A 120,000-nucleotide genomic window follows, 5' to 3' on the forward strand; every position below is an offset into this window, starting at 1 on the left:
GTGAAAACATGACTGTCTCTCCTCCTTTGTTCTCCTCGCTTTGCACGCTGGGACAAATGGCTGCTCTGGGACGCTGCGTTGGGACGTGCACGCACACATGTGTGCACATGCGTGTGTGCGAGTGTTTGTGTAAGTGGTGTCTCATTGTGTTATGTGTGACAAACTGCTGTGACAGCAGAAATGTTTGTGTGACAAGTACTCCATGGTCGGAGTCCATTAGCTGCTGCTTTTGAGTCTCCTTGGCGGGTTATCACTCCAACACACACACACACACACACACACACAATGTGAGTGAGTACTTAAACACACACACTGCACAAACAGGACATCTTACTCCTCTACTCTTAATGCTTGTGTCCTAGCAACGTGTGTGTGTGTGTGTGTGTGTGTGTGTGTGTGTGTGTGTGTGTGTGTGTGTGTGTGTGTGTGTGTGTGTGTGTGTGTGGAGAAGGGGCCACTGGATTTGTCAGATCATATGCTTAATGGAAGAATGCACAGTGTAAAAGTTTGATTGTATATTAATAAATGCAGCATAAAAAGTAACATTTGTGTTTTTAGATTATCTGTTTGTCGTAACGATGATTTTGACCAATAGCTCTCATACTGTTGGAAAACCTGTGTGTTTCCCCTTAAACCCCTGTTTGTAAAGACAAGCAGACCCACATCACTGTGGGTTGAGCAGCAGAGTTGAGTGTGTGGGCGCTGCCCATGAAATCTCCAATGCCAAACAACTTGAAGCATTTAAGGAGTTTATTCATTTAGCAGGTAGGCGCCTCAGTAGCATGTGCAAGAACCATACACAGCCACAGCACCTCCTCCTCATGCTGGTCACACACTGCTGTGAGCTGCCATCCCATTCTTCAACCACCAATCGGCACAAGTCAGCCAATGTGGTTGTGTTGGTCACTCTGACATGAACAAGCTGATATCATGAGTGTTCAAAGGGGTAGGTGTCAGGTCTGCAATCACACCCAAACCCTGGAGGCGGTCCCTGGCCTGTCGTGGCGAACATTGTCATCTTGGGGTTTTCATGGGCTGAAACTAAATACTCAACTCAATCTACAAAGGTGGCATCGTCCCATAATGCCGTTGTGCGTGTACAATGATGATAAAGGATAAACATACCAATAACTATTGTTACTGTTTGTGTAAAGTGTATCTTTATTTAAAAAAATCATGAAATGCCATCCTAAATATTACAAAAAGACGATTCAATATATCTGTTATCATCAGTTTATGTCTAACGTGGTTTATGAGTTAACTCTGTAATGAGTCTACGTCATCACTGTGATTTTTTTACGCCTGACGACCTCATGTGCTTTTGTTTTTTTTAAAGATCACCAATCACAGCCCCCCACCCATCCACCCCCGGTACACGGTGGGAATCGCCAAAGTCCCCTTGGACCAGAGTTTTGCCTGATTCGCTGCTGTCTGCCGTTTAGTCCGACCTCCCCGTGCGTGCGCACAGATACACCCTTTTCCAAAGCGAGTGGACTGAATAATTGATGCCTGTTTTTCTGACAGTCTGACAGAACGTGGCTCTGCTGGCCTTGTTGTGCACGCGTCATCTTCGGCGTGCTTTCCAAAACCCCGCCTCTGCCCCCCTCACCTCCATCATCACAGAAAACATGTACTGTCCCCCCCGACACTCATCAGAAATGCCATATGGTGTGTGCCCCCCCCCCCCCCCCCCCTGCCTTTCAGAGAGGGTGGACTGACAAACACACAAACACTCTGTGAAGTGAAACTGTGAACCAGATGAGCTTTTAGACCTCGAGCTCTGACAGATGAGGGAATAGACTGTGGACGGCTGCGGGGGGGCCATGCAAGTTTAAACAGACAGTAAAAGGGGGGAGAATAGTTTGTTTTCTTACAAAGAGGGAGAGAGATGTTGACAGATGAAAAGAGGCAGAGAGGAGAAGCCCTGAATTCACTTTGTGTATTTCCAAGTCAAATGTCTCAGAGATTCTGCCGCTGCGGTGGCAAACTGGGTTCGTTTGTGGCATGGCGCTGTGCCTTTGGTCTCCTGTCTGAGGGGAAGGCTGTCATAACAGAAAGGGATATCTGTCTTTAAAAACCATGTCTGTGGCAGCAAGTTATTGAAAATCTGAAAGGTTCTGACACACAACTTATCACAGAAAACCAAAGTTTTTACTTAAATTCAGATTAATGTGTAGTTAGTGAGCCTGCGGGGTCAGGCCGTGGGAGTTTTGGTGGTAAAAATGCAGAAAAAATAGCGCTCCATCTGAGAGAGCAGCCGTGAAAATGACAAGAGAAAGACAATAACAAACATTCATCAAAACTACAGAGAGGATGGCCATTCGTTCTGCAGCCAGGGAAGAGAAATATCATCAATATTTGACATTGTTTTATGGAGAAGCCACTTGATTTCGTCCCAGGTCCTATGCGGGTGACCAGCGGCGATCAATTACCATTGACAAGATTTGTGCACAAGGAAGGCTGTCGCACTTTGTTTGGCTCTGCCCTGCCACTGTGAAGCTGCCTCCTCAGAGATCACAAACCACCCTCTCAGCCAATGCTCCATCTTCCTCCTGACTGCTGGCCTTTGTTCCTCTCAGCCCTCCCATGTGAAGGCCATATCGGACTAATTACGGGGTGTGGAGTGGTCACTCGGTCAGCTTTGACATTCTTAGTAAATTCTATGCCACGGTAAAGCTGAGGGATCATCTCCTACCTGAAATCTGCGATATGATTGCATATGACAGGCTCTAATCTGCGCCACACACCCAGGGCACAAGAGTCATCTGGTAGGATTATTCCAATCCGATAGGATCTGAAAACAGATTTATAGAATCAGGTAATAAAGTCGAGATCCAATCCAGAATAAATCTCCAGTTTGTGCTGTTGGGATCAGGATTACTGTGAACCAGAATGTCAGGATTATCCCAGCAGAGTACTGGATCCGTACTGAATTACAGAAAAATGAAATAAAAACTGTGAAAAGTGTATCAAACGACTGCATCTTTACACCACTGCTTTCACACTTTGTATTAGGTAGCATATTTACATGATAACTATCTTCATACATTTGTCAGTTTATTTATGATGCTTTGTACGGGGTGGCTGTAGCTCAGCTGGTAGAGCAGCAGGGGCGGATCTAGAAGGGTGGCATGGGGTGGCATGTGCCACCCTAGTTTTGCATATGACAGTGTTGTTTATTAAAATAAGATACCATTAACACTTTGAGTGCAGTTGCAGTTAACAGTTAATATAAATTCTACAAATGAATTTATTGCACAGTGTTACCCCCCTCCACCTTTAACAAATGGTTCAGCCCATAGCAGGACCGGCTTTTTTCTTGTTTTCAGCAGCAAGCCATGCCTACACAGCAAATCCAGCATGTCCAAATAAACACTGTCGGATTTGACTTCAACACTATTAAAGTGTCTATATGGGTCCACACCAGAGAGTGTTAATTTAACTCTTTTTGGAGAATTGGTACGTTAACTCTGATTTAGTGTTAAACACCAAATCTGTCTGGAGTTGATAATTTAACACTTGGTGTTAAGAGTTTATATATTAACTCTCAAAGAGTATTTTAGTTTAACTACGTAAGAGTTATCTTCTAATTCATTCTAAAAAGCGGGGATTTTACTGTTCTGAACTTCTAGACATTTCTTTTGGAAATAAACATTTACTAAAAAGATGCAATGGTTTTTGAAAAACATTTATTCTGAACTGCGCACCACAATTTCAAAACATTTTCTGAAAGATGTAACAGTATACATGTTCTCACTTTCATTAGAATTTTGTTTATCAGAAGGTCTGACATGGTAAATGCAAATAACAGCATCTCATCACTTATTTCTTCAATACAATATGCATGTCCTTCATTCATCCCTTTGTGGAACTTCAGCGCACTTCTGCTCTCCCCCATATTCCATCTTCACAAGCATATCCTGTGCGGAGATCGAATAAAAATTAGTTGACACTAATTATTGGCACAAATAATCCAGTAAACAATTGCAGCACAGTAAAAAAAAAAAAAAGGAATCCTTTTTGAGCCATTACTTGTGTAAAGTATTTTCCCAAAAGACAAAGACACAGGCAACAGGTAATACTGAACTAAATGTAAAACCTCAACCTTTTTCATTTTTACCTTGTGCACAAAACTCTGGAGGGATCTATGCTAACGTAGAACCCAGTCAGGACGTCAGCTACTGCTGTTTGCTCGTTTTTTTAAAAAAAAATTTATGGGCGATCGTTTTCAGGCTTCAAGTAGCACCATTATACCAACATTTCACATTCTAGACATTGTTTTAGGTGTATTTGACCAAAAGTTTGACTGAAAATTCACATGCAAGCTTTTTTTCAGTGCTGTGGTATTTGCCCACAAAAAATACCTTTCAGCCAGCTAAAACAGAATATTATGCTATCAGCGAGCAACATGGCTAATGCCTTTCACACAGCTTTGTCTCAACTCCAAAGAGCCACAGAAGTAAAAGCTCATAATAATAATTGAAACAATCTTTGAAAAAATGACTTACCAAGCATGGCAAACAACTCAAATATGTAGAGCAAAATGTTCTGAAACGGCTTCACTTCAGCTTCAATTGGAGCCGTGCTGAGGGCGGAGTCTGTGAATTTACTCTGTTGGTGTCATAGCCCCTCTAGGAGTTCAGAGTTAAGAGGTCAGGAGTTAATGTTTCCATTGTAACACCTCCAGATTTGACAGAGAAACACTCATTTTTAACACTTGATTTTAACTACTATCATTTTACACCTCAGAGTTACATTAAAAGAATGTGACTCTACTTAGAGTAAAATTAACTCTACTTTTGCAAGAAGACTATTAACACCAAAACATTTAACACTTTTGAATTTGCTGTGTATGATTGTACCAGAGCACATTTCGAACAACATCGCCCCATGTTGTGTAGCTTTCTGGATTTTATACATATTGGGCTACATATTTATTTATTTATTATACAGGCTATACAGTACATAAGATCAAATTTCACGTTTTATGTGGATTTTATGTGAAACTAACATGTTTAATTATGTGGGCTACAGAAAATAATTAAGTTATAGACTATATTTATATGAAAAGCATGTATACTTACTGCATTTGAATGATTTTAAGCATATGTAATCACCTGCATATGTGTTTGAAAAAAAAGGCTTTGATTTTGCCACCCCATTTGATTTCTCTGCCACCCTAAGAAAATTTCTCTACATCCGCCTCTGTAGAGCAGGTCACCTACTAACTGGAAGGAGGGTGGTTTGATCCATGTCTGCATGCCAGACATGGATCAAACCATGGGGTTAGTATCTTGGGCAAGATACTAACCCCAAGTCTCCAATACATGATGTGAATGATAGTTAAAGCATAGAAACAGTGCTTGTGTGAATGTGGGATGTTGTATAGAGTGCTTTGAGTACTCTGGGAGAGTACAGAAGCACTATACAAGACTCAGTCCATTTACCATTTGTACTTCATACATATGGGACTTTTTGTTCATTACAGTTCATAAAGAAATGTAACAAACGATAAACTACGAGCTGTGTGCTAAAATTGAGATCTTTAAAAAGGTTATGAAGCATGAAGTAAGGGAGATTTTTTGCATTTTGCATCATTTTGACATTTTTCTGTGAATTCAAACAGGGATGTGGATTATAGTTGAGATTAGGGAAGAATTACAATAAATATGATGGGGAAACTACAGTAATTCAAGAACATTATGGATAATGTTCGGTGCAGCGAAGCGCCCTGATGCTGAGATGTGCTCCAAGTCAGTCAAATATCACCCGTGCCAACTAAAACTAAGACAAAAACTAATAAAAACTAATGAAAAAAACTAAAGAAATTAACTGTGGGTGCCGAGTCTTCCCCACTCACACGCTGATTACATTAGTTTGATTTAATGAGCGCTTTTTTCTGCACCTCTGGGTAACATAGCGTTATGGTTTTAGTATCCTTGAAATAGCAAACAGATCAGGCTCCTGTCAGGACAAGCTCACCATCATGTATACTAATGCAACACCTCTGACCTGCATTAGCTAATCATGGTGCTGATTTTCATCCATGAAAGCTTAAGTGCTTGTTTTCAGTCAGCTTGAACTAAAACATCTGTATGCACAAGTCCCGTGTGACTGCTCTTCACTCTGTGAATGGCTGACCTACAAGCTGCTGCTGAACCACGATGCCATTTCTGTCCCGTCACAGAAATTGCATTGGGTGAGTTTATTCAGTTAGTGATTGAGGAGCAAGTGCTGAGTTTAGCTAAACAGGTGAAGAATGCTAATATTTATCCTGCAGCGAGCAGCTGATTGGTCCTCCTCAGCTTTAGTCTTTAACACTGGCAGAGTGGCTTTGTGTGATTAAAAGTTCATAATAATTTTTCTTCATCGTATCTTTTCGTTCAGTCTGACAACATTAAAACACTTTTTAAGATCCTGAAACCAAACTTTGAGGTTCCATCCTGAGAGTTAAAATGATCACAGTGACTGTTCTCACAGCTGTTACAATACACGTTGTTGGACTCTGGCCTTCAACATGATGTGAGAATGTAATCAAACTTTTTATCAGAGGTCCCTCAGCCTAACATTAGCTGCCATAATGTGAGCTCATAAACTGGTGTTTGGCTGTCAGCTGTCTGGAGGGTCAGATGTATTGACAATAAGTGATTGTGACAATATTGGGAAAAAATTTGAATCAGAGACTTTATTAATCCCAGAGGGAAATGAGTTGTTATAGCAGCAAATATACAACAAACATTAAGCACTAAACATTAGGCAAGAAAAGTATGTCTGCAAATATATGTCATGGCATACAAAGTGACAGGGTGTTGTGAGGTGTGATTAGTTCTGTTCCACGTGTGTGGATCTGACTCGAGTGGATGTCTGACAGCAGTGGGAACAAATGACCTCTTCTGTGCTACATATGTGGCCGGTTTCTAGCCATGTACATAAAACATGGTTAAGCAGAATGTCTATTTTAGCCACTGTATTCAAGATGGTGAAGCAGCATGTCGACTTTCACAAACTGGCACCCACTCCGGTGTATTTTAATAGATTGATTCTATTAAAACCAAATTTCCCCTTGTGGGACAATTAAAGGATTATTCTATTCTACTCTATTCTATTCTATTCTATTCTATTCTATTCTAAGTTTATGAGAATGCACCAATTATTGGAAGATGTAATTACACACTAATCAATGTTCTATTAAATAACCTAAAAAAACAACTGACTGCACCTGTAAAGCTTCCACAAAGGGATACCTGACACCAGACACAGAGAGCTGCTACTCAGTCACATCCAAACAGAATCCTAGAATTTCACTGTCACCTAAACTGGACGTATTCTGAATACTTTGGATTACTTAATACATTATCATGCTTTTTTACAACTACTTGAATGTACTATTGCTGTGTGATTTATTACTATTACGGAAGGTTACTCTCCATACCAACACTAACTAGATGTTTAAATCTTAATATAAATGAGTAACAGTAGGTGGAGATTAGGTAATGCTGGGCTTACACTGTGCGATTTTTGGCCCATTTTGAGCCGATTTTTGAGTCGTGCGACCGTTTTGGCGATCGGCCCGATTTTGGCCTTCATCGTGCATCGTGTAGTATACGTGGGGTAACGAGAAGCGATTGACACCTCACGACCAGCTCCCGATCATCAATCACTTGGTCGTGAGGATTTCAAACGACTGTCGTGAGGGTGTCACTGCAATTTGTCACACTGCGCACGCGCAAACACAAATGTCAGTGAAAAAGACGGAGCAGCACAGCAGTGCAGCGTGTGATCTGGACACAAGCGATGGAGGCACAACTTGTAGAACTTTGGAAAGCTCATCTGAGCCTTTTCGATGTGGCCTCACAAAATTATCACGACCACAACAACCGTGAAAATAGTTGGATTTACACTGCTGCTCAATCACAGCTGCCTGATCATGTTTTTCATTAGCAATTTAGCAAAGTTGATGGTGGTGGTGTGTCTGTGTGAGTGTATAGACAGAGAGGGAGAGAGCGACAGAATTTCTGTTATAACCTTCATTTTTATGGATGCACAGTGTGAGCACTCAGGTCGCATCAGAGCATCGGGCCGTATAGTGTGAGACCCTGCATCGTGACCTACGAACTTCTAACCCCTGCGAGTCAACCGTACAGTTTGAGCAGGAGCTGAATCGCACGACTGAAAAAATCGCACAGTGTCTGCCCAGCATAAGGCTGCACTTTTTGCTGTGATCTCGTATAGAAAACTATTCCATGCGTATATAAAACAGGTCCGCGGCTCCGAACCGTAGTAAAGGGACCTCTGGCTAATACGTCGGGTTTGTGTCGGGCTCGTAGCTGAAAACTAGCTGTACTTTGTTATCTGGGTCGACTTTGCTAGCGAGAGACAGAGAGAGGCGTTGAAAGGCTCCAATGGAGCTTATTGTTTCGGATGAAAAAACAAACACAGTGTACAGTCGAGTCTTAATAGCTTACTTACAACTGGGCTCATCAGGCTCTCTTTTTGGCTGCAGTGGTTATTATTATATTTACATGCTTCCAGCTCCCGTTTCTGCTCGGTGACATCTCCTACTTTTCCTTTTTCTCCCTCCCTCGCTCACAGACACGTAACGGGTATGGCAGTCCATTGGATTCAGGAGACAGACACTATCTCTACTTTCAAGATTAGGCTTCAAACTTTCCTTTTTGCTAAAGCATATAGTTAGGGCTGGACCAGGTGACCCTGAATCCTCCCTTAGTTATGCTGCAATAGACGTAGGCTGCCGGGGATTCCCATGATGCATTGAGTTTTTCCTTTCCAGTCACCTTTCTCACTCACTATGTGTTAACAGACATCTCTGCATTGAATCATATCTGTTATTAACCTCTGTCTCTCTTCCACAGCATGTCTTTATCCTGTCTTCCTTCTCTCACACCCCAACCGGTCCCAGCAGATTGCCGCGCCCCTCCCTGAGCCTGGTTCTGCCGGAGGTTTCTTCCTGTTAAAAAGGAGTTTTTCCTTCCCACTGTCGCCAAAGTGCTTGCTCATAGGGGGTCACATGATTGTTGGGATTTTCTCTGTATCTATGAAGCGCCTTGAGGCGACTTTTGTTGTGATTTGGTGCTATATAAATAAAATTGAATTGAATTGAATTGAAAAAATTAATTAAAAGTCTGTCTTAGTCTTTCGTTGATTAATAGGCTGGAGTGAAAAATTGCTGCCACACCGCCTCTTCGGCCTAAGTCATGTACTAACAGAGACTTGGAGGAGAGAGACCTAATATTTAATAATTTCACTGTTTTACTCTTTGGTTCAGATGTGGATACTGTATTGTTCTTTCTTTGTGTTTATGTTTAAGTTGTTTGTTGATGGTTTTTAGTTTGTTTTTTGTCTGTTTGGGAGCTGACACAGTCTCTATGGAGATGGGTTTTTGGGGGGTAGCAGGAGGAGAGAAGCTGCAGAGAGGCGTGTAAGACCACAACTCTGCTTCCTGGTCCCAACTCTGGATAGTCATATTTTGGGGGGTTTAATAAATTTGTCCATGTTTCTAGAAATGAGAGCTGCTCCATCCAAAGTAAAATGGCCTGCATTTGTATAGCGCTTTATTCAGTCCCTAAGGACCCCAAAGCGCTTCACACTACATTCAGTCATTCACCCATTCACACACACATTCACACACTGGCAATGGCAAGCTACATTGTAGCCACAGCTGCCCTGGGGCGCACTGACAGAGGCGAGGCTGCCGGACACTGGTGCCACCGGGCCCTCTGACCACCACCAGTAGGCAAACATGGGATTAGTATCTTGCCCAAGGGAATTTGGCATGCAACCAGGAGGCAGCCTGGGATCGAACCACCGACCTTCTGATTAGTGGCTGATGCCGTCTCTCCTAACAAGACCAGGTTTCCTCCAGAAGTTTTGCCAATTACCTTTGAAGCCCACATCGTTTCTGGGACACCACTCAGACAGCCAGCAATTTAAGGAGAACATGCGGCTAAACATGTCACTCCTGGTCTGATTGGGGAGGGGACCAGAGAAAACTACAGAGTCCCACATTGTTTTGGCAAAGTTGCACACCGATTCAATATTGATTTTAGTGACCTCCAATTGGCGTAACCGGGTGTCATTACTGCCGACGTGAATTATGATCTTACTGTATTTACGTTTACCCTTAGCCAGCAGTTTTAAATTTCCTTCAATGTCGCCTGCTCTGGCCCCTGGAAGACAATTGACTATGGTTGCCGGTGTCTCTAGCTTCACATGTCTGAGAACAGAATCACCAATTACCAGAGTTTGACCCCCGGCGGGTGTGTCGCCGAGTGGGGAAAAACGGTTAGACACATGAACGGGTTGGTGGTGTATCTGGGGCTTCTGTTTAGGACTATGCTTCCTCCTCACCGTGACCCAGCCGCCCTCTTTCCCCAGCTGCTTGGGGTCTGCTGGGGAACAGCTAGTGGGGCCTACGCTATCTTTGGCTGCACCAGCTACAGGGGCCTGGCTAGCTACGGGTGAATGAAGGGTGCGAAGCCGAGTCTCCAATTCAGTAATCCTGGCCTCCAGAGCTGCAAATATGCTACATTTGTTACAGATATCATTACTGCTAAAGGAGGCCGAGGAGTAACTAAACATCTGACACAATGAGCAAGAAAGTGCAGGAGGGACAGGAGAAGTAGCCATGGTGCTAACTAGTCGGCTATGAGCTAAGCTAAGCTAGCGAAACAGTACAGAGACAGTGAGTGAATACTTTGGCTATAAATTAGGTAGTGAGTACACAGAAAGTGTGCTTCGGATGAAGCACGTGAAGATTTTACTATGAAAAAAGAATGTATTTAAAAGTTGTTAATTAAATTGCTAAGCAAATAAGCTACTCAGAAACACGACTGTGTTTGAGCAGGAACAGGAAGTAATACTCTACCGCAGAGCGAGTGAACACCAAGTGACAGCGCCACCAAGAGTCAAACAAGACAAATCCAAGACTAATCTAAACCGCTAATCTCGTGGCGGTTTAGTTGGGATCATTGAGAATAAATAATTTATTTTTGGTAAGACCATCATTTTTATAGCGGCAACCCTTCCCATGAGTGATATGGGTAAACATTTCCATCGAGCCAGATCGCCTTCTACTTTCTTTAAAAGTGGGATATGGGATGTGGTCTGCTTCTCCCCACCCCAGGGAAGAGGGTAACACCACTTGGGTCTGGGTGCAGTTTCCCCCTCCAGGGGCAAGGGTACCTAGACCCGGGGTATAGAGTACGCTTGGGGAGTGTGATCGTGTGTACAGCGTCTCTTTATGTCTGTCTCCACGTTGGGTGAGTGTGGAGTAAGTGCATATGAGAGCATGAGGGTGGGAATGGATGTTTGTATCTGTGTGTGCCTGTATGTCTGTGTCTATATGTCAGGTTGGGTATCAGACGCCACCTCTCTGGGGACATCTCAGGCCCTCCAAGGTATGGAGGCCTATCTCCCCCCCCCCCTTTACTCTACCAGTGGCGGACTCCCTCAGACATCGGTGTGTTGGTGGTTCTTTGTGTCCGGGGATGGGCATCCAGGTACACACCGGCTCACTCCTTGGTGGCTGCTTGTCGGGGCCTGGAGCCTGGGGCTCGCTCGGGCCACTTCGGGGGTGGGGCGCCCTCGGCCTCTCGGCCTGGGGCTCGGTCACTCTGGCGCAGCTGGCTGCCGGCGGAGCTCACGGGCGCGTCACTGCAACCCCCCCTGGCTTCTGCTCCGCGGCTGCTGAGTGAGCCCTCATCTGGGACTCTCCTCAGCTCTTTCTGGGACAGTGGCGCGGCTGCCCCTCTGTTGGTCTTCCTTGGTCTCTTGTGTTCTGGGGGCCTCTGGATGTCTGGAGCCTTGATCTCCTCCATACCTGCTTCATGCCCTGGAGGACGGGGCTGTGGCCCCCCCCACACCCTCTAGCAGATCATTACATGTAGGAACCATTTAAAAACAAGCACGTTCATGCTCACGGGTGTACACACGGGTGCTCACACACACAAACGACACCCTTTTTGGCTCCTACCTCAAAGCACACTGTGCGCTGTCGATCTTATGTGCTGCACAATAATGTTTAACATTTAGTAATTACTGTTATATTCCCATAGATCATCATGATGTTGTTTATTCTATTGCTCTCGTTTTCTTCTGCTTTTCTTTTTCTTTCTCAAAAAAAACCTTCATTAGACTGTATGCTTAACTCTATCATGAGTACAAATGCAATGTGTGTAATAACATGATTAAAACTGTATGTTTAATAAATAGAATAAATGTTCAGTTAAATGGAAATTAAATGCCACTGCTCCAAAGCTTAATAAAAAGATAGAAAAGAATCAACATGATATAAAATGGTATAATCCCCACACTAGCTCCTTAGTTCCTTAGTATTTCTTGTGTTCTCGTTCTCAGGTTATGGTTCTGTGTTACTTCTGTTTAGTGTACAGCCATTTCTGTCAGTGTGTCCCTTTGTTCTCTGCCAACTGTATACCCTAGTCAAGTCCGGGTCTGTAATGCTTCCTGTTTTACTTTGAAAGTCTGTGTACTATGTCCATGTGTTGAGTTTTGCCTCCCCTTTATCTTGTCATGTCAGATGACTCCCACCTGAGCTCTACTCCTGTTTCACATTCCCTAATCACCTCAGTATGTATTTAATCCGTGCTTTTTCCCTGCCAGTTGTTTCATCCTCCAGGTTTGTTGTGTGTGTATTCTTTGTCGTCTATCTCCAGGTTAAGTCATGCCACGGAAAGAAAAAAAAAAGTGGGATATGGTTTAATTTAGTTAGATCTGCAAGCTTGGGAGAAACATTAATACCTAAATATTTCATATTTCCCGATTGCAGTGGTGTAGAGGAAGAAATGTGGAAGGAGCAATTAATCGGGAGGACTGTAGATTTTGACCAGTTAATTGAGTAATCTGATATTCTTGCAAAAGAGTTTAGCAATTCAATCACCCCAGAGAGATTGGTTTGTGAGTTTTGGAGAAAAAGTAACACATCATCCGCATAAAAGCTGATTTTATGAGATGTGATAGCCTTTATTTGTCAGTTGCAGGTCTTTTGCCCACAACCGAGATGACAGACCTTGCCGACCGTACATACAATACACAAACATCACATTGGGGAGACAGGTCAGGCTAGGTAGCGAGGACAAAAACATCGAAATATGTAACACAGAAGGATAATACAAGAATGCACAGATATCAACACACCACAGCACAAAACAATCCTATGATGCAAATTTGCAAAGAAAACACCAAGTGCATCAAAATAAACTATTTCCAGCAGTGCAATTCGAGTTCTAAGCATCCCAGAAACTATTGAGAAAAGTCAAACATGACTTATAAAAACACAGTATAGGCTTTTAAGGCCTACAAGTAAAAAACGACATTTTCCGTGAAAATGATGTCACTTCCGGTTTCGGGCAGGAAATGGCGGACATGCGATAGTTCGTGTTTACCTCTGTTTCAATGTGGGAAGTGTTACGAACAGCTGATTGGATCGGCAAAGCGTGTTTCTGGAATATTATGTTTTTGTTCGATTTTTGCAAAGCTTTATGTGGAAGGAAACCGTGACCGAGGACAAGCTGATGGCATAAGATGTAAGTACAACTCCTCCAGTTTCATATGCAAAATAAATTATTGCGCTAGCTTACACGGTTCAGGTTCTACAGGGATTTAAAAATAGTTACACAAAACGGAGAGTGCTGCTCTGACCGGCTTTAAAGGGTTAACAATAACAATGTGTTGAATAATGACTTTAAAAAATAATATAAATAGTGTGCAAATACTGATAACAGTGCAAATGTTTGCAATATAAAAAATAAATCAAAAATGTAAACATCTATGTTTAGTGAGCTTTGCAGTGTTGCTCTGTGGTGCAGCTATGACACTGTAGCAAAGTTTACACACTATGTCTACTTTATCCACGTCTGACTCCGCCAACCCATAATGTTTCCACACCACTGAAGTTTTTTTTTTCCTCTCTTTTCAACCAACGGCAGTCACTCTCCTCTCCAAATAACTTCTGCTTAGCTTTCCGAGCTTCCCTCGGGTCCTCTTAATTGTTGTGATGCGTGTTCGAAATGCAGAGAGGTGCGCTCGATTTGCCACACGGAGCAGCGCGAAAATAAAGCACGGGGGAGGGGTCAATAAACGGCTCAGTCATTTTTAATGATCGTTGAAAGCCCAGATCGTAATCGTGATTAAAATTCAATTAATTGAGCAGCCCTATGTGTGCGTGTCCATAGTTCAGCTGAGACAGTGTCCTTCGCCCTGCCAGGCTAAGTAAACAGTCTTCCAGCCAACCCAGGTGGCCTTGCATGGAATGGGAAGGAACAGACTAAACACAGTCGTTATCAGGGTGTTTTGTTCAGCGCCGGCCTTGCAGCTGGCTTCAAAGGGGTATCCGCATAAGTGATGGTATTTTTTACTTTAGTGCGAACAGCTCATATGAATTTCAAAGCAGTTCTGCAGTCCAACACTGGTCTCTCAATCTCCCGTTGGAGAGCCGCGAGCTTTGCCATACTTGCGTTCTGTGATGTTGTCATTTCTTGTGCTCAAGGAGCCAATTTCTGAGAACTCACGGCAGTGTACCTCTCCGAGATGTCATCCAATTTGCGCCCAGAGATGTTCTTGCCTGGTTTTAGCAGGAGATTAATGTTTGCAGAATTCATATTTGATGGAAGTCTGTGTCATGGTCCGTGGTCCTGTGTCTGTGGAATGCGTGATGCTCGGGTAGCCACACCCCCGGGCTGGGCCATCACCAGCACACCTGCTCTCCATCCCGGTGATTACACGGAGATCCACTTAATCCGGCGCTGACGGATGCTCCACGCCAGTTCGTAGTCATCCCCACAGTGGTAACCAGACTTCCACGAAAAGTGTGCATTCTCTTCTGCTTGGAACTTTGTTTAACCTGCCTACTTCTGTCCAGGTTTCTACTCGGCGTCTGCTACCTGCCTGTCCTCCGGCTCAACTGGATCTCGCGGTGCTCACCTGGCCCACTCGCCATTCCACGGACTTCCTGCCCCCACGGACTGCCACACTTCCCTCCCGAGCTCCCACGGTTCCGTTCTATCGTAAGCCCCTACTCTAACTCAGTCCTGATATGTTCTCCCCGCTTCCTGGCTCCCTAGTAATCATCTCCCCTTTCTATTGCAGCCCCCCGCCGTCCCGATCCCGGCTTCCTCGTGTCATTGTTTCCCCGGATTTTTAGTTTCTGTTTTGCTCTCTACTTTCCCCGGGTCGCCTTTCGTTGTTTTATTAAAGTGTCTTTTTGTTAGCTCGGAGTCTGCGCCTGGATCCTTTCGTGCCCGCGCACCACGGCGCATGACAGTCTGCCCTTTTCTTTGATTTCCAACAACGTTCTGTAGAAAACTGGTGCTAGAAACGTCCAGAATTCTTTGTGGATTTCTGCAGGAAAGCCGTCTGGACCTGGAGCCTTATTATTGGGCATACTTATCAGGGCTTCCTGGAGTTCACCTGATGTCAGTGGTGAATCCAGTGCCATTGCTTGAGTGTCTAATAATTTTGGAAGAGTTATGTTGTCCAAAAACTGATCAATTTCTTTTTTAGATGGGTTTATTTGTGGTGAATACAACGTTTTATAGAAATCCCTGAAAATGTTGTTTATTTGTATCGGTTCATATATTGTGTTCCCAGATGGATCTTGAACAGCACATATAGTTGTTTTTTCTTTATTTATTTTTAGCTGGTTTGCTAGAAATTGACCGGATTTATTACCATGTTCATAATTTTGTAGGCGTAGTCTTTGTACTAAGAATTTTGTTTTTTTTATCAATTATCTCATTTAATTCTAGTTTTGTTTTGCGTATTTTGTTCAATGTTTCCTGATCTTGGTGGGACGCGTAGGCTTCTTCTAGTGATTTGATGTTTTTTTCTAATTCCTGAATATTTTTGTTTTCTTCTTTCTTTTTATGTGATGAGAAAGAAATTATTTTACCTCTCATCACAGCTTTCCCTGCTTCCCATAGAACAGAAGCTGATGTTTCGGGAGTGTCATTATAGTCTAAATATGAAGTCCACTCTTTTTTAAAATATTTAATAAAGTCTTCATCTTTAACTAGTGATGTATTAAATCTCCAGTTTTTTCTTGGCGTAGTATTATTCTTGTGCATTAGTGTTAAAGATACAGGAGCATGATCGCTGACAGCTATAGGATGAATCTCAGTGTCTGAAATGTCACTCAGCAGTGAGCTGCTGACCAAAAAATAATCCAGACGAGAGTAGGAGTGATGGACATGTGAGAAGAAAGAATATTCCTTACTGGTGGGCTGAAGGGAGCGCCATGCATCGCAAAGACCAAAGTCGCTCATATACTGTTTGATTATATTTATGGACTGCCAATTACGCTGAGTTCCTGCTGTATTGAGCCTATCCATTTCTTCATTTAGTCCAAGGTTGAGGTCGCCTCCAAGAACAAGTGTGCCATCTAAGTGTTCAGAGAGTGCACTGAAAAAACCGTGAAAGAATGAGGGATCATCAACATTTGGACCATATACACTTGCAATACACAGCTTTTTATCAAGTATAGATAGTTTAATGATTAAGAATCTTCCCTCTGGATCTATAACTGTATCGAGTACTGTGAAATTAATATTTTTATGTATTAAAATTGCTACTCCCCTTTGTCTAGAATTTAAATTAAATTAATTTAAATGTAAATCCTTTTTTAAAATATTTCTTGAGATTGAGACAGGCATTAGAGCCTCTTAATGCGTGTTTTGTTTGGGTTTCCACCGGCGTGGTATTACCAAAAATAGAGAGGGCATAGCCAAACACAGGGGTCAGCAACCTTTAGGACCCAAAGAGCCATTTGGAGCCGGTTCCCACGCAAAAGAAAACTCTGGGAGCCGCAAATACTTTCTGACATCTAAAATGAAGATAACGCTGTATATATTGTTTTTTACCTTTATGCTTTGTGTGAACAACTAAGATGTGTTGCTTATGAAATCCATGAAGTGTACAGAGAAAATTACATTATATTTATGTAATTAACACATTTTGAACTCTTAAAGAAATATAACAAAAGCAAAGACACCCAGCTGACCTAAAATGATCCATGTAGCAAACAAAAACTGCTGTAAGCCACCCTTATATCGCCTTTGGGCTTTTGGAGCCTTGACCTGACTTTTAAAAAATAATAGAAAAAAAGCACTATGCTGCTGAAAAATGAAAAATTGATATTTGCAAAATTCTGCCTAAATATGTATTTTACCTGGTTAATGTGTGTGGCGGGGCGTGGTCTGCAGCGCCGCTGCAGGGGAGGCGGACGCACCTGAGTGGCACCCGCAATCACGCCTCGCCGCCTTTACGTCTGTGCCATCTATGCTGTTGTGTTGTGTTGGTATGTGTTGGGCTGTGAGGCTGAAAAGCTACAGCCGGCTGTATGCGTACAGCAACCGTGTTTTAAAAGTGGTCAATAAAGAGATGCTGAAAAGCGTGTTCATGCAAACATCGTCGGGTCTGCCGTGATATCTTTATAATGGGACTTCTGCTCCTGAACCTCAGGCGCACAGTGTCTGCAAATCAGGGCTGTACGAAGTCACTTTCATCTTTATGCAGGCAGCTTTACATCTGTCATCTTTGAGGCGCGAGCAGTGTTTTTTTTTAACATAGTTCACGGTGGAGAATAGTTGCTGACATAATGTGGATCCGAAGATCCATAATTGGCCTACCTGGGGTTGAAAGTCTCGATAAATGCATGGTGTTTCGGCGAGTATATCGGCTTCTTTGAGTGTGACACTTATTTTGAACGATGAAAAAATAATAGAATATAATTGTATTTTTATATTTCAATATCACAATAATCTTCCAATTTAGAACTACAAGTTAAAAAAGAACTAACATAAATAAAATACACTTCAGCTAAATACTTCTAATTTATTTTCCCAAACCACGCGGAGCCACAGTATACGGACTAAAGAGCCGCATGCGGAGCTGCAGCTTGCCGACCCCTGGCCTAACATATGAAGCAGGAAAAGACTGCCGTGTAATCCCTTTATTTCAACAAAGTAACTGTATTCTAAATACCACCTTTTTAAACGGTAACTGTAACGGAATGCAGTTACTCATGTTTTGTATTTTAAATACGTCACGGCGGTACATGTACTCCATTACTCCCCAACACTGGCTGCAGCTCAGGTAAAGCTAGCAGACAGCTAGCAGCTTAAACATGTGAGTTACAACATCATTCCAGCTAGTATGAAGTTTTTTATGAAGGGGGAACTTATCTATATAGATCAGTTTGTGCATCAGGCTGTAAACATGTCGATGCCTCTGCTGGACGGTAGTGAAACTGCAGGGTTTTTTCAGCCTGGATGCTAATGCTCGGTTTTAAGGTGCGATATGATCGAGTCGACAAACCGAACAGAAAATGTGCAGTTTTTTCAGATCACATCTCTATTTCTAAAAGTCACATTTGAAAAGTCAAACGAGCTTCCAGATGCTCCTTGCTGTGAATTATTCTGCTCCGAGTGCTTCCTCTGACCTGCAGATGTAGGAGGAAGATTTTGGCATCGCCACATAACTCACTCGTAATGGCTGCATGAGCGGCCGGTCCTTTTAGCGTGCTGAGGCTGCAGCGGGGTAATACAACGGATAACGCCGGCCCCTCTGAGCGCTGCAGCAGCAGGTGATTTGTAGCTCGGGGAGACTAATGAAGTGGTCGCTCTGCCACCCAGCTTCTTTTGCAAGATCAATTCGGCGTCAGGGCGTGTACGGCCGCCGCGCTTTATGAATGATGGAAACCTCCTCAGGCCATCCATATACCTGCATCACTATGCACTGCCCTGCTCCCCCTCCAGGCCCCCATGCTCCGGGAGGCAGGGATTCAGCAATCTTTCTTGTTTGGAGAAAAATGCATTACCCTTGGTCTGCATGGCTCTGCGGCCTCTGCCCAGCACACACGCGCTCCTCTCACCTGTCAGGGTCGCCACCATCGGCAGGAACGTTTTGATTGACTTGATGCGAGGCTCTCCGCTGTCCTTTGCCCATTTCTATCACAGGAAAGGTGTTCGTGAGCAGCTTTTAAAGCGTTAATGCATTATGCGATAGATGTTTTAATGAAAATGAGCTAAAGCAGTGAGCCGGGGAGCCGCGCTGGCCTTTGATCCCATCCAGTCTGGCTTTTAAAGCATCTGCTTCCGTAATGAGGAAGAGTTTACCGTCGCTGATGCAGATTCAGGAAATGAATTCAAAAGTTAATGGTGTATTTGTCCCAATGATTAAGAGCTGAGCCTCGTTCTTTATGACACTACTGATGAAACAGCCTCTGTGGAAGCAAAAAAGACATTTATCACAAGTTAGAACAATTATCCTAAAATACCCACAGGCTAATTATGCCTGTTTTAGGTGAGGGGATACTCAGAGCAGGCACTTTTAATGTGGTGGGGCTGATCTGTTATATACTAAAAGTAGATGCTTTTAATGTGGTGGAGCCAGTCTGCTACATACTCAGAGTAGGTGCTTTTAATGTGGCAGGCTGATCTGTATTTCAGCTTGGAAACTGAAAGGGAAAACTCTGGGAATGGGAAATTCTCCACGTTTGCTTCCTGTTTGGATTCAGATGAGGAGCAATGAGACAGCGGAGGATCTGGGAGAGAGGATGGCATTTGCTGTTAACTCCTCTGACTGATTGGTTTCCACTGGTTGTAAATCTGCAGTCAACTTCTTTCATAATAATTCGAGTGTCAATGTGAGGAGAGTCATCCAATTGAAGGTGATCGTTTCTCTCCCTCCTCTTCTTCGGGTCCTGGCTGAGAGGAGGAGATGAGCTGGAGGAGAGGTTAATGTTTTCTCTGAAGATACAGCAGCTCTTCCACCAATCAGGATCCTCTCAGAATACTCCAGACTGTTGGATCGCTCGTGTCCAGCAGGTGTAAGGTTTTTACCTTAAAATACAAAGCACCTTGATGTGACTGTTGTGGTAGACTTTTTGGGACATTTTCTCTCTGGTTCTGTTTGAATGATTGGTTTTTAATTACAGTCCATAAACACAAACATTGATTGTTGTATTTGAGATTTCACCATTGTTTCACGTTTAGGAAGTTCTGGATTCCTGTTTGCATTTCTTTATTCTGGAAGTCAGTCTGATTGCTAGTTTCCTTTTTGCCTTCATGGGTTTGCTGGTTTGTGATCCTGTGTTTTCATCCATTGTTATTGTAGATGATGTCTTCAGATGGTTTCTGTTCTGGTTCTGACTCCAGCTGTCACGCTCATAACTCCTCACCAGCAGTATTTCGCTCTTCTCTCCACTTGTTGCCTGATTTTTAACCTGATCTGTGTGGTAGTGAGCAGCTCAGGCCTGTTTTTTGATGCTTACCTCTTACTAGGCTTTAAAGTCAAGTCATACTCACCTTCTGCCTTCATTGTTAGAAACTTGCCTGTGCCATTCACTTCTGGAGAAAAACACACCTGCACACAAGAAGCATCCAGGGACACCGAGTCACCTGTTGAGCTGTTTGAGCTCAACTGGTCTGACCTTGAAAGAAAAGTTGGGCTGGAGTGTTTGCAGATTCCTGATGTTTGGATTGGCCTTCCTCGGAGGACAGTCTTGTTATGGTGACTCCTCATCAGTTCCCTCATCTCTGTCTTCATGTTGATCACGAGCTTTCTTGTCTCTGTGTTTCACATTAATCTTTTGGTTATTTTCTGTTTTAGTTTGATTTAACTTCTTGTGTTATGATCCCACCTATGTTCCATTCAGTAATTCCCAGTCTCCATCTTTGCTCACTGTCCCTTTGTTGACAGAACATTTATCTGTGCTCCTCACACTTCTCTGATTTCTGTTTGATTCTGGTTTTAATGACTTTGTTTAATTTTTGGATTTTGAAGCAACAAATAAATGTGTTGCTTTTGTTCGTGCCCTGCATTTGGGTCCTCCTCTTCATGTTCCACTTCTAATCTACTGAATACTTCTGCTAAATAAAAGTTTTGACCATCCTCCTCATGAGTTAGTCTCCTTTACTGGTTTATTTGTTTATTTGCTGTTTTTGGCTCATGGGTAATGTTTAATAATCCGCCCTGTGACTAAGGGATGTATTAGGGCCCAAGTGCAAACTGGGAGTTGGTTCCACATAACCCTAACCTTAACCCTTTCTTCCATTTGTGCAACATCTCTAAAGTTAGAAATATCCTGTCTCAGAGTGACGCTGAAAAAGTAGTTCATGCATTTATTACTTCCAGGCTGGACGACTGTAATTCATTATTATCAGGAAGTCCAAAAAACTCCCTGAAAAGCCTTTAGCTAATCCAAAATGCTGCAGCAAGAGTCCTGACAGGGACTAGAAAGAGAGAGCAGATTTCTCCTGTTTTGTCTTCCTGTTAAATCCAGAATTCAAAATCCTGCTCCTCACATACAAGGTCTTAAATAATCAGGCCCCATCTTATCTTAATGACCTTGTAGTACCATATCACCCTATTAGAGCACTTCGCTCTCACACTGCAGGCCTACTTGTTGTTCCTAGAGTATTTAAAAGTAGAATGGGAGGCAGTAAATAAATGCATGAACTAGTTTTTCAGCGTCACTCTGAGACAGGATGTTTCTAATTTTAGAGATGTTGCACAAATGGAAGAAAGCAGTCTTACATATTTGTTTAATATGTGCACCGAAGGAATAATTTGGTCAGAAGTGGAACTCCATAATTATCCATCCATCCATCCATCCATCTTCATCCGCTTTATCCGGGGCCGGGTCGCGGGGGCAGCAGCCTAAGCAAAGAGGCCCAGACCTCCCTCTCCCCATCCACCTCCTCCAGCTTATCCGGGGGAATACCAAGGTGTTCCCAGGCCAGCTGAGAGATATAATCTCTCCAGCGTGTCCTGGGTCTGCCCCGGGGCCTCCTCCCGGTGGGACATGCCTGGAACACCTCACCCAGGAGGCGCCCAGGGGGCATCCTTGTCAGATGCCCGAACCACCTCAGCTGGCTCCTTTCGATGTGGAGCAGCAGCTGCTCTACTCTGAGCCCCTCCCGGATGGCCGACCTTCTCACCCTATCTCTAAGGGAGAGGCCAGCCACCCTTCGGAGGAAGCTCATTTCTGCCGCTTGTATCCGCGATCTCGTTCTTTCGGTCACTACCCACAGCTCGTGGCCATAGGTGAGGGTAGGGACGTAGATCGACCGGTAAATTGAGAGCTTCGCTTTTACACTCAGCTCCCTCTTCACCACGACGGACCGGTGCAGCATCCGCATTGCTGCAGCTGCAGCCCCAATCCGTCTGTCGATCTCCGGCTCCCTTCCAGTGGCGTGTCTAGAAAATTTTTGTTGGGGGGGCCAGGTAGGGGCACAGATTTGGAGAAGGGTGGCAGATGTAATTGGCAGATAATGTTTAAAAACAATTCTACCAACCGTTCACCATAATTCAATAACCCCATAAACCTAATAACCGAATGCGCTTTTAACTCTTATTAGAATGAGATTTTAACCACTATGGTGCAAAGTTTTTAGATACTGCGTTGATAAAGTACAAGAGATACAATCAGTGCTTTGTCAGTGTTTACTCAGCATTCAAGGACATCAATATTTGCATAGTATTTTTACTGACATATAGTGCACATATGTTTTGGGCAAAAACATTTTTTTTATATTAAAATACGAACATTTGTAACAAACAATTGACAAATTAGCCAATGCCAATGTAAAACTTTATGTGCCTATTAAAAAAAGAAGATAATCTTCTCACAAACTGGTGTTTGATTTTGAAACAGGAAAAAAGTGGGGAAACAACTGAAAAGACTAACATTTGAATAAAACCTGAAAGCAAGTAAATACTTTCTATGCTGCCTTATGGTAAACTTTGGTAATATTGATAAAGAACAACACTGGCTGATGATGAAATACAGTCAGCTGGCATGGTGACACTGCCAGTATTAACCTGCAGGGCTGGACTGGGACAGAAAATCGGGCATTTTGACTACAGACCGGCCCACCAGGTATTAAAGCCATAAAGCCTTTGAATGAAAACAAATGCTGTTGTGACAGTGATGTACAGTCTTGTTGGTATATGTATGATTTCTATACATTTTACGTCAGATAAAAACTTTAGTTGTAAGATTTAGATAATTATTTAATAAAAGCTAGATATTTTAAATGAGAATAAGAAAGAAAAGTATTTCTTTGTGCCCCCCTCTCCCTGTTAATGCCCTACCTGGCCCCCTGGCAAAAATTTCCTAGACCCGCCCCTGCACAGTTACCAGCTGTCAGCTACATAAAAAGGATCCTGGTGTTATTTGTCTCTCAGAAACAGTTCATAACTTCAACTCATTCATGTCACCTAAAAGGTAAACCTGTTTCTCCATCACCTGTTCAGCTCTGATGATTCAGTAAGGACATCTCCTGGTTTCATCTTCATGTTTCCCTCTCACCAGATAACCAAACCGATATCATGACCAGCAGGTTTACAGCTGTGGCTCCAGTAAACATCAGCTGATACTAGAAATTAATATTAAATAAATTCTGACAACAGCTGATCAAGCTTAAACGTGCTGCTGTTGTTTAGCGCGACATCTGCTGGTTTCCTGTTTCTGGCGCAAAGTGGGCGATAAATAAACAAGAGAGAAAAGCCGATCAGCTGATCATTGATGAGTTTCATGATTGAAGTAGCAACAGGAGAGGGAGGGGGAGAGAATGAGAGAAGAAGAGGCAACTGACAGCGTAACGACAGAATAAATCCAGTTTTGTGTCTTTTTCCATTCTAGCTAAAGTCCGGGACAAACTGCGTCTCTTCTCAGCTCAATACAAAACGTGTAATATTTTCTCTGAATGAGGGACCATTCCATTTTTTTAAGGAGCCGTTGGCAACTCTACTAACTAACCTTATGAATAAAATAAAGTTCACTATCAGTAACATCATAGCACCCACCCACCTAAAAACTCCATCAAGCTGGCTAGAACGCAGTACGAGTTATTGTAACTGACGGTAAAAAGTCAGCACAACGAAATAAACTCCACCTAAACTTAGTTTATATCTGACCCAGATAGACTGCAGGTCATAACTTCTTACCTGAAGTTCAGTTCACCTGACACGCGGACTGGTGGCCGCCTCGGGGCTCTCCTCCTGCCTCCCCTTCCCTCATCCACCTTCTGGCCTCTGTGGAAGCTCCCCCATAGCCACCACCAAACAACTGAGTAATTTTTACACATCGACCTGCATCTGGCCAATCCACCACCTCTCATTGTTCATGCCATTACAAAAAAAAAATAAAAAAAATAAGTCACCGGGCATATACCCGGTATGCCCGATGGCCAGTCCAGCGATGTTAACCTGCAACCAAATCTGCAGCTCCATACAGCAATGTTACGACTTGGATTATATCTTATAACTCATAACTCTTATGTTAGCTGCCCTCAGTAGCATACTGTCTGAAATATTCCACGGCTGCAATAATTCTTTAAGTGTTATTTTTTCCTTGGTATTCTAATTTCACCGAAGTTTACTAAACTCAACAAACTTAATATTACTTACCGGGACATTTATTCTGTCCTCATTTTCTTTCACCGAAAAATTGTTTCCTGCAGTGACGTCTTTCTACTTGGCTCTCCTACCTTTGCTAACGTGATGCACATAGCGCAGAAGCCGATGCTGCATTCACTTACACTCGGATATCTGAGCTTCACCGTGAAAACATAATCGTACATTTGATATTTGATTGAATTTTATTGTTTTACCTTTGGGGTGGCACCTGGGGTGGCCAGTCTGGTTGGGGGGGTGGCCTGTGCCCCCCCAGGCCACCCCGCTGGACACGCCATTGCTCCCTTCTCCCATCACTCACGAACAAGACCCCGAGATACTTGAACTCCTCCACTTGGGGCAGGAACTCATCCCCGACCCGGAGTGGGCACTCCACCCTTTTCCATAATTATCAAAATATCAAATAAAATATCATTCAGGTCTTTATGTCTTTAAGCAGTGGCGGTCCTAGCCTGTTTGGCGCCCCGGGCGAACACTCCCTCTGGCACCCCCCCCCCCCCCCCCCCCCCTCCCCACACACACACACACACACACACATAAAACATATTAAGGATTATACATTAACATAAAACTGTTGTTGGAACCATACTGAATTTCGCCAGAGAAACACACACACACACATATAAAGAGAGAGAGAGTATACATTGTATGCAAACGGCTACCAAACAGCCATCATAATTCGTCATACAATGAGAACAGGACAAATCAACAACTGACAATGACTAATTAATATTAAAATCTGTAGCATAATGTTTGGAGTTTAGTCTGTTACTGTTACTATTTTTACCATTTCTTCTTGGAGCAACTGTAACCCACATTATTTCCTTAGGGATTAATAAAGTATTCTGATTCTGATTGTTTCAGGATGACCTGCCATCATCCAATCACGCATCTGCTTACCTGCATCTGTTGCCCGTTTCTCCTCCTCTTCTTTTCTCTTTTTTCTAAACTGAGCAACTGATGACTTTGAACTTTTCTTGTCCATCTTCCATTGGTTTTAATTATGCACTCCAGTATGAACACAAATCCCCCAACTCGAGGATCACCACAACATAACCTAACAGACCTACACCTTAGTTCACAGACTCCCTTTGTCTAAGGTTTATTTCTGGGATTTCACACAACCCAGGACTCAAATCATGAATACATAATGGACTTGGATTTACATCATTATGAATGAAATGCGCTCTATTTGGAAGCAGCCGGCCCCTCCCCTTTCGACGGGTTGTGTGTGAGACTTTAAATCATCAAACTGTAAATTATAAATTTTCAATTGTTATTGATCCTTTACCCCGAGTCCTAAAGTGTAGATTTATTTTCTTACTCTTCTTATATTTATTGTTTGTTTACTTGCACCGCTGTAACTGCAGCCTCGTCGCCTCGTCTCTCTATATGCTGGACTGTATGTAGCGGAGATGACAATAAAGTTTACTTTGACTTCAGCAGCGCGCAGGCGCACCGAGGGCTCTCGCGTTCACTTTTCACGTATAGAATTTCGAAAAAAAACATCGGTGCAAATTATAAGTCTGTATCATGATGTCGGGTGTTTTCGTGTTTGTTGGTTTGTTTTTATTTTGTTTTATTTTGCGAGTTGGTTATTAGATGCTGCTCCAGCCAGCCAGAGAACCCCCGCCGCCCCGCCCTCTCCTCCCTGTGCCGCAAGCAGCAGGCGCACCTCGCAAACGGAGGGCGCCCTTACTACCAGCAAATGGGCGATAGAAAACCGATCAGTGACTGTGACATTCCCAATATGCGCTGGCTGATGTCGGGGCAGCATGAGAACGAGCAATTTTTTTTTTTTTTTTTTTTTTTTTGCTGATGCCCGTGATGCCGCCCCGGGCAACCGCCCATGTCGCCCGTATCAAAAACCGCTACTGTCTTTAAGACATTCCTGCAGTTTAACTAACTGGTGTGTGTTATCTGGCTTCATGGACAGATAGAGCTGGGTGTCATCTGCATAGCAGTGTAAATGTATGCTATGTCTTCTAATGATGCTGCCTAAGGGAAGCATGTATGATGTAAACAGAATTGGTCCTAGCACTGAACCCTGTGGAACTCCATAATTAACCTCAGTGTGTGAAGAGGACTCTCCATTTACATGAACAAACTGGAGTCTATCAGATAGATATGATACAAACCACTGCAGCACAGTACCTGTAATACCTACAGCATGTTCTAATCGCTCTAATAGGATATTATGGTCGACAGTATCGAACGCTGCACTGAGGTCTAGCAGGACAAGCACAGAGATGAGTCCACTGTCAGAGGCCATAAGAAGATCATTTGTAACCTTCACTAAAGCTGTTTCTGTGCTGAGGTTTTGTTTCCAAGTCAGCTAGTAGAGAGACTATGTTACTTACCTTCATGTTGACAGATCCACAATCTGTAAATAAAAGACTGAAGTCAGATTTTGGGAACATCAGGGCTGAATTTTATTTCTCAGATTCTCTCGGAATCAGCATCCTTCCTCAGCACCTGGAGGCTCAGCGAAGTAAGTTCTGCCACCTGCATCCTCCACACTGCCAAGCCTCCTGAGGGGGGTTCATCACCACTGTTGGGCCCCTGTGAGATACCGTTGGCCACACGTTTGACCATCAACCACACCTCACCACCGCTGGCCTCGCAGTCGGCCTACAGACCAGTCTCCCCTGTACCACTGACCTCCGAACTGTTGTTGTTGTGTCTCATCTCCCTTCCCTGTTTATATGTTCCCCTCCTTGTGTCCATTGTCTACTTTCATGTATGTTTTTCCCAACCCGTCTGTCTCCCATTCCATTCAGTTTCCCTGAGCATTGGGGGCGATCGTGGCTCAAGAGTTGGGAGTTCGTCTTGTAATCGGAAGGTTGCTGGTTTGAGCCCCGGCTCGGACAGTCTCAGTCGTTGTGTCCTTGGGCAAGACACTTCACCTGTTGCCTGCTGGTGGTGGTCAGAGGGCCCGGTGGCGCCAGTGTCCGGCAGCCTCGCCTCTGTCAGTGCACCCCAGGGTGGCAATGTCCTGAGTTCTCTCTGACTGTCACTTTGGTGCATTTAAACCCCTGTTCCTCCCTGTCCTCTTCGTCTCCGTTATCAGTCATTATAATTTTACCATCTCTGTGCAAGTCTGCAAATTTCTTTATTAAATCAAAAGATTCTTAAATTCATCAAGTCTCTCTGTGCCTGGGTCCTTGTCACAAAACATGACATCACTCTTTTGTACATTTTAACACCATTTAATCCCCACATTTGTGAAAGAAAAGAAAAACACTTTTTTGAAAAGTCTGTAACAAAACCATCAAATCTGATAAAGTTTATTTAAATGCTGCAAGAGAAGAATGGATTGGAATAAAAAAATACATATCCTAACCTGAATTACTAATAATGAATGATGCTCATAGTGAGTAAAAAGTAAACTGAGTGCATTTTTTGGACAGAGATTCACTTTGAATGTGTGTGTTTAATATAATACAGATGCATAAAAAACACTCCAAAACAGAATAAATTATTACAAATAAATTATTACAAAATATTTTTTTAAAAATGTAAAAATGGAGGCAACTTTGCCTGTGGTAGAATGTATACCATGCATGAAAACATCTTTACTGCAGAAACTAATTTTGTGTTGTAAGATTTATGAGTTTCATGCTTTCATGGTGGTCCTTAGGAGAGCTTGACATTTTTCTCAGCTGGTCCACACTGTAAAAAGTTTGAGAAACACTGATAAGTGTGTGTGTGCTTTTGGAAAACATTTAAAGCTGCAGTACAGAATCTTTGAAACAAGCTTAAAAATTTTTAGAAACAGAGCATCTGCTTCTCTTTACAGCTCCTCACTCCACCAGGGCTGTTTGGCTCTTTCTGATAGTGAGCACATGTGATGCACGTACTACGGCAGTCATACAGACAACTGGACGGTCCAAAAGTTGGCCGACCTGTTACTGGCTGAGGTTTTAGTAGAGCTGTGGCTGAACCCCATTAAAATATATCATTAATTTTAATCTCCCCGATCAATGATAATGTTATGTTGGAATGTTGTTAAAGAGGGTCAAAAAGGTTTCAACCCAGTTTGTTTAGCAGATTCTGTTTAGCAGCTTTAATATCGTTAGCTTCATAGCATAATTGCCTAAGTCATTTGACTAAGTCAATGACTTAGGCACTTATGCTATGAAGCTAACGATATAGGGAGGACACAACTTCCAGACTGTGAGTAAAATCAGGTTTTTCTCTTTGTCAGTTTAACAGTTTCTGTTGTGCCTGTCACTGCTCCCTGTCTGTTTGCTTACCTGGTTCTTCCTGACCTTGTACTTTCTCCTCACGTTCCCTCTTTCCTCTCTCCCCCTTTGGACTGACAATCATACACAAATAGATTCAATTAGATGAAAAATTACATTAATATGAAAAAATACTATTAAGATCAATAACAAAAAATCCTCTCTCAGTGTACTTTCAGTCAAAAGGAAAATAACCAAACCACATGAACATCTAATAAAAGATATAAATATTGAAACACTGATCCAACATTATTCTTGATTGACGGATCATTTGATTTTACACTCTTACCTGAATGTGGCTCCTTTTTTGAAAAAACGCCCTTATATCCATTATGAACCTGGCTGTCTCTCTGTACACACACACACACACACACACACACACACACACACACACACACACACACACACACAACAGGAGTTATAAGGTTAATGGGCATTCAGTCAGTTAGTATTCATTTCAAACAGGACAGTAGTAACAACAGCAGGCTGCGGACAATTTAAAGTTTTAGATTTTAAACAGGCTGTATACATTTCAATGGGAGCAACAGGACAGTCAAATGTCGCTGAATTTACCACAGAGCAGGACGGATTGTAGGGTAGCAAACAATGTTGGAAAACACATTTTCAACACTGCAGGTTACCTAGTGTAATGTTTTTCAGCTAAAAAGAAACATGTTCTGACTCCTACCTAACTATATAAAGAGTAACTGAAGGTTAAATGCAGCTAATATGTCCTGTTTTAAGCCAGGCACTTACACCTCCGCTCTGCTGCGTCTCAGCCACCATGGCAGCAACGGTGCTAGAGCCAGAGCAGGGGAGAGGAGAGCTGGAACAAACCATTTTGGGAGGGGGGTTATCTATACTTTTGTTGTTAAAATGTTACGTCTCAAACAAGTACAGTACTGTATGCTTTTTATATCTTTAGTAGTGTGTCACACAAACAGCAAATATTGTCAAAAAAACGTAGGAAATCTTTGGGGGTGCATAGATTCATTTTGGGGGTGCTGAAAATGAATCTAAGCTGCTGAAGCACTCCCAAAAATGGGCTAAAATCGCAACCAACGGAATTGAGTCAGCTCATTTATCTTTGCTGTCTTATCTGAATAAGAGGAGAATATATTCTCCTAAAAACAAAGAGATTTTTGTTTTTACGAAGCAGGGTTTCAAAGGATGTGTGCTATGTTGTGTTTAGTGATTGTGGAGGTCAAAAAAGATTTGAAACATCTCCTGCTGATGTATTCCAGGTGTACTGAATGACCATCTGCCGTGTTTGCATATATTTTCTCTTTCACCATAAGTCTGTCTAATGAGAATGAGTAACGCAAACTAAAGAGGTCAGTGAACCCTTCTTAAGTTGAATTTATTTGATTTGTAATTTAAACCGTTAGTGTTAGTGTGCCTGTGTGGTGTATGGAGCACGCCAACAAACTGAGCTCTGTGAAACTAAATACTGCTAAATGATTAAAATCCAGGCCTTTGCTGACAAAGGTGATAAAAAGTTTTTGTTTGTTTTTGTTTGACAACAGTTTTTTTAAAAAATATCTATTTTTTTTTATAAATTTATGAAAACAGAAACCCTCATAGAGGAGACAGCCATAAACCAATGAGCAACATGAACAAAATGTGTAACACTGATCCTCTGTGAGGCTAAAACACAAAGGAGTGCTTGTTCTGCCTCCATTACAGTACACTTTATGAAGTTTATTGTCTGAAACAGAGACAGCATTTACTCCCCCTCCCCCAGCTGTGGGACAGGGGGCGCCTCCGAGCTGATAAACTTCCATAGAAATCAGACTGGGGTTAATTATTCCGACTGGATACATCCTGAATAAACTCTGTCACAGTTTGTGTGTGAAGCTGCCTTCGGTGTGAATCCTGAACACACACGAGAACAATGTGGAAACACACTGCGAAGGTTATGCAGCCACGCACACACACACAGAGGGGAGAATGTGTGCTCTGAAGCCTCTCTGTGTTCGCCCTGAGTGTTGGACATTTATTTTTCCTTTATATATTATTCAAGTTCTGGTAATTAATTCAGGATATCATGTCAAGATGTAGGAAATCAGTCCGAGCTGTTTCTGGTCTGCGTTTGATTAGGCAGCAGCCCGGACCTGGACAGCTCTTCTCTGAAGACAGACTGAAACACTTACGTGGCATCCCGTCGGCTGGAGAGCATCAGCCCGGCTCTGCTCACCATGCTGAAGCACTTAGGCTGCATCCGATTGGCTGGCTGGAATTATTTCTGTTTAGTGCCGATATAAGAATGAACCACATGAACGCGGAGAGAGAAAGTTGATTGTCTCTGGTTTTAGGGAGAACGACTGAGAGAGCCTCACAGAACTCTTCCTTCTGATCAGATGAAGTCAGATGTTGTTGGAGGAATGATCCTAGGTCGCTTTCCGCCAATCAGCGTTCCCCCTCAGCTCTGTGAGGATCAATAACCTCGGTCGCATGATGGCGAGGAGTCATTTCAGCCCCTTTTAGTCAGATCTGCTCCCATCTTCAGGCGACACAATAAAAATGTCAGTCAGAGCGCCGAGTGCAGCGGTAGAGGGCTGCAGGCAGGTAATGACCGTGTGTGTGTGTGTGTGTGTGTGTGTAATTTATTGAAGGAAGTGTTTCTGTATCCTCGCAGAGCCGCGGCGAGGCGGAGATCTCCATCGCAGTGATAATTTGTGGTTGTTAAAGTGACACAGTGTTGGAGGATGGAGGAGACGAGGAATGTGGGGGCCAGACCTGACAATTAAAGCTCCGTATATCACCCCCTCCCTCCGAGGAGGGACGGGGGAGAGGCCAGGACGGCTCAGGACACACACACACACATATATACACACAGTCACACACAGATACACACCCCCTCTTTGACAGGTTTATAAAAACACACTCAGTGACAGTGGAGGACGTCCAAGCACACACACGCCAGACACATGACGTCTTGATGCACGCTCAATCATCCAGGTAAGGAAATTCAGTGGGGGAAATGTTTTGTCACTCATCCAAGTGGCTTCTTTACTCTCAGAGGTGCAAAACTACAATGTTGGGCTGTTGAAGGTAAAACAAAACAAAACAAAATAAGAAGAATGTTTAAAAACGACAGAGAAAAAACGATGAATTTGCACAAAAATATTCAAACCTAAGAATTTTTGAAGTAAAAAAAATTGTAATCTGAAAAATTCAAACTTTCTTTCTCTGAGCATTGCACCCCGTGCCACCCATCCCTCCCGACACACACACCATAAAAAATTTGTTTTCTTTTAAGGGCAGTTGAAAACAGGCAAGGGCTGTGTGCTAACTGAAGCTACACATCTGGGATTATTTGCTCCATCCCAGTTACAGTTGTTTGATGAGAGAGGTTCACCAGTTTTGCTCTATGAGTCGGAGAAACGAGTAGATTCAGGCTGAAAAAGACAGCTAAATGTTGAATGATTTATAAATAGCAATAGGAATAAATGATTCTTATGTTTAGCTTTCTAAAAGAATCAATACGATTATTAACGACGGTGCCATACCAGACAGTGAACGGCATGAAGCAGCAGCTGAGATAAAAGCCTATAATATATAAATATTATATTATATATTATATATATTATTATATTATATTATAGTATAAATTCTATTCATATTCTAATATTTACGTCCAACTGGAAAATTACTTATGTGCTGTTATTTTTGTATTTTGTAATTTGGTAATGAAATTATATTTGGTCATTTGTTAATGTGTTTATGTGGCTTCTTTTTGCTCCTTTTTTTAATGATCATGTGCACTGAATTACCCTCTGCCTTGTTTGTGTATATTTCTCTTTTAGCCCAAGAGGCCGGCAGACAGTGCTCACACTGTGAGTTTCATTTTTTCTCCCTGTCATGAAATTTGACTGAAAAGCTTCACATCTGTCGGGAAGACAAATACTTTCCTCTTTTAACTTAAATGGGTTGATTTTGACATTATTGTAGCTGTGTGATGTACAGGACACAAACCGAGATCTCGGACTCACTGAACATTGGGACATTTTGTGAATTTCTTGTATTAGTTGTTTTAAGCCTTTATAGCCAATGGGAGCGCCCGTCTGTGTAACTATTTTTAAATTTCAGTAGAATTGCAACCAAATACATTAGAATAATAATTCCTTTTTGCACACAAAATGGGAGGAGCCGCACTTACATATCACCCGTTCAATAAATCCCAAGTCACTGTTTCCTTCCACTAATGAGTTTGCGTTCATTGACCTCCAAAGCCTGTCACACCTCCACTGGTGCTGTTGAAAAATCACCTTTGACTTTCTGTGAAGCAGTTTTTGGGACACTGAGAATTTAGATTGTATTGTTGGAAATTGTTTGTTTTCAAATTCAAATTCAAATTCAAATTTTTATTTGTCACGTACACAGTCATACACAGTACGATATGTAGTGAAATGCTTGGACAACTGCTCGTGACCTAAAGAAAACAAAAAAGGAAAAGGCTATGAATAAGATAGGAAATAAATATGAAAAATTAAAAAGGGTAAATTTAACTAGGAAGGAATAAAATATAAATTAAGGTTAAAAATGAAATAACTGTACAACACAAATTAGAATGAAGGGTAAATTTAACTGGGAAGAATAAGATAAAATATATAAATTAAAGTTGAAAATAAAATAACTGTACAACAAAATACACAATATAGAACTATATAAGAATGTATGAAGAAATCTAAATATAAATAAATATATACACAATAACAGCAGCTGTACAAGTATTAACCGGAAATGAAGAATATAGTGACCAGTGTTGTGCAAAACCAAAGTCCAGAAAGTCCAGTGTGTGTGTAAGAACCATATGTGTGGGTCAGTACTGTGTGGTGGTGTGATTGAGAGACCGTATCGCCTGCGGGAAGAAGCTCCTCCTCAGTCTCTCTGTGTTGGTCTTCAGGGAGCGGAATCGCTTTCCTGACCTCAACAGAGAGAACAGTCTGTTGTTGGGATGGCTGAGGTCCTTCACGATCTTCCTGGCCTTGGTCCAGCACCGCCTGCTGTAGATTGAGTGCAGGTCAGGGAGCTCGGAGCGGATGGTGCGCTCAGCTGATCGCACAACCCTCTGTAGAGCTCGTCTGTCCTGCATGGTGCTGTTCCCGAACCAGGTTAAGATGTTTCCCGCCAGGATGCTCTCTATGGTGCACGAGTAAAAGTTCCTGAGCACCTTGGAGGGCAGTTGGAAGTCTCTCAAGTCTCTCTCAACTACATCAAGTTTTGATGTAGTTGTTGTTTTTTTTCAAATTGTACACAGTTATACCAATTTTAATTTTTGCTACAGTTTATAAAAATGAGTATTTCTCAAAAAAATGAAAATATAAAAAAGCTCAAAATAAATCTCCTCTGATTTAAGGCTATCTCGTGCAACCTTTTTTCATACACTTCAGTATTTCCTGTATCTAGAAAAAATATGTGTTAACAAAACAAATAAGATTTTCAGTGCCTTTGTGGTTTATTGCACTTTTAGTCATTTATGTAGTTACTAATGGACTTACATATATATATTAATAAAATCTGGGACATAAAGGTTGTATTGATGCATAGCAAATTGAAATGCTCCAAAAAAATAAGCTCTGGCAGACTTTGATGGTTTACAGTATTTCTGTATTCTGCCATCTTTATCATATATATGCACATATGTGTCTGAAAATAAGCAAGGTCACATCTCTTAAATTGAAATTACTTAGTTTGTACTGTGTTAGTGTACCAGTATAGTGTATGGGGCACGCCAACAAACTGAGCTCTGTAAAGCTGTAAATACTATTAATTAAATAAAATCTTGGCCATCCTACCATTACATCACTTCTGCTAAACAGAGGTTGTAAAAGGTGCGGTCTAACCTTAAGGACCTTCGCTCCGGTGGGATTTATGTTCGTCAGCAGAGTTTTTACTGCGACGGTTGCCGAGTGCTCAGATCGGCTTCTTTGGGAACATTTTCTCTTTTCATTTCACATGGTAAATTTTTTTTTGAGACTACGAGTTTGTGCACATTTTCAAGCAAAAGTGTGAATGGTGTGCTCGAGTCATGTGATTAAAGAACAGAATAGGAGGCGGTTCACTCTCGCCTGGTTGCTGAAACCTATTAAATCAATGACCTGCGGGAGGTCGCTCGGACCGGCAGACAGACTCCTCGTTTCTACTGCTGCAGACTTTCTGCATCAGTGTGTGTTTGACTTGTGTTCTGGATGCGTGTTGAGTGTGTCGGTGCGTTCTGCTCATGTGTAACTGCCGCACCTCTGTAACGCACACACCGTCTAGGAGTGTCAACTCAGGAGAGCTGTTGGCTTCCTCTGACCTTTATAGCTTCCCCTGCTGTGTGTGTGTGTGTTTGTGTGTGTGTGTGTGTGTGTGTGTGTGTGTGTGTGTGTGTGTGTGTGTGTGTGTGCAGCTCCAGTCAGATGCAAACATACATGCAGGCATGTGTTCGCAGCGGATTCTCTGTTTCTTTTATTTGCTGTAATTGGAAAATAATTCAGACCATGTCAGCGAGAATCGATTAATGAAAAGACAGAGGGAGTCATTAAAGGCAATAAAGAGGGAGAGGTTATGATGAAGATGGCATCATGGAGAGACACAGAGGAGACTGTGTGTGTGTGTGTTCATGCTACAGTATTTTAATGTGAAAAGATCAAATAAAGCTGAACAGAAGTGATTGTTTCTCTCTCTGGAAGCAAAGAAACAAAATGCATTTTTAAAGCTTTAAAGACTGACAGAAGTATTTTAATATTTCTTTCTCATAATGTTTGGAGTGAAAAGTGCCCGGCGGCGACGCGCTGAATCATTCGGATCATTCAAAGGCTGATTATACGACAGCGCTGCGCTAAAATACCTGCAGTCCTTTAATAGCACAGGAGCCTACCACTCATCTGAGCACCATAAAGCTGCCACGGGAAACAATACTGCTCCTCTCCTCAGCGCCGAGGTTAATGGCAAATGGGGCTATGGCTGCCGGTGATATTGTTGGATAAATGATTATTGATTAGGTAAAGGTTGAGCTAATCATTAGGCTTCATCCATTTTACGGACTCTCTCCATGACCTTTCTACCGGGCCCTCTTGGATCACCGGGATATCTCCATGCAATGATTTGATAGGGCACAGAGGAGGAGGAGAAGGAGGAGCAGCGCTGATCTGATGGAGGACAGTTACTCCACCTGTTCACCAAACATCCAGCTCCTTAAAGACCTGATATATAAATACAGGACAGGAAATGTGATTTTTACGCAGAGCTGATGCACACTCAGGTTTAATTAATTAATTAATAGACTTTAGTCTTTATTGTCATTGTCACAGGTACAACGAAACTGAAAGTGTTCTCCGATCAGTGCATCATGCATAAAAATATGAAATTTAAATAAAATCAAAATAAAATACTGTACTAATAAGAATACTATACCTAGACAATGGCCTGAGCCCCATGCACAAACAAACATTCACAAACCTTGGTCAGTGCATAGATCATTTCAAGAGCGGCGTAGTGATCAGTATTTTGTAGCAGCACTCAGACGTGTTTTTGCAGTTGAGTAAAAGCTGTGTTTGAGTGTATTTGTCCTTTCACTGATTGCTCTGTACAAACAGGGAGTGGCTGGGTGTGCGGTGTCTTTTGAGACAGCGTGGGGAGAGGGCAGCCAGTGACCCTCTGGGTGGTGTTAATGACCCTCTGGGGTGCTTTCCTCTAACAATCCTAATTTTTTTTACCTTTCAATAAAGAATTAGTTTACAAAACTGGCACGAACAGCTGGATGTTTGTCTGTTTTTAAATTAAGCAGCTCATTTTTTATCTGGTGTACCTGCAGAGGTGGAAACTGTTTCTCTTTTGAGATGTTTTAATACAGAGTAAAAGTAATATTTAAAATAGTTAAGAGCCTTTTTCTTTTTCATTTTATGCCCTTCTTTAATACCTGACTCTTCACAATAATCTAAAGTATTTGTGCCTCGAGTCCTCGTCGGACCCACATGTGCAGCTGTGAGTCTGCAGCTGTTCTCCAGTGTTTTCTGCAAGCGTGCAGCTGAGGGGAAAACACCCGACGTGAAACATCCGCTCTGAAACCCCGACATGGTGACGAGGAAATGCTTTGCTCCTAACAGCTCTATTTATTGAATTGAAGCAAATATTCCTGGCAGCGGGATGCTAACGAAAGCCAGAGTTGAGCTCACATCTGCAGCCAATCAGAGCCCTGCGTTCCTTCTTCCTTTCATTTGTCCACAGAGCCGAGCGCCGGGAAACACACTGTTTATTTGAAGTAATACTTAACTGCGACTACTGCATGCAGGGTTTCTTCTCCTGCTCTCATGACTACACCCATGCACATTTATGAAAACGTCACTCTGAGACGCAGGGACTCCAGAACATCAGCGAGTAGAAGAAGAACAGCTGGTTTGTCTTTGATGATGTCACTGTGTACGCAGACATTGAGAACATCCACGAAGACTGGGACAGTGAGTGGAAGTCAGATTAAAGGTTCCTGAATAATGAACTTGAATATTTGAAGGCGGACACCTCAGTCACAGCACACCTGTCTGGATCCATCCATCACAGATTATTCTGGTACCTCCTGCTGAAGTTACCTGAGATCAGGTGTGGTGTCTGTCAGGTGGCTTCAGCTGTTCTGCAGTAACTGAACCTTTTTTTTGTTCCGTCTCCCTCCCTCCCCTCCCTCTGTCAGCGGGTTCTTCATGTTAAATAGGGAGTTCTTCGTTCCCCACTGTTGCTTGCTCACAGGGGGCTGTCTGTTTGTTTCTCTCTATTGTTGTCTTTACCTTACAACATGAAGCACCTTGAGGCGACTGCTGTTCTGATTTGCATGTGAAGTTGAATAAAGTTGAATGAGCTTCGATCTGCAGTCAGATAAGAATCTGTTTCACGTTGTTGGATATTACGCTTCATTCTATCGCTCACCTGCTCACAGAGAGACAAAATCAGCTCAGTAACGAAGACCTGCAGCTGAGGTCACATGACTGCGGCACACTGCTGACTTACGGTGGGATTTTCCTGCTTTGTCTTTGATCCTGGTTTATAATATTTTCACAGCTTTAAGAAAATAAGAAGATATTTAACTGTGTAAAACACACACACACAGTTTTCAGTAAAGAGGTTTCATTTTATTGTTTTTGATTTTTACTATTCCTGCGCTCAGGGCACGCTCACTAACACAGTCCAGCTTCACTTCCTGATTAATAAACAACTATGAATTATTATCAGATTACTGTTTTTCTGATCTCCTTCAGCCTCGGTTGAAGAGCAGCGGGAAACAGATGAATGTAAACTGCAGCTCAGAGAATAAGGACTTTTATTGTGAGATCATCACGTTACCCCTCACAGGTCCTGATCCTGTCCTCTGAGTAAATGTGCAACTTGACATAAAAACATAACTAATATGAAAAATAAAACTGACCTCCTGTATGACTGTTTGAATCAGCCTACAGACACACGGCTGCAGAGGAGGGCTGCGGCCTGCAGTCGCTCACCTCGAGACGACAAGGGGTCGGTGACGGTTCAGGTCAGGCTGTTTGACCCGTGTGTGCTACAGAGGAACAAGCAGATTTTTAACGCTCCCCTTGGTTCTCCTGTAGCACCTCCACCCAGGCGTATGTGGCGCTCGGCTTCACTGTGACTGCAACGGGAGACGAGGCCAGGCCGTCTGCTGAGTAGTTAATGTTGCTGATCAATTTCAATTTTGTTTAATTTTATTTTTCTGAATCAAGTCGGTCAAAAAAATGTTTATAGTGTGAATAAGAATTTATTTTTTTGATTTCAGACAAACTGATGCTCTTTAAGTGTAGTAGTAGTATTTTAGAGAGTTGCAGTACTACTACATGCACTTTAAATCTGTTACAGACTAAAAAACAATCTTAATAAAGTTATTCTTTGTTTTTTGTTTTCTTTAATGTTAATAAGGACACAATGTTATGCAGAGATGCACGTGTAATAACAACTTTATAGACAAATGATACTATTTACAGTCTCAGGGGGAGTGGGGGAGGGGCGTAACAGGAAGTGTCAAAGTAGCGTCACAAAGGAGCAGCAAGCAGGGGCGGGCCTCGGGCGGTGCTACCTGTGATTGGCAGATCTCCACCTCACTTGTCTGGTTTCATAAAACTAAGGTTGACACAATGACAGGACTGCACTTAGGCCCCGCCCATCTTTGGTGCCACGCCAGCTTCCGTACAAGCACCGAGCCCGGGGTCAGAGCCGTTATCCGGTCCATCTGGACTGCAGTGCTGCTGCCTGAAGCTGAAGGGTTCAGACTATCCTCTGATCATTCCAGGACACATTAGTGTGAGCTCATACAGTTATACCTGTGTCTTCAGGCTACACCCGGGTCAAAGCCAATTCATCTGCACTTCCCATCACTTCTCCGAGCCAAGAAAAGAAATCCCTGACACTTGGAGTATTGTTCCTCGGCTCGTTTTTTCTTCTATCACTTACTCCTCATCCTTTCTTCACCTCTCATACCCCTGCCATATTTCATTTAAATATTTCATCTAGTTGTCTTGCGGCTTCTGCGGCTTGCCAAGTGTCATCTGGATCGCAGCGACGACATGAAAGTGGAGCAGAGAACTGCGAGAGCGGGAAGAGCGGCGGCTCGGTCGGCTCTGAAACGTCTGCTGGTGATAAGAAGTGAAAAGGTGGAGAAGACGGGGGAGTGATAACTAATGTACTTCCTGTGTACTTCCTCCTCTCTGCTGTCATCTCCACCCAAACACACACACTCACTCAGACTGAGAGATTTAACGATGTGTGTGTGAGTCTGATGTGAAAGTGGAGTAGTGCGTGATGCGCGAAAATTCTACTCAGCAAGCAGCAGCGTGTCCGCTGGCCTTACAGGTTTGCACGTGTGTGTGCCCTCATACCTCCAGCTGAGGTCTCCCAAATCTGTGCACACCACAGAAGAAGAAGCCAGGGCGGTCCTCGTGCTGTAGTTGAACTGTGAGAAAGACAAACACGCTTCAGCTTTTAACGCCTTTCTCCGCGCTGGCGTGTAGCTTGCCGGACGCCTCGACATGCACCGCCTCCCTTTACAGCGCCATAAAGCGAGGTGTAACAGGGCAGCAGCTGTGTTCCTACAGAGTGTGAATGAAATTCATGTTGCTGCTGCAAGGTGTGTTTCATACACAAGGAAGCAGAACGTGTGTTCAAAGGCAGACGCCCCCTTTATCACCCAAACATGTATTTGTATCAAATAAACGTAGAACAGCTCAAACTGACGTCTTGAGCTTTGACCGAACCGGCGTGCCACTGCCTCCTGAAAACCTGATGATCCAGAATCTCTTTGTTCCTTTTGTTGTTCAGAAACGTCAGGACCAGCTCATTATTGCTTCAGTTTTGTCACAGTGAAGAATTTTCTGCAACATTTCCCGTGAGCATATACGTAAAACCAGTTTGTATCTGAAAAATAAAGTTTTAGATCCAAGGAGACATCAGCTCGTCACTGATGTTTGATTTATAACACACAAGCTGATGTGTCATCCTTACAGAGAAATCATGTTTTCTAATGGTAATATAACAGTAATACCACGCTGTGTGTGTGTGTGTGTGTGTGTGTGTGTGTGTGTGTGTGTGTGTGTGTGTGTGTGTGTGTGTGTGTGTGTGTGTGTGTGTGTGTGTGTGTGGCAAATATAAACACACACACTGTGAGGTTTCTGTTCCGCTTGCCAGGCTGCTCGCTGACCCCCCACAAGTGTGTTTGGCCTTTCAACTTTGCACTTCCCCCTCAGGAGAAAAGCTCTGCTCTCTGCAGAAGCTCTGAACATCCCAACATACACACACACACTGATCTGGCCTTTGAGTGAGTGGATTTAGCTTTGCGGGGTGACTGCAGTCAGACTTGTGGTCACCGGAGTTACAGATAAAGGGATGTGTCACTGCCTCCGTGTGTGTGTGTGTGCGCGCGCTACTGGACGGACACGTGCACAGAGCTGGCACTGAGCTCCTGAGTCCTCAGCTTAGCACTTGATCCTCTCTCTGGGAGGCTGACACCTCAGACAGAAAGCCTTTACAAACTCCTCTGGACTACACACACTCACACACACACACACACACTGACACACACACACACTGACACACACACACACTGACACACACACACACTCACACACACACACACACTGACACACACACACTCACACACACTCACACACAGCACATCACTGAGCGTGGTCAGAGGCATGATGATGGCGATCTGCTGGTCAGCACATGTCTGCCGTCTCCGCGCTTCGTCGCCGTCTGTCCGCGCAGATCAAACTCAACCTCTGAGCGTTTGAGGAGCAGGCGGCGTACGGAAGCCTCCGCGTTCCTGAACGTGCCAGAGCTACGAGTCCTTGCTCTGTGCTGAAGTGGAAAATCATTTGAGCAGATTGACCTCTCGTCTTCTGGCCCCGGGGCAGGGCACACCGCTGGCCGTTTCAGCCCCAGCGCCAAAGCACTAATTCAGGCAGGCGTGGAGCAGCCGTGACACCGACGTAGATGTCAAAGCAGATAGAAAGCGCAGAGGCCCGAGGGCCCCAGCTGCCCGTCACTGAGGAGAAAGTGTGGCCGGTGCACCCCGGGGTGCCTGCATTTAACACAGAGACAGGGTATCACTTCAGAGTGTGTGTGTGTGGGGGGGGGGGGGGGGGGGGGGGGGGGGGGGGGGGGGGCGCAGCAGGCTGACGTGCAGCAGAAGATTTTCTCACTGGCTGAGAAACGCTGTTGATAAATGTGAGGCTGGATTCACTCGGTCTCTTTAAACCTGTCGATATTTATCAGAGGCACCGTGATGAGTCCGTGTCTCACAGCTGTGCTCAGCAGTATTCATAGTTTCCAGTCGTAGATTTCAATCTTGACTTTTTCAAATTTGTGGCATTAAACTGAATTTAAAAAAAACTTTTGTGGGAGCTATATTGCAACCAGTGGTAATTTAACCAGAACTGGGTTTTTTCCCCAATTTATTCTGATCATGTAAAAAATACAGAACAAAAAAGGTTTAAAAACCTTAAACACACTCAGCTGTCTTCAGAGACAGAGCAGAACCTAACACCGTCAGGTGGAGGGAGGAGCGCCGATGTGTTAGGAGCGGAGCGCTCTGCAGTGTTTCAGGTTTTCAGACACATTTCTACAAAATTCATATATTGAAAGATCATCAGTGTTTCCTTCATAATATTGACATTTGTGTCAAAACGAAGCCATTAATATGCCTCAGATCTGCGGGAACACAGTCCCAGCTTACAGCAGTGATTTTTCCTCCATTTACACAAGTTGTAAACACAAGAAAAGTCACCTCTGGATTTAAAGCACGAGTCCCTTCTGAACTCTGTACTGCACTTCACTGGACTCCATTGTCATTATGCTGTAATGATGCTGTCTTCCCTTCAGGAAGTGACTGGTGCCTCTAAACGAGGAGGGAGGGCTGGCTGAGAGTGGCACCACCACCGTCTCATTGAACATAATTAATAAAAGCAGCCTGTTCCAGTTTAAGAGGCTGATTAATGCCACAGTTACACGACAGCACAGAGTGCACACACAGTATGTGCCTTAACTGCCATAATGTAATAATAAGAATAACTGTATTTGTACAGCACTGTTACAAAGTGTTTCACAGTTTGACAAAAATTACACATTAAAATTAAGCGTACACAATCAAACATACAACACACATGGTCTAATACACATTCTCATGCACACACACACACAAACATTAGAACAGCCAAAAAGCTAAGAAGCTAATGTAAGAATAGGTTTTCAGAGGTCGTTTAAAAGATTCGACTTGAATGGGGTGAGGAAGGCTGCTCTAAGGATCAGGAGCTACAGACTGAAAGTGTGATCACCTCTGGATTTAAAACCACAGTGCGAGACAGTCAGGAGACCTGATCAGAAGATCGGAGAGGCCCGCTGGTGTTTAATGACATACAAAGTCCATGAAGAGCTTGTTATGTCATTAATAACAGTGTGACACGATCGTGCAGGGAGGTGAAGAAAGAGGAGGGGCGATGCCATGAAGGCCAGAATTCTGTGATGTTTCTTGAATGATATGAAAAAAAGACTGGATGAGCTTTGAGATGTGAGATTTCAGACGCTGGTCAGAAATAATGCTGAGGTTCTGCGCAGATGATCAGTCCTGACTGACCTCCTTGGAGAAGCTCTGAGGGCTGAGTACAAGAACTTCAGCTTACCAGGACTGAGATGGAGGAAATCTCCAGGCAGACCCGGCCCACCGGCACAGAGGTCAGAGGTCACTGTCACAGTCCTTTCGGAGACCCAAAGAGTAGCCAGGTGTCATGTTCCTGGGTCATGCGACCCAGTGTTTCTGAGTTTCATGTTGTGTTGTTATTTCATCTGTATTCCAGTTTCTTTTCAGTTATCTAGTTATTCAGCCATGTTTAGGTTTATCATGGTTTATCAGGTTCCCCTGTGTGTCATGTCTACGTCTCCATGTTTCCTGTTTTACTTTGAAAGAATCCAGTATGTTCTTTGTTCATTGTATTTAGTTTCCCTTCCCCTGCCCTGTCATTAGGTTCATGTGTGTCAGTGGTGTTCCCGTGTGTTAAAGTTCCCATTGTTGTTTATTGTGTCTTGTGCAGTGTTGGTCAAGTTACTTGAAAAAAGTAATCAGTAACTAATTACTGATTACTTCCCCAAAAAGTAATCCCGTTACTTTAATGATTACTTATTTTCAAAAGTAATTAATTACTTAGTTACTTAGTTACTTTTTAAAAACACGATTTACAACCTGAATAGGTGATAAAGCGATAGATCTTTCAGCCCAATTCTACTTTTTCTACATAATCCATCATACTAGGGCTGCTCGATTATGGCAAAAATGATAATCACGATTATTTTCACTGAAATTGAGATCTCGATTATTTGACGATATTTATTTAACCCTTTAAGACCTACTATACAAACAAGTCCGCCAGAGCTTATATTATTTTTTTACATGTTGTAGTGCCATTTGTGGGAGCATTTCAAGTTGCTATACATCAATACAACTTTTATAGCCCATATTTTAATAATATGTATGCATTAAGTCCATAGTAACTACATTAATTGCAAAAAAGTGCAATAAACTACAAAAAAATTAAAAATTGTTTTTGTTTTTTTTTACATATATCTCTACTTGGAGAAATTTAAGAGGTTTATCCCTCAAAACTTTAAATACAAAAAAGTTGCAAAAAATAGTTTACAACAACAGGAAATTTATTTTGAGTGTCTTCATAGTTTTATTTTGGAGATACAGCAATTTTTATATACTGCAGGAAAAACAAAAAAACAATCCTATGATGCAAATTTGCAAAGAAAACAGTAGGTGCATCAAAATAAACTATTTCCAGCAGTGCAATTTGAGTTCTAAGCATCCCAGAAACTATTGAGAAAAGTCAAACATGACTTATAAAAGCACCAGTATAGGCTTTTAAGGCCTACAAGTAAAAAACTACATTTTCCGCGAAAATGACGTCACTTCCGGTTTCGGGCAGGAAATGGCGGACATGTGCGAAGTGTTACGAACAGCTGATCGGATCGGCAAAACGTGTTTCTGGAATATTATGTTTTTGTTCATGCAAGCGCTTTTTATGCAATTTTTGCAAAGCTATATGTGGAAGGAAACCATGACCTAGGACAAGCTGATGGCATAAGATGTAAGTACAACTCCTCCAGTTTCATATGCAAAAAAAATATTGCGCTAGCTTACGCGGTTCAGGTTCTACAGGGATTTAAAAATAGTTACACAAAACGGAGCGTGCTGCTCTGACCGGCTTTAAAGGGTTAATAATAACAATGTATTGAATAATGACTTTTAAAAATAATATAAAATAGTGTGCAACACCACTGAAGTTTTTTTTTACCTCTCTTTTCAACCAACGGCAGTCACTCTCCTCTCCAAATAACTTCTGCTTAGCTTTCCGAGCTTCCCTTGGGTCCTCTTAATCAGCGGTCTCCAACCTTTTTTGTGCCACGGACCGGTTTATGCCCGACAATATTTTCACGGACCGGCCTTTAAGGTGTCGTGGATAAATACAACAAAATAAAACTAGTACCGGTACCGTAAAAAAGAAGATTTATTCATAACACAGGTGAAAAGACCCAGGAAAACCGACTTAACAATCAAAACGATAACAAAATAACGCTGAAAACCGATAAAAACCCTGAAAACCAGACATTTCATACCTGAGCCTCAACTCTCGCGGCCCGATACCAAACGACTCACGGACTGGTACCGGTCCAAGGCCCGGGGATTGGGGACCGCTGCTCTTAATTGTTGTGACACGTGTTCGAAATGCAGAGAGGTGCGCTCGATTTGCCACACGAAGCAGCGCGAGAGTAAAGCATGAGGGAGGGGCTAATAATCGGCTCAGTCATTTTTAATGATCGTTGAAAGCCCAGATTGTAACCGTGATTAAAATTCGATTAATTGAGCAGCCCTAATGTGTGTATGTGTTAGTCCCCATAGGGAAATAGTTCCTCTGCATTTAACCCATTCACCCAGTGAAACAGTGGGCAGCCATCAATGCAGCGCCCGGGGAGCAGTGTGTAGGGACGGTACCCTGCTCAGGGGTACCTCAGGGTAGCCATTCAGTGGAGTCGAACCCCCGACCTTCCGATCATGGGGCCACCACGCTTCCTACGGAGCTATCCGTCATGCTGGCCTCCACCAGCATGATGGGCAGCATCATGCTGGTGGAGGCCAGCATGACTGTTGGCTTCACCCTCAACTCTTCAACCACCCTCGTCTTTTCTCCCCTTTTCTTTTTCTATTCCTCTGCTTTTTTGCATAATGCAGGTAATAATGTGAATAAACAAATAAATAAATACAGTGCTCATACTGTCAAAGCTGATGTGCTTGGCACAACAAAGCATGCGGACCATGATTCTGCTTCCAAACGTGCCGGACAAAAAGAGATGACGTTTGGAAGACATCATTATGTCGTTAGATGCTTTATGAAGCAATCTGTGGTATCTTAGGTCTTCTGTATCTGTTTGTATCACCCAATATGTGCAGAGATGATCGTTATATCATACTTAATATTAGCGATGGCTAGGGATGGGTACCGGTATCCGTTGCCATTATGGCACTGGTTCTGACATAAACGGTAGTAACCAGACCGAAAAGCAGCGCACATTTCGGTGCTTTATTTCGGTGCTTTTTTTTTCCAGTGATGTCATACACTTTGGATTCTAGCCAATCATTTTACCTTTTCAAGGATAGTAGGCGGGCCCAGGTACGTACGTTCTTTTAGAGCAGAGCTACAGATTAAAAATGCCCAAAGCGAAGCGGTCAAAGTCTGGCTGTACTTCACAGCAAAAGATGCAAACTCAGCAGCCTGCAACAAGTGCTTTAAGGTGATACTGTGCAAAGGAGGTAACTCCTTGAATATGATGAAACACCTGGCGACGCATAGCGTTTTTTTAAAAGCCAAGAAATACACCGTATGTGATAGCTTGCTGCGAGACCTCACACCGTGCACATCTACTGCGCTTGTGGTGCCTGTTATTGGACCCGGAGTTAGCAACATCTCCCAAGAACCCAAAGAGGAGAGTCCTGGCCCCTAGCCCTGCCAGCGTAGCAGAAATGATGAGGATGATGATGCAGCAGCAGCCGTTCCTCTCTGCGTGAGTAGCTTAATGTTGTTTGTGTGTAATTTACGTTGAGTAGGCTAACCACGTTATTACATTAATGCATGTAAGGTGAACTAGCAAACATCATCATAGCTACATGCGGCTGTCTTCTTGTTTGATGGCAGATACTCCCTTCACCCTGGCCAAAAAGGCTAAAATGACCAAAGAAAAAGTGGAAAAAAGCTAAACATGAGAGGTTTTTGGACAAAGTTTGTGTTTTTTCCATTGATTAAGCACTGCTTCCAGCCAAGAGTGATACTATATAACCCCTATAGCTGCAGAAAAGGCTAACATTATTATCTTTTTACAAAAAAACAGCTACACATGAGAGGTTTTTGGACAAAGTTTGTGTTCTCCATTCTTTAAGCACCGGTTCGAGCACCATTTAAGCACCGGCACCATTTCAAAAGTACCGGTTTGGCACTGGTATCAGATAAAACCTAAACAATACCCATCCCTAGAGATGGCTGGTGAATATTAAGTATGACAGTGGGAATAGTGCACTCAGTGTTGTCGAAGGCTGCACCAGCTGTAAGCAGTTGATGGGCCACAGTTTTCTCTGGGATTTAAGAAACGAGTTGAAGTTTGCAAAAGGACCTGCAATTAGTAATGATCTAAACCAGCGGATCACCCAGATGATCGTGACTGACTGATAACGGAGAAGTCAGGGGAGATGACCAGTAGAAACTCATGAAGAGCTCTGGGAGGAATAGTGTCCAAGGGGCAGGAAACAAGCAGAGTAGGTTGAGCCACACTGAACCTGTACGCACTGAGGAATGTAAACTCAAAATAAATAAGTATCTTACGTCTGCCTTTAAAGCCCTTAAAATGAATCAAATCTAAGTGTGTGCGGATGGTCAATGGATGTTTGATAGTTGGTCAATGGATGTTCGATAGTTGGTCAATGGATGGTCGATAGATGGTAGATGGACAGTCGATGGATGGTCGATGTATGTTCAATAGATGGTTGATGGACGGTCAATGGATGGTTGATGGATGATGGACAGTTGATGAATGGTAGATGGACGGTTGATGGTAGATAGATGGACGAGTGATGGATGGTTGATGGATGATGTATGTTCAATAGATGGTAGATGGACGGTCAATGGATGGTTGATGGATGTTCAATGGATGGTTGATGGATGCTCGATGGATGGTCAATGGATGGGCGATGTATGTTCAATAGATGGTTGATGGACGGTCAATGGATGGTTGATGGATGGTCGATGGACGAGTGATGGATGGTTGATGGACAGTCAATGGATGGTCGATGTATGTATGTACATCTTTCAGCGCAGTTTTTAAAACCTTAAACCTGGTCTCGTGGTTTGCCCAGACACTGAACGTTTTAGGGAAGAATGCTTCTTCTCATTTCATTTTCAAACACTTAAAATGAAACGAGAAAAATTTTGACGTAGACATGGCTAACCCACATCAGATCTAAGAGGCAGACAGTGTTTGATGGGAGGCGTTTGGGAGGAAGAGATTTCCTTTCACCTGTCAGCCACACTGGGTATTTGAGTTTTTCATTAAATTGAAAATTGAAACATTCAGCTGGAAAAGTTTAATCAGGGAGGGACGCTGCAGTATCTGAACATCTCTTCATCGCATGTATGAAAAATAATCTCTCTGCATTGAACTCCTAACATCCACCTGGTCAGCAAATGGAAAGACTGTGTACAGGTGTACGAGAAACAGTAAATGGTTTTTAAATAATCTGCTTGTTTAGTGAGCGGACAAAACCAGCCAAACCAAATGGTTACTGAAAGCTGGAGTAAGTTATTGTGTTACACTCACTCAAAAAATTATTATATATTTTTACCCCTCAGTAAACATGTGAGTAAAATGCAACTGAAATATATAATATCAAAGTTTATTTATTCCAGTAATTAATCATTAAAGTTTATTTGATATAAACTAACTGCACACGAGTCAAGGAAATTTATTTTACCACGATTCATTCAAAGGAAATTTTTTCTCAGTACTTTTACATGTAATTAAATTACCAAAAGCCAGGGTTTTGGGCAGATTTTTTTGTGCTGTGGCCTAAATCACCCTGATATATTAGAATTAGAGAAAGACCTGAACTGTTTTAGCAAACATCTGAGCTTTTTTTGACGCATGTGAGACAGAGTGAATATTTCCTGTTTTGCAAAATGAATATATTTAATAATAAAAATTAATTATCCGGGTTAGTCTTCGGATTTTGGTCGTGTTGTGTCTAACGGCGACTGAGACCTCAGGGGGTTCATTTAGGCCTGTGATGGAGCCCCGGTGGTCCCTGAGCATGGCTTTGAGAAACCCCCCATGTTTGCAAGCGGCTCAGTAATGGAGCGCAGTGGCCTGAAGTCTGTCCTAATGACTGTAACACATGTGCGTCTGGCTCTCAGCCCTCTCATTAACGTCACTGGACACTGTATACTCTGACTGTGTGTGGATGATCTCATCTCCTCTCAGAGTGCTCCGCCCGTGGCTGTGGATGTGTCTGTATTTACGTGCGCACCCACTCACGGCACTGGTGCGGACGCTGTGTCGAGGAGGCCGCTCGTACCCGGAGACAGCGATCGCGTCTCCTGCAGGAGCTCCATTCATGTTTTAATGTTTTTCTCAGTGTTCCACTCCACAGTGAAAGGAAACAGAAATGTTTCTGTTTCCTTTTGTTTTGCTTACAGATGTTGAAGCTCCACTTTATGAATATGTGTGTGTGTGTGTGTGTGTGTGTGTGTGTGTGTGTGTGTGTGTGTGTGTGTGTGTGGTAAACAGGGTGGCTTGCTCTGTGGAAGAAGGAATTTCCCCCAGCAGTCCCCATCAGTAATAGTGCCTGTAATGAGCTGCAGCTGTCAGCCTGGTTTCTGCACACACACACACTTCCACAGAAAACACACACTCGCAGTGAGGAGGAAGCAGTGAGTCACTCAGCGGTGCGCCGTCTTACTGTACGCTGATAAAAACAAAGTCATCAGACACACAAACACTTCCTGAGAAATACCTGCAGCCAAAAATATCCTCACCGCACTGCCGTAAAAACACACATTTTCCTGCCTGTTCTCCATTGTGTGTGTTTGTGTGTTAAATGTTTTAACGTCGCTTCATTTTTTTACCTTTTAGCGTGAGCGTTAGAGGAGTCAGAGTGACGGCTCGGCGGCTGCAAGGACACAAAGAAACGCTTCAGATGATTTTCCTCCTCTAACGATCCTCGTGCAGCGAGCAGATTCTCATTTCACTAAATTTTTAATTCTCCGTCCTGCCAGAAAAAAACCCAGCACAGCTGACTGAAACGTGCTCTGAAGCAAGGACGCGTCTCTGCTCGGCCGACAGGAAATCTGAATGAACGCGTCCCGTCCTCTCTGAGTTTCAATCGAGTCCAGTTTATCCAGTTTGATTTTTTTAAAAACAAGTCAAAATTTGAAAAAAAAAACAAATGCACCTCTGCCACCAATAAACCAGAGACAAACAACGAACAATATCACTTTTAAATATTTGTTAATATGAAAATACAGTTTTTCTCTCATATGTCTGGCAAGCAGGAGGCTGAGACTGGTGGTGTATTTTTCTGACTGGTTTCCAGTTAGAGCAGGGAGAGAATCCCGGGAACACAGATCCATATGACACGAGCAGTAACCTCTGACCCCTGTCCACGACTGAGAGGGACACCCAGCTTCATCCTCAAGACCTGCTGCCTCATTTTTATCACTTTTCTTTGCATTCATAAAAATTCATGTTCCTGGGGGAGGAACCCTCCGCCCAGCAGCAGTTGTGAAGCTGAGATGTGGAACGGCGAGGAGCTTTTAAAAGCTGCCGAGGGGTTTAACAAGTTCCCAGTTTGTTTCTGATCAGGTCTGTTAGAAAAAGCCTCTCTGAGCGCCGCTCGAGCATGCTTCCCCCGATCGTGGGGAGCATTTTTTCTGTTCTCAATGCCGAGTTCACAGTTTGGATTTGTGGGGAATCATCTGAAGGCTTCAGCCTGACCTGCACCCTCCCCCCAACAAACCAACATAAAGATGATGAAGACGATGAAGACGATGAAGACAACGATAAAACTTCGAGCGGCGACTTTGTGTTCCCGCTGAGCCTCGGCTCGGTTTGCGACCTACCCGGCCCTCCGTCTGTGACCTCTGCCGGGTTTTATCTGGTTCCAGTCTAACGTTGGAGATCAGACTTTAATTTTGAAGGCGCAGCGCGGGACAGTGATGAATAGGCTGCATCAAGGAGGGCTTAAATTACCCCACTCCCTGGTGGCAGCACTGACCAGAGGAGAGCAGAGGGGTGTGTGCGTGTGTGTGTGGTGACCTAATAACAGCAGACAGAGAAAGAAAGAGGGCTGGTCAGCACTTGCCCCCTCAACCCTGCTAGCTCCGCAACTCACCCACAGAGGAAGAGGAGGAGTGAGGACAGTGTGGGTGGGGGTGTCTGTGTGTGTGTGTGTGTGTGGGGGGGGGGGGGGGGGCTACCTGCCCCTTCAGCTCCTTCTGTGGGAGTTAGGGAGCTCTCAGGTGGAGAGCCTGTCCTGTTTTGGTTTCATGCAAATGTGATTTTTTTCTCTTCTCTGTAAAATAAAAGCACAAGCTTGCCAGGTTTCTTTTTTTTGTCTTTTATTTTGGAGGCGGCGGCCGAGACGGTGGGATGAAGCAGCTGGTCTCAGACTGCGAGGGGCCTGCAGAGATTATTGGTCTCATTTTTAGGAACAGATAACGAGAGAAATTCCATCTGTGCTGAATTTAAGTTTCCTGATTTTTAACCATTTTACTGGAAAAATGTTTGCAAATGGATCTACCAGAAACTGATCAGTTTACTAGAAGATCATTAATAAACTGATCAATTTGATTTCTGTGTGAACATTAAAATTATTTTCAGTCTTTAAAAATATCAACAAACTGTGTTTGAGTCATTTTAAACTGTGAATACTAAAAAACTGCTGAGAGTTTTGATTTTGGATGTCAGTTTAAGTGAGCTCAGAGCTCCGTGAACACTTTCGTCCGTTGTTTTTATTCATGTATCATTTTCACCCAGCTCACAAATCTGTGTGTGTGTGTGTGTGTGTGTGTGTGTGTGTGTGCGTGTGTGTGTGTGTGTGTGTGTGTGTGTGTGTGTGTGTGTGTGTGCGCGCGTGAATTAACAAAACAAACCCATAAAAACGTCACCTCCATCAGTGACCCCGGACAGGTTTCTGAGTTTTTGCGTTGTTTTAAAAAAAGAACAAACTGGAATCTGCGCAAAAACTGCGTAAAATCCGACCCGTACACACACGCGCACGCAGTAAGGCGTGTGTGTCGGTTTTCCCCGCATGCTTAAAAAACCATTAAAAAACTTTTCTGTCTCTAACTTTGAAAATCATTTCCTGTTTTCCAAATAACTGCGGATGTTCCGCACATTTATGCCGCATTTTTTCAGAATAAATCTGTCACGTGCACGCGCAGCAGAAAAGGCTGCGGACATCTGACGTTTCCTCACAGATGAACCCGCCGCGATACATGTCCTCACCCCCCCTCCACAACAACAATAGTAATGATTATTATCATTATTATTATTATAGTTATAATTATTATCATTAATATATTTAATAATAACTATTATTCTAATAATAATTATTATTATATCAATAATTATAATTATTTTATACTGACATTATTACTAATATTATGAATAATTTTAGTATAACAATAATTATTGTGATTGTTTGTATTATTGTAATATGTAATTAATATTATTCTTTTTTTTTGTTGTTGTAGAGAGAGGAGCAGGCAGGCGGCTGTGCGGCGCGCGCTGATGTTTTCACGTGAAACAAAAAGTTTAAACCAAATTAAAAATAAATAAAAGTCCAAATTTAAATGAAGCTGCTGAGAAACTTTAAAATCAGAAGAAAAACAATCTGAAAAAATTACTTTGATTTCAACATCTCACACACACACACAGTGCACAGAATCAGCTAACATCTGTGTGCACATCTGCCGCAGTTTGACTTGCAGACTAAAAGTACCTTTAAAAGTGTTAAGGCTACGCTTTCTACAAACACACAGCTGATCGGAGTAATCAGATTACTCTCAAACATGTGAAATATCTTTGAATAAAATCTAAAAATGTGTTTGTTCGCTTTCAGTTTGGTCACGTGAGGGTTAAACTTTGTTTCCCTCATAAACACGCGCGTGTTTAGTGAGTGTGTGCGTGTGTGTGTGTGTCCTCTCCGCGTGGCTCCGTGTTTCTCTGATTCACAGAAGAAGAAACGCAGCTTTGATTTCCCAAAGTGGACCGTGTCAGTCAGCGCGTGCGCGTAGTGGGAGTGGTGTGTGTGTGTGTGTGTGTGTGTGTGTGTGTGTGTGTGTGTGTGACACTGATGGATGCGCCAATGGAGAGACGGACAGATGCTGGGGCGGATCTAACGGAGCAGCAGCAGCTCGCGCTCAGTCCGACACACACTCGGAGCGCGAGCCGCGGAGAGCGCGCGGGCACACACGGGACACTCACCGGGTCTGCGCGAAGATCCGAGCGCCGGAAAACCTCCTCCTCCAAACTTTGCTCTCGTCCGCGAGCGGCTCCGCGCCTCCTCACCGTGGCCTCACCTGAGGGAGCTCACCTGCGCGCGGACACGGCTCCTTGTTCTAGCAGGAGCGCAGAGGGAGGCGCTCCTGGGCAGAAGGAGCAAGTCTCAACGGCAGCCCGAGCCTCCTCCTCCTCATGCACATTATTGAAAGCAGGGAGATCCAATCAAGCACGCATCTCATCGATTCACGCGCACACGGTGAGTGAGGGACTTGTCTTCAGCGGATTTTTCAAAGCGGACAAACACCTCCTCCGGTCCTCCGCTCCACCGCTCCCGGTGCAGAAGCAGTTTTCTCTGGATGTTTGTTCCCGCTCTGAAGAAGTGCGCGTGATCACCGGGAGGCACGCGGCGAAGTCCCAGCCCGCAAAGTAAGTGTGTGTGTGTGTTTGTGTGTGTGTGTGTGAGAGAGAGAGAGAGAGAGAGAGAGGGAGAGAGGAGGTCGGGAGGAGGGAGCTACGTGACGCCGCTCAGCGCGGAGCTTGAACCGGAGACGAAGCGCCGCTCAGTGCGCGCGCGGCAGGTTTGCGGACTTTGACTGACGCAGTCCTCCGGTCTGTCCTCCGGTTTTGTCCCCGCAGCTCGCCTGTTGCAGCTCGGACTCATCGGCGACTCAAGAGGCGGAGCTGCTCCTCCTGCTGCTGCCGGAGCGGCGCGCCGAGGCTCGGCCACGGACCGGGACTCCCGCCGGTCTTCCGTCACCTCTTTAAATCTCCTTTCTGCAGTTTTTGCCCCCCCCCCCCCCCCCCGCTCCCCACGCACCCTCCCCGCTCTATGCGGGAGTCCTGAGAGCAGCGGGGGGGCACATTGCCGGAGCTCCGCGGAGCCCCCGGGCTGCCTCGGATCAGCGCCGACTCAGAGCGACTCTCCGCCGGACTCCTGAGCCGACATGCCGCGGAGGAAGCAGCAAGCGCCGCGGCGCGCCGCAGGTAAGCCCCGCTGTTTGCCCCCCTCCGCTAAGCAGCTACTTTTCATTAATATTTCCCCACTCTCTCACACACACTCGTTCTCTCACACACACACTCCAAACACAAACACACACACTGTCATACACACACACTCTCACACACACGCGCTCTCACGCACACACAGCATCTCTAGTTAAAAACAGACAGCTGGATTTATTTTTCAGATTTTTACCGTTTTAACCCAACGTGTGTTTGGAGTGTGTGAGAGTTTATTTTGAGTAAAATATTTTTATTTTGACACACACACACACACACACACACACACACACACACACACACACACCTGTAGGCTGCATGTTTGATGAAGTGAATTTTCAGAATAAACCTTCAGCTCTTCACACATGTGACCATCAGCTTCCAGCAGAGGTCAAAGGTCAGTATGAGCTCTAGGAAAAGGTTTGGTCGGGCTCAGTGTGGACCCAGCACCTTGGGTCTGCCGACTCCAATGGGTTTTTTGAGGATTACCAAATAACCGACAGAAAACAAAGTCAGATTTATCTTGTTCTTTTTAGTTGATGGATTTTTAAAACATTTTTCTCATTTTTAGTGTCGTCATATTTCTGAGTTTCTCGTTGTTCCTCCGGCCGTCGATTTATCCTCGATAATCGGGGGCCGGTCATTCCCGGCCCTCAGATTTTTCCACCTCTGTTTTCTTTCCCTCCTCTTTCAGTTTCTGGGAAAGACTTCTCTCCCCAAGTAAAGATTAGTTCACGGGCTGCAGAGCGAGGAGGGAGTGATGCTGGAAAAGAGCTTAATGGACAGTCGCCATCTTTGATTTGACGCCTGATTGATCACCCGTCACCCGACCGGGCTTTTGATCTGTTCATTCCCAATAATCTCCTCCTCCTCCTCCTCCCCCCAGACAGGCTGAAGTCACGTCGACCTCACAAACTTCAGCGCTCACCTCGTTCTGTTGTTAGCGCTCAGCTTAACATCTTGCTGAATCACAGATCATTTTACGATGACCTTTAACCTTTGGTGTTTGGCTTTAACTGGAGGATTGCTGAGCGCGCACACACACTGTGGTGTTACAGATGTGAGGCTTTGCTTCATATTTGATTCAATCGTCTGAACGCTGACAGCCACATTCATCAGAGGCTCTTATGGTCAATCAGTGCTGGGGGGTGGGGGGGTAATGGACATGCCGGGAGGGGTTAAAGCCGCGGATGGATGCAGAAGCTAAACGATGGATTTCTTTCTTGAGAATAAACGTGCCTGCTGAAGGAGGAGCTTCATTTCAAACTAGCAGCCACGTCCTATTTTTTCTCCTCCTCTCCTCTCCTCCTCTCCTCGTCCTGCAGCTGCGAGCTGAGCGGTTTTGGAAGATTGAGTTTGAGAGGGTGATGTCAAACTGGTTGCCGTGTGGTGACAGATTTCTGGGAGGATGAATCGGAGTTTTGGGCCGAGGAGCCTGCTTTTCCTTCGGCGTGTTCCGCCGTGACGCTGATCTGTTCCCTGAGCAGCACGTGTGCTCAGGACACGCTTGTCTGAGGTGAAAGTTTGGTCGTGCACGCCACAGCAAGCTCACAGCACGCGCTCCACATGCGCAGACTGTTTTTACTGGACGCCATGTTTCTCATCTAAAAGCACATTTGTGTGTTTCCGTGTCAGTGTGAGGATGTTCAGAGGATTGTTCCTGCAGGCCAGGGCGGCGCGGTGGCGCAGCAGTTAGCGGCGTGGCCTCACAGTGAGGAGGTGAATCTGATGCTCCTTCTCTCACTCACATTTTCTCTTTGTAACCAAACCTTGCCGTTTTCTTGGCGTTTACATTTTTGAGTCTCTGCTGAGCTCTTCTGAACATTAGACCCGTTTCTTCTCCCCTTCACCACCCGACACACACACACACACACGCTTCCTGCCGTGGTGACGGAGCGCGCTCAGCTGTCTTAAGAGGAGTTGTTTTGCCAGCTTCATTAGCGTTGTGCTAATTAGCCGAGCAGCTGATGGATCTGTGACAGGCCTAATGATTGGAGATGACAAGCTCCGCACATTGTCACGCTCGCCAATTAGCTCTCCACCATCGCTGGATTTAATCAACATGATCGTACGCCGTCCTCGTTTGCCTCCCGTCCACCCCGCCGCCGGTGAGGGTTCATTCGAGGTGACCGTCCTGAGCAGGAGGCTTTATTTTTTCCGAGCTCGTGACATCAGCGGGCTTTTGTCCCCAAGCTTCAAAGTCACACTTCATTGTTCTCACACAGGAAGTTCCACCATCAAACAGCACAGCGCCGTTATTTATCCCCAAACAAAAAAACGCCATCATCAGTGAGGCGCCTGCACGTCTTACATTTGAATTACAAGTCCTCACACACACACACACACTCGTGTGAGGACAACAAGTCTTAGTTCATAGGAGTGTGTGTGCGTGAGTGTGTCATTGTCTCCGTGATGTAACGAGATCCATCGTTAAAGTTCAGCTGGTTGAGTTTGTTTAAAGTTTTAATGATTATCTTCCAAACTGCAGCTTTTCATCATAATTCGGTAAAATCAGGTGACGATGAGGCTGAAGATCATGTGACTCGTGATGTTATGGGTGAGCTGATCACTGTGAGGCTCAAACGGAGGGAAGGTTGGCGCTTTCCTCGGTGTGCGACGTCTTTCAGTAGAAACGATTCAGAGACTTTTTGAGCTCCAAAAGTCACGTCAAGGTTTGTCAGATGATCTTTGAGCTCTGGTTAGTCGTAGAAACATGCCACTCGTCTCTGATTTATTTCACCTGTTAGTGAACAGCACACACACGCACACAGACGCACACACATGGCTGCTGAAGACGCTCAGGTATCAGAGGTCGGCATTTTTCCTCGGGTTAAGGCGATGTTCACGAAGAACCCCGCGCCGTTTTCGTGCCCATGCGCTCAGCTGCTGCATGTTCGGTCGCCGGTGAACCAACACGGGCCACACGCACGTTTTCCCTTCAAACGAAGCTGCTCCGGGTCTCTTCATCTCTGGAACCGCTGATGACTGTTTTCTTCTTTTGACTTTGTTAAAATTAGATTTTAAGCAAAAAAATTGAAAATGCCAGACGTATACCACGACTCGGATGTTCGGCGTCCTCGACGGCTCGGCGGACGACTGCAGCAGTTAGAATAATAAAGTGTTGCGTTCTCAAACACAAACTGTTGAGCTGGTTTTTTGCAGGTCTTAGAAAACAATGTGAGGAAGGAAGCCTGTCTCCAGCCGAGCGGCACTTTCCTGATGTCACAGAGTTAAAGTGGGAGTGGCTTCCACCGCCTGCTCCAACATGGCCGATCTGCAGCAGCTTCAAAAAAGGCCGTAAAAGGATTTTTAAGAAAACACGATCTGATCACGAACCAGCGTTATTCTGGTGACTCGATATCTGAGGGTCTTTTTCACGTCCGGCCTGCCCTAATCAGGCGGTAACCACGGTAACAATGCTACAAACTGCTACATATGGACATTTGATCGCTGTTTCACAGTCGTTACGATGTTTCCACGTCATTATTTGTTTGACTCGCACACTGTGATTGGTTCCTTAAAGCTGTGATATTATTGGTTCCCCAGCCTGCAGGGCGCTCACTCGTACGTAACCTCGTCTACAAACCGTTCGATTCAAATCTCAACAACAGTCACCTGAAGGTGTTTATAAAGTAAAGACCTGGCAATCAGAAATGGGAAGCAAAGAGACATCCATCAGAACAAGGATCATGGGAATCCCCCGGCAGCCTACGTCTATTGCAGCATAACTAAGGGAGGATTCAGGGTCACCTGGTCCAGCCCTAACTATATGCTTTAGCAAAAAGGAAAGTTTCAATCTTAAAGGCAGAGATAGTGTCTGTCTTATGGTGAATGTGAGTGGATCTCAGCTGAGAGGACACATCTGAAACCAAACAGGAAGTGTCACCATCGTGACACCATCAGTTTCAGGCGGAGAACTTAGAAGTTTACCTGAAAAATAAAAAGCACATTTCCGGAAAAATAAGGAAATGATGTGTTGTGCACAAAGAGAAGGACCCAAAGCAAAGCAGGTTTGGTGTTTTTGTGGTTCTCAGACTCAGAGACGTAGCCCTAAAATTTGATCTTTATCTGGAGTAAATATATGAGGTCAGATGAGCTGTGAGGTCAGAGACGTGTACCGGAATACGCCACGGTCTCTGAAGCTCGTTCAGCGTGAGGCTGGAACACCAAGGCCGTCGTCTGTGACCCGCTGCGGTTAAACTCGGCCCCTTAATGAAGCGTTTGAAGCTGGCGGATGCTGTGATTGTACCGTAGTTAAATATTGGATCACAAGGACGGACAGGAAGCCATTGACACTGTAAAGCAGATTATGCGCACAGGCGGGAGGAAGCAGAAAGGAACGAAGAAGCCGGCGAGCAGACAAACGACAGTCACGGGGGGTCCCCCCCATTCCTCCAGGATAAGTGGCTGATGGTTTCTAAACAGTGTTTCTTCTCCTTCTCTCTCACAATCCTCCGTCACGGCTCCCATTAGGTTGACAGCTGTCAATTAGCCTCCCTTGGTCTGGCGCTCTGCACTTTATTGCCGGCAGTTGATGCTGTCATTCGCTCCCAGTTTCGCCTTGAGCGTTATCACGAGCGCTCAAACAGTCGATAGCTGATGCATCAGCAGTTATTTCTTAAATTGGCTCACAAGGCTGCATCCGCTCCTCCTCATTTCTTCTCCCCCCTCTCCTCTGTCTGTCTGCTCCCTGCTCACCTCCTCTTCCTCTCCAAACACCCTGGTGTGTGTGTGTGTGTGTGGGGGGGGGGGGGGGGGGGGGAGTCAGAACAACAGCAGCTAAAACATCAGCAGTGTGTGTTTAAAGGGAAATCGTTTTCATTCTTGAAGCGACACAGAGAAGACGTGACGGAGGGAAGAATGGCAGGTGTGTGTGTTCAGGATAAACAAGGTTTCTGTGACACACACACACACACACACACTGGTCTCACAGATTATTACTGAGACAGCTACACAGCCTGCTTTGAGATTTTCTTTGCTCCCACGCTCTTCATCACAGAGGGTTCCTAATCATCGTCATCATTTCCCTCAAACTCTGAATGATGCTTTGAGTCTCTTTAAGAAGCTCGGCCGTTCCTCTCCAACTGCTGCCTTTATTTTTACGGCCCGTTAGACTTCCTGTCATGCTCAGGAGACACATCGAGAGACGAGAGGCCCAGTTGGAGGATGAGTTAGTGTTGAGACAAGGTGTGTGTGTGTGTGTGTGTGTGTGTGTGTGTGTGTGTGTGTCTGTTTTGAGTGTCATCTGGGCTCAGCTCCAGGTCTGGTTTCTTCTTACCCTCAGTGGGGGTTCCCTTTATGTCTGCGAAATGTGTGTGTCCTTCGCTTTCCCACGGAGGCTTTGGCCTAACCCAGACGAGACTGGCAGCCATCAGTCTGTGTGTGCGTGCGTGCGTGAGTGTGATGAAAGGCAGGAGAGCCGGCAGCGAGGACCCGTCTGAAGGTCTGGTAATCAGGGCCAGCCTAAGCTGACATCCTCCTCAGGCTGACAGGGCCTTCCTCTTCAGTCCACAGACACACACAGATCAGAGCCTCTGAAAGTTTTGATCTGAGTGCCGTGTTTGTGAGCCAGCACTGAGCTGAAAGCAGGCAGGAAAAGTGCAGCAGAACTTTATTTAACTTTAAACTTATTAATATATCAAATTTATTGAGCTTTAACCTGCAATCAGGTCAGAGGGCAAAGGTGAACCTGCTGCGAGTTTTACTTTCTTACCTTGTTGGAGGGCTTTGATCCTCCATCAAACAGAAATCTGTACTCTTTCAGATTTCGTCCCAGAACAGATCAGCAGCTGTGGAGGACGTCCGATCATTGTTATTCCAGTTTCGTCCCTTTAAGAGTGATTCCAGGCTGTGGATACAGTTTCTTTGTCCGACAGTGTCTCCACCACGCAGTGTTTCGCATCCTCTCTGAGGATGAAGCTTGGGTCGTTCACAGACGGCCAGTTTTGGTCCAGAGTAGCTGATCACTTCCTGTTTGCGGGTTTGTCTTCGGGCTCTGCTTCTTTTTTTTTTTTAGTTTTTAACCATTCAACATCCCAGAAAACCCCACTGTACGCTCAGAGCGCCACACACAACGATCTGCATGGAGCAGATGAGTGTGTGTGTGTGTGTGTGCGTGTGTGTGTGTGTGTTTGTGTGTGTGTGTGTGCGTGTGTGTGTGTGTGTGTGTGTGCGTGTGTGTGTGTGTGTGTGTGTGTTTGTGTGTGTACGTGCGTGTGCGTTCGTGCGTGTGCGTGTGTGTGTGTGTGTGTGAGTGGAGGCAGGTGAGAGAGAGAGAGTCGTCCATGCTGAACGCAGGGAGGGGGCGAGGAGGAGGAAGGCTGTTTTATTTTCTACTGTGAGGGCCTGTTGCTAATTAATGTTTCTTGGTCGGTTTCTGTCGGAGCTGAGTAATGTTTTTGATCTTTATGCCTGATAACTGCATACCTAATGAGATTTCAAAGCTGGTGGAGATGGGAGTTGCTGCTCCCTGCAATTATTGACAGATGCCTTTTCTCCGCCACTGGCTGCCGCGCCATAAATCCTTCCTCAGTAATGAGCTTGAGAAGTGCCACCCTGCCAGTGAGCTAATGAAACCGAGCAAGGGGGGCCGTGTGTGTGTGTGGGGGGGTGCAAAAGAGTGCATCACACTCCTCTGACACATTTTTTTCTCTTTAAATGCACTCTGCAGATGTCAGCCACCTCGGCTGCCAGAGAGAAAAGAGGCAGGGGGAAGACGGCGAGCCAGGAAAAAAGCGAGACAAAGCCAGAGTTTGGGTTCAGGTTACAGCCCCGTGTTCAGGCCATTTGTCTGCGTTTGCCTGTTTTATTTGAAATACTAGCATCTCTGTTGCCAAACAGGACTGTGATTGATACCCCCACCCCCTCCCCGCCTGCGATTGATACCCCCCTACCCCGCCTGCCTGCCCACATCCACCAGCAGCTTCTCCACCTTTAATTCTCAATGAACTCTTCTTCTTCTTCTTCTTCTTCTTCTTCTTCTGTGTCAATGAAAAAAAAGTCAGCTGCATAGATAAACACCTGATACAACCAGCAGCCCCCCACCCCACACACACGTGATGCTGGGCTTCAACTGAATGCTGGAAAACCAGCTTCACAAAAACTGCAGACGTGTTGGCCATGCTCGGTTTGTAGAAGTCAAATGTGACTTTTAGTCTTGAATATTTTCGTCACCCTTGGATTCACTAACCCTAAATCCAGCGCCCAGTGTTCAAATCCAGTGAAACCAAATCCAGAAATCTGGTCGTTCACAGGAAGACCAGGATTATGTGATCGTAGAAGATCAAACTGGATCCAGTCGGAGTTGTTCTCTGCGTTTCAGCAGGATCAGGATTAATATCAGTCCTGATCCCAGCAGAGGACTGGATCCAGACTACGTAACAGGAAAAATGAAATAAAAATTGGAAGTGTATCAAACGACTTTGTACATGATAACTGTTTTCATACATTTGTCAGTTTATTTATGATGCTCTGTACTTACAGTTCATAGATAAATGTAAGATACCACAAACTGTGAGCTGTATGGTAAAATCAAGGTTATGAAGTAAGAGTTTAAATGTGATCACAGCAGTTGAGTTTGATACCCACATAGCAGACATAATGACTGTACAGGGTGGGCCATTTATATGGATACACCATAATAACATGGGAATGGTTGGTGATATTAAAGTCCTGTTTGTGGCACATTAGTATATGTGAGGGGGCAAACTCCTCAAGATGGGTGGTGACCATGGTGGCCATTTAGAAGTCGGCCATCTTGGATACAACTTTCGTTTTTTCAATAGGAAGAGGGCCATGTGACACATCACACTTATTGGTAATGTCACAAGAAAAACAATGGTGTGCTTGGTTTTATAATTTATAATTCATTTTGTTAGTTTTGGTGCCACTGGCATTGAAAGTACAGATGATCCAGATTTCTTGAATCCTTAAAGTCTGTACCTGGGGCAGATTGACTCTTTGAGCAATCGTGGCTCAAGAGTTGGGAGTTCGCCTTGTAATTGGAAGGTTGCCGGTTCGAGCCCCGGCTCCGACAGTCTCGGTTGTTGTGTCCTTGGGCAAGACACTTCACCCGTTGCCTACTGGTGGTGGTCAGAGGGCCCGGTGGCGCCAGTGTCCGGCAGCCTCGCCTCTGTCAGTGCGCCCCAGGGTGGCTGTGGCTACAATGTAGCTGCCATCACCTGTGTGTGAATGTGTGGATGACTGAATGTAGTGTAAAGTGCTTTGGGGTCCATTGGGACTAAGTAAAGCACTATACAAATACAGGCCATTTACCATTTGACGTTTTCCATGGAAGCATCATTTTTATCCGGATTACACCTGAACAGTTGCGTCCTGGACTGCCAGCACTGGATGGTGCTGACTAAAGGTAGCGTGGTCTGTGGCATCAGCAGCTACTTTCAGACACACATAAATCTGCATGTGAATAATCAGGGTGCATCATGGGTAAAATTCAGTCGGGTCCAAAGTGTTTCTCTGGTTCTGAAATGATGCAAACTTAGATTTCAGCTTAAAACACAAAAGTGTGATTTTCCTGCAGAGACCGTGTACAGGTATGTGTGTGTGTGTGTGTGTGTGTGTTGCATGTATTCGGAGGCCTCTGAGAGCCGAGTGGTGTGTCGCTGCCAAACAGTCGATTTCCCCCTCTCGTCGTCCGCTCCATACATCACAGACCCGCCCTTCTCTCCTGACACAGTGACGTGTGTCATTTATCAAACACGGCCTTGCCAGGCCTCGTGTGTGTGTGTGTTAGAGTAGGGCGGAGATCTCCTCCAGGAGAGGAGGAGGAGGGTTTGATTCCTCTTGTGGTGATCAGAGAGGAAACAGAAACGTTAAACGCTGTTTTACGTGCTTGTGTTCTTATTGAACATCATGAATAATTACAGCTTGTAGCTACGTAAACCTCTGTGTGTGTGTGTGTGTGTGTGTGTGTGTGTGTGTGTGTGTGTGTGTGTGTGTGTGTGTGTGTCCAACACACACACACAGAGCCTGTCCTCTGATTCAAAGGGAGGCCTTACAGGAAGAAGATGGATGCTCCTTAAAAAGAGCCTGTTGATGGATATGAATCTGGCCCCTCATTCATCACTGTTACATTATTTAGACTGGATCCCTGCAGAGCTGTAACCCGACACGCGGGGGTGGGGGGGTGTATATGAACTACAGGAAGAGCGAGATTAAAGGTGTGAGCAACCACAGCAGTCACGATTGTGATTGGACACTGCGACCTAATGCTAGGCTGCATGTTCTCCACGTGGCGGTTCTCTGGGTTCTCCGACTTCCAGTCCAAACACGAGCTGGGTGGGTTAGCTGGAGACTGTGAAGCTGCTAATGGACGAGAGCTAGATAAAGAGCTTGAAGTGAATGTCAGTCTAAAGTGCTTTGACTGGTGGGTGATTCACTTGTTACTGGGGTATATCGCCACGGTCACATGGATACTGCAGACTTGAGCTACTCTGGAGCGGGAGGACAGAAGCACCAGCAGGCCCATTTGAGTGTGTGTGTTTCCAATCCTGGATGCCTGGCTGTATTGTTTGCGTCCTGTCTCTGTAGGCTCTGATTGGTCCCCAGGTTCAGGCTGTGGGCTCGGCCACCTCCTGGCCGCTTCTGTAGATTCACCGCTAACCCCGCGAGAGTTTTCGGTGAGAGAGGAAGTCAGCACGTAGCCTCCGTGGATCCTCCTCGCTGCTCCTTCCAGTGTTTTTTGGAGCGCCGCCTCCTCCCCTGCCCTCCGTCGCTCCCTCTCCTCCCAGGTTTCTATAGCACCGAGGCAGACGTGCTGATTTATTGTGGCCATCCGTCTCTGCTCCTCATCCATCACGGGCCGTTGCTAGGCGATCATGGCAGCAGCTGTTTGCTTTAGAGTTCAACAGAGGGGCCGTCAGTCAGCGGCGGCAGGTGAAAAGCATTACCGACGTGCTGTTGTCACGGCGAATAATTAATCAAAGGCGGCAAAGATAATTAAAAAGATATGACCCTTGCTGCTGCCGCTTGGTCCCAGGTTTGTCCAGGAAAGAGGAGTAAAAAAGAAAAGGTGAGAGGAAGAGGAGGACTCCTCATCACTGCTATCGCTCAGTAGTTCTTTAAGATTCCTCCTGCTCTCGCGTGACCCCCCCTCCTCCTCCCTCAGACGAGTGGAGTGAGTGAATGCTGATAAAACAGGCTCTCCTGCTCTTATTAATTAGGAGGAGATGGGCTGGAAAAACCAGAGAAAGGGTTTAAAAAGGCTTCACGGAGGGATGGAGAGTGCTCTCAGAGTGCTGAAGATCCATCCGTCACCTCCGGTTCAGAGAGCCAACTGAGAGTTAGTCGCTCTGCTCAGAAAAACATGATGTTTGCATTTAAAGATGGAGTCACATGACCCAGTTGATTTATGTGGATTCGCTGTGAAGGTGTCTGCGTCTGCAGGTCTTCTGTCTGCTGCTCGTTTTGTTCTTCGTTAAATCCTCAGAGCCCGTTTGTATCTGCAGGCAGCAGAGCAGAAACGTCCACCGTGAAGCGAGATCACCTCGGAACATCTGGAAGCACATCTGCCGTCCGAAGACGAGCCGTTTGGTTCTGAGTCTGCTAGGTTTCCAGAAAATCAAGAACCTTCGCTTTTCAGCGTCAACCTCCGCCATACTCAGAGGACCCGTGCAGAAACGGCGCTTTGCGTCCACTTTCAGACGTTTCTGTGCAAATTATTCTTTAACTGTTTAACAGCCAAAAAGCTTCCAAACATGCACACCTGCGGGCTGTGGGAGGAAACTCACCTGAACCTGAGAGACCTGAATTTGTCAAATGTGTTCAAAGTTTTAGCTTCATTTACCTGATCTGTTATTTATTCCAACACACACGGCGTGGAGCGCCCACAGTTTTGTTGTACATGTACAATAGCAGGCTTTTCTATTCAGTTAATATTCAACCTCATTTCTATTTGTATTTATTTTCTGATACTGAACTTTAAAGCTAGAGGAAGCTACTGTAAGTACTATGTGTACCTTGTTGTACCAGTGTAGGGGTGATACAGCCTTAAAATCAGAGCTGTGTAAGTAAAAGATGGCGGTTTGCTTCCCTCTCTCCGCCAAGCTGCTGTCACTGATGACGCTTCCTAATTTGAATCTGCTGAAATGAGGATCCTCCGTGCAGCAGTCCTGACTCAGCACGCATCAAATGTGAGCGCAGAAGTAGCCTCACTAGCTTTTATTCCCCCTGGAAATTCAAAAAGCACAAAATAATATAAAAATAAGTTTAACAGGAAGTAAAGTCAGTGGATGTGCAGTTTCAGTAACAACTCACAGCTTTAAGCAACAGTTCCTGCCACCATAGCAAGTATGATGCAAACTAAAATGATTATTTCCGTTATTTCATGGTTCAGGCTCTGCAGGTCACATCGAAGGTCCGGATTTGTGTTTTGTGCACGTTTAGGGACAGACATGAAGCCTTTCCCTGAGCGTGTGGGCTCACTCATCTGGAAACGTCACTCCGTCACCGTGCACATGAAAACCAGTAACAATGAAAATGAATCGAATCATTCAATGTTTGAATGTGAACGTTTCCCTCAGTGTGACCTGAGAGGAAAACATTAGTCTGATTTTAGGCTAGGGCTGAACGATTATGGAAAATAATCTAATTGCGATTTTTTGCCCCAATATTGCGATTGCGATGCGATATGCGATTATTTTTTAAGGTCTTTGTCTTCTGTATTATTAAACAAAGACAAGCAATACATCATATAGTATGGCCAATACTATATTACATTAATTTTAAACTGTTCTTTCCTGGAAGACAGACCTCTGTTATGATGACATGAGGTGATGCATGAATTGATGACTGACATTTTTATTTAACTTCTTCAATCACAACAGTATATTTGAACATACACAATAGTTTATTTTTAGCTTACAAACATCTGAGCATAAAGTGCTGACAAGGAACCCTGGTGTAAACATTAAAATGAAAGTCAGTACAATGTGCAGATTGCAGAAATATACATAAACAAAATCAGTGGCTTTACCACACTCAGTTTTTCAACATCTGTGAACTACTAGACAGTCATTCAATTACAAAATAATATTAAATAAATAAAACTAATAAATAAAAAATACACACATCTTACTGATCTCTGCAGTCAGTAACATTACACATAAAGTGCAAACATAATAGCAATTGTATAAACACACACACAAACACGCCTTTAAAGTTTAAAGGCATGAAATTGGACGGTCTAGTTCTGATTAGCGTCACCGCTGTCTCGGTGGAGTTTAATAAACTCGGCCGTCTGCTTCTTGCTATCTAAAATATAACCAGACACTGGTGTAAATTCTCGACTGTCTCATACTTCTGTTTAATAAGTTTTCTGTTTGACGTTTAGTCAGCTGTGTGAAAACCAAGGAGGAACCCACCCGGGGGATTAATAAAGTTTTATTTTATCTAATCTAATAACTTTAATCTCAGCCAAACCGATTTACTCACGAACAAACAAAACACTGAAAAAAGCCCAACAATAACATTTTTAGGTTGTCTAAGTGACTTATATATTACGTTTAACCCGAGCAGCGAAACTCCGCGGTGATCTGAAAATGATGTGCCGGGAGTTGTGCCGTTCTCGGCCGCATCAGTAACCCTCGAGCTCCCGGCTAGCTGTCGAGCTGGTGGGTAGCAGACGCCTCTGAAAACGTCGAAGCACTTTTGCAAATATGGGATATCTTGATAAACCGAGCAGATATTTGATGTTTACACAGCTACTTTCTCGCCTGAAAATATGTTAAAAGTTTATTTTGTGACCCAGAAAGATTAATAAGAGTAATTTTAAAACTTAGTAGCGGCCGCCATTGTTGGAAACTGGAGTTTGGCTGGGCCGCGCTATGAATTCTGGGATATGGTAGTCATTTGGACAGCCTTCGGCGCGTCGCTGTGACGTAATCGGTCTACAAATGCGGCCTCAGGAGGATGCAGCCCATGAATTTAGACATGTCCAGAGTATAATCGCAGCCTTTGCGGTTAGAAAATTGCACTTGATCATGTCGCGATATTATCGCAAATGCGATATATCGTTCAGCCCTAATTGCTGGTCTTTGTGTTGTTTCCGTCGGAGCTGACGTGTCCGTGTCAGGTCTGTGATCGGCGTTTCCACAGTGTGACGGGAACCCCGGGGTGTGTTCGTGTCTGAAAGAGATTTTGGGTTGACTGAAAGTGTTTCGTGGAGTAAAGTCAACAGACTGTAACAAAGTGGGTGAATAGATGTTCACAGTGGGCTGGACAATAACTCAGAATTAAAGTTATGATTTGTTGTATCTTCATCCGTAGAAGCTCAAACTAAGATGGCCTTCATTCAGAAAGGTGGATGTAGAAGATCGGGAGGTTTTGTGTAAGTGAGCCTGAGGCTCGTCACTGAGACGGGAACGAGCTGCCGCCTTAACAACAGGGTCGTCCACCGCAGACGCACCCACTACTCTGACTCAAGCACAAGCCTGCGTCCTGCCACGTAGTTTTTTTAAAGGTATTTCAGTTTTATTACATTTTGAACTGTGTTTGAGCTAGAGGTGAATGCTCTATAAGAAGTGGTCACATCAGCAGGTGACCTCTCTGAGAAGGTACTGCTGTGTCATGGGTGGGACTTTGTGGCCTCAAGGTGAACCCTCTGCACAGCAGCGTGTGATTTTCTGCTTGCAGTCAGTCCTTCCTTCTGATCCCGCCAGCCTGCTGCCACGAGTCAGGCAGACGTGGTTCATGTTAGCTCAGCAGCGAACACGTGTCAGTAAAAATCCTACAGCAGATTTTCTTCATATGCAATCACAAACCTGTCTTTGTGCAATAAAATCTTATCGGCTTCAGGCAAAACGCCCGTGTTTGGAACGTTTGTGGGAGGTTCCTGTGACCTTGCAGACAGAGGCCGGGAGGCGGGGTTAGAGCCGAGCGGCACACGCTCACACAGGAAGCCCAGAGAGCACGTGTAGAAATGCAGCGAGTGGCAGAGGTGGATGTCAGTTGCCGAGCTTCAGTCAGTGTTTAACGTTTTGCTTCCTGCCTTTCTGTAACTCCACCAGGAATGATTTCGCCTCGAGCTTCGCCCTGGGTGCTACTCGGTGTCAGTGAACGCCACACACACAGAAATGACAGTCTGCTCTGCTTTACTTAGATGAGCACAACCCAGTCAAAGGACACTTGATTGATTAACGAGCAGCCATTGAGTTATTGATCAATCGTTGGGTGTCTCCACATGCGGCTGGTTCTGTCTGAACACTGAAAAAATCTAATCTGGACTGAACCCAAACCAGGAATGTTTCTCAGGAATTACTGAACAATTCTTATCATATAGTTCAAATTACCGCTGGTCCTGTCACATCTTGAACCGGGGGTATGCGGTGAGCTGGTGTCGGTCCAGTCCTCAGTCCACGGCATGGATGAAGCTAAGCGTTACTTGGTTTTTCACGCTTGGGCACTGTCAGGTTTTCTTGTTTGAATCACAAACTGTGGTCAGAGTGTGTGGACTCGCCACCGACGATGCTTCCCGCGTGGGCTCGTTTCACTAACGTGTGGATTGGTGTTATGGTGAGCACGATCTGATATCCTCGTGTCGGTGTTGTTCCCACATCATCATAATAAATGTTGTTCCAGGTTCAACATTGCAAGTGACCAATCGCATTGTTGTGACGTCATACTTTTGCGACTTCGGAAAAAAGCGCCGTAAAAAATAAAATCTACTTAACTTGCGAGAAACCACCTCTGTCCGCCGATCCAGCAATTTGAATTCTTTGCATTTCAGGATGCTGTTCTTTAATAAACGGTAAGCATTATGCATATTGTCCTTGCAACACTGGAATTTCATAAATGAATGAATGGCTTGGCTTGCAAAAGTACATCACAACAATGTGATTGGTCACTTGCAATGTTGAACCTGGAACAACATTTATTATGATGATGTGGGAACAACACCGACACGAGGATATCAGATCATCTGTTATGGTGAGGAGGTGCGCAAGAAAAACTCCCACACTAAGCTCCAATCACACACTTTTGTTTTGGCGTCTCTGTGTTTTCCTGCTCGTCTGTTTCTTTCTTCCTGTTAAAAGAGAGTTTTTGCTTCCTTCTCTTGCTGAGTGCTCAAAGGGTTGTTGGGGTTTCTCTTAAAGCTGTGGGGTTACAGCGACTTAAAGGCGAGCAAGCCCTGAAGATTCAGACCAAACCAACAGCATATTTTGGGTTAAACTGATTTGGTTTGACAGATACACAAACTTTAGAGGTTTTGGTGGAGCATATGACCAACATGTGACCACCTGGTGCTGAAGGTGGTTAAAACCCACCCACATGAGAGGGCAGGTACGGCGCTTGTTTTCCTTCTGTGTGACATCTGTCAGCAGTAATCTGATCGATCGTCTACTCTGACATCCAGCGGGAGAAACATTGGAGTTACGGAGCATCTGGAGGCTTTAAGGCCTCATAACTTCACACTGGATGTAAATATTTGTATATAAAAATTAATGAGCATCGTGGAGGAGATGGTTTTGTTTGGTAGAGCACAAAGCATAAAATTAAAACTACTTACAGCAGTCTTTTTCCTGTAAATGAAGTCCAGCTTTTCAGTGAAACGTCTCATTCATCAGCATCACAGACACCAAATTAATGATGCCGTTTCTTCAGTTTGAGCACAGATCGTCTCCTGATGGTGCAAATTTAAAAATCTCTGCATCCTCTGGACAAATGTGACCCAGTGTCCCGAGGTGCAGTTCGATGTGGACGAGCCTGTGAAAGCTCTTTTCTCCTTTTTAGGACACCACAGCAGCAGGGTTTGGTGAAAGAGAAGGGATTTCAAGGGAGGGGAAGCATATATGACAAACACATCGGCGTGGCTGTGGCAGGTCAGTTGTTTTTCAGATATTAAGTAATCCCACGGTAGCAACGTTCAGACAGAGAAGCCTGCAGTCACATTATCACCTGACTGCAGGAGCGATCATCGTCCTGACAGTGGAACGTTGGACCGAGGCCTCCACGTGAGCGGATGTGTTCATCGTAGACGGCGTTTTGTTTTCACGTGGTGCTCGGTTTAATTCGTATGGAGCTCTGCAGGAACAGGTCCGAACACCTTAGGCAGCTCCCCTGTCCCTCACCTAGATTTCTGAAGTCAGGTCTTTGTTTAACACGAGCCATAGAAACAGTAACTCTGAATGTTAAAGCTTGTGTTGCTAACATGGGGCTAACTCAGAGACAGAGGCTCCGCAGTTCAGAAGTCTAACTTCCTGTCAGCTCTCTGAAGGTGAGCCACAGATGGTTTTCTGAAGACTTGTGGTCACGGAGAGACGAGGACGTCAAGCCCAGCTCACCATTTCTCACAGCTGTGTGTTACTGCTTCACCTGCAGCCTGGTCTGTCTCTCTCTCTCTCTCACACACACACACACTCTGGTCCCACTCTGACATCATCTGTGTGACATTAAAGCACTCGGTCTGGTGTTTTCTGGTCTTCGGGGTCTCATTACATGATTAAAAATGGCGCTCTGCTTCCTGACATCATTCATGGCTGTCTGTGTATTTACCACCACGCTGGAAACTACACACACACACACACGCACACACACAGCGCTTTGAAACTGAAACCTCACACACACACACTGATGAAGAGGGGCAGCGTGGACCGGAGATCCATCACATGGGATGTTAACAACATGCTAACGTGTTTTTAAAGCCGCAGCTCAGGTTTCTTTTTAATTGCTGCATACGATGAAGGTGTCAGTGAACAGATCTGTTGATGTTCTGATCAGCAGGTGAAATCGTTTCAGTTTGACGGCCTCCATGTGTTTCCATCCTGCAGAGGAAAGCTGCAGATTCAGAGAGAAACTTGAGAAATCCGAGCGGATTCAGCAGTTCGTCCTCCTCTGAGACTCACCACCAACTGTAACGTGGCCCCAGCTGCTCTCTGCTGGGGTAGCTTTGCATGACTTACAGTTCAGAATAAGATGATGTCTGATTTCAGCTGATCATAAACATACAGCAGCCATGCTTCGGTTTCTGCCTGAGAACAGGAAGCTCACTTTCTGGTGACTCATGGTGGCTTTAGTTTCCTTTGAATCACAGGGACACGTGTGTGACAGACGTGTGAGAGTAAAATGAGTTGCACAGCTGATGTGAGTGATGGAGATGTTGTTTAGTCCGTATCGATGGCGTCAGGAACTCATGTGTAGAACAATGTGTAGCACAGACTTTTCTAAAGGAAACATGTTGGAGCTGAAACATAATCAGTGTTCGTAATCATGGCGCCTGTTTGTTGCTTTGAGTCATAGCAATGATGTGTCAACATGTCTGCAGCTCGGAGAGGAGCACAGCGTGAACCTGAACTGTATCTGCAGACACCTGCAGAGCTGGAGGAGTTAAACTCAGGAGAACAGAAGAACATCAGAACCCGTCACGATCAGGGAAACGAGCTGGGACCAGATCAGTCTCCCACATTATCTGCACAAACCAAACTGCTGGAAAATCAGCTGTAAATTCAACGTTAGGATGACGTTTAATCATGCGCTGCCCTGTCGCTCATGCACACATTCACATGCATGACCCTGTGTCTGTCATATCAAAGATGGACCTTCCACCATGGTGTCACCTCCTAGTAGCGAAGCCTCCGTTTGTTTTTGGGGTGAAGAGCTTAGCTTTCCCCTGATGCTTGCTAGCTTAGCCATAAAATCCTAAAACTAGAGCTCCGTCTTCTTGGATGGTCTGTTAGTCCAGTGACCTCACAGCAGCCATGTTATTGGTCACATGATGTCATTAAAAATGCTACAAAAGCTCCAACAGCATAAACGCTCTGACTAGGAGCAACAGCCACCTGTGTCACCATCTGCCTGTCAGTCAGAGAGGCCACGCCCCTAATAATGCAAACTGACCACACTGTCTCTGTAACAGGCTCTAAATGTTTCTGCTTTAACATGAGGACCTGCTCACTGCTGCCTCTGCAGAGAATTAGAGGAACTGCAGGCTCATGTGTCAGCCTGGAGGTCGATGGCTGTCAGCTCCAGCAAACCCCTTTTTTTCCACACTACGTCACGAACACGTACGATTCTGTAATGTGCGTAATTTTCTTTCCTGGTCAGATTTAAAATTATCTCTGTTGTTTCACAGTGTGTGTGTGTGTGTGTGTGTGTGTGTGTGTGTGTGTGTGTGTGTGTGTGTGTGTGTGTGTGTGTGTGTGTGTCGGCTTCACTAAATGAGCCCGTACACGGCGTGATGCTGTAAACATGCTAATATTTCTTAATGGCACACTCCTACATTGATATGCATGTAAACTGTAGACCGTTAACCCCCTCCTCCTCACACACACACACACACACACACACACGTTGCTTGGCTCTCTGTTTTTCATTAATATCAAGTGATTGAGCGTAACATTAGCAGATAAAGCGCAGACTAAGATGACACGTAAGCCGCGGACGGAGGAATTAAAGTCTAATATAATCAGTCGGCCTGCGTGAGGAAAAGCCATCAGTCGTCACACGGCTGACATTTTGATTTCCGACGTTTCTGCAGAGCGAGCGCGTTGGATGGAGACGGATTTCTCTTTTAAGTAAAGAGATGCATACGTGATTGTTCAAAGGGTTTTCTCGCACGGCTTTAAAGTCACACACATACGTGCAGAGTATCGATCTCTCAGGTGTTTGCGTGTCCGTCTCGCTGGTTATTTTCAGAGCACGTCACTTTTTATTAGCTTAATAAATCACATTTGTTGTCAATCAAGCAGCAGAGAATAATTGGATATGGTTGAAGCCTTGCGTGATGGATTATAAATCATTCAAGATTAAATTAAAAGATAATGCACAAACTTAATGGTTTGTGTTTTGCAGTCTAAATTGCCTCGGAGCAGAGCTGTTTTCCAGTTTTATTGCGCACCGTTTTTCTTTTCTCCCAAATTCGGCACATTTTACACCTTTTATTGCCTCCGTGGAACTTCTTTCAGCCTCTTTACATCCACGTTTGCCGCGCAGATTCATTCGAAGGACTTCTTTTGTTTCATGCCCACATTCAGGAAGATGTCATTCTGTGTGTTTACATCCAGCCTGTAAGTCGAGCTCTACTGAGCACCAGAGAAAGGCATTATTTCTGCGAGGCGAGGAGGACTAAAGAAGAGCGGCGGACGCGGAGAACAAGCTCCGCCGTGGGTGCGATCCCACGCCCGCTGAATTTAAGTGTGTCCGTTTGCATTGGAACAGAGCGGGCGTTATCATAATCGCCTCCTGCCTACTTGACAGAACCTTAAAGTGATCCTGTCATTTTGTTTACACCCAGGCCTCGCTGTGATTTACTCGGCAACACACACACACGTGCACGCACGCTCCCCCGGCGAGCCGGGTCGAGTGGACTGGATGACATCTTTTGATCAGAGCTGTCCAAAGAGATCAGAGCAGACTGGCAGGTAATAGATACCAAGCAACTTCCCACACTCGCTGTGTGCACGTTTCCACTCGGAATGCAAAAGCTCTGAGATCACCGCTGAACCGAGAGCACGTTAGCTACACAGCTTTATCAGCTGTGCTGTCGTCATGGCAATAGTCAGCTGTGAAACCTCCCAAGCTGACGTCCATGCAGGTGAACGCTGTCGCCAATGCTGCTCCAGACTGCTAGCAGCTATGAGGCCACACGCCTCATAGCTAGAGGAACTACAGCACCCTGAGTGCACGTGCAGAAGGGCTATCCCACCAATTTGTCTGTGCATTTCAAATCACTATAATTAAGCATTATTGATCGTGGATTCAATTAACTTCATTAACGTGGCTGCTCTGCTGACTGCGGAGGGACAGACGTGAGGCAGGGAGAGGACGTGATCATCATGAAGCAGCGCTCCCCGAGCCGTGTCTCGTTACCGTGTCGTTAGGTGGTATTGTTCACTGAGAGACAACACTCCATGTCAGGAGGCTAGAGCGGGCTAAACGTGCGGCTGGATCAGTTTTAGGCATTAAAGCCGCTCGACGTGCTTCAGGAAAAGATGGTTAAAGTTCCACCCTCACCACATTAACCTCCTAAGACCCGAACTCTTCCACAGCAGCATTTTTAATTTCTCTTTGATATTTTGGCTAATTGGGGCCCGATGAATGTAAAAACAAAGAATTACCAGATTTTTTTTTACCTTATTTTTGTTTTTAAGAAAAATGAGAGCCACATATGAGGATATTTGTTTAAAATTTTGATAGAACAGCAGCAGTATAATGTCCTCGTAAGTGGATATCAGGCCCTTGTAGAGCACAATTTAGTATTTTGGTCTAAATAACCAAAAATGTGATGTCCACATATGTGGACGCCAGGTCCTAGGAGGTTAATGCTTTGTGTTGAGACAAGGAGCCAGGAACGAAAAAGAAAAGGCCTTTGGTGTCGGTGCACAGAGACAGTTGTGCTCCCGTCGCTGTGAAAGGGACGAGCTGGAGGAGCGTTTCCTGTCTGCAGCGTGTTTACAGACTGATTAGGGCGGCGACGTCCACCCGTTTTTCATCGAGCGCCACACACACCCCGCTTTGATCCTGAGGACGGGGGAAACTCCTCTTTCTGTCATGATGGAGTTCAACTACACACACAAAGAAATGTGTCCGAATGACAGAAGAAGACTTTTCTGTCCTTTAATTGTTGATCTGTTACTTAGTCACTGTGGTGTAGACCATGGGGCGTCTTTATCAGCCAGAAAAGCTGAAAAAACTTATTAAATGCATTTAAAAGTCCAAAAATGTATGTCATCCTACTCATTTTCCAAACCTGCTTGGTGGACCGGATTAGTCTTGGCCGGGCCAATTTTGGCCCTCTGGCCTTAAGTTTCACCCCTGCTTTAGAGGAAATACTTCCACCCAGCCCACTGTTTTTGTCTGACCCTGCTGAGCGGTTTCAGTTTATGAAGAGACACGAACAACCATTCGACTGAAGTTTGGGAGTAAAACCCAAAGAAGAGGACGAAATGATTCATTGCACCCAAACTCCGAACGTTTGGTCCACGGGCACACGGACATGACCCTGTGGATGGGATGTGGGGAAGCAAACTCTTTGTGTGCAGCAGATTCAGCACTTTAAAATCGAGCCGTCGCACAATCGAGGATCAGATCATAACTTTACCACGCTTTGCTTTGTGAGCCGTATTTCCCATTGAAGCATTTTGGAGTTCAGTTCTGGAGTCCTGTGGAAACCTGAAAAACTGGAAAAAAATTTGTATTTTTTCTCCTCTCAGATCAAACCAGCTTCTCCACCCTGCTGATCCTTCATCTGCAGCTTGCTCTACTAATTAAAAGAGCACCTGCATACCTGGTGTGTTTGACCCTGCCTCCTCGTACTGCAGCGTGGTATAAGTGTGTACGCGTGCGTACTGATCTCAGTATCCTGGGTCACAATCGAGCCCAAGCCAGCAGCGTTGGGGATCATCTCAGCGTGTGTGTCCTCATTTTTTACTTCACTCCTCCCCCCTCATCCTCCCTCCTCCTCCCTCCTCTCTGGTGTACATGGCTAATTCACCTGCAGTAAAATCAGAGCTGCAGGATTTTTGACCCCTCACACATGCCGTACACACGATGAAAATATTACAGTGTGATGTCACAGAGAAGCAGAGTGACTGGAAAAGTCTTTCTCAGTATACATGAGGAAGTTTTCAGATGCTGCATTTAAACTTTGGTCTTCTTAAGAAAGGTGAAGGTCTTTGTGAAGGTGAAGGCCTGAAGGACTTTGGATAGTACAAATCTGAATCGACGTCATGTCTTTAGACATCTCCTGCTGAGAAATTTAGAGAAGTTCATAATTCACTTCCTGCCACTGAGATGATGTATCATCTTAGAGCTGCTCGCCTGTCTCCAGCCTTTTCATCAGAGCACAGACTCAGCTAACTCATCAGAGGTGCTGCACGAGAACATCTGGACCTCCTGCAGGCTGCGTGTTAGGATAAAACTCGGGCTGACAGACTGAGGGACTGCTCAGAGACTCCAGGAGAATCCAGGAGGAACCGTTGGAAGAACCACAAACATTAGCAACACAAAGCCTTTAAACGAGGAAGAACCACTGATCTTCAAATCTCATTGCCTTTGTTGCAGTTCTGCTCTTTGTTCCACACTTTCACCACTAAAACGTGGTTTCCAATAAAAGCTGTGTACTTTACAGAGACGTGGATTCTCTCAGAGGCGGCTCGCCGTAATGTGGTTTCACGTGCTCACGTTTGGCCTCGATGAGCGCTCTGGGCTGCTGTGGCTCTGCACGGTTCTCTTACACAGCTGTCGTTTGGGCTGATTCACAGCAGATGGTGAGTGCTCGTATGCACGGGTGGCGGCTCGAGACAGACGGAGGGAGAGCCAAGGAGGCTGAGAGACGAAACGCATTCAGATACACAGCTGCTTTATTGCAACAAAGGGCGCCGTTACCGCACGTAGTGTCGGTGAGAGGTCAGATGACCGTACGGGTTTAAAGCGCTCGCCGTGACGCGTTTAAAGCTTTTCAGGTGGACCCTGAAAACAAACTCCAGAGATCACCTCGAGGCACAGAGCTGTTACACTGCAGTGCATACAGTACATACAGGAAGTGTGTGTGTGCACGTGATGGCTCGGGGATATCTGTGTCTCTCTACATCTGTTTATCCCACGGCAGTGTCGTATCATCGCCGACGGCAAACAGGAACCTGACAATGACAAAGACTCCTCTCTCCGTTTCACTGCTGATGCAGTACACACACGTACATTACAGACACACACATACACACACATGATGCCAGCAGGTCGTGCAAGTATTCCAGGCAGGAAGTTTTGTTTGTGTCACTTTGCTCCGGTTTCAGTGGTTTTTTTCCTGCTCAACAAAAACCTGTTAAAACCATCTGAGCTATGGCAAGATTCGGTTAAAGCACGACCGACCTCTCAGCGTCATTCCCCCACTGTGTCCAGTCTTTGCCGAACAGACAGCATGGGGACGTAACCTTATTGGCTAGAATAATCAGCTCAGAGACAGTGGGACCAGACCTCTGACGGTGTCTGCGGCAGCTCGTTTCTTTGGCCACATTCACACTGCAGGTCTTAATGCTCCATTCCGATTTTTTTCATCAAATCCGATTTTTTTGTCTGCTCGTTCACACTACAAACAAAATGCGACAGCCAACGCGCTCTAGTGTGAACGCTCAAAGTGGCCGCATGCGCAAAAGAAGACGTCACACACAACGCGCTCTGTTTACACCCAGAGCAAACAGTATGTTTGACTGATGGCCTCAATATAAAGACTTCGGACTTTACGTTTCCCAACTTTGCTTTAAGTTATAAAGTTATTGTGTTATCTACATTTGTCCTAATAATGATCCTTACTGCTGTTTTAGAGGAGCGGTGCTTCAGAGGATAGCTGCAGATTTCTGTCAGAATCTGCAGATTATACAGTACAAATAAAATGTTCACGTTTCTCCAATGTTGTCTTCCCAACAGTTGTACTGGATGGAAGCGTTCGTGATGTCTTCTCCGGCGCTGATAATTGGCGTCTGTATTGTGTCAGTGACATAAAAGACGGATTTAATGCGACATGACCATCAAACAGCAGTCCCTTTCTAAAACATCAGATATGTATTGGATTCAGGACCACATACGAAAGTGACCCAGATCGGATTTAAAAATATCGGATTTGTGCCGTTCACACTGTCACACCATGATCGGATAGATGGGTCGCAGAAGGTCAAAAAAGTCGCTTTCGCCTGCAGTGTGAACGTAGCCTTTGTGTCTGTGAAAGCGGTGGATTGTGGTTACAGATGCATTTCCTGTGCTTACACGCCAGGTCAGATGGGCGAGTGACAGCCCGTTACACACACACACACACCCTCTCCTTCTGTATCTGTTGCATGTGCGCGTGCGAGCATGCTCAGCTCGACGTGCACAGCGCGAGCGTTGCTCATCTGCTTCCCCTCTGATGGACTTATTAACCAAAGAAAACATTGGTAGTTGCACGGAGAGGCGACAGTGTGATTTGTCTTGATGCATCTCTTCTCTGTGTGATTTCCACTGTATTCTTCTTAAACTGGAGGGATTTGAATATAAATGGAGATCCTCGAGCCGTCTCCCTGCAGCTAAACTGTAAATAATAACTCTAAACTTTTTTCTAATCTTCTGTAATTGAAGCAAATGGGTTTTGCGGGGAGAGATTTGTCGCAGGGAAACGTACATACATTTTTTTTATTTACGAGGAGGCGAGGGCTGAGCGGTGTAATGAGTGAACATGCATGCTTAATTTAAATGGCGAGTGTGTCTGTTAGGGAATGCATTAGAGTCTGCAGAAGAAGCGTAAGACATATTAATTGACAGACAGGAACCGCTGTCTCCGAGGTTGATACAAGTAATTTATTACTTCAGAAACGAATGCCACCGCCAGAATGTGCTTCATTAATTTCAAATTTAGTTTTAATTTCAAGCTGTTGCCCCTTGAGAAGAATAAGGTGGCAAGTTGTGTTTGAAGAGACATTTTTCGCCTCTCCCTCACTTCATCTTTCTCTTCCCATCCTCAGTCTCTCTCTCCGCCTGTCTCCCGCTGATTTTGTGCAGAACAAAGACCTGAGGGAGGAGGGGCGGGGTGCTGACTCGGTTCCAATGAGAAAACAATGTCAGTGCGAGCACGAGTCCCGTTTATGGGAGTAAATCCTTCATCTGTGAACGATTGCACAAAGTGTGAAGCCCGTGCCGTCGGCTCATGCTGCCTCTCAACAGGTTCAGAAGATGTCCTGAAGATCGAGGCTGTTTCACTCACAGATACGCTGCATTTATTTGTTTGCTGCTTCAGAGAAAGCAGTCAGGCCATGTACACGATGCAAACATTTCATTTATCCTTATTCAAAGCAACATGCGCCCGTCATGATGCATGTGCCCCTCACACACACTAAAGCAGGGGTGTCAAACTCCAGTCCTCGAGGACCGCTGTCCTGCAACGTTTCCATGCATCCCTGCTGCAACACACCTGAATAAAACTGACTGCATGCTGGTGTGGCAACCCCCAACCTGCTCATTTAAATAAATGTGTTTGGAAAAATGTACTTCTAAAAGTACTTTTACTGCACCATGTTCATTCACTCGTGAGCTGCTGTAACATGAATCAAGTGGCTGAACTGCCACCTCAGCATGCAGTCAAGTTCGTTAGAGTCTTGCTAATGACGTACTAATTTTATTCAGGTGTGCTGCAGCAGTGATACATGGAAAAGATTCAGGACAGCGGCCGCCGAGGACTGGAGTTTGATCCTTTAGCTGTTCAGGGAAATATTAGCAACATGTTTCAAAAATCACATTAGTCAGAAGAGTTTTCATCATGATGAATCAACTCTGAGACAATCCTCCTCCTGTGGTAGGTCTAACCGATCTCTCTCTGTCTTTGTTCTTCATTTCGCAGCATACGTCCCTGAAGATGAGAAGGAAGCAGCTATGTTGGATGAAGACCTGGATGGAGACGACTCGGCCCAGGACGGGGAAGAGCCCGCTGCCAAACTCCTGTGTCCAGACAAGGACTTCCTCTTCAAGGACCGGCCGGGCTTCCGTGACTCCCCCAACGCCACTGACTTCTCTGGTCAGGAGCTGGACAGCGAGTCCCATCTGAGCGAAACCAGTGACAGAATGTCTGACTTTGATAGCTCCTCACTTAAAAATGAGGACGAGATCCTCCATTCTAAAGATCCCTCCAATGCCCTGTCGCCGTCCTCCTCCTCTACCATGATGGCCGCCGCCAACGCTGCCGCCACTGTCGCTGGCGAAGAGGCCATATTAGCAGCAACAGGCTCTGTTGCTGACAGCCTGGAGAAGATGAAGGCCATTTACACCTCTTTTCTGACCAATTCCTATTGGTCCACCCTAAACCTGAACCTGAGCCAGCCCCCAGCGGAGAAGCCCCCCCGCAGCCACAGCAGCAGCAGCAGCAGCAGCAGTAGCAGCAGCTGTGGGAGCGGAGGCTACGACTGGCACCAGACAGCCATGGCTAAAACCCTCCAGCAGGTCTCCCAGAACCACCACAACAGGATGGCGCTGGTCCAACATCCTACAGTGGCCGTGAGCACCCCATCAACAGAACCCAACCTCTTCAGTACCGTCCAGCTCTACCGGCAGAGCTCCAAGCTCTATGGCTCCATATTCACTGGTGCCAGCAAATTCCGCTGTAAGGACTGCAGCGCAGCATACGACACGCTGGTGGAGCTCACGGTGCACATGAATGAGACGGGCCACTACCGTGATGATAACCACGAGACGGATGGCGAGGGAGCTAAACGGTGGTCCAAACCTAGGAAACGATCTTTGCTGGAGATGGAAGGGAAGGAGGACGCGCAGAAGGTTCTGAAGTGTATGTACTGTGGACACTCTTTTGAATCCCTTCAGGACCTGAGTGTCCACATGATTAAGACGAAACACTACCAGAAAGTGCCTCTGAAAGAGCCTGTCACACCTGTGACAGCTAAGATTATCTCTTCTGCTCGAAAGAGAGCCCCTCTTGACCTGGACATCCCCAGCTCGCCAGACTCTAATGGAGGCGCCACACCAAAGCCCACCTCCCTCAGTGACTCTGGCGATATACTCCAAAAGGTCACCAACCCTTACATCACGCCCAACAACCGCTATGGACACCAAAATGGTGCCAGCTATGCCTGGCAGTTCGAATCCAGGAAGTCACAGATCCTCAAATGCATGGAGTGCGGCAGCTCTCACGACACGCTGCAGGAGCTCACGGCTCACATGATGGTGACAGGACATTTCATCAAAGTCACCAACTCTGCGATTAAGAAAGGCAAACCGATCATAGAGGCATCCGCCCAGGCACCGAGGTCAAACTCAGCAGCTGAAGAGAAGGTGCAGTCGGTCCCCCTGGCTGCTACCACCTTCTCCCCTCCACCTGCCCCGGTGCCTCCTCCGACCAGCATCTCCCCCACTCCTATGGTTATGGAGATAAAGAAGGAGGCGAAGGAGGAGGAGTGCACTGCAGAGTCCATTCTGAATAATGTTAACAATGTGAGCAAGGAGAAGAAGGCCGTAGGTGAGGAGGAGGTTGAGGAAAAGTTTGATATCACTTCAAAGTATAGCTATCTGACTGAGGAGGATCTGGAGGAAAGTCCAAAGGGGGGTCTTGATATCCTCAAGTCCTTGGAGAACACAGTGACCTCAGCCATCAACAAGGCCCAGAATGGAGCTCCCAGCTGGGGAGGATATCCCAGCATCCACGCTGCCTACCAGCTACCAAACATCATGAAGCTTTCACTGGGTACCTCTGGAAAGAGCTCCCCACTGAAATATATGTTCCCCGGAGGGGAGATCCTCTCCCCCACTGCCAAGAACCAGCCGCTGATCTCGCCTCCTAGCTGCCAGACCTCTCCACTACCTAAAAACAACTTCCATGCTATGGAGGAACTCGTCAAGAAAGTGACAGAGAAGGTGGCCAAGGTGGAGGAGAAAATGAGGGAGCCGGCTGCTGTTGTGAGGGGCTCTCCTCTGAGGCGCACCACCCCTTCACCGTGCAACAGCGAGGCAGAGGAGTCAGCCCGAGGAGAGTCCCCCAAAGAAAGCCAACCAGGAGGCAGTAAGACCCCTGAGAATGCAAGTGCAGAAGAAGAAAATGGACCCAACCACAGAGATGCAAACGGGGATGTCTCTACAAAGGAGACGGCAGAGAATGGTGTAGAGTCTGCTGCCGTGACCTCACCCCCACCCACCTCTGCGTGTGGCAGCACAGCCATCATCACTGATCACCCGCCTCCAGAACAGCCGTTTGTGAACCCTCTGAGTGCGCTGCAGTCCGTCATGAACGTGCACCTGGGGAAGGCCGCCAAGCCGGCCCTGCCCTCCTTGGACCCAATGAGCATGCTGTTCAAGATGAGCAACAGCTTGGCTGAGAAAGCAGCAGTGGCCGCTTCTACACCACCAGCACAGACCAAAAAGACCGGTAGCGAGCACCTCGAGCGATATTTCTACCAGCAGCATCTGAACAACGACCAACCCATAGACCTTACCAAAGGAAAAAATGCAGACAAAAGCAGCAACTCTTTGGGGTCGACATCTCTCTCCTCCCCCACTTCCACCCCATCCTCGGTGTCTCCCTCCTCCACCATCAGCATGACCAAAGCCTCAGCTGCAGTAGCTTCCTTCATGTCCACATCACCTCTGAGAGAAAACGCCCTCTCAGATATCTCAGACATGTTGAGGAACCTGACAGAAAGCCAGGCTGTGTCCAAGTCCTCCACGCCCACCAGCCAGTCCGAGCGCTCTGATATCGACGGCGTCACGCAGGAAGAGACCGAAGATGTTTCGCCTGCCCAGAAGCGTAAAGGCCGCCAGTCCAATTGGAACCCTCAGCACCTCCTCATCCTACAGGCCCAGTTTGCTTCCAGTCTCAGACAAACAAATGACGGCAAGTACATGATGTCGGACCTGAGCCCACAGGAAAGAATGCATATCTCCCGCTTTACGGGTCTCTCCATGACAACCATATCCCATTGGCTGGCAAATGTCAAGTACCAGCTGAGGAGAACCGGTGGCACAAAGTTCTTGAAGAACCTGGATTCTGGTCACCCTGTGTTTTTCTGCAGTGACTGCGCCTCTCAGATTCGCTCGCCGTCCACCTACGTCAGCCACCTGGAATCCCACCTGGGCTTTCGCCTGCGAGACCTGGCGAAGCTTTCTGGGGAGCAGCTGCTCAGCCAGATCTCCCAGCAACACCACCACCAACGCCATACCAAAGGACTGTCTGAGAAACTGTTCTCCAACCTCCACCCGTCCAGCCACCCTTTGCCGTCCTCACTCCCCACATCCATCCCGTCCTCCTTACCCATCTCCCTGTCCTCATCCTTAACCACATCTCTGCCCTCCTCCGAATCGCCGTTGCCCTCTCCCGAGGACGACGACAGCGGCGCCCTTTATCAGTGCAAACTGTGTAATCGGACATTTGCGAGCAAGCACGCGGTCAAGCTTCACCTGAGTAAGACTCATGGGAAGTCGCCAGAGGATCACCTCATGTATGTGTGCGAGCTGGACAAACAGTAGCACCGGCTTGCTCGCCGTCTCTGACAGATGAGAAACGATGACGAAGGACGCCTTAAGCGTTAGGACTGCACAAAGATGCCATGCAACTACTGCTCTGAGTTTCGGCACATGGTTTTACATTTTGTGTTGTAGAAGATTTTTAATTTTATTATGTATGATGTAGACTGACTTTTCACGCAGACGTTCATTTTTTTTAAGGGCGGGGATTGGGTGGGGGCTGATGGGGCAGTATATGAAGTAAAAAAAAAGAGCTCTAAAACAAAGTGTTTGTATTTTGAGATTTGTGTAAATGGATTTCTGTTGTTTTTATATTTTGGCATCACTGAGGTGTGATAAGCTGCATGCATAAAAAAACAAAGTTTAGTTGAACCTTCTGGAGCTAAACCTGGTGCCCTTTTCATGGTTTGTTTTCTCTTTTCACTCCTGACTGCTCTGTCTTCTGTTTCATTGTTTTTGGTGCTGAGGCAGCATTTAAAATTTAACCCTCTGAGTACGTCAAAGCATTTCTGCACCGGACATCCAAACACTGTCGACTTGAGATTAGAGATTGGAAATTTATCGAGGCCCTCGTGAAAATTAGACACGCGTCACGTCCCAAGCAGAGAAAATGTCGAGTCAAGCAGATCCTCCGCCCGATGCGGGATCCTCGTCTCACAGGATGTGACACAAATATCGCAGCTTTGTGAATAAAAGGGGAAAAAAAAGATTTACTTTCATTGATCAGGGGCCGCTATTAATTCAGGTCTGTGTAAAATATGTACATAAGACATATGACTTATCCTGTCTAAATTATGCATTGTTTCTATATTTTTAATTTAAAGGACTATGACTATCTGCTGGTGCACAGTATATGAAGACATAAATAAATTGTTTTGCACAATAGTTTTATAAATGTGTTATTTAATCAAAGGATACAGAAACAAAGGGAGAAAGCAAACGAAGGACAACAGGTGAATCTTTTTATTCCTGACTCGTGCTCAAAGGGTTAAAGACTCTTTTTATCCGACACGTGAACGAACAGTGAGAAGATATTTGAGGCTGTACAAAAAGATGTTCCTTTATGAAGATGTTTCACATGTAAACTGTTATTTATAAGCACTCTGGGTTGTTTCATATCGCTGAATGCCTTTTCTTTTTTCCTTTTTTTTCTGTCTAATTAGTCGGCCATGATTCCTCTGCAGCTTTATCTTTTTGGGATATGAAAGGTAACCATGGCTACGCTAACCTCCTGAGTGACAGGTTCGGCTGCATTTTTGGCAGTTAATTTGCTGAAGTAACTGACAGCTGCCAGAGTGGAGAGAGAAGAAGAAAAAATACTTATGTGTAAAATATGGGCATGTAAACAGCACAGACACCGTTATGCATTCTGTGCCGGTCGTCTTTTCACTTCCTTCTGTTGTTTTTTGTTGTTGTTGTTCTTGACAATGAACCCCATTATATGACTTCATATAACCTTGTTTTCTACTGCAGCATTAAAAACGGAAACTGTTTTTTGCAATAATGCGCGTGTGTGTGTGCACTGTGTGTGTCGTGGCTATCAATTATGTGTGTGCTGTGCAGTCCCTAATGAGCACATTAGACCGGGAGTGTGTCAGCGTCTGTCTGTGACGAACTGCAGACTAGTTTACAGTGAGTGGCAGCAGCGGGCGTGTGGGAGACAAACACACACACACACACAGTCTCAGACATGCAAACAGAAACCATGGTTGTGGCGCTTCCCTGTAGCCTCGTCTGTTATCCTGGTGCCTTAAAGGAGCTCGGTCTCATGGATCACAAAGCCGCTGAAGGAAACTGGCGCGGCGATCTCCTGACTTCGGATTGTATCTGCTATCGACAACGCTACCAAGAAAGCAAGGTTAGCCATCGAGCGCAGACTTAGCAACGCTGGCCATGATTAGTCTGTAACGTTAGGCCATAAAGTCATCTCAAAATGGACAACAAATACCCTCCACCCATCAGTGCTGGGGTCATTATCTGTTTTACATTAGTCGTAGTTTTCTTAAAAGTAATGCAGTATGTTACTTAACTACTTGCCAGACAAAGTCATTTGTTACGCTGCTTTCGGGTTTCTCTGTTAAACAAGCTGAAACGCATTGTGTCATAATTACCAATGAACAATATAGACCTACTGGCTACAGTCGCACACACCAACGCAAATCTCTATCCTACTTTGTACACCTGATCTTCCTCTTAGTATGAACGCTTGTAGATCCACAAAACAAAGATGGAAACCAGCGCAAAGAGACTTTAATGTGGTCGTCATGGTGATTCTACTGTATGGCTGTACTGTACAGCTCTTCAGTTTGTTACCTGTTGAAGTTCAGGCTCTGGCTGCTGGGCTGGAGTCTGCATATGCTCGGCTTTAACATCACTCTGGGCTCTTGGCTAGCATAGCGTTAGCTAGCACAGCATTAGCATGCTGTCTATGATGTTGTTAGCGGTATAAATATCAGTTTCTGTTTCCACATAACATCACGCTCTTGTCCTTTTGTGCATTTAAAACAATAGTCATGGTCATGTTACCGCTCCTGAAAAGACCAAACTGAAATCAGCTGATTGTAGCGTGAGCGCAGAAAGAAAAAAATCTGATTTCTTTTGTTCTTCCTATCCACCCAGCGTCAGATAACAGAAGAACCTTTGTAATGTGAGTACCAACCTACTGAATTTAGTACAGAAAAACATTACATCATTACCGCGCTAGTAAAAAATGTAGTTAAGGGTCGTGTCGTGGTGCTTTATGAACATATTTGTCGCTGTAGTTTTTCCATGTCTTAGTACATTTATGTCCATTCTAAGCAATCTCCATCGAGGAATCTGCTGACAGTTGCGAGTTCTTATATTAATGTTCTTCTTATTATTATTACTTATATTGATGATTGTTATTCTCTCACTGATAAAATCAAAGAAGTAGCTGGAAATGCACAGGAGGAATCAATGGAGCCGAAAGTGAAGCATCTCCAAACTTAAGGCATACTCAGACATTTCATTCCCGAGTCCTTCACATCCAAATGAGTTGTTACACTACAGTCTACTAAAAAGACATCTAAGTCAAGTTTATCTGAAAAAAGCTCAAAGCTGAAGTTCATACTTCCTGTCATATACAATTTATTAGACCGCCTGTCATAAAAACACTCATATTTTAGAAATCTGTCAAAAACAGGTTTAAGACTGAAAAATATATTCACCACATATAAACTGAATTTGTGTCTTTATACCCAAATTTGAGCTGGCACGCTGGAATTTGTCCTAAAATGTAATAAAATGAATCAAGCATAATATTTGAGCACTAAAACAGATTTTTCTGTTCAGAAATGTAGGTAACTGTAATTAAATGTAATTTGGTTAAATAATATTAATGCACTTGATTATTTTTTCTGCTTCTTGTCACACATTAAATATGAAAATTCACAGATAAAGACAGTAATCACAGTTAAAAATATGATTTTGGCTGAAGAGCTCTCACAGACTCGATTAACCATTACAGAAACATAATTAACCAGTACTGTTAATGTAGAGCAGCTGTGGTATGAACCTGACACTGGGCGGTGGTCTGCTATGTCTCACCTCTTTCAATGGCAAATATTTGTGTAAAACATGACCAGAGATTCTAATAACGAGGCCAGTGTACGTGCCGTGAGCTAAAAGCTAAGGCTGCTTTAAACATTCGATCTTTGACTGTTTTTTCTACTCTTGGATCTGGATGATATCATAGAGAGGGGAAGCCCCACCCACCTGCTTTTCAAAGCACTTGTTTGTGAGCTCCAGCCAATCAAAACAAAATCAAAGGCTCTCCTCCACAGTCCTCATTTATAAAGTGCTTTACATACCCGAACATTACGGCTAACAGCTGGATTTTCCTGTATGAGTGCAGCTAGCCAAACAACGAACAGCTACTTCCTGCTAAAGCGACAGACAGTAAAGCGGACAGTTTATCCTGGTTTAACATAAACTCATTGTTGCAGCACTACAGTGATGTTTAGTTTCAGTGTCCTTATTTTCCTCTGAGTTATCGATCCTGTCACTAGTTAGCGAACACAAACTAATGCAGGTCTATTAGCCGCAACCAACCAACCACATGACGTCACGTACTGGCAGAAGATGGTGCTACGCATGTTTTTTTATCCATGTCAGTCCATCAGAGCAAGGCTCAGTGGGGTAAATTAGCCTTTATAGGTTCAGTGTTTTGTGTCCCCTTTAAGGTCTAATAACAAAAAAGCAGATAATGATGATGATGATGACAGTCTCTTTTAAAACATGCTGGAAAGAAAAAACCTGTCACTAATAGCATGAATAAAATCTTTCAAGTGCTCTGCAGATGACCGTTAACGCAGAGATGCGCGCGTTCTGTCACGCGGCAAACTGAAAATCTGTTTCATCCACTCAGTGTTAGATTAAAAAGCAGAGAGCAGCGGTGCTCCATCCTCTTCCTCCTCATGGGATATGAAAGTATAAAGAGCGACACTCACTCCCACAGAGTTTCCCTTCCACGTCTGCGGCTCTATAATTACCTCGGACGTCCATTTTGTGACACCTCTTGGCGAGGTAAGAAACCTGGCAGGTATATTTGTTTAAGCTTCATGGGAGATGACAACAATGCTGACAAGATGTGCAGCTCCTTTCAAGTGTTTATTTAGGCAGATTTTTTTGTGGATCGAGCGTGATTAAATAGGAACTGTATCACCATCAATCTGATGATGTGCAGCAGGAACACGGGAAAAACACAGTGAAATTACGCTGAGAGGTGAAAGACCTGCAGCCCTACACAGGAGCAGAACCGGTTCAGCACAGGTAGATATCAGCTGAAGACCCAAGCAGCATCTAAATGTGTTCATAGACCCACCGAGCACACACACAGAGGCAGGTAGGATTTCATCCACAGTGACAGGGTGGCACTGTGTGTGCAAATGTCAGCCTGAAGTCTGGCTGTGTTTAAGGCTCTCATTAGCCTCAAAGAAAATATGCGTGAAATTGAAGTGTGAGAAGCCATTTTCTGTCTTTCTGCCAACACGGGAGCTTATTAAGGTTCGAACCCGGCGTGCGGGAGACGATGGAGACCACCACCGGGCTCTGCGTGCTCGCACACACTCACTAACCACATAACTGTGTGTAAACATCATGTGGACTGAAGCCCATCAGCTCCACACTGAGTGGAAGAATTTAGCTAACAGATCCTCATACACACAAAGCTTTCACTTCAGTACTCTGAAAAATGTGAACAAAGTTACTGGATTTGTACGTTTACATGAACACGCTCTGCCTTCTTTATCGAGGTGTATGAGAAGGTGTATCAGAAGCCTGCTCTGTGATTGGCTGGACGCTGCGGTGGAGTGACCTCCCTCTGCACTGAGGCCTTCATCTGTCACGTGACAATAACACAACCTCATTATGTGTCGAATTATTATTATTACTGCTACCGTTAATATTATTCCTGTTATTATTGTTGCTTTTTCAGCTGCTGTAAATATGGAATAACTGAATCATTTATTAACTGAATATTTTATTGTAACATCATTATAAGGGACTCGTGAACTTTTACATGAAGGGCCAATTTGTGGGCCAAAGTGATGAAACTCTACTTGTACAACAGTGTTTAGCTGCACATTTAATTCTTCAGATATCTGATTATAAGAAAAAGAAAAGAACAGCACATCTCAGTTTCTCTCATGATAAAGAAATGCTGCAAAGAAAGAAATCTGTCAGCATGACTCTTCGGGCTTAAATTATGATAAATAAATGTGTAAAATAACAAACCGTCCTGGTAGCTCATTGGCCAGACGGTGCCGTAATTACAAAACATTAACGGTGTGTTCACACCGAATGCAATAGACGCGACCAAAGCGTCAGGTTTACATGTAAAGTCAATGGAAAAGCGTGATGACGCGAGTGCGGGTCCTGCCAAAATTCAGAAGCGTTTGACGCGATGAGAAAACGTGCGTCAAAGTAGAACGTCGGGCGCGTTTGACGCGCGTATTTTTATTCGCCAGTTTTTGTGTTGCATTTTGTGCATACACGCGTATCGCGTCTACCGCTCGAGTTGGAAAAATCTGAACTCCAGCGTCAATTCACGCCGCGACAACCAATCAGGAGCCTGGTGACGTGGCTCTGACCTAGGTCAAAGGGGCAGATCCAGCCAAAGCCCTTCATACTTCATTCAATATGGAGGAAAGGCTAATCAACTGGCACAACTTCCTCCCACATTTCCAGTTCACGCGCGTCAAAATATGCAATATGCAATTAATTTGCATTGGACACGCGTCGAGGTGCGAATTTGCACGCGTCAAGTTAGGGGCGTCTGGCGCGTTTTTGGTTGTGTCTATCGCGTTCGGTGTGAACACACCATAAGTTTCTGTTAAGTCACAGAAAATGTCCTTTAATTATTTATATTTAACTATAGTCCAATTAAAAAATATTCATATAGCAGTAGCTCCTCTTTGTAGACTACAGCTCGGCTTTTAATACCATCCGGCCATACAAACTCCGTCCCAAACTCCACCAACTGGGACTTAACTCCTCTCTGTGCAACTGGATTGTGGACTTCCTCACTAACCGTAGACAGAGTGTCAGAGTGGGTAAGAACACCTCTTCCACCCTTGTGGTCAACACCGGTGCCCCTCAGGGGTGTGTTCTGAGCCCTCTGCTATACACTCTCTTCACCCATGACTGTATTTCCTCCCGCGCGTCCAATCTCATTGTTAAGTTTGCAGATGACACTACAGTGCTCGGACTTATATCCAACAATGATGAGACAAACTATAGGACAGAGGTGCAACAACTAGAGTCATGGTGCCACGACAATAACTTGGTCTTAAACACCAAAAAGACCAAGGAGATCATTGTAGATTTCCGGAAGAGGGGCCATAACAACCATCTGCCTCTCTTCATTGGCAGTGAGGCGGTGGAGAGGGTGAGCAGTTTTAAATTCTTGGGGGTAACTGTGACCGAGGACCTGTCCTGGGGCAACCATATCACCTCAGTTGCACGGAAGGCCCAACAGCGCCTCTACTACCTGAGGAGACTGCGGAGCGCACACATTCCCAGATCTCTGATGTTGAACTTCTACAACTGTGCCATCAGCAGCGTTCTGACGTATGGATTTCTAGTGTGGTTCCCCAGCTGCACCAAGGCCGATCAGCAAGCACTCCAGCGGGTGGTGAAAGAAGCTGGCAGAATTATTGGAACAAGTCTGCCAGAGATCAGTAATATCTTCCCCACTCGCTGTCTGAGGAGGGTGCACAGTATCCTGCGGGACCAACATCACCCTGCGCGCCACCTTTTCCATCTGCTGCCCTCAGGGAGAAGGTACAGGTCTATACAGGCCAGAACATCCAGACTGGCCAACAGCCTGTATCCACAGGCTGTGAGGCTCCTGAACTCTCTGCCCCCCTCTCACGGACAATAACCATATCCAACTTCTTAATAGCAATGAACTGGTCTGCATTGGTGCATCATATCTTTATTCTCTTCCCCCTCCTGCCCCCCCCCCCCCCCCTCTTTCTTAAATAGATAACTATCATATCTGATATCATATCTCACAGTACAATAATATTGAATGGGTTGCATTGTTGTATTTTGTCATGTTTCTCAGGTCTTTGTCTGAATTTCTACGAACATTATTGCTAAGGATTGTCTTATTGCATTGGAGTCACACTGGGTTAAATATGTACACTTGGGTTTTAAGGGGTATTTATTATTTTCTTCTTTTTTTTGGGTTGTATGGAAGCCCCAAACGCAATTTCATTGTTCTTGACAATGACAATAAATAAATAAATACTAAATACTAAAAAAACACAGGAACCTTTTCATCATTTGACTGTTATCAGTAGGAAAAACAAATTTAAAATGTTTTCTTGTTTTCCAAAGCTGTCAACTCGGCCAGATTAGAGTCTTCGGCAGGCCGATTCTGGCCCCGGGCCTCATGTTTGACAGCCCTGTTTTAGAAGAAAAATCACGGGAGTGATTCTGCTGTCTGCCGTCTGCTGGTCGTCCCCGCTTCCTGTCGATGTGAGCCATTTATTTAAGTGTTTGTAGGTTCATGTTTTCCACGTTATGTTTGACTGATGTTAGCTCGAATCAAAGGTTGGGATCCCGTGTCCTCACAGCTCACATCTTCTGGCTCTAAATATCAAAACATATTTAGAGCCAGAAGGAAGGTGGTCCTGGTTTCAGATGAAGGTTAAAGGTTAAATAAATGTGAATTTTTATGTGTTAATTTAACCCTAACCATTATTTTAACTCCAGCAGTGAGACACTGACAGTTAATGATAAATAAATAAATGCACATGTCCACAGGCTTGTGCATAAAAACCTGCATGCTCTCTAAGGTTTACTGGGAGGTGGTCTTCCTGGGATGTACTGTAAATCTGTAGGCCACTCAGTGCAGATCACAGAGGAGCGCCGTAAGCTGCTGCATGCACATGAGGCGGTGTGTTGCACATCCAGACTTCTTGATGTGAATCTGGGCTGGTGGGAGGGTGGGAATACAAGCTCAGTGGAAATGGTCCTCACAAAGGAATCACACAGCATAACGCAAAGAAAGCGGGAGTACAAGTACAGGCGGCCTGTCCATCTCTTTTCTCTTTCTGCTTCTGTTTGTTCTCCCACCATTCGATTCTTCGCACACAGAGCAGCAGGCTGCTGAACATCCAATTATTTATTGTCCTGCTAAACATAACAGCTCCTGCTGGGAGGGTTTTATTACCTTTAACTTACCTCAGACTGCAGTTTCTCAGGTGAGATGTCAATTGAGTGCAAGCACACTGGGCTGGCTGATGTTTGTGTCACATCTTTGGTAATGATGAAGACGATGACCTTTCTGAAAAGAAAAGAAAATATATTGAACAGCAAAGTTGAAACAGATCCTTTACCTTCTCAGCAGTGGAGGTGTTTCTCACGAGGATGAATCGTAGATCTTACGACTGACCCATTTCAGATTTTTTTTTTTTTTTTGCTGCCAGTAATTATGAAAACAAGCTAATCTGCACCCATGTTGCATACCCGCAGGAACAGAGTCAACAGAGTCAACAAGCTCTACATAGAGAAAGTAAAATTCACAATATTTCCGTATGAGACCCCGTGGAAGATTTATTCAGTGTTTCCAGGGCTGTCATCTGGTCCACTCTTAGGAGCTTCAGTTCTTTTTCAGTCAAACAGCTTTAGTCTCACCAAACTGGAAGGAGACCCTGGGGCAGAACCAGATCGCACTGAAGAGATTCAAATCTTATCAAGCGTAGGAACACCCCAAGATCCTTCAGGACAAACTGCAAAGGACCTCTCTAAACCGATGGATGGATGGATGGATGGATGGATGGATGGATGGATGGATGGATGGATGGATGGATGGATGGATGGATGGATGGATGGATGGATGGAAAGATGGATGATGGATGGATGGATGATGGATGGCTGGATGGATGATGGAAGGAAAGATGGATGGATGATGGATGGACAGACGGACAGATGATGGCTAGATGGATGGATGATGGATGGATGGATGGACAGATGCATGCCAGTAATATAACCCTTCAGGTCTTGCAGGTAGTTCAGTTTTAGAAAAATGAAGCTAATCTGTTTGAAGTTGGTGTAAAATTGAAAAACATCCATGTGGGCCAACATGCTTCACCTGCAGCAACAGCATTCACTTCCAGTGAGCACAGCAGAGCATTGGTACGACAGTAACAAACCAAACTGAACTCATTTGGCTGTAAAAGATCAAAGAAGCATGTGAGAGACCAAAGCATCGCTCTGTGAATCTCTGTCTGCAGCTTCTTAGTATGCTAACATTAGCAGGGCCTTGATTTGCTAATGTCTTGATTTGGAGGAAGTTCTTCATTCATAGAGCTGCTGATGTCTCAGATCAGAGCTATGACATATGGAAATTCAGCCTGAGCAGGTTCAGTTTCTTAAGAAGACTACAGCGAGTGTGCCGAAAGACCGAGAAGTTGCACATCAAAGTCAGACATCAGAGGCAGCCCTGACATTTATTTACCTTTTAGTAAAAATTTAACAAGTCCTTACAAGGGTTAGCGTTCATATTCTTGCCTTCTTTTCTATGCATACCGAAGGAAGACGGACACTAAACAGTCTGCATTCATTTATTACTACCAACACACTGGATGTGACCTCTTACAGGGATCGGGGATTTGAAAAAAAAAGAGGTTTGCACTTTTACTGCTCCGGAGAACAAAAGTCACATCATGAAAAACTGAATGCACTGATGTCTGTTCCTGTTTGCATCACAGCAGCATCGCTTTTTCATCTCCACGAACATAATCGGAAGTTTTTCACATTTAAAAAGCGAAAACATCCAAATAAGCAGGATAAATTGGTCTGTAAAGGATTCCTTTGCTTTATACATCAATAAAATCTACTCTCCGAGTTCAGGCACAGGGCACTACTTTAGGAAAAATGCAGCACTTGTCCATTTTTTGTCCTTGTCCATCCTTTGTTGACGGTAGACGCATCCCCTCAGAGGACTTGCAAACTTGACCTGCAGATTTTTCAGGTTGAAATTTGTCAGTTTCAGTTTCATGTTGACTGAAATAAAAATGTCCGTGTCCATAACCACAAACAGCGCGCTCCTCTGTGCCTGTTTTTTGATGCCATAACAGTGAGCAGGAAGAAGCTGTCAGGTCTGGTACATTGTTGTCTCTGAGAGCTGGCAGGTGCATGGGGTAGGTCGCACCTGAATGGTCTGTGTGTTCGGGGTCCCCCCCCACAATTCGTAGTCAGGATGTCTGAGTTTTTTAATTTCCTGTTTAGATTGTTTGTTACCCCACAAATGATAAAATGAGAAATCAGTGGATGAGAATGGGGATATCCCTCAGATGGATTTGGCAGGACAGAAGTGTTACGGCTGAAAGCTGAAATATTTGTACGAAGCCGTCGAATAGACTCAGTCTGTCAGAGACATCGTTAGCCGGAACGCTAGTCCAGCTGTGTTTGTTACCTGAATGCGGTACATCTCCTCCCCCTCCCCTCCACACATATTTCCAAAGTATCTTAAAATAACGCTGTGATGAATGTGCAATTTCCCTAATTTACGGCTGACTGGTGCACTCTGGGCGGCAGGCTGGATGGAAATCTTAAATGGGGCTTGAACAGCACTGCTCACAACAAGAAATCAATATGGCGTGCAGCCTGGAGAGTCGACCTGCTATCTGCTGCGGCCGAGGCATCGCTCGCAGGGTAATTTCCTCTAAATGCTGCAAACACAGCTCAGCCACTTCACACACGCGCGCGCACACACACAGGACCGTGCTGAGTGTGGGTGGGTGAGTTCGCAGGTGTGTGTGCAGCATTTTCTTTGTTTTAAAGGGATAAAACGTCACACATTATTCTGCTGGTTATGCGTGTGCGCCCTCTGTTAATCTCACAGCGTGTGCTTCACATGTTCTATGTGTGTGCTTACTTGTACTTAACATACAGAGTTTTATGGCTTGTATCTCTTACTAAGAAATTCAGTTCTTTGTGTGTAATTGACTCCTGATGTCATCAACACTCATTCATATATACTTATCGTACATTGTTACATTGTAAAATAAAAAGGGAAACTAAGAGTTCACCAAAAAAAAGGCAAAATTATAAAATTAGTGAAAAAGGAAAAATTTAAAAGACAAAAATGAACTCCTCAGCATCCAAAATAACTTTCCATATTTTGTCAGAAAGGCTGATTTTCTCTGAGTTTCTCTTATTTTCTTTATCAGACGCACTTTAAAAAACTGATTTAAGTTTTCATGTGTTTTAACAAATGAATACATCTCTCCTCTTCTCTGCTGCTTTTATCATTTATATAAAGAGTTTAACAGTATGAAGGCTAACTGTGATTTATTTAGTGTTCAGTCTCAGATTATATAATAATCAGAAGTGGCAAAAGTATAGACTTAAGTAGAAGTACAGATAGTCATGCTGAAAATATTCTAGTAAAAGATGAAGTACTGATCGAACTTCTTTACTCGAGTAAAAGGGAAAAAGTACAGGCTCTGAAAAATCAGCAGATTCATTTGTTCAGTTCAGCCTTTCTCCTCCTCCAAGTAAACACTGTACATTATACTGAATGAAACCAGTTTATTGCAGTCCATTCTATTGTATTGTCTTTTTATACGATATCCATTATTTTTAAATACAGTTTTCTTATTTCAAAACATGTAACAAAAGTAAATAAATAAAAAATTGTGGTTCTTTGGAGTCCAGAACGGATTAATGGCATTTGAAATCATTTCAATGGATTTAACATACGTGAAATTCGAGTTACAAGCTCCATCAACTCGTTAATCAAGGCACCGCTGGGGAGTCAAGGGTTAAAGTGGGATTCAACAGGTGGGGAACCTTAAAATCCGCTGCAGTGGCGGAGGGAGAAAGAGTCACAAGAGCTCCAGTACAGGCTGTGATCATCTGACCTGCTGCTCTGGACTGAACTGAACTCTAAATTCAACCTGATGTCAGAGATGTTTCATGGCTGATTTTCATCCTTCACACTGACCGTACGGTGTTTATACTGTTTCATACTAAACAGTATGAAGGTGGAGTTCAGTGAATGGATCTCAGCATCATCAGCTTAACTTCAAATTCATCTCTGCTACACTGGATGTGACCCAACGCCTACCATGAGTACCACAGCCACTGTGCACCAGTCACACACAGCAAATCCACCACTGTGCAGCAAGCTAACCAGTTTATCCAGCAATAACCTGCAGAGGATTTTGATGCAGCCTAGGTTTCATGATATAAAAAACATAATGTCACATGCACAGACCCAATATGTGGTTTAAAAACATGAGGACTTACATGTGGGCTTTAAATGAGCACCCTTCCCTTTAAATCTAAGCTCTCTTCTTCCTCTCCTGCCCTGTCTTTCTTATCTTTCTTCATCTCTGAGTGAAGTTAGCTCTCTTTCTTTGCTCTCCTTGTCAAATACAGCAGCTGGACCTTTAGCTAAACTATAATTTAACAAAATGAAATGAGGAAAGTGAAAACACAGGCGACACAAAGGAACATGACGCTACAGGGGAAGCAAAACTAAACACACTGAACATGGAAACATGAGACTGTCAAAATAAAACAGGAAACATAATGAGACGAAGACTGCGACAACGTGAGCTTGACAATATGACATGAAACACATAACAGACTGGGGAGAATGATACACCAGGAGAGGAACATGGAAACAGGGGAGAGGAGCGAGGCACAGATGTAACTAAAAATCAGACTTACACAGGAAACAGAAACCGACACATAAACAAGGGAGATTGAACGAAGCTTTAACTAAACAAAACCTAACTAAGACTAATAAAAACTTACCATTACTTTAATATGTCATCAGAAATCAGACATACAAAATAAACTGCTGGGTCACTGTTACATCCCCCAGGAGGATGTCTCTTCTCCCTACTAACCCTTTGTTTTGCCCAGGCTCCACCTCCTCTGTCCTGATTGGATGCTGCGCAGAGTCCGGCTAATTGGTAATCAGCAGAGCACTATTTAAGGCCTGTGGACTTCTGTGCCCTCGGGCTATTTTGGTTGCCATACTTGTGCAGGCTTGCATGCCTTTGTAACTTGTATGAGCATTGTTGTTTTCATGTTCAGACTGCTTGTAGGGGAGAGCTGCCTTTTGTTTTGACACCCTGTTTTCTCCTGTTTATGTGTTGTTGGGTAGGTTATGGTTATAGGTTGTATATTTTGTTTCTTTGGAGTTAGGTAAGTTTCTTTTATTTCAACATCAGGGATGTTTTGTTTGTTATGTTGGCCTTGGCTCTCCCTGACGTTATACCTCAGTCTGATCCCATCACCAGTATTAAATAAACTTTCTAACATTACCATCTTGGCTCCTCCTTCTCTATCCACCTTTATGTTCGTTCCTTCAACCTCCTAGACTAGCCAGGGGACGTAACAGTCACAGATCCGTGCCCTGACACTTTGTGTGTTTGTTGAGCTGCATTTCAAATTACCTTAGAAAAAGAAGTTACTCCCTTTATGTTCACTCCCCTTCTGTAACGCCAGCTAGATGCTGAAGCACGGCGACCCCAACTTATGGACACCTGCAGTCTTTCCAGTGTTGTGCAAAAAAAACCCAAAACAACCCATGTTTACCCCTGATTATGCCGCACGGTTTAGCCTCTTTCATCTCCTTTTATGTTACATCCCTGTAACTGGGATGCCTTCTGCGTGTTACGCTTTAGGCTCAAATCGGTTTTATATTTAAAGGCCCGCCGTGATGTGAAATAAAAACTCCTCTCAAATGTGTTCAACCAAAAGTAACAAGCTTGTTCTGAAAATGTAAGCAATAGAAAGTACAGATATTTGTTTAAAAATGTAGCGAGTAAAAGTAAAAATTGGACAGAAAAATCACTGCTGAAGTACAGATACCTAAAAATTCTACTTAAACACAGTAACAACGTTTATACTTTGTTACTTCCCACCTAATAAATATAAATACTGTATGTAATCATGCATCAGTTGTGAACATTTGGTAAATGATTTCAGATGGCTCCAGCATTATTTTGGTGCAGTTGGAAGGATGCAGGTGTCGTATTATCTGCAGAGCAGCAGATCAAACAGCGTCTGTATTGTTCTGCAGGTCGTGATAGCGTCCCCTCAGAGGGGAACAGATTATATTTGGTAATGGATTCTCACTCAGGAGACCTCCATCTCTGATCTTTGCTTAAATAATCTCTCAGATCATATTTTACAATCCTGTGTCTGTTTGGAGTATTAATGTCTTTAATCAGATCGTCAGATTCTCAACGCCTCTCCAAAGACTTCGGCCTCCCTGGAGGGAAACTCACCAGGACTGTAATAAAAATGTGTTTAACCCGTTAAAGCATGGTCTTATTTATTTTACTAAAACACATACCAGATAGTCACCCTTTGAGTGGATAATTAATTAATGAATGATAATTGTGCATTAATTGGTATGACTTCACTGAAATCACTGCCTGCTATTGAGTTCCTCGTATTATGTGTGTTTTCATTTTTCAGTTCAGATCAGTTTTAGTGCTTTATATTGTAAAGAAAGACCCTACAATAGTACAGTGAAACTCCAACAGCACAACAGCGGGAAGGAAAAACTCCCTTTTAACAAGAAGAAACCTCCTGGTTGAGGGAGGGGCGGCCATCTGCCGCAACCAACTGGCGCTGAAGGCAGGGAGTTGTTTAAACTTCACTTTGGGACGCTGAGACTCTGACGTCACCTGCAAAAAGCAGAGAGATGAGTCTGAGACCACCTGAGAACCCCTCCACCTCTTAGCCGCAGCTGAAAAGCCAGTCCAGAAAGTTCTGAACATAGTCACTGACACACAGCAGTCCTAGGAAACTCAGATCAAGCTATGGATAAACAGAAAATGGATAATGAGTAGGATAGTGAGCCATAATCATCAAGTCCCAACACGTGAACTTCACAGGCTGACAGGGAGGATAAAACCACGGAGCTCCAGGTGAAGTTGAAGGAGGATGCTGGGAGGTTCGGACGACTCTGTCATTTCCTTAATTGAACAGTGGAGACTGTAACATTGATGATTTCGTGCCTTATAAATGCTGATGTTGTGGTGTTCGTTAGAGTTTGGATGGCAGACATTCCAGAGATCACACCCCTCTCACTGCTTCTCTTCAAGCTAATTATCACGGTTAAATTATTTCCTCCCACAAGAGCGTTAATTAACACACATGTCCAGACCACGTCTGGCCGCACAAATTGATTACAACATCTGAGCTGATGTGCGTGCGGCTGCAGGAACAAAAGGCTGAGCGGAGCTGTAGAAACACGCTACATGTACAGCGCCGCATGCATTCAGTGCAGCGATGACCGCAAACACTCGGACAGCATGTTTACATTTAATATAAGAGAGCTTCATTCACCTTTGTCAAGCCTGAAGGTTCCTCAGAGGCTTTTAGGAGAGAATTGAATTGTTCTGTTAGGAGCAGAAGAAAGAGAGAGCAGTAACGTCCCGACAGAATCAAACAAATCACTGCACGGTTAGAACTACACACTGACTCAGCGTTATGGATATGCCGACAGCATCAGAGACCATCGAGACCTCAGTCTAGTACAGCGAAGCCTTCAGTTTAGGGCTAGGGTGGCTTCTCCCGTGTAGTTTTGGGCTGATCCACCCTCTTTCTGATGTGCATCCTCACCCTGAGATGCAGGGCCTTTCATGGAGCTCCAGACTGATGGTCACTTTCTATTTCTTCCGTTTCTGAACAATCATGACAACAGCGGTTGCCTTCTCATCGAGCTTCTTGTTGACGGTCTGTACATCCTGTCCTTGAAGTCCTTTAACAGCTCATTGGGACAAATTGTGTCTTCTAATAACTTGAGATCTGTAATTATTGATTGACTGGCCGATCAATTCATACTTATTTTTCATGTACGTCACAAGTGCCAGCGGGGGTGCTGACCACCATCGCTGGGAAACGCCTTTGTGTTCCACATCCTATGATGGAAACTTTACCCACACCACCGGCAGCTTTCAGATCATTCACATCTTCAGCATGGGCCCACGGCCCACACTCAGACATACTTATCTCACTGGAAGACGACACCACACGTGGACAGGTAGAAGCTCTTTACACGATGTGTATTTTTCTTCTGAGGGGACGTGCGCTGACGGGCGCCTTGGCTGAGCGCCCCTGAAACAGAGTTGGCAAAAAGCTGATGGGGAGAAAAAGATCCCTCCATCCCCTCTCCCTGTCTCTCAGCCTCTCTGCAGTACTGAAAGGCTCATCAGGACTTGTCATCGCTCTAATGAATATCATTTAAATTGCTTTGTGTATGGGAGTGAGTTTGGATGTCGATTTAATTTGCGCATGTGTTTGAGCTCTTGTGCTCGGCGGGGCGGACGGACGGAGAGCGGCAGCCCTAATGAAACGCCGGCCTTGGTGACAGGCTGACGAGGCCCGACCCGATCAGGCAGCTTTGAAAGGAAATTTTGACAGCGGCGGAGGTAGGGGATGCACACACACTCACTGACGCACACACACAGATTAAGACACGCGATACACACTCGTGCAGGAATATTAATGTGTGCCTCTTTGCATACAGACTCAGCTAAACACAGAGACAAACATCAGCACGCATCACATCTGCATTTCAGGAAATAAACCGACTTCACGGCACGTTTGTGTTATCAGGCCGCTCCAGTGCGTTGTGTTAGCTAGCCGAGCACCTGTCCTCATTTGCAGATGCTATCCCCTTTTAGCGCTGCCGCGCTAATAACTGCGCTTCAGTGTCCCTGCGCTGGGAGAATATGTAAAATAATGCTGCTTCCCTTTGCTACAATGAGCCGTAGCGGTCCATAAGCACGGCCTTATCAAAATGAAATTACAATATATGCTGATACCGTATTTCCGCAACCCCAACCCTCACACAACCCCCACGTGTGCACTTCCACCGCCGCACACCCGGTGAAATATTACAACCTCTCCCAAAGCAAAAGATATAAATCCACATTGAGGAATTGCAAAAACAGCACAAAGCATTCCCAGGCTGGCCTCTATCTACTGAGGCAGTCATGATTTAGCATTGCAGGTGTATCGAGAACCCCCTCCCCCTTTCTCGAAGCCTGTGGAAAGTGGCGAGATCGGTCTCACCACCGCTCGCTCAGCCGCAGCGCCCTGTTTCATTACTATCACCCAGAGGTTTTTTAATTGAGTCAGACCCAATTATGAGCCAGCAATTAGCTATTAATGTAATCAATTACTCCTCCACGCTTGTCACATCAGGATGTGACGCCGATGTGGAATGTGTACGCCGCATTCAGCGAATTACTGGGTTTATCGCAGCAATGGTGGGGGAGGGGAATAAAAAAGAGGCATAATTAATTAAAGAACTATGAAAACTGGTCCTCTGGTCGGTCTGCTGTCACGCCAACACATCCCAGCTGCTTCCTGTCCTCCTCGCGGTGGGGTAAGTGAGGACGGAGCCTGCTTTGCTGAAGGTCTGAAAGAGTGCTTTTAGTGAAGGCGCACATTTATGTGCAGGAAAAATTTAAATCAGTGTGTGTCATACGTGCACGCATCAGGTCAGGGATCAGATTATTCCCAGTGCCGTTATAAAATCTACTGAGGAAGAAATCAGGTCACACCGCGTTCTTTCGTGTCATGTTAATTAAGTAATTTACTCCTTGGATTACGCGAATAGTCTTAAAATATCTTAAACATACATAAAATAACAAAAGGCCTTGAAGCGCCTCACTGTAAATTAAGATTCTTATTACTGTAGTCTCTGCCTTACAGCATGAAGCACCGTGAGGCTGTTGTGATTTTGGTGACGAATAAATACAATTGGAGAGAATTGTAAGAGTTTATAAAGCGAAGAAACAACCGTGGTGAGGTCACACCAGAAACACCTGAGGTGGATTCAGGTAAACTTTAAGATCTTTAAGAGGAAACTGAAAATAACTGATTTCAAACTATTGCCACAACAGTACCTGAGATGTAACATTTAATTTGTCCACAGAATAAATTTTTCACACCATGTTCAGAACCAAAGAGCTGTCAGAGGATGTAAGGGACAAGACTGCAGAACTGCACGAGGCTAGGGTAAGCTATAAGACGATGAAGCTTGATGAGAAGGTGACCGTTTTTTGTGCGATTGTTTGGAAATGACCATCTACCATCCTCAGACAGGCCTTCCATGCAAAAGGGGTCAGGATGATCATGAGAAAGGAGGCGGGTCAGCCCAGAACTACACAGGAGTAGCTTGTTATTGATCTGAAGGACCACAGTGACTGCCATTAGTAACACACTACACTGGACTGAAACCTTCAAGAAGGGGCATGTAAGTCAAACATGACTCCAAGGTTCCGCACAGTGTTACTGGAGGCCAAGGTAATAGTAATGGTAAATTTGATTCTTTTTACTGAATCGGATTTTAATGAGTCACTCACCAAAGTGAATCGGGTGTTTTGAGTCATTTGATTCACTGAGTCAGTTGACCAGAGAGTGCAAAAAATTTACATTTTCACTCAAACTTAATTTGTTTCTCTTTTCATGTAAATCCTACTGCTAAGATGAGTGATTCTAAAAAAAACAACTATTTTATAGAGCAAAAAAGAGCAAAAACATTTCTAAAATTAAGCAATTTCCTATCAAAATTGCTTAATAAACATTTATTTTGTTTATTTTTATTTTATTAGTATTTTCCTTAAATGTGTTAAATATATATTTTCGCATCTAAATGTCCATTGAGCTGTGCGCCAGGGGGCGGTAATGCGCCTTAACATTGGTTGCCAACCAAGAAGAAGAAGAAGCTGTGAGCCAGGAGGGAGGGGGTGAGTGAGTCCTGAGTGATTCGCTTACGCTTACGATTCAACACAGGAAGGGAGGGGGTGAGTAGCTCAAATGTGCTGTTAGCATGTTAGCAGAGCGATGCTACTGTGAACCGAGGAGCTATTTTCTTGATGTGATCTTCTACTCAGGGTTTTTTCTTCCAGTTCAGAGCAGAAATGCTATTGTTAAGAAACTGGCTGTTGTTTTTTCCCCCCCACAATTTTAATTATAAGCTAGATATATTTCTACTAAGCGAATTAGTTTGCTAACAGAAACAGGGATGAGTCAGTGAGTCAGTTGATTCTCGAGTCTTGAACGATTCATTCACGAATCAAACATCACTACAAGGTAATGCCATCCAGAGTAAGAATCTGCTTAGATACCATATTTCTAAGATTTTCGGGGGCCGAGTACAATAACCTCAGTTTGATCTGAATGAAGAAGCATTGAGTTTTTCCTTTCCAGTCACCTTTCTCACTCACTATGTGTTAATAGACCTCTCTGCATTGAATCATATCTTTTATTAACCTCCGGTTCACTACAGTCCGGTTCCTTGGGGTACATCTGGCTGAGGATCTTACGTGGTCAGTACACATGAACAAAACAGTGAAAAAGGCGCAGCAGCGCCTCTTCTTTCTCAGGAGACTGAAAAGATTTGGCATGAGCCCCCGCATCCTCAGGACGTTCTATTGCTGTGCCATTGAGAGCATCCTCACTGGATGCATCACCACCTGGTATGGCAACAGCACCGCCTACAACCGCAAAGCTCTCCAGCGAGTAGTGCGGTGCTCTGAACGGATAATTGGAGGTGAGTTTCCCTCCCTCCAAGACATCTACAGGAAGCGCTGCCTGAGGAAAGCGGGGAGGATCATCAAGGACTCCAGTCACCCCAGCCATAAACTGTTCAGACTGCTTCCATCAGGAAGGAGGTTCTGCAGCATCTGGTCCCGTACCAGCAGACTGAGAGACAGCTTCTTCCACCAGGCCATCAGACTGCTGAACACGTCATAGACACCTCAGCTTCACTACTGGAACTTCAACATTATGCACTCCATACTGTACAGTAATGCCACTGTTTTGCACATGTCTCACTCTGTATATTTTTATATATTTTATTTATTGTTGACTCTATTTAATCTGTAAAATATGTGTACACACACACACACACACACGTAGAAAAACATTTAGTATACACATCCAGAAATTTTTTATTTTTTTTTTGCATATACTATTATATATTGTACATATATTTATTAGTTTCAGATTTAGCCATTCGTATATTTTGCCTGTTTACATTATTGTATTTTGCACAACTCTGTTGCTTGTGAAGCTCGCACACAAGAATTTCACTCACATGTGCTGTACCAATGTACCTGCACATGTGATGTGACAATAAAAGTGATTTGATTTGATTTAATCTCTGTCTCTCTTCCACAGCATGTCTTTATCCTGTCTTCCTTCTCTCACCCCAACTGGTGGTGACAGATGGCCCCGCCCCTCCCTGAGCCTGGTTCTGCCGGAGGTTTCTTCCTGTTAAAAGGGAGTTTTTCCTTCCCACTGTCGCCAAAGTGCTTGCTCATAGGGGGTCATATGATTGTTGGGTTTTTCTCTGTATCTATTATTGTACGATCTACTGTACAATATAAAGTGCCTTGAGGCGACTGTTGTTGTGATTTGGCGCTATATAAATAAAATTGAATTGAATTGAATTGAATTAAAGAGTTCCACTTAATAAATCGGTCATTCTTGATTGATTGATTTGTTAAAAATATCCAAGTAAATTTGTTATGTGTTAAGCAGTAACCTGTGAACCTGCAGTTCCTCTAACGTCCAGCAGAGGCAGCAGTGAGTCCGTCTCCATAGACTTCGATATTAAAGCTTCACAGCAGAAATAAACACATTTACAGTCTGATACACAAAGATTTGGTTCTCCATAACACCTGTACAGGGGAGGATGTTTCTGTAGCTCATCTGTTTAAATTGTATTAAGACTTTTGCACTGTTAGGGGCGTGACCTCTGTGACTGACAGGTGGATGGTGACACAGACGGGTGTAGCTGCTAGCTGATTCCTATGCTTCACCTGAGCTAACTGGAGTCCCTGAACTGGACCTCTGGACTGTGTTTGAATGACATCATGTGACCTACAAGATGGCTTTTTATTTATTTAGGATTTTATCTGAATGTTACTGATCCTGATCTGTGTCTGATTGATGCTCCTGTACAGTCTCCTGACTGATAACCAAGTTATCAGCCAAATGTGGCCAGCTGTGGTTACTTAAACCTAAAGTGGCGGCATGTAAACTTTCAGGACTCGTATGGCTCCAGCGTGAATGTCGCAGTTGGTGTGCTTTCTTTTTTAGTGAAGCGCCTCGTTTTAGGGTTTAAAGAAAGAGAAGTTACCGTTCACGCCGCTATTATCCCGAAATGTTCTCTTTCTCATCAAACGCTCTTCATTATTTCAAGTCACTTTCACACATTCAGTCAGTTATTGTGTAATATTTTCCATCGCTCAGCTAAGAGCTTATCTGTAGCTGCACACTGGAGCTGTTTTACATATCTTGTAATACACATCAGAGGCTCCAGACTCAGCCTTCCTAAGTGACACAGATCGTACCCCGGAGGCTCAACATGTCAAATGAAAAAGCAGATCTGAGCTGTTACGGATGCCCATAAGCTCTGGAAAATATTGAAAAATCTCAGTGAGCGAGTGACAGAAGAAAAAAAGCTTGGGTCCCTGACAGTCCAGGCAAGTTAAACAGACGCGCATAATAGGATATTAAACTTTAACCAGCCCATATTCATTCCAATCATCTAAGAGAGAAACTCTAAAACTTCAGCTCCAAATTTCATTTGTGTCTTACTGGAAAGGTTGGATTTATGAGGCCTTTTTGTTCACTCAGAGGTATGTGCTGGCCTTTTTCTTCTCTCTTAGCGACATATGTCTTCATTTGCGAAAGCTCGGTTTGTGCCAGGGTGGAACTTTCACTGGCAAGAGCCCGGTTCCCTCAGGAGGACCGTTAAGCAGTGCACAGGAACAAAAAGGAATGCCAAGTTACTTCCTAATGCTGTGAGTGATTTCATTACCTCAGACTCTGGACTAATTTAGGGCAGGAGGAGGAATGAGATTTCAGCATGCAAAACAGCAGAAACCTGGCCATGGCCAGACCGCATGGCCCTGCATTCACAGACGGAACAACGGATGGCGGCGGCACACGGCTGCACGAGGGGAGGGTTAAACACTTGTCACCTGCTTATATATTGACCGTGTCTCTGCGCCACTCATCCTTTATGTTTTAATAAAAGCCTTTGGTGGTTGCGAGCTCTTCATCAGCTCTGGTCGAGTGTTTTAAAGCTCACGGACGGCAAATTTCTGAATGCTTCACAAAAGTTTCACGGGAGCTCAGTTTGGAAGTTTTAACTCTCAGGTGTGCCTCAGACTTTAGGAACTGAAGGAGTTTATGAAGAAATGGTTCATTCAATTTTATTTATACAGCGCCAAATCACAACAACAGTCGCCTCAAGGTGCTTTATATTGTAAAGTAGACCCTACAATAATAGATACAGAGAAAAACCCAACAATCATATGACCCCCTATGAGCAAGCACTTTGGCGACAGTGGGAAGGAAAAACTCCCTTTTAACAGGAAGAAACCTCCGGCAGAACCAGGCTCAGGGAGGGGTGGGGCTTCTGCTGCGACCGGGTGGGGTGAGAGAAGGAAGACAGGATAAAGACATGCTGTGGAAGAGAGACAGAGGTTAATAACAGATATGATTCAATGCAGAGAGGTCTGTTAACACATAGTGAGTGAGAAAGGTGACTGGAAAGGAAAAACTCAATGCATCATGGGAATCCCCAGCAGCCTACGTCTATTGCAGCATAACTAAGGGAGGATTCAGGGTCACCTGGTCCAGCCCTAACTATATGCTTTAGCAAAAAGGAAAGTTTGAAGCCTAATCTTAAAAGTAGAGATAGTGTCTGTCTCCTGAATCCAAACTGGAAGCTCTGCTTCCCATTCTACTTTTAAATACTCTAGGAACAACAAGTAAGCTTGCAGTGTCAGAGCGAAGTGCTCTAATAGGGTGATATGGTACTACAAGGTCATTAAGATAAGATGGGGCCTGATTATTTAAGACCTTGTATGTGAGGAGCAGGATTTTGAATTCTGGATTTAACAGGGAGCCAATGAAGGGAAGCCAAAACAGGAGAAATCTGCTCTCTCTTTCCAGTGCATGTCAGGACTCTTGCTGCAGCATTTTGGATTAACTGAAGGCTTTTTCAGGGTGTTTTTTGGACATCCTAATAATAATGAATTGCAGCTGTCCAGCCTGATGGTTTGGAGGAAGTAATTATTGAAGTTAACTCAGAAAGATCAATTGGAGAAAAAGAGTCTAGCTTAACATCAATGGTACTAAGAGTAGCTGTAGATAATATTACATCTGTGGGATGATTATTGGTCATTTTTTCTCTAATGATTAAAATTTTATTTGTGAAGAAGTTCATGAAGTCATTACTAGTTAGCGTTAAAGGGATTGTTGGCTCACAAGAGCTCTGACTTTTTGTCAGCCTGGCTACAGAGCTGAAGAGAAACCTGGGGTTGTTCTTGTTTTCTTCAATCAGTGATGAATAGTAAGATGTTCTGGCTTTGCAGAGGGCTTTCTTATAAAGCAGCAAACTATTTCTCCAGGCTAAATGATGATCCTCTAAATTTGTGACACGCCATTTCCTCTCCAGATTACGAGTCATCTGCTTTAGGCTACGTGTTTGAGAATTATACCACGGAGTCAGGTACTTCTGATTAGAGACCTTAGTTTTCACAGGAGCTACAGTATCCAGAGTCGTACGTAGTGAGGAGGTGAAATTATTAACAAGATGATCGACCTCTGTTGGAGTAGCGTTCAGATAGCTGCTCTGCTCTATGTTGGTACAGGGCATTGAAGATGATAACAGTGGGTGGATTATATTCTTAAACTTAGTTACAGCGCTTTCAGAAAGACATCTACTGTGATAAAGTCTACTCTCCACCGCTGTGTAATCAATTATTGTAAATGTAAATGTTATCAGGAAATGATCAGACAGGAGAGGGTTTTCAGGAAACACTGTTAAATGTTCAGTTTCTATGCCATATGTTAAAACAAGATCTAGAGTGTGATTAAAGTGGTGGGTGGGTTCTTTTACATTTTGAAAGAAACCAATTGAGTCTAATAACAGATTAAATGCCATGTTGAGGCTGTAATTTTTAGCATCTACATGGATGTTAAAATCACCCACAATAATTATTTTATCTGAGCTCAGAACTAAATTAGATAAAAAGTCTGAGAAATCAGACAGAAACTCTGTGTAAGGCCCAGGTGGACGATAGATGATAACAAGTAAGACTGGTTTCAGAGTTTTACAGCTGGGGTGGATGAAGCTAAGCATCAGGCTTTCAAATGAATTAAAAGTCTGTCTGGGTCTTTGGTTGATTAATAGGCTGGTGTGAAAAATTGCTGCCACACCTCCCCCTCAGCCTGTGCTTCGAGATTTCTGGTAGTTAGAATGACTCTGGGGTGTTGATTCATTTAAACTAACATAATCATCCTGCTGCAACCAGGTTTCTGTAAGGCAGAGTAAATCAATTTGTTGATCAATTATTAAGTCATGTACTAACAGAGACTTGGAGGAGAGAGACCTAATATTTAATAATCCACATTTCACTGTTTTACTCTTTGGTTCAGATGTGGATACTGTATTGTTCTTTCTTTGTGTTTATGTTTAAGTTGTTTGTTGCTGGTTTTTAGTTTGTTTTCTGTCTGTTTGGGAGCTGACACAGTCTCTATGGAGATGAGTTTTTGGGGGGGTAGCAGGAGGAGAGAAGCTGCAGAGAGGCGTGTAAGACCACAACTCTGCTTCCTGGTCCCAAATCTGGATAGTCATATTTTGGAGGGTTTAATAAATTTGTTCATATTTCTAGAAATGAGAGCTGCTCCATCCAAAGTGGGATGGATGCCGTCTCTCTAACAAGACCAGGTTTCCTCCAGAAGGTTTGCCAATTATCTTTGAAGCCCACATCGTTTCTGGGACACCACTCAGACAGCCAGCAGTTTAAGGAGAACATGCAGCTAAACATGTCACTCCTGGTCTGATTGGGGAGGGGACCAGAGAAAACTACAGAGTCCGACATTGTTTTGGCAAAGTTACACACCGATTCAATATTGATTTTAGTGACCTCCGACTGGCGTAACCGGGTGTCATTAGTGCCGACGTGAATTATAATTTTATTGTATTTACGTTTACCCTTACCCAGCAGTTTTAAATTTCCTTCAATGTCGCCTGCTCTGGCCCCTGGAAGACAATTGACTACGGTTGCCGGTGTCTCTAGCTTCACATGTCTGAGAACAGAATCACCAATTACCAGAGTTTGACCCCCGGCGGGTGTGTCGCCGAGTGGGGAAAAACGGTTAGACACATGAACAGATTGGTGGTGTACCTGGGGCTTCTGTTTAAGACTATGCTTCCTCCTCACCATCACCCAGCCGCCCTCTTTCCCCAGCTGCTTGGGGTCTGCTGGGGAACAGCTGGCAGGGCCTACGCTATCTTCGGCTGCACCAGCTACAGGGGCCTGGCTAGCTATGGGTGAATGAAGGGTGCGAAGCCGAGTCTCCAATTCAGTAATCCTGGCCTCCAGAGCTGCAAATATGCTACATTTGTTACAGATATCATTACTGCTAAAGGAGGCCGAGGAGTAACTAAACATCTGACACAATGAGCAAGAAAGTGCAGGAGGGACAGGTGAAGTAGCCATGGTGCTAACGAGTCGGCTACAAGCTAAGCTAGCGAAACAGTACAGAGACAGTGAGTGAATACTTTGTCTATAAATTAGGTAGTGAGTACACAGAAAGTGTGCTTCGGATGAAGAATGTATTTTAAAGTATTTTAAATTGCTAAGCAGATAAGCTACTCAGAAACACCACTGTGTTTGAGCAGGAACAGGAAGTGATACTCTACCGCAGAGCGAGTCCACCAAGTGCACAGGATAAAGACATGCTGTGGAAGAGAGACAGAGATTAACAACAAGTACAATCCAATGCAGAGAGGTCTGTTAACACATCAACAATGACATCAGGTGCTGATGGAAAAGAAGGGGAGGAGTCAGATATGAGGGCGGTTTGCATTGGAAGCTCAGATGATGATGAAGGTCGACCCTAGCGCTTAACTAACGTCCATCATGACATCAGGTAGCACACACACACACACACACACACACAAGCACACACAGGCAGAATCAAAAGATAAGTTCATAATTGACAGAGAATCGTGGTGGCCAGTGGAAAAGCACTGTCATTGAGAGCTGTCGGCGTGACGAATACCCTTATTAGCAACCACAGTGGATCCTCTGTGTGTGTTTGTGAGTGTGTGTGAGAGAAAGAGAGAGCGAGAGAGAGAGAACATACACAGCAAACTGAGTATGTCAGAGTAAATTCACACACTAACCGCCGCTGCGATCGTTTAAGATATGCCCACAAAGGGCAAATGGAGGTAAAGGGGACACGCACTCCAGCGTGTCAGCGCAACATGCATCTCGCTGTAAATCAGTGAGAGATGATGTGCACTCGCTGTCCCAGCTGTTTGATATGCAAACGGCTTTTCTATGCAAATATGTCCTGACGGCGTTCGACACACAAAGCCGGCGAGGCTCCGAGGCCCAGGTGTGCCGAGGGAGGAGAGGAGGAGCAGGAGATAAATAAAAATGGGCACCGGATCACAAACGGAGCATTTACACAGGAGGTTTGTTTAACCGTGTTTGCTCGCCCACTTGTCCCCTGCTCCTTCTTTACACTCTGCTGTTGGATTGTGTCTCAGGATGGCACAAAGGTGCTCTGCAGACACAATGAAAGGCCGAACGTCTCCATCACACAGACGCAGTTTGGCCTGCGTGACTCCCATTGTGGTGTCCGATTGCTGTGTCTCTGGAGTAAAGCCGCCTCTGTTGTCTCGCCAGCTTCCTGCTTCAAACGCCACCTGGCTGCTCCCGGCTCTCCCTCCTCCCATCCGGCCTTTTCTTCGTCGCTGTCATTCACCCTCGTCTTCATTATTTACCTCTGCCCCTTCGATCTGTCTCACCCCCGCTGAGTTCTACTAACGCCCCACCTTTCTGCTTTGAGCTCCACAGGCCTGCAGTCTCAGTCAACTCAACAGATCCAGGACATGTTTTCCTGATCAGGCATCCCTGAGCTGAACATCAGGCTACACAGTCAACGTGGACAGGTGTACGAAGGAAGAGAAATCACAGTCTGATTAAAATTAAACAGATGTGTGAGTCTGTGACAAGCTGACATCCTTGTATATTAAAAACATGTATACATATGTGGATAGAATGCCGACTACGCAAGCTAGCAGACTTCCAGCTACAGTTTTGTGAAATGATCACGAAGCTTAGATGAAGCTATTCGATCATTTTAGCCGTTTCCATAGAGGAAGTCGTAGCGTGCCGCCTTTACTCGTTCTCCTTAAAGAAACGTGTGATGTAACCCCAGTCATGTTGTTCTATAACCAGCTTCTCAGTTTAGAAAAGAGCTTCAGAGGTTAGTGCCAGTCGGCTTTTGGGGGAAAAGAGTTAAACCTGTAACCAGGCTGGAGCTACAATGTCTGCATGTATAAAGCTAAGACAGCAAATGGTTTTCCAAGAATGTCTCAGTGCTAGTGAGGTTAAAACTAAAGCTTGAGATGGTGGTCCATGGGATCTTGATGAGCATGTTTTCCAGACAACTAATTGGTCAGCAGGTTCATGTGATCACTGCCCAGTCCACAGCAGGTTTGCTCTGACGTGATTTAACCCCTGGAAACACAGGCTGAGAGCTAACGTGAGCTCAGGGCAAGGAGGAGGAGGAGGACCTGGAACCACGGGAAAGGAGGTGAAGGGATGGAAGGAAAGCAGCAGCCACAGTGGGAAAATGAACTGACACATGAAGCAACATTCATGATTGCTTTTCAGTGCCTGAGTCATTTTTGTCCTGCTATCTGAGCTAAGCGCTAATGTGCGTCCGGGGAAAAGCAGAGATGAACACAAAGAGAGTGCGAAACGCACACCAATAAAAAGTTGGAAAGAGAGGCCAACTCCTCCACAGGTGAGACTTTTCTCTCTGCTCCTCCTGCAGTGAAGGAGTGGGCTCCACTTCAGCCTCCAGGTTCATAAATCACAGAGAGGAGAAGCTTGTTAAATTGAACTTTATATAACTTCTGTGTAAAGGTCAGCGCTCTCTTTTTCAGAGCTAATTTAAAGATTAGAGGAGTCAGTGTTTCCATCACACCCACACACACACACACACAGATAAAATGAATATATGCATGAACATGTATGGACACGCAGCCTTTCACACACGTGCCATTTACATTAGACAGTCAGGCCAAGGTGAGACTTTTTAATAATTTCTTCAAGATTGCAAACTAATCTGGGAACCCTTTGCACAAAGCTCGGCTCTAATTCCTTTGTCTGAACCGAGGCCTTGTTTGATAGATTAGCATGTCATTAAAAGCTGGCCGTGCTGAGAAGCTTCAGATGTTGTAAGTGATCACAGAGAGGGTTCCTAACTAACATCAGGAGCTAACGTGGTGGAAACTGTGACATAATGAAGGTTAAGAGTTTGCTGTAACGCCCGGCAGGACCAGCGAATCCTCTGACTGAATGTTTTCGAGCAAACCCAGCGAGTTTGGCACAAAGTGACTTAAAATGCAGCCATGACTAATTCACCTGTAATTACACTGACTTTATTTGAACTACAAAGACTTAAAGGCAGGTGTACTGAAACAAGTCAGTAATAACTAATAATTACACAAATAATTATACTGTAATTAAACTCAGGTACTGCTTAAGTACTTTTCTGTCAAATACTTCATGTTATGCAGTACTTATCTTAAAACTACTGATACATTATAAAAGATACATTGATTAAAATTGCACATGGCTGCCTCTCCCAGAGCATCTTTCTGCAGGAGGTTTCTTCCAGTTAAAAGGGATTTTTTCCTTTCCACTGTTGCCAAGCACTTGGTCACAGTTTAGTTTTTTCTGTGTTATTGTAGGTCTTTAGCTTACAGGGCCTCGAGGTGACTGCTGATGTGATTAGTCACTGTGTAAGTAAAACTGAAGGTGCTGCCAAAACGAGCATTAGATGATTTTTCAGTTGGATTATTTCTTTCCGATAATTTGGAGAGCATTTTTGATCGCCCGCTGGCCTCAGAGGAATCCTGAACCCTTTTGTTCTACAGCATCTTCACGCTATGAGACAGCAGCATGATTCGCTGAGGCAGGGCTACAGACGTCCTGTCATAATCCACAGCAAATATTTGCAGGTTTGACTGGCATACCTGTGGTGGATGGAGGTGGCGGTGCTCGGGCAGTGCTGTTGATGGTTATGAGCTCCACAGTGATTTGGTTGTGCAGCTGGCTCTCTGTTCTTATATAACATTATCTTAATATGCACATTATTTCTTTGGATGCTTTTGTTGTGTTTTATACAGTTGTTGTAGGCTGTTAAAGAACGCAGGTGATAATTCAAGAGACGACTTAAACGTTGAGCTATGTTTCAGATGAAATGGTGAAGGTTTGATGTGGTGGGGATGGAAATTTGGCACAGAGAGAGGATCCTGTACACAGCAAATCCACCATGTCCAAATTAACACTGTCGGATTTGATTTCAACACTATTAAAGTGTCTATATGGGTCCACACCAGAGAGTGTTAATTTAACTCTTTTTGGAGAGTTGGTACATTAACTCTGATTTAGTGTTAAACACCAAATCTGTCTGGAGTTGATAATTTAACACTTGGTGTTAAGAGTTTATATATTAACTCTCAAAGAGTATTTTAGTTTAACTACGTAAGAGTTATCTTCTAATTCATTCTAAAAAGCAGGAATTTTACTGTTCTGAACTTCTAGAAATTTCTTTTGGAAATAAACATTTACTAAAAAGATGCAATGGTTTTTGAAAAACTTTTATTCTGAACTGTGCACCACAATTTCAAAACATTTTCTGAAAGATGTAACAGTATACATGTTCTCACTTTCATTAGAATTTTGTTTATCAAAAGGTCTGACATGGTAAATGCAAATAACAGCATTCTCATCACTTATTTCTTCAATACAATATGCATGTCCTTCATTCATCACTTTGTGGAACTTCAGCGCACTTCTGCTCTCCCCCATATTCCATCTTCACAAGCATATCCTGTGTGGAGATTGAATAAAAATTAGTTGACACTAATTAACGGCACAAATAATCCAGTAAACAATTGCAGCACAGTAAAAAAAGGAATCCTCTTTGAGCCATTACTTGTGTAAAGTATTTTCCCAAAAGACAAAGACACAGGCAACAGGTAATACTGAACTAAATGTAAAACCTCAACCTTTTTCATTTTTACCTAAACCGTGTGCACAAATCTCTGAAAGGATCTATGCTAACGTAGAATCGAGTCAGGACGTCAGTTATTGCCGTTTGCTCGTTTTTTTTTTATGGGCGATCGTTTTCAGGCTTCAAGTAGCACCATTATACCAACATTTCACATTCTAGACATTGTTTTAGGTGTATTTGACCAAAAGTTTGACTGAAAATTCACATGCAAGCTTTTTTTCCAAGGCTGTGGTATTTGCCCGCAAACAATACCTTTCAGCTAGCTAAAACAGATTATTATGCTATCACCGAGCAACACGGCTAATGCCTTTCACACAGCTTTGTCTCAACTCCAAAGAGCCACAGAAGTAAAAGCTCATAATAATAATTGAAACAATCTTTGAAAAAATGACTTACCAAGCATGGCAAACAACTCAAATATGTAGAGCAAAATGTTCTGAAACGGCTTCACTTCAGCTTCGATTGGAGCCGTGCTGGGGGCGGAGTCTGTGAATTTACTCTATTGGTGTCATAGCCCCTGTAGGAGTTCAGAGTTAAGAGGTCAAGAGTTAATGTTTCCATTATAACACCTCCAGATTTGACAGAGAAACACTCATTTTTAACACTCGATTTTAACTACTATCATTTTACACCTCAGAGTTACATTAAAAGAATGTGACTCTGCTTAGAGTAAAATTAACTCTACTTTTGCAAGGAGACTATTAACACCAAAAAATGTAACACTTTTGAATTTGCTGTGTAGTACTACCATTAAACAGCCCTGTCTGTAAACGTGAACAAACAGTGCTCACGTCCTTTGTTTATGTCTAAGAGAAGAAAAAAAGAACAGGTCGTCTTAGGTGTCAGTGTTTTCACTTTAAACAAAGGTTGAATATATACAGTAACCTCTGGATTAGTTCTATTTGTTACCTTTAAATGATGAGCGAGGCAAGAATACACTCTGAGAAAACAGGCGAAATACTCACCTGGTCTCTTCTCCAAAAAACTGGAGGCGTGTGAAAAAATGAAAATAACTCTTTTGTAAATGGAGATTTGGACAGGGATAAAGGTCGATCACTAGAGTCAGTGTAGAGCCGCAGGTCCCGTTCTTCCTGGATATTCTTCGAACCGGCTGGTTTTCGTGATGCTGAGCTGGCTCCAGCTAACAGCAGGTGGCCTGTAGCAGGACACTGCAGCCTCTGCATTTAAGGCTGAATATTTCATGTTGGCGCCTGAGATGTCTGTGTGGTCCTAACAAGACAATCTTCTGTAATCACTCATCTTAAATACGGACGTGGCTGGCTGCACAGCTGCTGTCACTAACTTGTATTTATGCAGATTTTCTCAGACAACGTGGAATTTTAAATGATTTGCAGCCGTGCAGCCGCACGCTGGGAGTGAGTGAGGAAGTGATTCTGAGATGTTTTTCTTCACCTCTGAACTGTAAGCAAACATGTTAGTCATTAAAAATGACCTCTTTCACTGGCTTGAAATTCCCAGTTTGTTCTGGTAAATGTCTAAACTCACAGGCGTTGATGGTTCTGCGTATGAACATGAAAAGAAACTAAGCTTGAAACTGAGAGCCATTCCACTTCCTACTGATCTCCTTTGTACTAATAAATGCTGAGCTCAGTGAACAGAGGAGAATTGAACGCTAAAGTAATTGTTGCTTTATTTTACTCCAATCAAAACCTTCAAAAATCTAAAGTCAGAACCACAAATAAAGTCCAGAAGATGGTCCTGACCAGGAGCGTGTCCCATTGTGATTATTATTCATCTCTGGGTCCGTCTGCTCTCTTCTCTTTCCCCTCACATGAGCCTGGCTCTGCAACAAGTTTCTTCCTGTTAAAAGGGGGTTTTCCTCCCCACTGTCACTAAGTGGTTGGCTGTGTGATTGTTGGGGTTTCTTTCTGGTGGTGTAGGGTAATATATAAAGGTCACCTTGAGGTCACTGTTGTGGTGAATTGGTGCTATGGGGATAACATTGAAATAAATACTGTGTATAACCATTTTCAGAGAATTGTCCATTAAGAGGCTCTTGTTTTCTAGTTAACACACAGCTTTGTTCGTGATGCAGGGAGACATGTGAGCAAAGCCGTGGTTTTGGGCCAAAGTGGACTTCCTCTGCTCAGTGCAGCTAGTTGAACGAGTGCGATGGCTGGGTGGCTTCTACATGCCTAGAATAAAAGCTGTAGTTGGAGAAAAAGACAGTTTGCAGTGAAACGTCTATCAGAGTAATACTTTAAAAAGCGCCCTCCTCCTCTCCGCCCCCTCTCCTCTTCCTCCTCTCAGAGAGGCCTGTCACATGCACTTTGCGCTGATGGCTGACGGATCGGGCCAAGACACTCGTCTCAGGGCACTCCTCTATATATCGTTAATTTAATGCATGATGACGTGGCCAATTACAGCAAGCCCGCACGCTCAAATAGCATGTCAAAACCTGTGTATCAATCTATTAGGTCCCGTCTCCTTGCACATTACAAGCTACCTTAAAGACCATCCCTGCGCTGGAGGAAAGTGCTGACCTCATGGGAAACAGGCTTGTGATCCTCTCTGGCCTTTCAAAGCCCATAAAAACACAACAGGACTTACATTGAAAGGAGAGTGAGATCAGGGCTAGGAGTAAGAAATATATGGCTGTGCATCTGCATGGAAATGCATGCATAGATCCAAAGAGCTGTATTACTGCCACGCAAGAGGTTTTGTAGTCTTTAGTCTCTGACGAATGCCCGTGGTAATGGGGAAGGCTTAGTTTTGCATTGCAGTGATGCCTCCTAACGTCTCCTCCCCCTCCTTTCCAGAGGCACTTTCTTGGCGACAGGAGAGACCATGACGTTAGAGTGGTCTATCTCCTGCTTTGATGCTGTCACTTCCCATCCACTCAGAGTTTAAGGCCATCAAACTCTTTCAAATGAACAGACATCCAGTTTCCCCACCACAGGGTAAGGTGGACCGCAATCAGTCAGACGGTCGTTACGGGAGATCATTTCTTACCGTGTGACAATTCAGATTCAGCAGACACAGTTCAGCCAAGCCTAAAAGTTTAACATGATGAATGTGGTACCCATACACACACAACATTACAGGCTAATATTCACCTTGGAAATACGTTGTCACCGGTCATTCCCAACACACAGACGGGCACACATGAGGTGATTTTAGTTTATTTACCCGATTCAATGCATATTAGCATCACACAGTTCCAAAATAGGATTCTCCACACACACACACGCCCATCACACCACTGTGTAAGACAGACACTCACAATTAGGTGATGGCCAACAGCTGTGCCGACCAGCTGAACCCTCTGCTTCGCCCGCCCCTGCAGCTGAGCCACATTCACACACACTGGCGTATGAACTGCAGTATAATACACTGTAAGGGGATTTGTCTTCTAGGGTATTGGAAAGTACATATGAAATCGGGGTGCTGAAAACAGCAGTAAGATTGTGTCAGAGGGACTGAGGTGTCCTGCTGACAGGAAGCGTCCTGCGTTACATGGTGCTTCAGCTGCACTTGAACACTCAGTGACATCACTCCAGAGTTAGTGTGTCCCCATAGGAAAGTTCTGTTTTGATCTTAGTAAGCTAGAACCATTCGTGCATCACCAGCATTACAGACTAAGATTTTTACCTTCACTGGCGTCATCTTGGATTGTTGATTCGAGGTCGGTCAGTTTAAGCTGTCCAGAGAGCATTTAGCAGAAAAACACTGTGGCCACATGGATCCTACTGACTGTTCATTGCTGCATTTACCACTCTTCTTCACCACCTTTGTTCTAGCATGCCGTCTGCAGCTGCTGCGTGTCAGTTACAGTCTTTGTTGGCACTCTACTGCAAACAAAATAAAAGCAGCGTTTATGAATGAACTCCTCAAACATTGCAGACTAATCCATTATTTTCCTCCTTCTGTATGAAGTGAAATCAGCACAAGTTTCTCCACAGGGCCCCATTCCATTTAGATTTGTCTGCTCACTGTGCAGACAGCTGAAGAACTCAGTAATAACATAGTGGTGTGATTAGTAACTGTAATTTGATTACTGGGTTTAGTATGGTTACATTATTGCTCGATGCAGATGATGTGGTTCTGTTGGCTCCATCAGCTGGTGGCCTCCTGGTTACACAGCGGCCAACACGATATCATGACAAAGCATGTAATACACACCGTGTCCGTGTGACACATGTGCATGTCCATTTCACACTTGCAGAAGTGGGTAGGTGTGTCTATTACATTACACTGGGAGCTGAGAGTAAGTTGGGAGCTTGCTAAGTTTCGTGAAACTGGTTCAGTGTTGGATTTGCCAAAATGTGGACGCAAGAAAACTGTCACTAATAAAGAAACACCAGTGGCTGTCCTAGCTTCATTCAGAAAGAGCCCACAGTGTAGCACTCGCCGCATGTCACTGGAGAGTGGCATTAGTCCAACATCCCTTTGGCGGATATTAGCTACTCACAAATGGCACCCTTACAAACTCCAGCTACTGCAGCATCTCAACGAGGATGACCCAGATCAGCACAGAATTTGCAGAATGGGCAAAACAAACACTGAGGACCCTCAGTTCACGCAGAAGATTTTGTTCAGTGATGAGGCAAACTTTTATGTGAACGGTGAAGTTAACAAACAAAACCACCGCTATTGGTCTGACACTAACCCACATTGGATGGATCCCTCCAAGACGGTTGGAACAACAAAAGTGATGGTTTGGTGTGGTTTATGGGGTACAACGATAGTGGGTCCATTCTTCATCAATGGAAACCTTGAGGCCACTGGATATTTGAAATTGCTACATGATGATGTGTTTCCCTCTTTATGCACTGAAGCTGGCACGTTCCCTGAGTTTTTCCAGCAAGATGGTGCACCACCACATTATGGGTGCCAGGTCCGAGCATTCCTAGATGAACAGTTTCCTGGAAAGTGGATTGGTCGTCATGGGCCAGTTGAATGGCCCCCAAGGTCTCCCGATCTGACCCCCTTAGACTTTTATCTTTGGGGTCATCTGAAAGCAATTGTCTATGGTGTGAAGATACGAGATGTGCAGCACCTGAAACTACGGATACTGGATGCCTGTGCTGGCATTTCTCCTGCGGTGTTGCTATCAGTGTGTGAAGAGTGGGAGAAGAGGGTTGCATTGACAATCCAACACAATGGGCAGCACATTGAACACATTTTATAAGTGGTCAGAAACTTGTAAATAACTCATGAAAGAATAAAGTTACATTGAAACCAAGCACACCATTGTTTTTCTTGTGACATTACAATAAGTTTGATGTGTCACATGGCCCTCTTCCTATTGAAAAAACAAAAGTTGTATCCAAGATGGCCGACTTCTAAATGGCCACCATGGTCACTGCCCATCATGAGGAGTTTGCCCCCTCACATATACTAATGTGCCACAAACAGGACTTTAATATCACCAACCATTCCCATGTTATTACGGTGCATCCATATAAATGGTCCACCCTGTAGATCAGTAATTGCAGACGGGCTCAGAGTAGAGCCGCTGCTCCTACACATCAACAGGAGGCAGGCATCTGACTAGAATGCCTCCCGGGCACCTTCTGAGTGAGGCATGTCCTACCAGGAGGAGTAGACCCCAGACGCACAGGACAGGAGTGATTCGAGCTCACGACTGGCCTGGAAACATCTCAGAGTTCCCCTCGATAAGCTGGAGGAGGTGCTGGGGAGAGGGAGGACTGGGCTGCTGCCCCCTCAACCTGGCCCTGGATAAGGCCAAGAAAATTGATAGATGGGTCAGAAAAAAATTGAAATGTGATATTGTTAAAGAGTTATTTTGCCTAGATTACAGCCAACCCTGTGTAATAAACATTAAACATGTTACAGGGAAGTTTGAGTCTCTGCAGTCTGCAGGACGTTACGTAAAAACCATTATGTAGGGTTTGTACACTCTGAAACAGTGAAGAGAAGCAAGTGTGTGCGTGTGTTCCTGTCTAGCTATCTTTGTGAGGACCGAAATCTGCATTCTACTATACTTGTGAGAACAGTTAGTTGTGAGGACACACACACCGGTCCTCACAAATCTGAAGGCCTTTTTAGTCTCAAAATGTGATTGTAGTATCAGGGTTACAATTAGGTTATGGTTAGGTTTATGGTATGGGTTAGGCACTCATTTTTAATGGTTAGGGTTCAGGTAAGGGGCTAGGGAAACCATTATGTCAATGAAGGTCCTCACTAAGATAGCTGAACGGGCTTGTGTGTGTGCGTTTCGCTGACAGTGATGGGCACTGATCTCCGAACTGACAGCCCAGCTAATCTCTCCAGTTACTGTCTTGCTCTCCTCGTCCTTCGTGCTCCAAGTGGCTCTCTGATCAGCTCGCATTAAAGCTGAACACTTTGACTGATTTGGAGGAAAATCAAAATCAATTTGCACCAGGGCCTCGATTCAGAGCCAGCCCCCCCCTCCCCCCCAGGCCCTGCTTGTCACATCCCGTTGTCGTGGAATTGACGTTTTGACACGCAAAGTTAGATTAAAAAAGAGGCACAGAGAGAGAGCGAGAGAATGAAACCGAGTCTTTTCTACCTCCCAAAGCGTCCATGGGATGAAGGTAAACTGGGACGTGTCTGAGCGGTTCAGTGCCGCGCTGAACGGTTCAATCGCCGGCTGTCAGTCAGCACCGCTGAGCTACCTGCTAACTCAGTG

The 120,000-nt window shown here is 44.4% G+C and overlaps 1 protein-coding gene and 2 long non-coding RNA genes across 3 annotated transcripts; 1 reads left to right on the top strand and 2 right to left on the bottom strand.

Annotated features, from left to right (window-relative positions):
* Nucleotides 1–27,682: 27,682 nt before the first annotated feature.
* On the bottom strand, nucleotides 27,683–53,252 carry LOC143416641 (uncharacterized). Its single transcript, XR_013097023.1, has 4 exons — nucleotides 52,761–53,252; nucleotides 28,987–29,047; nucleotides 28,710–28,771; nucleotides 27,683–28,125 (listed from the first exon to the last, which is right to left on the bottom strand). It is a non-coding gene; the product is annotated as an uncharacterized LOC143416641 (long non-coding RNA).
* Nucleotides 53,253–53,577: 325 nt separating this feature from the next.
* On the top strand, nucleotides 53,578–82,895 carry tshz3b (teashirt zinc finger homeobox 3b). The gene is made up of 2 exons (XM_004565672.3): nucleotides 53,578–53,762; nucleotides 79,093–82,895. The coding sequence occupies exons 1-2, from the start codon at nucleotides 53,723–53,725 to the stop codon at nucleotides 82,716–82,718; spliced, it is 3,666 nt and encodes a 1,221-aa protein (XP_004565729.3). The 5' UTR covers nucleotides 53,578–53,722; the 3' UTR covers nucleotides 82,719–82,895.
* A 30,036-nt stretch (nucleotides 82,896–112,931) lies between these two features.
* Nucleotides 112,932–113,965, bottom strand: LOC143419887 (uncharacterized). Its single transcript, XR_013099909.1, has 2 exons — nucleotides 113,760–113,965; nucleotides 112,932–113,180 (listed from the first exon to the last, which is right to left on the bottom strand). It is a non-coding gene; the product is annotated as an uncharacterized LOC143419887 (long non-coding RNA).
* Between the last annotated feature and the right edge of the window lie 6,035 nt (nucleotides 113,966–120,000).

The sequence above is a fragment of the Maylandia zebra genome, linkage group LG1 (assembly GCF_041146795.1).
Source record: "Maylandia zebra isolate NMK-2024a linkage group LG1, Mzebra_GT3a, whole genome shotgun sequence".
In the NCBI taxonomy this organism is placed as follows: domain Eukaryota; kingdom Metazoa; phylum Chordata; class Actinopteri; order Cichliformes; family Cichlidae; genus Maylandia; species Maylandia zebra.

Bases quoted from the DNA above. Each gene is read 5' to 3' on its own strand.
- tshz3b (XM_004565672.3), top strand. From the start codon at position 53,723: ATGCCGCGGAGGAAGCAGCAAGCGCCGCGGCGCGCCGCAG. The intron at 53,763-79,092 runs GTAAGCCCCGCT...TTCATTTCGCAG, and splicing joins AGCGCCGCGGCGCGCCGCAG to CATACGTCCCTGAAGATGAG.